The sequence below is a fragment of the Monodelphis domestica genome (genome assembly GCF_027887165.1).
Source record: "Monodelphis domestica isolate mMonDom1 chromosome Y unlocalized genomic scaffold, mMonDom1.pri SUPER_Y_unloc_1, whole genome shotgun sequence".
Lineage (NCBI taxonomy): Eukaryota > Metazoa > Chordata > Mammalia > Didelphimorphia > Didelphidae > Monodelphis > Monodelphis domestica.
Window position 1 is genome coordinate 1 of NW_026605000.1, and position 132,548 is coordinate 132,548.

The window sequence follows — 132,548 nt, forward strand, 5'->3', positions numbered from 1 at the left end:
ACTATCTTTGATATTAGCTGTTCTTTTTTGTCATCAGCCCAGCTTGTGCTATTCAAATAGTGTCTGAAATGAAAATGTCATTTTCCTAAAGCTAGTATGTTGAAGTTAAGGTGTGTTCAAAACAACCAGCGAGCATTTTTTTATACAGACAGGTACTGTGTATAGGTTCCCTGAGTCTGACATAGTAAGCACTAGAGATACAAAGAAAGGCAAAAACAGTCTCTATCTTCAAAATTTTTGAATTCTTATGGAAGAGATACATACAGAACAGATGGGAAATAACCAAAAATAATTGGTGGAAATGTAACACTTTTTCATCAGTAAAACTACTGTCATAGTAACTTAAATTCTCATTCATTAAGAGCAAACAGTTTTCTTTTATGGTTTCACTTAAAAAAACAAGATAATATTTTTTTAAGAGGCTATCTAGTTTTTTTAATTAACTTTAAGTAGATTACATTATTTCATTCAAATACCAACTAGTCTTTGTATTACTATTTATTCCAGTATGACTATAATTTATACTACTCACTCATGAACTTAATGTTTTCTGGGTAAGCAAAATTGCTCTAGAAAATTGGAGCCTGAACACTTTTAATTTGTTACAGACTCTGTCACATGAGCCAAAAGTCCTTCAAGAGGGACTTTTGCAACTGGATTCTATCCTATCCTCCTTGGATTTGCTTCATCGTCCAATTGAGGCCCCTGGGGGATCAGTGCTACTTCGAGAGCTTGCTTGTGCTGGCAGTGTAGCAGATGCCACACTCTCTGCCCAGGCCACCCCTCTTCTACATGCTCTCACAGCTGCTCATGCATATATCATGATGTTTGTTCATACCTGCAGAGTTGGACAGGTAAGGTTAATCTTAGAATATGAGTACTTAATCTGATTAAATTCTCACATCTGAAAGGCTTCTCTGATGGAGAAAGAGGGGGATGTTCCTTGCTCTCAGAGTATCTAAAGGGAAATTTTAATTTCTATGACGGAACTGATTTCTTTGGTCAAATATGCCATCACCACCTTCTTAGTAGACTATTAGATCTTAAAGTACTCATGCACTTGTAAGGGGTAAAATTAGGGATTATTGACTGAATATAATAATAGTAGTTCCCAAGTATTAATTCAATCCCAATAAAATACTCAAGTCAGTTTGTGATTTTTATAGTGGTTTAATAGACGGAAGGAATTAAGAAGAAAGAGAGAGGAAAGAGAATTTAAACTGCTCCAGCCCAGGCTTAGTCAGGCAGGAGTTCAGAGGCCTTAGCCAAGAGGTCTTCTCATTCTAGCTCGGCCATAAGGCCTCCTCCAAGATGAGGGGTCTCCTCTGAGGATAGCGCTTTAGGAGGTAAAGGAAAGGAGGAATCGGCCTAATCCACTCACCAAACATGATAACACTGCCACAAGCTCCCCACGCTGCCGAGTCCAAGGTATCCGCAAGAGAGAAAGTGACAGGAAATATATAGACAGTTCTTTATATCACTTCCTGAGTCTCACATGTACCAATGGTAGCTTAAGCTTAACTTAGGACAGCACAGGGGGTCTGTCAGTTGTTTTTGATCTGTCACTTGCTAGCACATGTCAGTCATAGGCCATCCTCCTCAACCCTTATGCTTAAGTAGAGGTATATACATTCCTGGTGGCTATAATTTCTAAAGACTTTGTAGAATGGGGGCCAGCTGGGTGACTCAGTGGATTGAGAGCCAGGCCTAGAGACGAGACACTTCCCAGCTGTGTGACCCTGGGAAAGTCACTTGACACACACACACACACACCCCTTACCACTCTTCTGCCTTGAAGCCAATAAACAGTATTGACTCTAAGACAGAAGATAAGGGTTTAAATTTAAAAAAAAAGACTAAATAGAATGGAGATAATCTAAAATTCACATAGTCAACAAATTATTGAATACTGGTTGTTTTTAAGAATCGATGTAATTTCAATAAATTTTCCATTTTAGACTAAGTCTTATAAAATTCACAGCATTTCTTGAGGATTTATTTGGAACAGTGGGAATATTAAGATTATAATCAGTTGATGAAAGTCCAGAAAAGTATGTGTCCCTGAGGTACCTTATCCTCTCATCTAAGAATTCTTGTCTTGAAACATTGCAGAACAGTACTAGTTAACACCTATCTGTATAATTCAGGTCTGAGAAAGAAAAAGTATTATTTTGATGAGATCATGATAATAGGAATTATTCAAAATTCTTTTCTGCGCCCAGGGAATTATTCCTCTTCTTTCTTCACAGAGTGAGATCCGTGCCATCTCAGTGAACCAGTGGGGCTCCCAGCTGGGTCTCAGTGTCCTAAGTAAGCTGAGCCAGTTATACTGTTCCCTGGTCTGGGAAAGTACAGTACTGCTTTCGCTGTGTACCCCAAACAGGTAAAATAATATAAATAGGAAAAATTACATTTCTCTACCTTCTACTTAATCAAGTTAGTGGTTTGGGGGACAGAATGACTTCCCTGCATGTACTAGTGGATAGACAAAATTGGTAAATGAGCTTTTAAAAACTGTCATCTAAGAAGACCACATACTTCTTCTCTCATTATTGGTGCATTTGCAGCCTCCCCGCAGAATGTGAGTTTGGTCAGCTGGACATGCAGAAGCTGATTCCAAGAGAGGAAAAGACAGTCAGTTCAGCAACCCAAGGAGCCAAGAGAATAGGTAACTCCCCAAAACCCAATTTCTTTCACATTTGTTTTAGATAACACACATGTAAAGAGTACAATAATTATTTTGTTTGATAGTTTTCTTACATCAATTACAAAATCAAAATTCTAGAAAATAACTTACTTTTTACCTTTTATTTAGATTTGTTCTTAGAGAAAATTTAACTAAAAATGTTTGCAATTGGACTTCTCATTACCAAGAAATTTAGAGCCAAACTGTGCGTCTCTAGCAGATTAGCAGAGGCTTAACTTTATTTTCCAATTCTTCCAAAAGAGTAATAATATTAAAACTAAGGGACAGCAACTTTCATTCTTGCCAACATGTTCTCCTATTTTGCATCCTTAGAAGGAGAAACAGAAGGATCAACAGGAGGTGTGGAGACTTCCACCCATGGTCTTTTAGAAGGCATTGGACTGGATGGAGACACCCTGGCACCTATGGAAACAGATGAACCTAGTACTTCAGACCCGAAAGGGAAATCCAAAATTACCCCAGCCATGGCAGCTAGGATCAAACAGATTAAGCCGTTGCTGTCAGGTAAGTGATTTCACAAGTCCCCACCAATCCCCATGTGGAAGTAAATTCTTGGCCTTCTATTCTTCTGGAGAAGGATCATACTTAACAGAAAGGAATTCTATTTCTTTTAGAGGCATTGAACTTAATATAAAACTACTTTATAATTTAGCTTGACTTGATTATTACTAGAACAAATCCCAAAAAAATGGCATTTCAGATTGAAAATGGGATGATGTTCAGGGTATGGCCCACAATGTTTTGGATTATTACTTTGTAACTGTTTTTATTGTCTGGGAAACTTTCCAGTTTTTTATTTGAGGTGAATATTCGTGTCTTTATGACTTCTAAAAGTCTCTCATTCATTATACCATAATACAGTGTAGTGTATATAATTTAATATATTTTATGTAAGAATAGTGATATGTATTTATTATACATTATACACAAAAACCCTATCCCTATGTCCTATTTGTCTTTTTTTTTGTCAATGTGTGAATACATTCATTCCTCTGAGTTCTTTATTTTTTTTTAACTAATCTTTTGCCCTTGGTAGAATGAGGTACTGCCATATGTATAATGTAAACCATAGTTGAATGTTTATGTCATCCTTTTCTACACCGACCTTTGATAACATCTTATGATCAAGATACTATTTAGAAAGAGCTACATCTTTTTAGTCATTTTACATAATTAGGTGAAGAACAAATTAAAAATTTGCTTTAACTTACTCATTTTTCTAACTATGATATTTTGGATATTAGCTTCCTCCAGATTGGGCAGAGCTCTTGCTGAACTTTTTGGACTTCTTGTTAAACTCTGTGTGGGGTCTCCTGTACGGCAAAGGAGAAGCCATCATTCAGCCAGTACCACCACAGCACCAACACCTGCAGCGAGATCAACAGCCTCAGCTCTTACCAAACTACTCACTAAGGGTTTATCTTGGCAGCCCCCACCATATACACCCACTCCAAGATTCAGGTGAGACACTCCAGCCCTCTAGGTATGCATGAAAGTGTGTGTTTGTCTCTTTATTATTTCTTGTAGAATCATCTTTTTTTAATTGCTTTCTGGCCTTTTTGTGATCCAAAGTTTCTCCCTCATTCCCAGATTGTAAAAAACCTAATATATTAGTCTTGTCACACTATGAAAATTTCCATATACTCATTTTAAAAAAAGAAGACATCACACATGTAAAAAAGTGGTTTGGTTCAATCTATATTTGTACTCAGAGAGTTACTTCTCTGGCTGTGGAGAGTATTTTTCATCATAAGTCCCTTGTCTTTAGATTCTTGCATTGATGATAATAGTTAAGTCCTTCAGAGTTGATCATGATACAGTATTTCTCTTATTGTATACAGTATTCTCCTTGTTCCTCTCACTTCACTTTGCATCAATTAATATAATTGTTTCATAAACCTTGAAAAAAATTTTTTAATTTGTCTGGAAGGAAAAAAGGTCAAGAATATGAAAGAAATAATGGTGGAGGTAGGTAAAAGAGGTTCAGTTATACACCACTCAAAACTATGACAAAACTATTAGTGTTAATCTATTAGAGGCCAAGAAATACAGTACATGAGCATCATAGATTACTAAGGGACTATTGGAAATTTAATATTTGATAAAGCCAAAGAGCAAGCTTTTATATATCTTCTTTTATGTAACTTCATCAAAATTGAACAGGGAAGGGGGGGTTAGGGATGGAGTGGGTTGATTCAGACTTTATATAAAAATCAGAATTTTATAGTCACAAGAATTGCTAATGACTATATACTATAAAGTTAGCCTGTGGTACAAATTTTTTTCTCTGACCCGTGGGAAGTCTCTTCTCTTTAGGGCCCTTAGTCAATAAGCATTATATGCCAGAGATGGTACTACTTTCTCAGAATACAAAGAAAGGTATTTCTATAAAGATAGGCACCACTTTTAAATTCACAACTATGTACAAATGAGAAACATACATAATAAGGAGGTAATAAACAGAAGGGAAACCATTATCATCAAAGAATATCAGAAAATATATCTTGTAGAAGTTCCTCTCATAAGTGAGACTTGAAGGAAGCCAAGGAAGTTAAAATATAGAAGGGGTGCGGGGGATTACAGATACTGTTAACAGGAAATGAATATGTGTTGGATTTGGATAAGGGGTATCGTGTGGAAAAATAGTGAAGAGGAGACAAGTGTCCTTAGATCTTAGAAAGTTGAGATGGGTAAAGAGTAAAAAAACTGGAATAGAACATAGATACATGATATTTTATAAGCATCTCATTCTATCCTCATGACCTGGAATTTTTTTTTTTTTAAGATTTAATTTTATTTTACTAATGAGAAAATGAAAAGCTTGTGTGACCTGCCTAGGGTCACATAATCAGAGGCTAACTTTGAAATCAGTTCTTCATGACTCCAGATGCAGTAAAAAATCTAAAGCTCTGTAATCACCTAGTTACTATTTGGAAGCTACCAGAGTTTATTGAATAATTGGGTGACTTGATCAAACCTGAACTTTAAGAAAAATCACTGTGGTGACTAAATGGAGGCCCAATTGGAGTTAGGGAGAGTTAAGGCAGCCAGATCTGCTAGCAGCAAACAGATCATGAATGAGGTGATGAGAGTCTGTTAGGGTAAATGGCATTGTCAGAGGAGAGAGGAGAATATACTTGCTACCCTTTATAAAGATGAAATCAGTAGGTCTTGGCAAAGATTAGATGAAAGAGAGTAAATAGTCAAAACTCCTAAGATTTGAGCTTAAAAAGACTAGGAGTATGATGGTATTAATAAAGAAAGTAAGAGGACAGGAAATCCTTTTTCAAGAGATCTAGTAGGGTAGTTCGAAATCAAGAAAAAATTTGTAAAATAAATACCCAGTAGCCAGAGTTCTTTGTAGAATGAACAGACTAGGTGAAAGAGTAATTATTAAGTAGGTCTATGTACATGGCCCTATAGACTAAGCATTTTACATTAACTCATTTGGTCCTTTAAAAATCTGGTTTGTATTTATCTCTATTTTATAATGGAGATCACGATATATTAGGGGAAGTTAAGAGATTTTTTGTGTTATTTAAGTCTTTATTTCTTGATGGATGAATAGAATTTGAACTAGTAGTATCATTTGATGTAATATGAAAGTAAACTCCTGAAAATAAGTCTCTTAAGGTCAGAGTACAAAAATCTCATCTATCCCTAATATTTTCTTTGTTTTATTTCTTTTTGGTTGTTTTCTTGTCGTGTTTCTTAAAAGGTTAAAATAATTGGTTTTTTAAGACTTTTTTTCTTATGTAAGATGTTTAAAGTTTCTTGCTTTATGTGATATACTTGACTCAACATAAGTACATCTTCCCTCACTAACTCAAAAATTTGGGTGAGAAAGTGTTAGGATTAGAGTTTGCTCTTTAAAGTACAGTTTATTTAACTTTTCTCTTCCTTAAAAACTATGCTGTATTTATTTTTAGTTATGTAATCAACCAAGGTAATTTATTTTGTAATTATGGTGACTAGTTGGGAATAAATTAACCCACCTTGCTTTCTCTTCTACAGGTTGACTTTTTTTATCTGTTCTGTTGGCTTCACCTCCCCAATGCTGTTTGATGAGAGAAAAAATCCTTATCACCTCATGCTACAGAAATTCCTCTGCTCGGGTGGTCACAATGCTCTTTTTGAGTAAGAATACTCCCATACACAATATACAACAGCTTACTTAAAAACTGGATCATTCATTCTATTTGTCCAGTCTTATGTGACGAAATTTTTGATCTCAAATAAGGAAAACTATCCAATCCTATCAAGAAAATTTTTGATGTATGCCAGGAAAGGGAATCTTTTAAAGGGCTTATAACTTTTGCTAAGATGGAGATGGTACTTTTTTTTTACCTTAATTGTTTAACTCACTTAAAAGTGAGTCTGAGAACCTAACTCATCTTTCCTGAAAGAGAAATTTATTTCTTTTAGACATACATCCGACACACCTCTAAATGGTGATGGCAAACCTTTGGCACACATGCCAAAAGGGGCACACAGAGTCTATGAGCAGGCCTGCAGTTGCCCAATGGAGTTTACTACTAGAAAGCCAGAAGTACTTAGGATATAGCTGTTCCCCTCACCCCTCAATGTGCCAAAGGACATTCCTCACTTCGCCCACCCCCTTGCCCTGTAGCACAATGGGATAACTTCCTCTCCTGTCTGGGGTAAGGCACTGGGAGGATCTGGGAGGGCTCAGCACATACAGCAGCGTTATACCTCTCATCATTGGCTTCACTGTCTGGAGGGAGAGGTGGAGTTGGGGGTCTGTAGAAAGTTTTACCATCAATGCTCTAGAATATTTTCATTAGAAAATAATTTAAAATTTCAAAATGGCTATATTACTTCATTTGAAGAAAAAAATCTCTGAATTGCTTTTATAGTGTGTCATTTCAAAGAAAGTTTACTTAAATTTCCCAGTGAAATTTTCTCAGTCTTTTTTAATTAATTCCCATGTAGGACTTTCAATTGGGCTCTTTCCATGGGAGGCAAAATTCCCATATCAGAGGGACTTGAACATCCAGATCTACCTGATGGCACAGGAGAATTTTTGGATGCCTGGCTTATGCTGGTAGAAAAAATGGTGAACCCAACAACTGTACTTGAATCTCCACACTCCCTCCCTTCTAAGCTTCCTGGGGGCCAAAACTACCCACAGTTTAGTGCCCTCCGCTTCCTTGTAGTGACTCAAAAGGTGAGTTTTATAGTGTCCTATACCTGGAAAATATTTCTTTTCACTAAAATGCAGGCTTTTCTGATAATCAATAGACATTTTAAAAACTACTTACTAAGAAAAACATAAAAGGGATTCTCTATGGAGACTGACACTCATTACGGTAACTATAAGGCAGAAATCAAAAAATCCTGCTCTCTTTTTGAGCTTAAATTCCAACACAGGGGTTGGGGGCTGGAATATACAACATTAAAGTATACAGTAAAGACATTGGGAGGGGGCTTTTACTGGGAAGGTTATAACAGGCTTTGTGTGAAATATAGTAGTTTGAACCTATATTGGGGGTAGGGGGTGTATGAGGGAAATTAGTACAAAGACCGAGTAAAATAGATTGCTTGTGTTTATTCTAAACTTCAGAATATGGAAAAATGCATAATTAGACTGTGAAGATGGGACCATGAAGGACTTTAAAATATAGATTTTCTTTTCTAAATTAATAGGGGGCCATTGGAATTTGGTAGTCAAATAAATAACTCATTCTTCCCAGGTAAATTGACTACATAGAGGACTGACAAGGAAGGTAAAGCTTAAAATAAGATTAATTTGGGGGATATTCAAATAATGTAGGTAAAAGGTAATGAGGACCTAAGTTAAGATAGTGACTGTGTAAATAGAAAGAATAAGCTGAGAGATTTAAAGGTAAAAACATGACTACTTAGAAAATAATGATACAAAGAATAAGGAAAATAATACGGATCTTAGGAAACTGAAAGAATGATGATAACTTCAGCTAAAACAGGAACATTTAGAAAAACCTAATTTTGTGGTGTATACGTTTAGAGATGATGAGAACTGATGAGCAAGTGAAAAGAAGAGAGACGGATTATAAAGAATTAAAAGGCAGTCCATATGAGTTGGATAAGAGAGCTAAAAAGAGTAAGGAGACATAAAATGAAATCCAAAATACAGTAGGATCAATTAAACAGAAGATATTGGTCAACAAACACACAAAGAAGAGTTCAAGAAGGAAAGACTATCCAATTAGTTAATTATCTGCTGACTAATTAGAAGGTTGAGCTTTAGTGAAAGAAAATGAAGATAGTAAATATGGAGAATTTTCTAGGCATTTGATAGCTACATAATTATATTTTCATATCAGTTACACTTTATAGAGAGGAAAAAAGGATGACTTGTAAGTTATTAAAAATTGCTGCAGATAAGGGAATATGTGCATATTTATTTAAAGTCAACAAGAAAGGAACATTACACAGATCAAAAATTTAAGAGAAGTAAAGGCTTTTATTGTAATCTCCTTAAGAAAATGGTAACAGTTGATCATTGATACAAATTAGCCAGTTGCAGAAAATAGATTTTAGAGGTCTTAATGTTAGAGTCTTGAAAAGAGGAAAAAAACAGAACCAAAAAGTTACAAAAACAGTAACTAGAGAGTACAACATAAATCCATTTTAAAAAACTTGGGAATCACTTTGCAAATAACTGAAATAGTGAACAGGTAGAAAGTAATAAAAAAAAATTTGACCTGCTCATGGTAAGGATAATTAAATGACAAATGTCGTAGAGTGCTGTGTAAACAGTTAATGTGATTTTCCTTTAACTCTAGCAGCAAATGAATAGAAGTGGAAATACTATGGGCTCAAGTTTGTCAAGGAAAGAGAACAAAAGAAACTAAAAATTTAAGAGAAGAGGGGAATTGAGAATTGGATTTATCAAGAATGAGGTTGACGTGATACTATCCTTGGAAAACATTTAAAGATGGAGCAATTAGAGGTTATTATAAGAATAGATTTAATAAAGTGAGTCACAAGGGGAAGTGAAATGATAGGGAGTTATTTTATTTTAGGGTTTTTTCTATATTGTGCTTATTTGTTTTTATCAAGAAAAGTTATATAGTATTATGAGATGAAATTTTAGCCAGATCCAGCCAGAAAAAACACTAGTCATGACTTTGGTCACCCCTATGCCCTTTTCTTTGCAACACCCAGCTCCCTAATAAGTTATTTCTGTGATGTCAGATAAAGTAGTAAATGGTGGTCCAGATTGTTAGAAATCTTTAAAGTATTCATTTATAAATGGAACACACAATTGGAAAAAGGGAAGAGAGAAGGTAACTTCAACCTTAACAGTGGTATTTAGACTTTTACAATGTAGGAGTTGTCTAAACCTACTCCTCAATATATGACTTCTTCAGGTACAGAAGTTCTTTTTACTTTGATGTTGCTTGCTTCAGCAGTACATACTTTTTACATAGAAACCTGTTCTGGAACAAAGTCCCCTTAGATACATCCATTCCCTGTAGGCAACTTTTACCTGCATAAAGAACCTATGGAACCGGAAACCTCTGAAGGTTTATGGTGGGCGGATGGCTGAATCCATGTTGGCAATCCTGTGCCATATCCTTCGTGGAGAGCCTGTTATCCGAGAGAGACTAAGCAAGGAAAAGGAAGGAACAAAAGGAGAGGAAGAATCTGGACAGGAAGAAGGTGGCTCCCGCCGAGAACCTCAAGTGAACCAACAGCAACTGCAGCAGGTAGACTATATGTACCTCTCTTTAACTTTTTAGGATAATGAATGGAGGGGTAAATTCTTAGTCAACAGCCCATAAACAAGAAAGAAGTTATCTCTCTTCTAAATTGGAGAGAAAGTAATCACAGTTCTTCCACATAACATTGTTGGCCATGCTGAAAAAGCTTGTTTTCTTTCCAGAGCTAACATCCAACATTGAAGTATATGTTATTATTCCTTAGGACACCCACAGAGTCAGCTTATTCAAATTATATTGGGTTGAGAGTCAAAGGTAGTATCATAATAGTTTGAAATTTGCAAGCAATAAAATTTGGTGTTGAAAATATTTATCTAGGCCTTTATATTTTTCCAGTATTCATTCCTTTGTGGTAGTTAAATTTTTTAGACTGGAGTTCCTTGGCTCTTGACTCCAAGTATTGTACTGCCACATAATCCACAAAAGAAAATACATGGAAAAAACTCTTGTGTACGATTTCCCTTATTTTTTAAGGGATACTTTAAATCTTTCTTAATTTCTTCTTCCTTATTGCCTCTCTGCATATTATTAAATGTTTTATTAATCTCCTTTCCTCTTTAAAAATACTACCAACTTTATATTTACTAGGAAGAGAATTTCATCTTTTCCAACTTTTATCTTGGATAAGAAAAACCTTTATTAGAAAAAATTCCCTTTAATACTTTGCTAACTTAACTAATTACTAATTATTTAAAATGTTTGTTTTGTTGATGTTAAAATATAATAACCTTTTATTCAAACTGTTGATCCATGGAATTTGCAGATGCAGTAAAAGCCAAATTATTTCATTAGAACTATGCTTATCCCTTCCTTTATAATGAGATTTTCTTTCATATTTTTTAAAATGATATTGCAGAGGTACAAATACTATTCTCAGATACTTTTTTTAGTCAATTTGGAACAGTTTTCCTTGGTTACAAAAATCCTATTCTTTCCCTCCCCTTCTCCCACCCCTTTCCGTAATCAACACACAATTCCACTGGGTTTTACATGTGTCCTTGATCAAAACCTATTTCCATATTGTTGATGTTTGCACTAAGTTGATCATTTAGAGTCTACATCGCCAGCCATATCCCCTTGACCCATATATTCAAGCAGTTATTTTTTCTTCTGTTTCTCCTCCCACAGTTTTTCCTCTGAATGAGGATAGTGTTCTTTCTCGTAAATCCCTCCAAGTTGTTCGGATCACAGCATTACCACTAATGGAGAAGTCCATTACAGTAGATTGTACCACAGTGTATCAGTCTCTGTGTACAGTGTTTTCCTGGTCCTGCATCAATTCCTGGAGGTTGTTCCAGTTCACTTGGAATCCTCCAGTTCATTATTCTTTTGAGCACTACAGTATTCCGTCACCAACAGATACCACAATTTGTTCAGACATTCCCCAACTGAAGGGCATCCCCTCATTTTCCAATTTTTGGCCACCACAAAGAGTGCAGCTATGAATATTCTTGTACGAGTCTTTGTCCTTATTATCTCTTTGGGGAACCAAGCCAGCAGTGCTATAGAGGGCAGACTGTCTTTTAGTGCCCTTTGGGCATAGTTCCAGATTGCCCTCCAGAATGGTGGGATCAATACACAGCTCAACCAGCAATGCATTAATGTCCCAACATTGCCTCATCCCCTCCAGTATTCATAATTTCCATAGCTGTCATGTTAGCCAATCTGCTAGGTGTGAGGTGGTACCTCAGAGTTGTTTTGATTTGCATATCAGATACTTCTTAACCAAATTTTCATTTCTTCCTTTACAAAATAACAACTTTAGAAGAAAATTAGCATTCTTTGATTTTGGAGCTTACATTTCCTTTTATCAAGCTATTCTGTTATATATGAGGGATATTTTGACTTTTTCTAGTTAATGGACATGGGCTTCACAAGAGAGCATGCTATGGAAGCCTTGTTGAACACTAGTACTATGGAACAAGCCACAGAGTACCTGCTAACCCACCCTCCTCCACTGATGGCTGGTGGTGTAAGAGTGAGTTGATAATAGATTGTTCTTGGTTATGTTTATGGGTATGTTTTTCCATTACCAGCATTATGAGTACTAAAAAGTCCAGCATCTTATCGATAAAATGCATATCTATAATTTGGGGTTGTGGTTTTTCAAAGATTATTCTATTACAAATATGAAGAATATCAAAACAGGCCTTTAGTAATAACATATGTATAAACCATTGAAATTGCTTAGGGAACAGCTATGTGGCTTAGTGGAATTGAATGACAAGCCCAGAGATGGGAGATCCTGGTTTCAAATTTAGGTCAGATACTTCCTAGCTGTGTGACCCTGGGCAAGTCACTTAACCTCCACTGCCTAGACCTTACCATTCTTCTGGTTTGGAACCAATATACAGTATTGATTCTAAGATGGGGGGAGGGAGAGAAAGAGGGGGAGGGAGAGAGAGAGAGGGGGGGGGGGAGAGAGAGAGAGAGGGAGAGAGAGAGAGAGAGAGAGAGAGAGAGAGAGAGAGAGAGAGAGAGAGAGAGAGAGAGAGAGAGAGAGAGAGAGAGAGAGAGAGAGAGAGAGAGAGAGAGAGAGAGAGAGAGAGAGAGAGAGAGAGAGAGAGAAATTGCTTGTAACCTCCAGGAGGGGGGGAGGGAGAGAACATAAATTATATGTAACCATGGGAAAATACTCTAAAAATTTTTTTTTAAATAAAAGAATGTGGTGGAAGGGTATTAAATATTTTAAAAAATTCATTTGATAAGTGATAATATGGACTAACAACTTATTTGTGACTCAGCTTTCTTGACTATTATTCCCATTAGCCTCACAAAATATTCCAGATTGAGGTTAATAGCCTCACTAAAAGACTACATAAAACACTTAGACTTAGGAACACATTGGCAGTTTGTGCCCATGAAACAATAATTTGATCTGCCTGTTTTCTTAACAACCAACTCAAGGAGATGGAGTTCAGTGGATTTTAATATTTAAGTAATATTTTGGTTCAGGATCTCAGCATGTCAGAAGAGGACCAAATGATGAGAGCCATTGCCATGTCTCTGGGACAAGACATACCAATGGATCAGAGAGTGGAATCACCTGAGGTAATGAAACAGTAAAAATGTCTTCCTTAATATTTCCTCTTAAGACTTGTTTGATATTGAAAGGTATTTGTCAGAGACTAAAGGATTGCCCTCTTTTCAGTTCCATCTCCACATTTTGAAACCCCAAAAAAACCCAACATAGGCCTTTTATTTCTCCTTGAGAATTATTAGTATACCTTGGAAGTGTGATCAGGGTTTTTTGAGAGAGAATTGACTTCTTATGTTCTAATTAGTAACCTACTTAATTGTTAGTCATAGTTGAGCATTGGCAGCATTGCAGAAATTCTCTGCTTTGTAGAATAAAAGAAAAGCAGTTCTTTCAAAGTGCTAAAAGAAAACATTAGATAAGGTAACAGTTGCATAAAAATTGCGCATGCTCTCTCTGGATAACAGAATATGTTCTTAACTAACATTCTAAATATGGCCCAAATTGTTCTCTATTGCAATGATTACTCTCACCTGCTTTCAGGAAGCTGCTTGTAGGAAGGAGGAAGAAGAGCAGAAGGCCCGGGAGAAACAGGAAGAAGAAGAGGCCAAATGTCTGGAGAAATTTCAGGACGCTGAGCCTCTGGAACCAGAAGAACTACATAATTTCACAGACAGCATGTTACCAGGTTGTTTCCACCTCTTAGATGAGCTGCCAGACACTGTATACCGAGTTTGTGACCTGATCATGACTGCCATCAAACGCAATGGAGCTGATTATCGAGATATGATTCTAAAGCAGGTGGTCAATCAGGTGAGGAAACCTGTGCCGTATTAAGTTTCTTGATCAGTCAATGATTTGACTTCTTGGACCTGAAAGGGGAGAGTACTAAAGCATCACTTTATCCACTATGTTTTGGAGGGTAGGGTACCGAGTTTAAAATTAGGAAGACTTTAGTTCAGGTGTGGTAGAAAGTTATTCTTAGCTATGTGTGACCTGGGCAAATAACTTGACCTGTCTGCTTTAGTTTCCTATCTTTAAAATGGGAATGATAATAATAGCATCTATCTCTGAGTGATGTTGAGATATCAGAGTCTAAATAACACATGCACTTTGGGTGGTAGTTAACACATAAATAGGGAGTGCTATAGAAAAGCTAGGACCAGTTCTTCCTCTCCAAGCCCAATGGAAAGCCCTGTGGTATTCTAGACAGTCATCTAGTAACCGCTTAAACTCCTAGTGACAGTGATTATTACCAATCCTGATAGCCTATTCCGTGCCACATGAATGGTTTTTAGTAAATTGAGCTCTTATAACTTATCCCTCTTGATTCACTATGTAATTCAATCACTGTCCTGAGCTACACAAAATAAATCTATTTATGATTAACATTATGATTAACTAGAGGTCAGAAAGGGGAGGTAGCAGATTCCACAGAGTTCAGTCTCCAGCAAAGAATCTATGTTTCACTCTGTGCTGTTTGTTTGACATTTTTATTATATCAATGAGATAAAGGCATTAGAAAACACCGCTACATAAGTTTTAGAAGGAAACCCTATTGAAACAGTATGAGTCATAGAAGGCTAGGGAATTATACATGCAATAATATTATGTTCAGTTGAGGGTGCCACAGTTTAGGAAACTGATAAACCGGATGAAGAAAATACCCCAAATTTGTCAGATTTTTCTCAGTGTAATGAATCATGCGGGGAGATATAACCTGAACTAAAGAAAATTATGTTGGACTGTAGGCATGAAAACTAATTTCATAAATGTAAGGAAGGGTTCTGTTTACCCCTAAAGCATACAACTAGAAAGTTGGAAGTTGCAAAGTGACAGATTGAGGCAAACAATCAGAATAATAATAATGCAAAGTGGAATAAGTACTGGTTTGGAAGGGGTAGATCTCACTTCCAACTTTTTTCATTCAGATATAAAATGTTTAGCCCCTTTTCAATCTGTGAGTCTATAATATAATGAACAAAAGAAGATCATTTGTTTTTACATCCTGCTGACAGAATTGATAGAAATATGATTTATCTTCACTCAGTCTTAGATAGCAAAAGGGTTAGAACTATGTAAAAGTCTGATAACTGGAATCCAGTTACCAGATTCATCTTCTTCCTCTTTGATATAGGTATGGGAAGCAGCTGATGTTTTAATTAAAGCTGCTCTTCCTTTGACAACTAGCGACACTAAAACTGTGTCTGAGTGGATCAGCCAGATGGCCACCCTTCCACAGGCTTCAAATTTGGCTACCAGGATTTTACTACTTACATTGCTTTTTGAGGTAAGGTTCAAGGTTATGGAAAAATAGTAAGCATAGAGTTCAGGGATCAGGGGGGAAAAGCCTTTTGATTTAATCATTTCTGACAGAGTAGAAGGAACAATTCTCTTATTTGAGAGAATGTTCTCACAACATTCAAAAGTAACCTAAGGACTTGGCATTTTGAGCAAAGTTGCCTCAAAAGATTTATAAACAGAATAGCTCTTGTGATTTCAGGCAGATTTTCAAAACAAAACTGTCCACCCTTGACCCTACCTCACAAACCTGGGCTTTTTCTGATTCAGGAATTGAAGCTCTCCTGTGCACGTGTAGTTGAATCTAGTGGGATCCTCAATATCTTGATCAAACTGCTTGAAGTGGTACAACCTTGCCTGCAGGCTGCCAAGGAACAGAAGGAAGTCCACACTCCAAAGTGAGTGATTTTGAGTTCTCGTGATTGGATTCTGTTTTCATGCATTGGTTGACTTTGGGATCTGTTGATTTTTGTTTTTCTTCCATTTCATTTTATAAGTTTACTTAGCTGTACAAAATAGGATTTAGACTAGGCAAATCTTCAGTTCCTTCATAGTTCACCACATTCTCCCTCCTAAGCATTCCTAACATATTTAGGTAATTCTCATAGGTCAAGAACCTAGTGTTTGTTTCTTTAAATTACATTATTACAGTGACCATTGTATTTTTCACATTAGTGTTGTCTTTTGCCTCTCCTCACAATTAATCTCTTTTTAGGTGGATCACTCCAGTACTTCTTCTGATAGACTTCTACGAGAAAACAGCTATTTCCTCCAAGAGGAAAGCACAAATGAATAAGGTATGGGGCTCATTCTCACACAGAAGCTAGAGAATCACATTTAATTTCCAGAGATAAAAGAGAAGATCCAACATAAGAAAAAAGAAGAAAGAAGACAAATCTTTTTCCTGTCTGGGAGATGTGTCAAAATTATTCTTCAATTTTTATTTGTGGTTACTTTTCGAATTTCTAGATAATTCTCTAGGTCTCAGTTTCGCTAGTAGAAGGAAGCTTGTGTAAACACAAACCCAAAGGAAGCCTTTGTCATGGCCAAGTAGTGACTCTTAGTAGTAGTCTCTCGGTAACAGGATTACGATTTTCTTTGTGCGCTTTCATCTGTAATGTCTAGCAAAGAACAACTACAGTCTGTCAAGAAATGTTATTGCTATTGCTGGGCACCTTCTAGTATACACAGAGAAAAAATGAAATTACTATTTAGAAATTACAGATAGAAATATTTTTGTTTTGTTTTTAAAATCTAAATAATGGAATTCTTTTATTCTGCATCTGTGGTTGAATATGTATCACTCAATCAATTGGATCTCATATTTAGTTCACTGCTTAAGGAAATTTAATTTGGCAACACTAGAATAATGACAACCTTTAAAGATGGAATTAGTATCAGTTGGTCTCTAAACTATATGTGAAAGGTGATAAAGGAGCTGAAAATGATACTAAGATAACAAAACTTGAGTCATTTGAAGGAATAATGGTGACTGACAAAAATTCTGGAACTAGGAAGAGTGGAATATTAGATAGTCAAAACATATAGTATAGAGCAATAATTCTTAACCTTTTTTATAGTTGGCAATTTGGTGATGCCAAAATAATTTTGGTTTCAAAAAATTAAATACATAAGATTAGAAAAGAAAACCCAATTACAGTGAAAAAATTATCAAAATATTAAAGTTCACTCCCTCTCCCATAGAAAGCTTGGCAGGGGAAGAGAACACCTAACAAAATCCTGGAGGAACTTGAGAAAGTTTTTCTCAGTCATGAAATAGTAAAGGAGAAGGGGGAAGTTGATTTTCAGAGTGTGAGAATATATTCTTGGTATAGAAAAATACATGCTTAATCTCAAGAAAAAGAAAAATAAGATACCATGATGAGAGTCCAATGAGAAATTCTTTTAGAAAGAAAACTACAAAATTATTATTATACTGCAGCTTCCATAATTTTGCTTCAATGGACATTTTTATTTATATTATATATCATAATGTATGTTATGTACATTGTTAAAGAAATGTTTGAGATCATAAAGGAAGGCCTTTTTTTTTAATAAAGTGAATGATTATGATGATAACAGTAAAATTACTATTAGAGATAGAAACACAGTGCTGATGGTACATGATTAAAGAATTTCATTGTTTCCAATGGGTAAACAGATAATTATAATGAATATTGAATAATTCTTTCAAGTCCAAAACAGGTGTTGCAAATGAGAATGTGAAAAGAGGTTGGGAAGCAGCAGTATTAAAAGTGTTAAAAGAGATAGTTGTGTAAGTCTACAGAGAACAGTGTTGGTAGCTATGTCTAGCTCTAGTTTTAGCTCAGGCTTTCTGCAGTCACTAATTTGCTGCATTTTCTACCTGTAGTATCTACAAGCTAATAGCAATAATTGGCGTTGGTTTGATGATCGATCTGGACGTTGGTGTAGCTATAGTGCAAGCAACAATAGCACAATTGATACAGCCTGGAAATCTGGGGAGACAAGTGTACGGTTCACAGCTGGCAGACGGAGGTACACAGTCCAGTTTACTACAATGGTACAGGTATGATAACTCCACTGATATTTTTCTGTTACACATAGAAATTCATTAATAAGATGTCTATGGATGTTTGATTTCTTTTTTATTTTTAGCCAATTTTTAACAAAAATCAATGGTCTTAATTTTAAAGAGAAAGCCAAATTTGTAAGACTATTTTAGTTACACTCTTTTATCAGTTGCCTATTATACTTTTTGGCTTCTGAACACTTACAAAAAGGAGGTAATATTACAGTGAAAAGGGTAAGGAGGGGGCAGCTGGGTAGCTCAGTGGATTGAGAGCCAGGCCAAGAAATGGGAAGAAAGACCTGGGGTCAAATCTGGCCTCAGACACTTCATAGCTGTGTGGCCCTGGGCAAGTCACTTGATCCCCATTGCCTAGCCATTATCACTCTTCTGCCTTAGAACAAACCAATATACAGTGTTGATTCTAAGACAGAAGGTAGGGGTTTTAATTTAAAAAGGTGGGAGATGATAAGAAAAAAATATTCTTATTCAGGAGCCCTATGCTTGATATCTCTTCCAGTATTAATCTTAAGGGTTGAGTTTTTTTCAGTGTTACCTGAACTGTTCTTTATAATATACTCATATTGTTCAAATATTTGTATAGTCTTATGGTTTACACCCCCCTTTTATTGTTTAATCCTCTCAATTCTTTGAGGGAGTTATAGGGAAATATCTTGAAAATATCTTCATTGAAAGCACCTCTGTGAAAGTAGCAAAAGTAAGAAGAACATACAACACTCATCTTCCAGTCCAGTTTTCCCTATTACAAACTCCTTCTGGTTAGCAATTTTGTGTTAACAGTATCGACCAATAGTGGACCTACTTCATAATTGTTTTAAGTTGTTTTTTTTGTGGTGGTGGTGGTGGTTTTTTTAATTTCTTTATTTTTAGAGAAAGAATGTTTCATACATTATATCACTTATACTTGAATTTCAAGGTCAATGAAGAAACTGGTAACCGGCGCCCTGTGATGCTAACACTTCTAAGAATTCCACGACCAAATAGAAACCAAAAAAACACCCATGGGCAGGAACTAGAAAATACTTTTGAAGAAGGCAAAGAAGTACATACGAAGCCAAAAGAAGAGAAAATCAATGGTATATCCTTGCTTCTTCCTCTCTTAAATCTCTCCTTTCATTTAGTCTTATAGTGAATAGCAAGGATTTTCTTATAATTTGAGGCCACAAAATCCACTTCTTAATAATTTATTCTTCTACAGACTGCTAGGTAATTCTGTGGGTACTAACCCAGTTATTCCATTTTTTAGTCTGCCTTTATGAGCTTAGGATTTACCATTCATTTGTCCGCATTAAGAGAACACACCTTCCTGTTCCAGGAAGAGTTACCAGACAATTAATAGTATCAACTTAAGACCAAGAGAACATTGTTCAAAATGCCTCCTTTCTTCAATTCTAGAACTGACCTTAACTCCAGAAGGTACTTATCCTGAGAAGGAACTGGCTACTGAGGATACCAAGTTAGGAGAAATCCTGATACAGGGCCTTACAGAAGATATGGTGACCATCTTAATCCGAGCTTGTGTAAGCATGCTCGGTGTCCCTGTGGACCCAGACACACTGCATGCCACAATGCGCCTCTGCCTAAGGCTCACCCGCAATCACAAGTATGCTATGATGTTTGCAGAACTGAAAAGCACCCGGATGATCCTAAACTTGACCCAGAGTTCAGGTTTCAATGGATTCACACCCCTGGTCACCCTTCTCTTGAGGCACATCATTGAGGACCCATGTACTCTTCATCATACCATGGAAAAAGTATGTAATAACTAAGAATAATATTGCTATAGCCTCAATTATTTCTCAATAATCCCCATGTTGTTACACTGATTAAATTAACAGATATTTCCTAGGATACCTGTTTATCTAGACTGACTTGGACAATGTGGAAAGAAAACTGGTGTAATGATTCTAAAAAATATTAAAAAGTAATATTTAGGGTTAGTGTTCCAATTAAAATAGTCCAAAACCAAACTGCAAATTCCAATTCAATGTGCCAGGTACTAACAAAAAGCAGTAGGAATAAAAAGAAACAGAAGACAGTCCCCTGCCCTCAGGTAATTTACTGTCTAATGAGGGAGACAACAGGCAAATATTATTCAAAGCAAGATAATGCAAGGTCAATCGGAAACAACAGAGGAAAAGCACTAGAATTAATAAGAGTAAGGGAAGGCTTCCTATAGAAAATGGGATTTTAGTTGGAATTTTACAGAAAAATAAAATCAGTATTCAATGGAAAGAGGGAGAATATTCCAGATATCAAGGACAACCAGAGAAAAATTCATGGAACCAAGAAGTGGATGGAGGATCTTATGGGTCGATCAAGAAGTGGATGGAGGATCTTATGGGTCAATCACCCTTGAAGCCAGTGTCCCTGAATTAAAGAATACTTATTAGGGAGTAACATGTGAAAATATTTTAAAGTAGTAGGGGCCTACTTTTGGAAGTGATGGGAATTTTTTACTTCATACTTCTGTCTTAAATGCTGATAATCTAACCTTATGACTAGCCCTTTTAATTTTTACTAATACTCTTCACCATGTTTTATGTCAGTAAGTGGATGTTTCACAGGAATAAATCTTATTCTGTAATAATACTCGGCCCCTTCTCACTCTCACATAGGTCATTTTCTCCCTATCTTCTCAGATTAAAGTCTTTTGTTCTTAAGACTTGCTTAATGAGTATTGGGTCAGCCTAGATCAATAAAAGAGTAATTAACAAGTGATGAAACTAAAATTTCTAAAAGATAATAGTCTTAACACTTCCCTCAGAATTTCACATCCGGTTTATAGACAATGCAATCATCCTAGAGAGAATAAATTCAAGATTGCAGGGAAGAAAGGACACTAGCATTAAGATCATGAAAGGATTTGTGCAGAACTGTAAAGGAAGAAATAAATCCTTTCATGATCTGAATGAAGGTAGAGGTAAAGAAGGGAGTCCATTTCAGTACAGGTTCTCCTGTAAAATATAAGCATAATTAGCAAAACACCTGCTTTGAACCTTTCTGCATGCTCATCACTCATGACAACTTGTTCCTCTTACCTTTATTGCTTAATTCCTTGCCATCCACCTCCTAGATAAACATTTCTTGGAGAATAAACAATTCTTTCCTCTTCATTTGAAGAGCCTAAAGAGTATAAACTCTGAAACAGACTCCGATGGAAATTATCTAAAATAAAAGGTATTGTTACATCTATAATGTTAGCCTTTCTTAAGAGAATGATCATAGTGGGAACTTTGGTACATCAGTGGGAAAATGGAGGTCTTTAAATATAGATCTTGGGGGGGAGGGGGGGAAGGGACATGCTTTTTTTTTTCTCTCAAATTCTTTAGGTTGTGCGGTCTGCAGCTACCAGTGGAGCAGGGAGCACTACTTCAGGAGTTGTGTCTGGTAGCCTTGGATCTCGGGAGATCAACTACATCCTTCGTGTTCTTGGACCTGCTGCATGCCGTAATCCAGATATCTTTACTGAAGTTGCAAATAGCTGTGTCCGTATTGCCCTTCCTGCTCCAAGAGGGTCTGGTACCAGTGAGTTTCAGAAGCATTGAAAGTATAATGTTATTCTTTTACGAATGCATTAATTTTCCTTATATACTGGTTTGGGTCTTCGTTTTGTCAGTTATTTTATTTCAGTAGACAACAGGAGGTTCAGTGGATACAATTCTAGGCTAGTTTTTAAGGAAATGATTAATAATTTATAAACAAAAAATTTTTTTCTTCTCCTTTTTCTCAGCATCAGATGATGAATTCGAGAATCTGAGAATTAAAGGGCCAAACGCTGTGCAGTTGGTGAAAACAACCCCAGTTAAGCCTTCTCCTTTACCTGTCATTCCTGATACCATTAAGGAAGTGATATATGACATGCTTAATGCTTTGGCTGCCTATCATGCTCCAGAGGAAGGTTTGTGTCCTCATTTAATATATGGAACACCTAAGTATAAAAAATACTTATCCATATTTTAGTTTGCTCTCAGAGTGAAAATATTTACATATCAAAAGATATTCTATAGTCAGAGAAATATGTTCTAGTATAGTACAATGCCAAATATTTAGTACAACCTATAATACTAATTAAGAGCTACTTTGTAAGACATGGATAGAAGAAATGAATCAGGAAATTATAATAACCTGATATCTCCACTATTTTTGTTGTTCTTTGGTATCCATCTGATTTATTCTTCATTCCCAATGGGATAAATATGACTATAAAAGGTTTTTGGTTTTTTTTTCCCTTTTTAACTTATATACTCTATTTCTCAAGTGACCCTATTATATATTGACTTGCATTGTGGGATGTCTTTTCAGATAAGTCTGAAACTAAACCTGGAATGATAACTCAAGAAGTTAGCCAGATTCTGCAAGACATGGGAGATGATGTTTATCAGCAATATAGATCACTAACACGACAATGCACAGACTTCGACAATCAGACTGGTTTTACCATCAATGTGAGTAAAAATCATTATCAAGTTACATATTAGAGGAGACAGTATTTAGCAGTGACTGACATAATTTGCTGTATAAATTATAATTTCCCACTATAAAATTAGGGGATTGTAAAGATTAAAATTTAGGGGAGCCTGGGGAGAGACTATGGCAGGTGGAAATTAGTTTCTCTCTGCAAGGAGTATTATATTTTTTAGAGGTTTATTAAGGATTAAAGAAAATACAGGATAAGGAAAACGTGCCTAGGCCAGAGGCCTAGGCAAGACCTCACCTACATTATGGAAAGAACCACGTCTGCTCCAAAATGGAAGTCCAAAAAGAGCAAAGAGAGCCAAAAACCTTTGCCACCAGCTTAAATCCTTCCTCCATCTCGGCCCACCTCAGAATTCCCGTGAGATTACAAAGCATTTTGGGGAAGTGGAGCAAAGGCTTATGGGGATTGTAGTCCTGTATTCGAGTCTATTTTTTACATTCCCCCGTTTTGATCCTCTGGGAAGAAGTCCTTCCCCAAAGGATCATAAAAACATAATCAATTTAAAGATTACAATAATTTGAGGATAAGAGAAAAAAAAACAATAATTAATGGACACATTGACAGAAAGCCAGTTAGGGGGCAGTCCCCTTTGGCATAAAAGTATACATACAAATAAATGTTCAATCAACCATACCCAAAGTTCAGTTTTGTGCAACTTGTGGTCTGGAGGCTTCTTCATGGTGGCTTCTCCAACAGTTCAGTTCTGGATTCAGAGAGGTAGCATCTTCTTTACATAAAATTCTTCTCAAAAGGAATTTAAACTTTGCAATTTAAATAATAACATTTTTACATTCCCCCTGTTAAGAGGATGATTAAAAAAAACAGGATCACTTAGGGATGCATGGCCGAGGTATGAGGTATATAAATCAATTGGCAAGAGATATTAAAAAGATATCAGAAAAATCCAAGAAAAGAAAAAGAAAAATTTATGGATGAAAATATAGACTATCAAAGTCTTATGTGTAAAAATTCCAAGTAAAGAAAAATAAATCTATAACAGGTCCTTGAATCAGGGCCCACTGAAAATGATCTAAGCAATGATGCATTTACCCAGTCAATAGCCAGGACTACAGAAAAGTACCACACTATGAGAGGCAGAAAAGGGGACCAGATTATAGGAGCCAAGGTTTTGGGGATACTCATCTGTGAGTATTTTCAGAGTGAGTGTGGACACAAGGAAAGCCTGTGTCTTAACACATGTTAAACATAGTAACTTCAAGTCTTCACACTAGGTTCAAAACCTTTGTATTGGCCTAGAAGTGCATCAATCCATCCTGGATTGGGTTCACTTTTGCTCTGTGCATTGGCTCTTGTGTGTATATCTTGTCCTGGAATCAGACAGAATCATTAAGTAAAGTCCCATAATTTATTTAAATAATTAGTGGCATCGTTTTTATAGTCTCTAGCCTTTTAGGGCATGCATTGGCAAATGTATCTTAAACTTGTATTACTGAAAAGTCAAAAGTTAAAGAAAATCTTAATGCTGGTGACATGTGCTTCAAATCTAAAAAGGAGAGAAAAAATAATAAAAAACAAAAAATAGTATATTGCACATGCAATAAAAATATAATAAAAGTCTTTAAAAATTCAAAAATATAGCTTATAATCATTGACACTCTGTGTCAGCTAAGAAAATATAAAATACAAGACTTTCTCACCAAAAATGAGATCCATTTCCTCTGAATATCTGGCCATGCTCACTGTGAGTAGAAGGCAAATGAATTGAACAAAGTTAACAATTTTTCATCTTTAAAATACAGTAGTACAAATATGTAGTTATCAATATCCCCAAAATTCTCATTAGCGCAATCAATTACAATAGCAAACAAACACACTTTCACATTTCACATAAGTTGCTGTATGGCATTTTTAAAACCTATGAATTGATGGACATTTGTCACAATTTTTACTAGCATAGCAATCTTTCAACCTTGGTGAATAAAACATATTTTTTAAACAAAGTAAAACTCATCTTGGGTTTAGATCATAATCCAGAAATGTATATATCATTCTGGTGTAAGTAAAGTAGTGAGCTGAAGAGTATAAATAAAGGGGTGCTCCTTTTTCTTGGAGGCTTTTTTGGGGTACAAATGCCCTGAGATTTAACTGCACAAATTCCATTCACATGTGGGAAGGTTGGGGTTTATAAAATGTATTTCACTCCAGCTACTAGAATGGGCCTTACCTCGTGGTAGGGGCAGGCAAAATAACCAGAGATTGTAAAAAAAAAATTACCAAAAAATCATATTTCAAAAACCCTTAAAATCATTTGAGATATTTAGCACATTAATTTTTCCAATGGCTGTTATACAATTGTAACCACTTCTGATGAAGTCCATCTGTCTCTATGGCAATTTTACAAAGGCAAAAATAGAAAGGCTGTTTTTTCGTATATGGGCTTAATCACTAATATTTTTTCAGCAGTTATATGGGAAAAACAAAAGAATTTCAAAGCTCAGTACATTCAAAATAAATTCAATCAACCTTCAGTGTAACATAATAATATTCAATACAGTAATATATTAACTTAAAATCACAAAGTTATATCTTAAAACAATCAGGAAAAATGCAATAGAGATACAGAGATTTTTTATAAACCATTGGAGTCTGAAATGCCTTAGAATATAGCCTTTAGTCTCTTCAAAGTTCCTTGGGTGTGTGTGTATTTTTTTATTATTATTAATTATCCATTTAAATGCCTATTGTCCAAAGGCAGAGTGGTATGGGCTAAGCAATGGGGTCTGAGCAATCTGCTCGGGGGCACCACAGCTGGGGAGTATCTGAGGCCAGATTTTAACCCAGGACCGCATGTCTTTATGTCTGGCTCTCAGGCCATTGAGCCACCCAGGTGCCCCTCAAAAGTTGAATCTTTGGACTGAGTCTGCTCCCTGACAGGCAGGTGAAGTCAATGAAATTACCAGAACAGTCAAAAGGTATCCTTTTAAACAGCCCATTGCTTAAAAGTCTGTTTGAAAAGTCTGTTTCTTCTCTCTCTCCTGCTATGAAACCCCTTTCGTCAATATCCCCATCCACGTGGAGGCTTAGCCTAAGGGAAAATTACCCATTCTCCTTTCCCTCTCGTCCCCACGTGGCCAGTATTGTTACCAGCTGGTCACAATGAGTCCTGAGCGATCTGCTCCAAGGATCTGGGTGATGAGCTGGCTGGGGTCACGCTAGTGAGTCTGGGGCTGGGGTGATGAGCCAGCTGGGTCGGAAGCCAGATGGGTGAGAGACAGACTGCCGGGGTGGGTAGGGCCAGGAACCGGAGCGCAGAAAAGTAGGGCCGGGAGCTCGGGCACCAGGTGAGAGGCCAGGAGCAGAAGCAGGAGCCGGAGAGGGCCGCGGGCAAGAGCTGATCAAGATGGTTTTCTAAAGAGCATCTTGGAGAAATGTGGCTTTAAATAAATCATTATCAGGCTAAAAAAATTGAGAAGTTCCATCCAATCTAGTGGTCGCCATCTGTAACAGTTAAAATTTAGGGGAGACTGGAGAGGGACTATGGCAGGTAGAAATTAGTTTCTCTCTGCAAGGAGTATTATATTTTTTAGAGGTTTATTAAGGATTAAAGAAAATACAGGATAAGGATGCCTTTAGGCCTCTGGCCTAGGCAAGACCTCACCTACATTATGGAAAGAGCCTCGTCTGCTCCAAAATGGAAGTTCAAAAAGAGCAAAGAGAACCAGAAACCTTTGCCGCCAGCTTAAATCCAAGTCTATTTTTTACAGGATCTAGATTCAAATGTTATTTCTTACCCTTTGCTATGTGACCATGTTTAAGTTCCTTATCTATAAAATGGGATGGGAATCATTCTCTGCAGTAGTAACTCTCTCATAGTTATTGTGAAGCAAGATGATTCTCTCTTCAATAGACTGTTAGAACTAGGTTTTTTTCTGGAGATCACAGAAAATGTTAACTGAATTCTCTTGTGATATTACGGTATTAATTAGCTCATCCTTTTCCACCTGTCCATAGGCTCAAGTCTTTGCTGCAGATGGTGCATCTACCGAGACACCTCAATCAGGTACCCCTCAAGGAGAAGGTAATTATTTTGTTTACATTCATTTCTTTACATAATGTTCCTTAGAGGCTGGTAACATCAAAAAAAGTTAGCAAACCAAATCATTTGAGAAAGCAAATTTTTAAAGGTCTGCTGTCGATTTGGAAAGGGCATTTTGAGGGGAAGAGAAATGTTTGGCTGGACAGCATTAATTTTTGGAAATATGCGTGTTAGTTGACTGGTCTTAATATGATTCAGCTGTGTTTAATGAGACTATAATATTGGTTACAATTTTTGTTTAAGTTTGTGTTGTTTTTTTTTTTTTGTTTTGGCAAGGAGGGTTAGGTTTATGCATTCTACATCCAGCTGAGCTTATATGTTTGGGGCATCAAATCTTAAAATGATTAATAAGCTAAATTTTTTAATAATTGTGCTGATGAGCAGGAATATCCAGTGTTCAGCTTGTTTACTAGGCACTGAAATATGTGGTAGGGATACAAAGACATAAATCCCTTGCCTTTGTTTTCCTAATGAGAAAAACAGCACAAACTGCATACAAATAAGATATTGTTGCAATAAAATGGACATAATCTAAGAAGTTAAGTTGGCCTTAATGCCTATGAAGAATGTCTATGAAAAATTGAATGCAAAATTCAGTCTATGGAATAAGTCTAGCATTAAAAGATACTGTTTAAATTACTAATACAGGAACTGATAGATCATTAGACCCTTTAATATAACTCTAATCAAGAATAAGGAACTTTTTAATGACTAAATAAAGCATTCAGTGTCTGCTGATGGAAGGAATAGTGCTTTTACTGTACTGTCCCAAGAAGCATCTTTCTCTTCTTTCTTTCTCGTTTACTCTGATTTTCCAAATTGACCATTAACACCTTAAAGAAATGATCTTCCTTAAAAATAAAATTATCTTCCTTTCATTGTTATGATTTAATGAAGTACAAATTATAAAGGGTGTTTTTGTTTCCATATCTCTTTCAAAAGTTCTGACTCCAGAAGAATCTCGGGAAGAGAAAAAAGACAAAGAAGGGGACCGGACCTTTGAAGAAGGCAAACAAAAAGCCAAAGGCAGCAAACCTTTACTGCCAACATCCACCATCCTTAGACTATTGGCTGAGTTGGTGAGGTCTTATGTTGGCATTGCCACCCTGATTGCCAATTACAACTATACTGTGGGCCAGTCTGAACTAATAAAAGAGGTATTTTGAATAGCCAAATGACCTTTCCTAATGGTAGACAGGGGCCTAACGTGGAAGTAGTATCAGAGAAGATAACTTACTGAACTTTAAAGTTGGATTAAAATAGAACAGACTATTTAGTTCCACAAATCACTTCCCCTTTCCAGCTGTTGGCTTTCTCATCTCAAAAGTTACAGTAATAAACTAGTATGCTCATTTCCCAACGCCTCTTTATATGCATATCCTTTATTGTTACTGATGTTCTGTCAAATAGCCAGTTGTCTGGAAGCTAGGCAACTGAATAGAGAACCATGCCTGCAGTAGGGAGATATAAAGTTCAATTCTAGTGTGGATGAGTCACTTAACTCCCATTGCCTTGGCCTTAACGCTCCTCAGGCTTAGAACCAATGCATAGTGTTGATTTCAAGACAGAAAGTAAGGGTTTTAAAGAAGGCTATTTGGGTTTGTGAGTTTAGTTTTTACTTCATGACATTACAGGACTGCAGTGTTCTGGCATTTGTTCTGGACCACCTCCTTCCGTATACCCAGAATTCAGAGGACAAGGATACACCAGCTCTAGCACGACTTTTTCTTGCTAGCCTGGCTGCAGCAGGCAGTGGAACAGATGCTCAGGTGGCTTTGGTAAATGAAGTGAAAGCAGCATTAGGCCGAGCACTGGCAATGGCCGAGAGTACAGAGAAACATGCCAGGTAAGTGGCAAGAGGCCAGAAATCAGCTAGATGTAGTCCATTTGATTTATTGAATTTTAAAATGTAAAATTTATTCTTAGATTATAGGCTATGCAAAATGAACAAAAACAAGCTAGGTAGGATTAGGCCTGCAATCTCCTGGCATGGAGTATAAATAAGTACATCTTTCTTAAGCCAAGAATCATGCATCTGAGGAACAAAATTTAAACAATTACCACTAAGTATCTACTCTGCTAAATCCTGTACAAAGAAGATTAGTGAAATATAAGTAACTACCATGTGCCAGATAAGTAATACGGATTCAAAGAAAGATAAAGGACAGTTCCACCCTCTGCAATTTTAAAATCTAATGGTGTTTATAATACACACAAGAAAGCTAGAAAAAAAATAGAGGAATTAGCTAACCCATGAGAGAATGTATATAAGATTGGGAAATGGAAAGATATCTTTAATTATTACAATTCAGGAATTTATTTTAATTTTCATACTTTTGTTGAATTGTTAATGTTTAGTCAATAACCAGACAAAAGTAGCCCAAAAAAAGTTTTAAAATCTAATAGCAGAAACTTGTTTATTTAGAGTAAGCAATCTTAGAAAATATTCTTAGATGTTTCTTCTGAAGAAAATGAGGTAAGAAAGGAATTTACGGGGGCAGCTGAGTGACTGAGTAGATTGAGAACCTGGCGTAGAGAAGGAAGTTTCTAAATTCAAATCTGGTCTCAAACACTTCCTAACTGTGTGACCCTGAGCAAGTCACTTAACCCCCATTGACTAGCCCTTACTATTCTGCCTTAGAACAAATAAATATTACTGATGCTAAGACAGAAGATGAAGGATTTTGGTTGGTTGGTTTTTGTTGGGGGGGGGGGGGTGTACTTTTAGTAAGAGGGATTTAATGTGCCCTAGAAGATTATGTACTTTGAAGAAGTATCTAAACTGACAATTGTGCCTTTCTCCAGACTACAGGCAGTTATGTGCATTATCAGTACAATCATGGAGTCCTGCCCCTCCACATCCAGCTTTTACAGCAGTGCTACAGCAAAGACTCAACACAATGGCATGAATAATATCATCAGACTCTTTTTGAAGAAGGGTCTAGTGAATGACCTAGCACGAGTACCACACAGTCTAGACCTCTCCAGGTAAGACTACCTGGCCTGCTTCCAAGACACCAACATACTATGAGTAGGGGAAAATTAAAAATTATTTAGAGCAGAGAAATGAATTTCTATTTGAAGTTGTCAACTCTGGGACAGTTCTCATCTTCTGAATTCTTCAATGTCTTTCCTTTCTTTGTTGTCTATTTGTTATTCCAAAGCAAAGTGCACCATTCTAGTGTGTGTTCAGAATTCTTTATTCCTAGAGGGAATGATGTATTGATTCCTTGGTTCGTGTTTCTACCAAATGAATTTGCGATCTTGATCCAGTCTGTTCACTATATTAATTTAATTTCAGTTCCTCTCCAATTTAAAGATGTTAGGGTAATCTTAGTATGTTTTGCTTTAAAAATTCATTCCAGGGGGAAACTGGGTGGCTCAGTGGATTGATAGCCAGGCCTAGAAATGTGAGGTCCTACGTTCAAATCTGGCCTCAGACACTTCCCAGCTGTGTGACCCAGGGCAAGTCACTTAACCCTCTGTTGCTTAACCCTTACCAATCTTCTGCCTTGGAGTAAAAACACAGTATTGACTCCAAAACAGAAGGTAAGGGTTTGAAATTTTTTACCAATTTTGTTTTTAACTTCATTCCAGATTTTTTTTTTCTGGTCACATTATAACTAAATACAGCCAGAACTTTCTAAACTTACCTATGTTAAGTCCACTTCTTTTGCCTTCTCTTTTTTAGTCCCAATATGGCCAACACTGTCAATGCTGCCCTGAAACCTTTAGAAACACTATCACGGATTGTGAACCAACCTAGTAGCCTCTTTGGCAGCAAGAGTGCTTCCAGCAAGAGCAAATCTGAACAAGATGCCCAAGGAACATCTCAAGGTGCCAGCAGCAATACACAGGACTCAGGTAAGGAAAAGAGCATAAAGAATTCTAAGGTAGAAAGTGAAGGGAGTGTGCACCAAGCCTCCCCATTTAATACTTCAACAAAAATAACTTGCAAATTTCCCTCTAATTTATAAAACACGTATAGTTGAGGGAAGTGATCATAGTTTCCCCCTAGCTTCTGAGGTGCTTTATATTGCTAGATCTAAGTCCACCTATTAACATATAGTAGCAATTAACAGTTATGGTAGTTAAGAAGACCTCAGTTCATATCTGGCATCAGATACTTAATACCTCTGTGACTTAGGGCAAGTCACCTCTACTCTTGTTTTCCTCATCCAATAAATGAGCTAAAGAAAGAAAAGACAAACCACTCCAGTATTTCTGCCAAGGAAATCCAAATAGGATCCAAAAAAATCGGCAGGTACAGCATGATTAAGAAATAATGTAATTTCTTTCAAAGAAATTCTGGAAGCATAGGCATATATCTTTTTATTAGTCATTTTCCTAAGATATGGGTTTAACAGGATTTTTTAAGGGATTTCACATATAATTAGGGGGAAATAAAATTTTGTTGTGATTAAGAATATTGAATTTGAGGGATTAGATCTGGGATTGAATCCTCACACTAACATTTGGAACTTGTATAACTTTCAGGGTTGTTGTTTGTTTGGGTAGTGATATAAACAAAATTAAGTGACTTTCCCAGTGTCTGAAGCCAAATTTGAACTCAGGGGAAAGGATCTTCTAAACTCCAACCTGCCCTCTATCCATTGTACTATCTAGTTCCCCTGAGCTTTTAGTTTCAGCAAAATGAAATAACCCATACCTTCTGTCTTTAGAGTCTAATCCAAGTATTAGTTCTACCACAGAAGAGGGGAGGGAGTTAAGTGACTTATCCAGGATCACACAGTTGTATCTAGGGTTAGATTTGAACCCAGGTCTCTCTAGGCCTGGATTTCTAACCACTGTGACATAAACTGCCCTTTTATCTCAATTAAGCAAGCTTCATTTCAATCCCTTTGAAATTAATCCTTGATCACTTGAAGCCCACACTATATTCTTACTCCGCTTTATTTTACATGCTGTTCATTTAGTTCTTATGGTAAATTGATATTTAACTTATACTTCTAAGGGAAAATGCATTGGTGGGGTGAGATAGGGAAAGACTTTAATAATCTAACATCTTCAAAGCTTAGTATTATGCCTGTTTGGTATATATTAGGAAATATATATAATTTGTTTCAGGGTTAACTGGTGAAGCAGAAGTACACGAGGAGGATCATGATGTCACTCAGACAGAGGTGGCAGATGGGGATATAATGGATGGAGAAACTGAAAATGACACAGTTGTGATTTCTGGGCAACAAGAGGTACTTAGTACCCAGGAGATGCAGGTATGCAGGCACTGAATCAGTCTCACATTGAGGTCCTTCTGCATTGTGTTCCCACTTAAGATCTCTTTTACAGAAACTCTCTCAGAAAGCTCTCCCAGTCCACATTTACTATCCCTATCTCAGATAATTCTATCTCCTTACAAATGTTTTACCTCAAATATTTACTACCTGTTTTGCTATTAAGAAAGTCAACTTATCTCACTTCTCAACCTATATAAAATGTGTCCCTTTTTATCTCAAAATACCATAAAGCAAGGAGTTATTTAAGAGAAAATTAGAAATCTTGGGCTCCTCATTAGTATAAAGTTCTTTTGAGTTTTAAAAAAGGAGTCTTTTCCAAAAAGGTCTAAGGGACAGCAAGTTTTTATATGAATGATAAATTGCTACCAATGCTTAGGTATGATGGAGTCATTCCTAGCAGAGATGCAGTCATTTAAAAGTGTTTATTTATTCATGTGTGATATGAATACTGTCAGTGCTCTCTACTATGTAAAAAAATAGTTTATAAGTTGGTCCACAAATAAATTAAATATCTCAAACACCCATTTTCATGCATTGAGAGCCAGACATGGAAACAGGAGGTCCTAGGTTCAATTCTGGCCTCAGACACTTCCCAGCTCTGTGACCCTTGGCAAATTACTGAACCCCTATTGTCTAGCCCTCACTGTTCTTCTGTCGGAACCAAATGGTTCCAAGTTGGAAGATTAGGGTTTAAGAATGGGGAAAATTTCATTTTCATTATGTCCTTAAACATATCAGTATTAAAAATTCTTTTGCATTTTCATTGTTTCTCCTTAGGTAGAGAATGAACTGGAGGACCTGATAGATGAATTACTTGAGAGGGATGGTGGCTCAGGAAACAGTACAATCATAGGTGAGCATTATAAATCTTAATTTATTCTTTACTGCTAAATATCTATTTCTTTGAGAAATTCTGGGAAATTATTTCTTCTGATTTCTTAGTGTGTAAAAATGTATGTAATACAAGTTCTCCTTGGATCTTTAAATAACACTATCCTTATTGTGGTGAAGTACTTTACATTTCTGGCTAGAAAAGGTCTGTCAGCAAAGCAAATATGGAATACTTGTTTTATTACAAATATTTTTTTTTTAAGAAAGTTCCAAGTTAAATATTTCTTACAACAAATTAAGGGACTTATTAATATCACCTCTTCCAAAAATTCAACAATACTAAGAAGGCATGATATTAATCCTCTTCTAGGAAGTTTCAAATAAGAGAAATATCCCACTCTTCCTGAAAGGTGCAAACTTTTTTTATTATTTATATTTGATGGACAAATAATCTGGAGGCCCATTTGCAACTAAAAGAAAACATTTAGGGACAAGAGTAGGTGCAAGGTCTACATACAGGTGTAGCATGGGCCCACCTGAAATGAAAAGAGAAACCATTCCCAATTATTCAGTGGCTGGGGGGGGTCTGCTCTTAACCTTCAGTGGGCAGAAGCGGAGAGGACGAGTCACAGGAGGATGTGTTGATGGATGAAGCTCCCTCCAACCTCAGCCAGGGTTCCACCTTACAGGCCAACCGAGAAGGTGAGAGTGCAAAGGCAAAATGACCCTCCTTCTTTGCCCTTCAAGCCTGGCACTCCACTCTACCAGTTTTTTCCTCCAGGTTCTTACCCTATTTAGATGAACCAAGTAGTGTAGGGGGTCTATTCTGATCTTCACATATCTCACAGATCATATGCATACACTTTTACAAATAGCACAATCTGTTCTTGGATAATGATTTCAAGTTGGCAGTTATACATTAACTATCTTTTCTGAATTTTTGCTTTGTTTCATTTCTCCCATTGACTCCCAGTGATACAGATCTTTTCACCAGAAGGAAATGGCAAATAGAAGAAAGATACGTAACAAGGAAAAAGAGGGGTGGGATATCAAGACTACCAATAGTCCTAGCCAACCCTGGCCACAGGATCTATAAGTACTCCCTTACATAGTAGTGAAGTGTTCTAGTTCACTGGTGGGGTCTAGGACTGACTTTTCTCCTGGTTCTTCCTTCCCTATTCAGAACTAGTTTCCCTTTTCCCTTGTTGCCCCATCTCTTACAAACTAATTATTTCTGTTTTAGCCCATATTCAATGTGCTTAGTTTGGCTCATTACTATTACTCTTTGTTTTAGATTCAATGAATATCTTGGATCCAGAAGATGAGGAGGAGCACACTCAGGAAGAGGACAGCAGTGGTAGTAATGAGGATGAAGATGATAGCCAAGATGAAGAGGAGGAAGAAGAGGAAGATGATGATGATCAGGTTATGAGCTAGCCAATGAGGGGATATAAACAAAAATAGGCTGTATAGTTCTTGATTGTCTACTTTTTTCTGATGTCCCTTCTATGATTACAGCCTTACAGATCTCAATTCTAATTTTTTCCTCTTTCCCTCTAGGATGATGAGGAAGGTGAAGAGGGAGATGAGGATGAGGATGATGATGGATCTGAAATGGAGTTAGATGAAGATTATCCTGACATGAATGCTTCTCCTTTGGTCCGTTTTGAACGCTTTGACCGAGAAGACGACCTCATAATTGAGTTTGACAACATGTTCTCCAGTGCTAGTAAGATAGTCGCAATATGAGTCAGTTAGAAACATGGAGATGTGTTATTGTTGGTTTTTGTTTTCAATCAGTTATTTCCATACTGTTTTATAAAATGCAAGGGAAATAACAAATCTCTTTTTCATTGCTATTTGTGTAAAATTTATATGCAGAAGCAAAGTTGCATGTACTTGAACTATTAAATATATATAACAAAAGACACTCTAAATAGCTAAAAATAATAAATAGAGAGAATGCAATTTTTGGATCTCAAAACCTCATTTTACAGATTATCTGACTTTATTATTCCAGAAAGTGGCAGAGTCAAAACTTAAAACAACCACTGAATTTATATGTGGTAGTATCTCTATCAGCAATTTCAAAAGTATAAACCAAATTATTTCCCAAAATACAAGGTGTTTTCAATACAATTGCCATTCCAAATCCTCCCAAGGATTCTAAAACTTCCAAGAAAATGTTAGTGAATAATTCAGAAGTGGTTTGATATCTCTAATTTAGATAATAGGCTAGAATTATGTAGAACTAGGATTAAAAGTTGGGGCCTATTAGCTCTTTATAATTTTCTCAATGATGATTTGTATATTTAAAAATATCAGAAATAAACATTGTGGGGAGGGGTGGGGTTGGTTACTAAGACAAAGATGCTTGTCCCTTCAATCCATATATTAATTACCTGAATTAATCTGCTATTGATCACAAGTCTTTCAGGTGTGGCACATCAGAAAGACTCGGGACTCACAACTAAAATTTCTGCCCTATGTACTTGGCTAAAATCTCTTCTTTAGACCTAAACTTTTTTTATCCAGTAATTCCTAACCTTTTCAACTCTAACCATCTGTTAATTTGCTAGATTTTTTTCTGATTTCAAAGGCCCTTAATATCTTTATCCAGCCTATTAAGTGAAAATAAAAGAGTATGTATACATCAAGGAAACATTTCTGATTCCATTTGTCTCTCCTTACAGCAGACATACCCCCATCCCCAGGAAACATCCCTGCTACACATCCACTGATGGTACGGCATGCAGACCACAGTACCCTCACCCTTGGTAGTGGCTCCTCTACCACTCGCCTTGCACAAGGTATTGGTAGAAGCCAGAGGACATTGAGGCAATTAACTGCCAACACAGGCCACACAATCCATGTCCACTACCCTGGAAATCGACAGCCTAATCCTCCTCTCATTCTGCAGAGGTGAGTTGGTACCAAGACTTTCTTAGCTTCTAGGAAATTAGGATAATTCCTATTTTAGGAATTTGATCATTTTGTGGCTTTACCCTGGGTTTTAGCATTTTTTGAGTCTCTCTTTGTACAAAAACATAAAAGATTTGTGAAAAATTTGCAGAAAGCCAGAGTTATTGCATAAGTTAGAAAAAGTATTCATTCATAAACAAGGGTGAAAAGAAATATCTCATGATAATGTTCTAATATAGAACTGCTGAGTTATTTTAGGCTTTGAGGCACAAACCTTGGAAGGATACTTCATGTCTAGAATAGAATTATTAGAAGCAAATGGATACCAAAATTCAAACTATGCAAATGAAGTACAATATGGGAATTATACAAAGGAATAGATATATTTAAAAATCAATGGTACCAATACAAACATTTCAAAACTAGGAGTAATCTACAAATTTAATTTTCAAAATATTTGAGAGATCTATGAAGTGTCCAATGCCTGAGAAATGACTAAAGACATTATAGTATGTAAATGAAGTTAAATCTTGTTTTAATGTAAAAAAAAAAACAGTGGCCTGAAAATTTTCTAAGTATTTGATAGTTTTTATATGACTTACTAAAAAATGTAAAGGAATAGAAACAAAAAATATAGTGTATATATTGATAACAACTATGGTTGTCACATACAGCAAAAACTAAAAAGTATCATGAAAACAACCATGTGATGACACTATATTGAGCTTTTTAGAACATCTTTTCTTTAGAAGTTAACAATATACTATTGGTGAAATTTAGGAAATTCTGAACACATGATTAACAGTGAAGATAGAGCTCTTCCATGTGCTTACTTTCCTACACATATTTATTCTGTATCTGAATTTGCATTGCATTATGCACTGGAAACTGAAATAAAACTTTTTGGCATACACACAAATTGTCTATATTTCCCTTGCCTCTTGTACAAATGAGATAGAAATTGGCACATATTAGAGTTACACAATTTCTACTTGTGAAACCCAGGACAGGAATTTAGGGTTAGGGTTAACTCAAATTGCCTAACACTTTACTGCTCTTCTGCAGTTAGAACCAATATAAGAATCTATTCTAATATTAGTTTTTTGTTTTGTTTTTACATACTAGAGACTGAGGAAGGATTTATTAGAAAACAAATTGAATTACTATATAGCATAGCATACCAAAAGGCTAATATCTTGAGATTTATAAATAGAAGTATAATTATCAGAAACAGCAACAGAAAAACCCTGTTTTCTTTTCTTTTTTACCTAAGTGTGCTACAATTGGTATGTGACTCATAACAATGGTAATATTTTTAAGGAGGTAATGACAGGTTAGCTGTGTTACCTAGAAAATAATCTCCAGAGGATATATTTTTTGAATTAATATTTCAGGTTACTGGGTCCCTCTGCAGCTGCAGATATTCTTCAGCTGAGCAGCAGTCTCCCACTGCAAAGCCGAGGCCGAGCTCGTCTCTTAGTGGGTAATGATGATGTACATATCATTGCCCGTTCAGATGATGAATTGCTTGATGACTTCTTCCATGATCAGAGCACAGCTACAAGCCAGGCAGGCAAGTTTATTTGCAGGAATAGAAAATCTATTTGCCTTTTCTATCTCCTACAATCAATTTTTGGCAACCCAACAAGAATATTCCCTAGTAATGTTGAATTTGAGAAATAAAAAAGATCTCTTAGGTAAACAAATCCTTAGAGCCACTGTGTAGACAGTATCAAAATTTTGTTTACTTTTTTTTTTTTTAAGAGTATGGAATTGCATGACCTAGCATTCCACTACGTTTTGAACTTTGGTTTAAGTATTAAAGACACTCTTTTATCCTTATTCCTCATATATCTCCAGTGTTTTTTCTGAGGACAGCTAAGGATAATATGTTTTTTCTGATTCATTCGTCAGCAGGGATGCATAAGAAGCAGCAGATTTGTGATTCTCTTTTTCATCCTATCACAGGAACTCTTTCTAGCATTCCTACAGCCCTAACCAGATGGACAGAAGAGTGCAAAGTTCTTGATGCTGAGAGTATGCATGACTGTGTTTCTGGTGAGTTTGGGGTTAATGCCATAGAAATTTGGTAGATCTTTGGTAGCCAAATCAGGAGGTACTTCAACAAAAAATGGTCTCTGATCTCATCCTTGCTTTCTCACATTCAGTTGTGAAAGTGCCTATCATTAATCACCTGGAGTCCTTGAGGGATGAAGAACTGGAGGAAAGGCGAGAGAAACGCAGAAAGCAGCTAGCTGAGGAAGAAGCTAAGAGAGCTGGCATGGCTAAAGAAGAGAAAGAGAATAAGGATCAGAATACACAGGTAACTTAAATTTAGAATGGAAAGGTATTTGGGATCTTCTAGGCTTACCCCAGGGAGATGGGACATTAGTCCTTATGGTCACACCAAATTAGTAGCTAAAACTTTGTTTTATTTCTTTAAATGTGATTTTTAAAATTATTTTTAAATTACATGATTCTTGTTGTTACCCTCTCTTCTTCCCTCCCCACTCCCAGAGCTGACAAGCAATTTCACTGGGTTGTACATAACCTATTTGCACATTATTCTTTTTGTAATAGAGTAATCTTTTAAAACCAGAACCCCATCTCATATACTCATATAAACAAGTGATAAATCATATGTGTGTTTCAGTTACTATGTATAATGTGATTATGCTTATTTCAGTTCACATAGGTCTTTCAAGTTCTTTTGCAGTTAAAACAACTTCTATCCTTGGGGAAATCTCACTCACAAGGCAAAAGGGCCTTGGATTTTTTTTGGCCCTCTGATAATTCCACTTTTTTTCTGGCATAATGAATGAAGTAGATGAACTAAAGAAAAAAATTAGTCACAGAAGTCAGGAACAGAACTTACCTGACTAGTCTCCACCATCTCTGATTGTGCCCAGATAAGTAAAAACATTAGAGAGTGACACATGGGAAGGATGAGGAAGAATAAATCTACATGCCTAAGTCTATAGTTATGTTTTTGCTTGGAACACCTCCAGTGTATTATAATCTTAGTAGTAGTTTGATTGAGCATATAAAAAACTTAATTTCATATGAATCTTAAGTGTGTATTATTTACCAAGTATTGATTTAGGTTTTTGACAAGAAATTCTACAAATACAAAAGTGAAACAGGCCATCCCATACTTTTCTACTAACATTTTCCTTTCTGGTGAAATAAACTATTTATAGATGAGCTAAAGCATCCTCATTCAGTATCATTTTTTTTTCTCTTCCCAGGGTACCACATCCAAAACAAATGAGACTTCTGGTCAGAATCTCTCAGGTAATTATTTCTTCCCTTTTACAGCCTTTTTGATGAAAAATATTGGTCACTTTATTACTTCCAAGTCAGCAATTAACAAGGACCCACATGATTGAAATTGAAGCCCTTGTATAATACATGTATTGACTTTAGGATAATCCAGTCTTTGCAATAATAGTGCAGTCTTCTGTATTTTTCATGAAGCTACATTTTCCTTAATGATTAAATCCTCTTGTTGTATTGTTCACTGTGCCACAAAAACTCTGAGAATACGCACACATAAATATATGTATTGTTCAAAGAAGATTTCCACAGATTTGGTTTTTTCCAGTTCCCCTCTTAATTGTTTGTGTTCTGTAATACTCCAATCTAGGAGATCATAATGAAGGCAATATCATCATGCTACCAGATTCCTTAAAAAACACTTGAAAGCTCTCTTTCTAATGGTTATTTTATGGTTCCAGGATTAGGCATCCATGCAAAAAAGACTCTTCAGTACTGTACCAGCCAAAACTTGCAAAGCACTTAACATTAGTACCTGGCATCTACTAGATGCTTTATAAATGTTTGTTCCCTTCACTATCCAGTTCACATTTCTTCATTTTCTTAGTGTTTCGTCTACCTTCCTTCATATAGTTATTTATATCATATAATTATTTACCATTTCAAATTTGTTCAGTTTCATTATCCACTTCCCAGAATCTTCTGTATCTCTATCCTGACTTTGCACTTTGAGTCCTAGAAGTGATTGTAATTTCCTTAAACCCTTACCTTCCATCTTGGAATCTATACTGTGTATTGGTTCCAATGCAGAAGAGTAATAAGGACTAGGCAATGGGGGTCAAGTGACTTGCCCAGGGTCACACAGCTGGGAAGTGTCTGAGGCCAGATTTGAACCTAGGACCTCCGATCTCTAGGCCTGGCTCCCAAGCCACTGAGCCACCCAGCTGCCCCCAGTAAATGTAATTCTTAAATAAAATCTTTTTTGCACAATTATATCAATCCTAACCAGCTGTCCTATTTAGACCAATGTTTAGAATATATAGTATAAAGTAATACTTTTTTAAATAACATTACTAGAACATGTCATGTTCTTGAAATGTATGATAATATTTTATTAAATTGTCTCTGCCTATCTATAGGGCAAGGTAGATATGTTTTTTCTTGAAGGTATAGCCAGATACTTATTAAAGTGAGTATATTTACCTATGACAAGGACCCCAGCCAAGTGTCTACTTAACATATTCTTCATTCTTTCTGAGCAAGATATGACCACCAGGCCTGACAACTACCCAGCTACTACTTCTCCTGCAGAAGGCACTTCAGTTAGACCCAAACAGACCTTTGTCACTCTGGAAACTTCTCATCAACAACCACCTCTGCCACCCCCGTTAGCTGTTGGAGAGCTAACCCAGCAGTTTCACATTCCAAATATATCAGAGTCCTCTTCACAGCTTCTGGTGCCTGTAGAGCAAGAAGTCTTAGGTCTCTTAAGACCAAGTGGGGAAACAGAGACAATACAAATGGAACTATCACCAGCTCCTACAATAAGTAAGTATTTTTTTTTCTTAAATTTAAAAAATTTAGTGTATCCATAAGTATAACTTTTTCTGTTCTATTGAATAATGGAATGTTAGAACTAGAAGGGCCTTAGAGATTTAGTCAGTCTGCTCATTTATATATTAATCATTTGAGAGAAATAACCTAGACTTAGTACCAGTTCTCATGATTTCAAGACAGTTGTTCTTTACATTGTTCCATTTAATAACCATGAACAATTCATTTAAGCACCCAACATCTGTAAGAATATGTTAATTGGGGAAAATATGGCTACCAAGCTTTATTGTTCAGTAATATTCAATGATCATTTTGTTGTCCAACAAGACTTTTTCTTCTTTTCTGAATTAGTATTTTCTGAATTTTTGTGCTTTCCACATAGCCTCATCTCCAGAGAGGGCTGAAGACTCAGATGTCCTGACTGCTGTGAGTAGCCAACTGGAGGGGTCCCCTATGGATACCAGCAGCCTAGCATCCTGCAACCTGGAGGAGGCAGTTGGGGACAGTGCTGTTTCCAGCAGCATAGAGCCACCAAGGGTAGACACTTCTACTCCTGTAGATATTCCTCAGCCTAGTACAGAAACACAAGGCAGTGGAGATGGACCAAGCGAGTCCCAGCAACAAACTGAAGACAGGTGAAATATGAGTTATATGAAGTTTTGTTTAATTGCTTTCTAAAGAATGTTGAATATTGAGAGGACTGAGAAACTTATTCATAGAAGTGATTGCTATAAAATCAAAGTTAATCATTTTTTTTTAAAGTTTCTTTAAGCCCCACAAGAAAGGAGATTGAGGTGAAGAGAATGAGAAAAGGCATAAAGTATTTTTCTTCTTTTGCTAACAGAATGTTCTAAGATTTTTCCCTCATCAGAATGACCTCCCCTTCATGTTTTTTTCTAGCTCTCCTCCAGCCTCATCCTCTGAGAGTTCCTCCACCAGAGATTCTGCAGTGGCCATTTCTGGTGCAGATTCAAGGGATAATCTTGAAGAGCCATTACCTTCAACAAGCAGTGAAGAAGACGATCCTCTTGCAGGTGAGACCTCTGTAATGTTATTTATTTACAAGGAAGGTAATGTGGCAGAATCAAGCTGGTGGCTTATTAGTAGCAAAAGTCAAGTTCTCTGTGAAAACCCTTCCACACCAATCAAAGTGTTTCAACAGGAACACAAAACCAAATACAACAAAGGACAGATCCAGGGAACCCTTCTGTTCTATTCAAGGTACACAGAGAATGCTGAATTCTCAGGTTTAAGGAACTGAAGGAAGGTCCCAGGATCCTTTCCCCACCTACTAGGCTCAGACTTGTACAGTTGCTGTGATCTCAGGGCAAGTGTTCCAGGTCAAGCGGGGAATGGAATACCTTGCTACCACAGCTACCCGAGGTCTAGATTTCTGACTTAAGCTGTTAGTAAGGCACCTAGAGGGTTAAGACCAGCAGCCTGGTCACAGCCTTCAGCCGCCGGTCCACAGGGCAGAGAAACTCGATCTCAAACACCTCTCCCCCACCTACTGCACTGAGACCTACAGTAAGAATTCAGCTGACTGGAATCCCAGAGCAGAGGCTATACAACCACAACAGAATACCGTGGTACCACCACAGAAAGCTCAGGGCCTCTGACCAGGCAGCTGGAAGGGAGGTGGCTGGCAGAAAGGAAAAGGAGAAACAGGGTAACTACCTTCACCTTCTGCTAAATAAACATCAGAAAAAGGAAAAATAAATTACAATTGAAAACTTATAACTATGTAAATATCAAAGAAAAAATGGAATAGAGGAGGATTGAGGAACACCAAGCAAAAATTCCAGCCAATTGAACACAAGCTTTGAACGAACTCCAAAAAGCAGCTGGGTAGCTCAGTGAATTGAGAACCAGGCCTAGAGATGGGAAGTCCTAGGTTCAAATCAGGCCTCAGACACTTCCCAGCTGTGTGATCCTGGGCAAGTCACTTATCCCTGTATTGATTCCAAGACAGAAGGTAAGGGTTTAAATTAATATTATTTTTTAGAAATTATTTTTATTTGGTCAATTTCAAACATTATTCATTGGATACAAAAATTATTTTCTTTTCCTCCCTCCCTTCCCGCCACCCCTCCCATAGCCGACACGCGATTCCACTGGGTATCACATGTGTCTTTGATCTGAACTAAGGGTTTAAATTTTTTTTAAAAAGGCTATTAAGAGAGTCTGAAGAAAGTTGGAAAAAGTACTTAAAAAAGAAAGAGATCATTTGGAAACAGAGGCACAGGAACTGAAACAAGAAAATTGTGTCTTTAAAGTCGGAACTGACCACCTTGAAAACAAGACAAAAAAATGAAAGATGACCTACAAAGAAAAACAGATCAAGAGGAAAAGGAATTCAGTCTTTAAAACTTAGAATCCAACAACTAGAAGCAAATGACTTTACGAGGCAGCAACAAAATCAAAAGAATGAAAAAATTGAGGAAAATATGAGATACCTAATTGATAAAACAACAGACCTGGAAAATAGATCCAGGAGAGACATTTAAGGATTATGGGACTACCAGAAAATCATGACAAGGAAAGTATTACAGTTGGCGAACAGTAAGGTAAACAAAGGATTATGTGAACTAGAAGTCCTCTTCTCAGTCTTTTAGTTGAAGATTAGTTCAACAAATGAAGTATAAGAGTCTATGGATATTAGACTTGGTAGTTCTGTCTTCTTGATGCCATATGTATCTCAGATAGGCAGAATTCATTAAAATGTGAATAATTTAATATTATCTCAGGTAATATCAGTTATCTCAGGTATTTGTCACTACTAGATCTATATATCAGAAAAAGGTAAAAAAGAATGGACTTGCTTGTATATAAACTTTTATAGCAGCTTTTTTTGTGGTGACAAAATATCAGGAGATGCCAACAATTATTTGAGAAATGACAACACATTTTAGTATATGATTACAATTGAATTCTATTGTGATGTGAGAAATGACAAGCAAGATAATTTCTGGTAAACTGACTAAAATGAAGCGAGCAAAATCAGAACAACACTATATGGTTTCAATACTACTATATGATGAAAAACTGAATAACAGAAAACTTATATCCACCTATGAAGATAAAAATTACAGAGTGCAGATCAAACTGTAGTTTAAGTGAACTTTGTTTTTTGGGTTTATGGGTTTTTTTGTTTGTTTGTTTTGTTTTGTTTTGTTTTACAACATGGATAATTTGGAAATTTGTTTCATATGGGTTGTATCATAGATAAATCTATATTAAATTATTGGCTTTCCAATTAGGGTAATGGGGAAGAAAAAGAGAAATTTAAAACTCAGACTTTGAAAATGAATATTAAAAATTTGTACATATTATTGAAGAAAAATAAACCCTAACCCTAATTTTTTTCTCAATAATATGTAAAAAATTTTAATTTTTAATAAAAGGGAAATAAGCTTATAGATGTTAAAAGAAAGGGACAAAGAAGGGCTCATACCTACCATTCTTCATTCTGTGAACCATCGGCACCATGTCTACAGAGTGGCCTTTTCCCAGTTCTCAACCTCATCCTCCCCTGCTGTTCTCACAGTGTTTTCCTTTGTAGGAATATAAGCTTTTTCAGAACAGGTACTGTCTCTCCACTTATATTTTATTCCCAACACTGATTGTAATGCTTTACATGTAATAAACACTTAATAATTTTTGACTTAGAAGAATTAGGTTTTTAAAAATAGTAGTAAGGTTGACAAAAAAAAGAGAGAAGATACAGAATGATGTGGGCCATTCTGGCTGCTTTTTGTCTTAACAGAAACGAAAACAGTCTTATTCTCTCTTTAGGTATCAATCTTCCTGAGGGTGTAGACCCCTCCTTTTTGGCTGCTCTGCCAGATGATATTCGAAGGGAAGTCTTACAGAATCAATTGGGCATTCGACCCCCTGCAAGAGGCACTCCAACAACTACCAATCCAGTTCCTCCTATGGTTGGGAACACTAGTATGACTGAAGTGAGCCCTGAGTTTTTGGCTGCTTTGCCTCCAGCTATTCAAGAGGAGGTAAGCCCTTTGCTTTTCAGAAAATCACTTCAGAACTCTAGAGTTTAATTTCCTAGATTATAAGATAAAAGATTTAAACAAAAATATTGTCCTTATATGACCCTAACTCTCCTTCTCTTAAAAGTATTCATAGCACCATAACACCATATTCATAGCACCATACTATTTCCATAAATCTCTTTACGCCCCTTAAGGATGATACTTTGCTCCTCATTAACTGAGCAGATTACCCTTTACTCCCTAGCCAAATGGAGGGTTAGAGTTTGGTAGATGGACTGCCTGTTTTTATTTTATGTTCCTTCCAGAGTCTCTGACTCGCTTCATTAATGTACTGATGTTCTTAGGTGTTAGCACAGCAAAGGGCTGAGCAGCAGAGGCGAGAACTGGCACAGAATGCTAGTTCAGACACTCCAATGGACCCAGTGACTTTCATCCAGACCTTGCCGTCTGATTTGCGCCGCAGTGTGCTAGAAGACATGGAAGACAGTGTATTAGCTGTTATGCCACCAGACATCGCTGCAGAAGCCCAAGCTTTACGGCGGGAGCAAGAAGCCCGACAGAGACAACTTATGCACGAAAGATTGTTTGGACACAGCAGCACTTCAGCATTGTCTGCCATCCTTCGGAGTCCAGGTATAGAGTTCACAAAAGCCATGGGCATTTCTTTTTCTGTTTCAGTATGCAAAAAAAAAAAATTTTACTAATTATTTTCCTTCTCTCTACCCTCCCACCCCACCCAGCTTTCACAAGTCGCCTGAGTGGCAACCGAGGAGTCCAATACACACGACTTGCTGTCCAGAGGGGTGGAACTTTCCAAATGGGAGGAAGCAGCAGCCACAATAGGTACAAATCTCTTAACGCCCACTGTCAAAGATGCTGCCAAGATTATAACTCTATAACTGACTAGAAGAAAGTGAAACCCAAAGAAGTTCAAAAGAAAAAGTATGTTTACAAAGAGTGGGATGCAATGGGGATGATATCTTCCTTTTAGGGTTAATTTAAGAAAGCAACCAACAAAAACATGACAATCAAGTTCATTTACACTAATACAACAGGACACTCCATTTCTGTTCACTTAAAGAATGAATGAAAGCAAAGGAAATGGACATGTAAATTAATATTAACAAAAACTTAGAAAAGAAAGAATAACAGAATAATTGAAAAGAGAATTTTTAAAAGACTGTCAGATTTTGCAATTAGGAATATAGAATTTTTTTTTAAAACCCTTACCTTCCATCTTGGAGTCAATACTGTATATTGGCTCCAAGGCAGAAGAGCAGTAAGAGCTAGGCAATGGGGGTCAAGTGACTTGCCCAGGGTCACACAGCTGGGAAGTGTCTGAGGCCAGATTTGAACCTAGGACCTCCCGTCTCTAGGCCTGGCTCTCAATCCACTGAGCTACCCAGCTGCCCCCTAGAATATTTTTAATTGAATAATCAGAACAGGTTGTAAAGTAAGGGAAAAGACAGCTTCCTTTTTCTAAGAATTTGAACCTGAAAATACTAAGAACTATAGGATCAAAAAAGTACAAATTTAATATATAATAAATGTTTTCTCAAAATAGAGAAAACTTCATGTGCTTGTTATTTTGACATTGGAATTTTGTCCAGAAAGGAGCTAATGCCCCTTTAAATATTGGAGGATTGAGAATCCATACCACTTCTAATCAGGGTTGAAGTTCTACATAGATCTTTAGGGAAAATGAGCTATAATTTCTTCCTAATTTTAGATAACATAATGGAATAGTTTTATATAGTTTGGGAATTGGCCTTTTACAATATGAAGGAAAGGAGATTAGTAAAAGCATATAACTGACCTATGTAAATTTTTTTTCCAGACCTTCAGGCAGTAACATGGAAAGTCTCCTTCGTCTTCGTGGCCGTCTTCTTCTGGACCATGAAGCTTTGTCTTGCCTCCTTGTCCTCCTCTTTGTTGATGAACCCAAACTAAATACAAGTCGTCTACACAGGGTCCTGCGTAACCTATGCTACCATGCGCAAACACGCCAATGGGTTATACGAAGTCTGCTTTCCATCCTACAGCGTAGTAGTGAGAGTGAGTTATGCATAGAAACCCCCAAGTCAGTTGCTACAGAGGACAAGGGGAAGAAGTCATCAAAGGGTTGTACCTCAAGCAGCCTTGACGCCCGACCCTTGGACCTGTTGCATAAGATGGAATCTAAGAGTTCAAGTCAACTTTCTTGGCTCTCTGTGTCCATGGATGCAGCCTTGGGATGCCGAACTAATATATTCCAGATTCAGAGGTCAGGAAGCCGAAAGCACATGGAAAAGCATGCTGGCTGCGGTTCTACTGTTCACATCCACCCTCAGGCTGCACCTGTGGTCTGTAGACATGTCTTAGACACACTTATTCAATTAGCCAAGGTGAGTATCCTGTAGTCTAGGCTTTACCAAACAACATCATAATATGTTAGGGTTAGGTGATACCTCAAACAACCAGATTATCAGAATTTTATGCCTTATGATCCTATGTTCTGTTTTATACATTTAAAGCATGCTGAGAGACAGTTCATAGATTTTTACCTGACTCTGAAAGGATCTCTGATATTCCCAAAAATTAATAAATATTAGGAAGAGAAAGTCTTTTTTATTTTACCATATTTAATCTCTAACCTCTCCCCAGCTACCCTTTTCCTCAACCCCATTTTAGGATGCACATAATCTACTCAGGCTATGTTGTTTTTCCAGTCCAAAGAAGCTATCTGTAATGTTTACTCAGTAAACCTTTTGACTTAAACTATCCCTGTTTCTCGTGCAGGTCTTTCCTAGCCATTTCACACAACAGCGGACCAAAGAAACAAACTATGAGAGTGAAAAGAGCAACAAACAGGCCTGCAGTCCTTGCCCTGGGCAATCCACTAGTAGTGGCATTTCCACTGACTTCTGGGACTTGTTGGTAAAACTTGACAACATGAATGTCAGTCGTAAAGGCAAAAATTCCATCAGATCTGTACCTGTGAGTGCTGGTGGTGAGGGGGAAACCTCCCCATATAGTCTTGAGGCTTCACCATTAGGGCAGCTCATGAATATGTTGTCCCACCCAGTCATCCGACGGAGCTCCCTCTTAACTGAGAAGCTTCTCAGGCTCTTGTCTCTCATCTCCATTGCCCTCCCAGAGAACAAAATGCCAGAAATACTGACTAACCACGGCACTAGTAGTTCTGCTGCTTCTATCACTGTTTCTGCTGTCACCACACCACCTACTGTTGCTTCTACTGTCACTGCCACCACAGTTGCCACTGCTCCTGTCACACCTAGCATTGCCTTGGATGTAAGTGGGACTACTGAAATGACAACCTCCACTATTTCAGGTAAATTGAAGATTGAAAACTGGCTTTTTCATTATATCTTGAAACTCCTGGATGCCAATTTTATTTTCTCTATATGATTTGGTGTGAGCAATTATACTCCTATATTATAGAAATATATTTGTGAGGTTAGATTGTATTCATTAGGTACCTTACAAGTATCTAGCCTTTGGGGGTGGAAAAAAGGAGAAAACGAGACCTGAAGCCAAAAACCATGAACCTTAATATTCAACTGAGTATCTGCTCCAAATTCAGTATAATTGCCCTGTATGATTGCTATTATTTTTGTTTTTCAAAGCTACTACTACTAAGAACATCAAATCCCCAGCAAAGGCTGGTGAAGGAGGAAGTGGCAGCAGTGTTGAAAAGATGGTGGCATCAGGCTTAACAGAAAACCAGCTCCAACTCTCTGTGGAGGTAAGTTTTCCATGTTGTTGTTGTTTGTTGTTGTTGTTGTTGTTGTTGAGAAAGGAGATAGGGGACAGAATCTGAATCCAATTTCTAACCCTAAATTCCATACACCATATTCTCCATTTTTTTCTTATAGGTACTGACATCACATTCCTGTTCAGAGGAAGGTCTGGAAGATGCAGCCAATGTCTTACTACAGCTCTCTAGGGGAGACTCCTTAACCCGAGATACTGTCCTCAAATTGCTGTTGAATGGTGCCAGACACCTAGGTTACACCCTATGCAAGCAGATTGGTAAGGGAATTTATAGCAGTTACCCAAGCATCCTCCTTTCTTTCTGCTTCTTAGCACTATAACAGTCTTAAGGTCTGTGTTTTTCAGACTCTACAAGGCTATAGTTATTGTAACACAGAAATTACTTTACTTCTATGGAGATCAGATAAGCACTTGGGAGTTGGGAATCTCAAAGTTAATGTTTTTAACTTAACCTTTTCTGGCACAATTAACTAAACAAAAATACCCAAAATGTTTTGCCTTCTGAATTTTGTAGTTTCTTAACAGAGCATGTTTTTCTTCTCCTTTGACCACAATGACTCTTCAAAAGATTAATTTCCACATCTCTAGATAAAACTCTTGATTAACCTCTGGTTGCTGCATTTTCTCAGGGACCCTTCTAGCCGAACTACGAGAATACAACTTAGAACAGCTACGTCGAACCCATTGTGAGACACTTTCTCCAGATGGTCTTCCTGAAGAACAGCCGCAAGCCACTAAGTTGAAAGGAAAGATGCAGAGCAGGTGAGTAGCATCCAGAAATATAAATCAGAATGGAAGACCAACAGATTGGTTTCTGTTATTAGAGATTCGTGCCTGTAATAACAGAATATTCTTCCTTTAGTATTTGAGGTTGAAAGTCTTTTGGTGTCTTCCTCTCTATATATGCCCATATGCTATTGTGAAAATTCTCACACATATCCCTAGAAAACTACTAACAGTTATCTGAAACAACTGACTTATTTAGAGGTTTTTTTCCTCCTTGCCTAGATTTGATACTGCTGAGAATGTGGTGATTGTGGCTTCTCAGAAGCGCCCACTGGGTGGCCGGGAGCTACAGCTACCTTCAATGTCCATGCTAACATCCAAGACATCAACACAGAAGTTTTTCCTCCGTGTACTGCAGGTCATCATTCAACTTCGGGATGATACTCGAAGAGCTAACAAAAAAGCCAAACAAACAGGCAGGCTAGGTATGGAACTGAGGGACAGTAGCCTGATTTCCTGAAATTATTTATATGGCATATCCAATCTTCCAAAGGAAAACTACTATTCTGACCCATTTAACTGAATGTCTACCCATGTCCCTCCTTCCAGGTGCTTCCAGCCTGGGCTCGGCTAGCAGCATCCAGGCAGCTGTTCGGCAGCTGGAGGCTGAGGCTGATGCCATTATACAAATGGTACGTGAGGGTCAAAGGGCGCGGAGACAACAACAAGCAGCAACGGTTAGCATGATGCCTGGGGCCTCAGATTTTTTTCTTTCATGTATTTTTCTCTTTTTAGCTTTTCCCACATTACTTACCCTTCTTTGAAATTATTTCTAAATACTTCTAGAAAACGTAATTTTTGCCTACTTTTCTTTCTTCTTTTTTAGCTTAAAACTTAGCTCTAATAAATTTCTAATATTTTTTTAAGCCACTTAGTTCTGTTTTGTCCTCCTCACTCTGCTCCTATCACTGAGGATAGAGCCCTCTAGGCCTTTCCACTATCTATTCTAAGTAGGCACACTGCCAAAGAAAATTCATACTATATAATAACCTTGAGAAGAGGGTGCTTTTTAGGGAGCTTTCTGCCATCATGTCATGAGTTCTTTCTACAGTAAGAAAAATAACTTATAAGAGCTAAGGGAGTGAAAATCTTTGAAACCATAGTTTAAAAATCTAAAGTATAGTCCCATTTATTTCCATGTTAAAAGCCATAAAATTATTTCAATAGCAGGGATCTTAAGAAAATGAGGATGGTCTCTAACCCGAAATAATAATAATATGAATGATGCCATTTTTCTTCTCTTTCTACCTCCTGCCCTGAATGAATATCAAAAAATCTATTCTTCTAGAGAATGTATCATTATTCCTACATGTTCTTCCTCTTTTTCTCAGTGAGAGGATATTTTAAGACTTTTTTTAAGACTATTATCTGTCTTAGACTTCCTTCATTATTTCAATTTCTTATTTCAATCTCCATTTCAAAATTTGTTCTTTATTTTACTGCTGCCTCTTCCATGTTTTTTTGACATTGTGTATCTCATTGTTTAATTAAACATATATCTGTCCGGCACTTCACGGGGGGGGGGGGGGGGGGGGGGTTCAGTGGATGAAAGCCAGTCCTAGGGATAGGAGGTCATGGGTTCATATCTGGCTTTAAAAACTTGACAGCTTTGTGACCCTGGACAAGTCACTTAACACCCGTTGCTTAGTTTATACTTCTGCCTTGAAATACCTATTAGTATTTATTCTATAATAAAAGATATGGGAAATAAAGAGATGTTAGAAATATCTGTCTTGTTTAGCTATTCTTAGCCATAGTAGTAGTAGCCATAGAGTAATCTTAACAGGCTCTAAGGACAACATGATGACAAATGGTATCTGCCTTCAGAGAAAGAACCAGTCGAGTCTGAATTCAACCTTAAATATGCTATATTTAATTTTCTTTTGGGGGGGGTTCAATTACACTTTTACAAAATGACTAACATGGAAAACTTTCTAACATTATTGCATTTATAAAATATATATCATATTGCCTGCTGTCTCTGGATGAGGGAAAGAGGGGAGGAAAAGAATTTAGCTCAAAAAATGTTTTAATAAAAGCTTTAAAAAATTGCTTTACCTGTAATTAAGAAGGGGAAATTCTTTTTTTAATGATAGGAGTGGGGCAACTAAATGGCTCAGTGGATTGAAACTGAGACCTAGAGATAGGAGGTCCTATCTGGGTCATTTCCTATCTACCCTGGGCAAATCAATTCACCCCCATTGCCTAGCCCTTACTCCTGCAATTTCAAAATGAAAAGGAGTTAATAATCTGTCCTAATTTTAGCCTGGCTTTCTCTCTTAAGCAAGAATAAAATTAAATGGTGATATTGTAAAACACTATCAAGAGAAAATGTCTGAGGCCAAGAAGTCTGATAGGGTTAGGATTCACCACTATCTAAATAAGAAAGGAGATGTAATTCATGGATCTAGGAGCAGAGCAGAAAATCACTGTTGCATCTCTAGATGAAGGTAGTTCCTGGGGTAGTAGAGATTCAGACTTCTTTTTACTATTTTGTCCAGTCGGAATCAGGACAATCGGAAGTTTCTGCCCGAAGAGATGACTCTCCCATGGATGTGGACCAGCCATCTCCCAGCACTCAAGATGTGCAGCCTATTATAGGTCAGTATACTCTTTGAAAGTAAAATGTGAGAATATAACATTGGGAACAGCAAAGTACTGGAATAGGCCAGATAAATAGAGGGAAGTAATAATTTCTGTCAATAAGGAGAGCATCAACTAATTATTTATTCACTGCACATTGATTCCTAGGTGCCTTTTCTGTACAAGGCCCTGTGGGACAAAGGAATTTTAAAAATCTATGGTCTTGGTTAAAACAAATTTCTATCTTATTGTGAAGAATGTTTATGCTAAGATCATCTCTTCTGACCAAGCATGGATGATCTTTTTTATCTCAACCTTTTTGCTATTTGGTCATCATTGGGTAATAATTTCAATACAAGTACATTATAAGCACTTCAATTCTTTATTTCCTTTATCTTACCCCTAGGCTCTGAAGGACTACAATCCGGAGAAAAGGAAAAAGAGGAAAGACCTCTAGAGCTTCCATTACTAAGTGAACAATTGAGCCTAGATGAGCTTTGGGATATGCTGGGTGAATGTTTGAAAGAACTAGAAGAATCCCATGACCAGCATGCTGTGTTAGGTGACTATATTAAAACAAATATTTTCTCTAGGTTGTTTTCTATGTTTCTATATCTTCTTATCTATTTTCTTTCCCCTTTTGTCCAGTGCTACAACCTGCTGTTGAGGCCTTTTTTCTGGTACATGCCACAGAACGAGAAAGCAAGCCACCTATAAGAGATACTCGGGAGAGCCAGCTTGCCCACATCAAAGATGAGCCTCCACCACTTTCTCCTGCCCCCTTGACCCCTGCTACTCCTTCATCTCTGGACCCATTCTTCTCCAGGGAGCCTTCATCAATGCATATATCTTCCAGTCTACCCCCTGACACACAGAAGTTCCTTCGATTTGCTGGTAAGGAAAACGCAGTCTACATTCAGACTTTAAACCTTTCTCATATAAAACCATAGGTTGTAATTCAGGTTTGGGAATAGAGTATTATGACTAGGCCTTTAAAAATATTATACAACCCAGAAACTGGAGAGATGTAAAAGCAGACTGAAAAGAATAATTGAGCACTTATTATTAAGGTGAAAAATGAAATTGCAAAAGGAATGATTATGCTATTTTGCCATGTTGCTGTTAGAATTCTAGAATATTGTGAAGCTAAGAGAAGAGGGGAAGTGGGTAAACTTATTGTTGCTAATTCTTCTAGTGATTGAAATGAGGTTACAGAAGTAAAATAAAATGTATGGGAGGTGAGTGATAGATGTATTGATGCAGGAGGCCTCTATTTCTTTGGCCTTCCATCCTAAGCTTTCTTATCTTTTTTTTTTTTTAATTCAAGAAATTGTATTAATTTGATAAGATTTGAAATGAATTTTGGCGTGTACTTAAATCCATTCTTCTCTCTTCTTAGAAACTCATCGAACTGTGTTAAACCAGATTCTACGTCAGTCCACCACCCACCTTTCAGATGGGCCTTTTGCTGTCCTTGTTGACTATATCCGGGTCCTTGATTTTGATGTAAAGCGCAAGTATGTCCCTAAAATTTGAGTAGAAGGAGTAAAGATCAGGGTAGAAAATGTTTTTCCAGAGTGAAAACCAGAAAAACAGCAATTTTCACTGATGACAGAATACAAGATTTAGGAAGAGAATATGCAGGAAACATTATATGTATGTTTTTAGTGCCTACCTAGATTTATCATCCTTCATAAACCATAGAGCTGATTTTAAGAATTTTCAACAATCTTTAAAAGCAAAAAAAGAACTAGTTATTGAGGAAGAAAAAAGTTAGATCATGATTACAAACAGCTATAGAATGTGAACCAGGAGATTTCATTCTTTCATCTTGTCTATTGGTAGGATCTTCATTTTTCCATTTTTCTCAGTTTCATTTTACTTTTACTTTTCCATTTCCCACATCACAGATATTTCCGCCAAGAGCTAGAGCGCCTAGATGAAGGACTCCGAAAGGAAGACATGGCTGTGCATGTCCGTCGTGACCATGTTTTTGAAGACTCTTATCGTGAACTACATCGAAAATCTCCTGAGGAAATGAAGAATCGATTGTAAGAACACCATACAAATAATCTAATTTTCATAGTCAATAAAAATTTTCATAGTGAACACAGAAAGCTTTGCTAGAACTGATTATGTACCCATTGATATTTGGAGATCATACAAAGCGCTAGAGATAAATTTTATGATTCCCTTAATGTTTCAGATCTTTAGCAAGCAAAGTCAGACTCTCATTTTATAAAGGAAAAAAAAACACTTTTAAGATATGAATTGCTGGAATTGTTTATTTTTATGATCTGGCTACCATGTTTGATCATGAATAAGTCACACCTATGAATAGGTTTTATCCCCATTTAAATTCACCCTACTTCTCATTATGTAACCAATCAACTCTCAATATGCCATATCAGACCATAAACTTACATGTTCTTGAAAATAAGAGACAAAAGTCCTTCCAAATTGTTCTGGTATTAACATCCTTTTCCAAATTTTTTTTTACCTCTTTGGGATACAGAGCTACTAATGCTAATACTGGATCAAAGGGTATCCATTGTTTAAAACCCTTTAAGCATAATTTCAAATTGTCCTACAGAATTAATCAGTTTACAATTTCACTGCATTAGTGTAGAGGGTACCCTTAGAGTGATTTTAATTTGCATTTCTCTAATCTAGGATGATTGAGAACATTTTCATGTGATTTGAGATTTGATTTCTTACTCTGAAAACTGCCTATTTATATTTATCAATTGGGGGATGACTTGTAGTCTTATAAATTTGTCTTAGTTCTTCATATATTTGAGATCTTTATTAATGAAATTTGTTCTAGAAATTTCTTCCTAGTTGTTTCCCTCCCTTTTCATCTTGTTTGCATTAGATTTGTTTGTTTTTAAAAAAAAATTGTTATATGGTCAAAATTATTCAGAAAATGTTCATGTGTCCCCCTTTAAATAGTTATAGCCAGGCCTAAAGAAAAAAAGTTCTGGGTTTTAATGGGACCCTCATATATTTCCTAGCTGTGTGACCCTGTGTAAGTTACTTAATACCAGTTGTCTGACCCTTATTCTCCTCTGTCTTAGAATCAAAACAATACTTATTATTGACTTTGAGGTGGAAGGAAAGAATTTTTTTATAATTTTGATTTTTTTTCCAAAGGCTGACTGATGTGTTTAATTTTTTGGAATAGAAAAATAGATATTGTCCTGGTAGAATGCTCTGGGGAGACCTGCATTCTACTGTTTAGTCATTACAAGCCTTAGGTAAATCTCTTAATACCTGAATTTATGGAAAGTCTCATCTGGGGAGCAGCTAGGTGGCTCAATGGATAGAGAGCCAGGCCCACAGATGGAAGGTCCTGGGTTCAAGTCTGGCCTCAGATACTTCCTAGCTGTGTGAACCTATGCAAGTCACTTGACCCCCATTGCCTGACCCTTTTCACTCTTCTGCCTTAGAACAAATACAGATGCTAAAATGGAAGGTAAGGGTTTGTTTTGTTGTTGTTGTTGTTGTTTTTATTTTCTTTTGTTGTTGTTGTTTTTTTAAGAAAAAATGAAAGGAAAGTCTCATCTGTAAAATGAAGGAATTATATTAATAGCTAAAAATTCTATAATCTTAGTAATTCTTTTAATTTAACTTTTAATACTACTCATTTGGGGACCAGTCCCAAATGTTCCATGGTAAGTGTTGTGTGACTAGAATTTCATATTTTGTTTCCCATCTCCTTTTTATAACAGGTATATAGTATTTGAAGGAGAAGAAGGCCAAGATGCTGGAGGACTCCTTCGGGAATGGTACATGATCATCTCAAGGGAGATGTTTAATCCTATGTATGCCTTGTTCCGGACTTCACCAGGTGACAGGGTCACCTATACCATCAACCCTTCATCACATTGTAATCCCAATCATCTTAGTTATTTCAAATTTGTTGGACGAATTGTGGCTAAGGCTGTCTATGACAACCGTCTCCTTGAGTGCTACTTCACTAGATCTTTCTATAAACACATCCTGGGCAAGTCAGTCAGGTATGTTCCAATCCACTACAAAAAAGTTTTCTCTTAATATCAGCCATTTCCTTTTCCACAATTAACAGTGGTTTCCACTTACCTTCAGGTACACAGATATGGAGAGTGAAGACTACCACTTTTACCAAGGCCTAGTTTACTTACTGGAAAATGATGTCTCTTCACTTGGATATGATCTTACTTTCAGTACTGAGGTAATGCTAGGTGGGACTTCTGAGTGACTATAAAAGAAATAATCCCTGGATGTTAATTTCAATTAAGCCATTCTATTTTTTTAAGTAGCATTTTTCATTCCATGGAAATGAAGTTTTTAAGTCAATATTCCTAATTTCATGTTAGACCCTTAGGGCCTGACAGAATAATGTAATTGGCTTCTTGTCTCAAGAAGAAAAAGCAAGAGATTTTGAAATGTCTTTACTATATTTGCTTCTCCAGAGACCATTTGAAATCATTATGACAAAAAAGAAACTAGTTCCACTTGATGTTTTGTTTTAATTCCTTTGATGAGGTGGAGTTGATTGCTTATTTTCAGGTTCAAGAATTTGGAGTCTGTGAGGTTCGAGACCTCAAGCCAAATGGAGCTAATATCCTAGTAACTGAAGAGAACAAAAAGGAATATGTGCATTTGGTGTGCCAAATGAGAATGACAGGTATGTGGAGATTGTGATATAATTATTAGAGGCAGCTTGATGTTACACTGGATCTAGAATCAGAAAAATCAAATCCACCCACATATACTCACCAGCTAACAGTAGGCAAACCCCTGTTTACTTCATTTTCTTTAATGTTAAAATGGGGATACTTAATAGCACCTAATGCATTTGGTTGTTGAAAAAGAGCAAAGAAAAATTGAATGGAGAAAGTGCTGTTATTCTGGTTTAAAAGAAATAGTAGCTATTTCTTTAGCCAAGAGCCTGGGTAGGGGTAGTAAGAGAAGTCTGTTCCATTCTTCCCTACCTTTGACTTTTTTTTTTAACAACTCTATGAATGTATGCTATGTATTGGTTTAAGGCAGAAGAATATTAAGGGCTATCTGAAGGCCAGATTTGAACCTAGGACCTCCTATCCCTAGACCTGACACTCAATCCACTGAGCCACCTGGCTTCCCCCAACATATCTGCCTTTTTATGTCCCAGCTAGAATATAAACTCTTCAGGAAATTTACTCTGCTTCTTTCTGGGTCTCATTTTCTTCCTCTTTGAAATGAAATTGACTTGAGCTTTCTCTTAGTCTTTTTCTAGTAATATTACAGTTTAGCATGAGGTGTATTGAATATACAATATCTGCTCTGTTGGCTAAGAAAATTACAAATTTAGATAAGACAAGAAATCCTACTAGCCTTTGAGAAGATAGAGGGGGAAATGAAAATTTTTTTAGGCAACATTCTATTGCACAGAAATCAAATATATATAAAATAATATGTAGTGGACAAAAACCATATACAAGTTACTTTGTATTATCTAGTACTAATAACCATCAATAAAGTATTGTTGAGGTGAGAAAACAGAATAAAAGGACCCCAAAAGAAAGTGTAATGTCACATATTCATAATAGCAAATTGAGAGATAGACAGTGATGATTATTTTAATGGACAGATAATAAATTCTTTCCTACAGGAGCAATCCGAAAACAATTGGCTGCCTTTTTGGAGGGCTTTTATGAAATTATCCCCAAGCGTCTTATTTCTATCTTTACGGAGCAAGAGCTAGAACTTTTAATCTCGGGACTTCCCACAATAGATATTGATGACCTAAAATCAAACACAGAGTATCACAAGTATCAGTCTAATTCCATCCAGGTAATACTTTTTTTTTAAACCTTTGCTTTCTCTCTTATAATCCATACTATGTGTGATCCCCAGACAGAAAAATGGTAATTGCTAGGCATTGGGTATTAAATTATTTGCCCAGAGTTCACATAGTGAGGATCAGATCAGATTTTAAATCAGGACCTCCTGGATCTCAGTATACTGTGCCATTTACCTGTCCCCAACACCTCTTATTTTTTTAAACCTATTATCCATCCTTATTTTCCAGTACAGCTTTAAAATTCAAATGATGTAGAATATATTTATTAACTGTAAACTAGTATGAGACTGCCATGGATCTGGAACAATCTATCTAATTGCATATCACAATTAAAGAGGTGTGTTTTTTTTTTCAAGAGTATCATCATATCTTTCTCTGGGAATGGGCTGAAACAAGTGTTATAATTATGAGCTATTATGATTTACATATTTTATATAGCTTGCATTTTGAAGGTCTAGATTTGTGTTTTTCTAACCATTATTTTCTCTTATTTCCATCCACCAAAATTCAGTCATCCTAAGACAATAATGGCAAATCTATAACATATGTGCCTAATAACAATGTATTTTTTGTGAGCCCACACCCCATCCTTCACCTACCCAACCAACCCCAGAGTTCATTACTAGAAACGCAAAGGGACATAGGTAGAACTGCTCCCTTCCCCTTCTCCAGTGTCACAAGTGGCAGAGCTACTGGGTCCCTCCTCTCCTGCTCTTCACTTGCACTAAGGACATTTTTTTCCCTTCACCTGTCCCTCTGCCCAGAAGTTCAGTGGAAGTGCTTCCTCCCTCCCCAGTCTGGGGGTAAGGTGGGAGACTCAAATGCAGCAAAGCTGGAAGGAATGCTTAGACCACTCCTCTCCCCCTCTCTACACATGTTGAGACCATTATCTGTGTGTAGCGGAAAGGGACAGCACATGGTCTCTGAAAGGTTTGCTATCCTAGAAGATATTACTGGGGACTGAATCAGGGCACTTTAAAGGAATTTATTGAAATAAACTGCTTTAGTGAAAACTGAATGGAAAAGTTCTTCAAACTCTCTTCTCTCCATTGCTAGAGAACCTCATATTTTGCTTATAATCTGACAAGGAAGATTTTGAAACTATAGAGTTATCCTAGTGAATTACTAATCTAACTCAGTCTTACAGAGTAAGAATTAAGGATTTGAAATCAGAAAAAAGGGGATGTAAATAAACACTAAATTACAAGCATAAGATTCAAAAGTATTGTAGAAAAGTAATAAAAGAATGTAATTCAAGGTTACCCATTCAAAGGCAAATCAGAAACTTGCCAACTCCCAGCCTTTTCCTATTTATCCCCTCCACTGCCTTCCCATCTCTGTTCCTACCTGCATCCTTTAACATTTGGACTTGAATATTTTTCCTTCTAGATACAGTGGTTCTGGAGAGCTCTTCGCTCTTTTGATCAAGCAGATCGAGCCAAATTCCTCCAGTTTGTTACAGGCACTTCCAAGGTGCCTCTTCAGGGCTTTGCAGCACTTGAAGGAATGAATGGTATTCAGAAATTCCAGATTCACCGTGATGACAGATCTACAGACCGCTTACCTTCAGCTCATACTTGGTAAGAAACCATGGATGATGTAAGAGAATTGTTGATGTGGGAGCTCTATTCAGCTACTCCGAATTCAGACTTTTCATTTATGTGTCCATCTCTTTTTTCTAGTTTTAATCAGCTGGACCTCCCTGCTTATGAGAGCTATGAGAAGTTACGCCATATGCTGCTGTTGGCTATACAGGAGTGCTCAGAGGGCTTCGGACTGGCATAATCATAAAAGCTGTGCAGCACCCTTCCCCACTGTTGCTATTTTTTCTACTCTTAGTCTTGGGGAAGGAAAGAAGAAAGGGATGGATTTTACAAAAAAAAAAAGGAAAAAAAACACTTTACATACACACACACACTTTGCACACACACACTTTGCACACACACACTTTACACACACACACTTTACACACACACTTTACAGACACTTTTCCCAAAGCACAAAAAGACCACAGAAGAAGCGTAACCAATAAATTAATTAAATCAAACTAAATGTGTGTGTATCATCCCTGCTTTTCAGCCCTTTATTTTCCCATATATGCCAACCTCCTCAATCCCATGAGAAAAGGAGAATTGGGCTTTTCAATGAAAGAAGAATAATTTGTAATGTATAAGAGAAAGTGTGAAGTAGATCTGTGACCATAACCCTAAATTAATTTGTGTATATACACTTAGGTATTCTATACACAAAATTTTGCTGCTTGCAGAATTGAATTTGTTCATGGAATATTCATTTAGTGAAATGGAAAATTAGCTTTAGTGGTCTGGAAATGAAGTGAAATGGAAGATTGCAAATTTACAAGTTTTTTCCTTTCCCTTTGTCCCCAGGTTTTAATTTGAGACTACTATTTTTTTAACTTTTTTTGTTTGTTTGTTTTTAGAACCAAAAGAAAGATAACTTAAGACATTGAATAGAGTCAGAGTCACTTTACCCTTTTTACATGCTCACAGTGTCCTTGGGATAAGAGAATCTTTCATCACATAGTTTAAAGGATCTAACAATAGAGGGTTTGACTACTCTAAAGGGAAAAAAACATCTTGAAAAGAACTGAACAATGAATTGAACCAAATGGATGTGAGTTTTTGGAAAATAAGATGAAAAGTGTCTCTAAATGCTAAAAGAAGAAAAAACTACTAAATTAGGATTATTGAAAGTATTTTTCATATTACTTTATCTTTTATTCATTTAAAATTCTGGATTTTCCCCTAAGATTAGAGAGAAAGTTCTTATTGAATTGATTTTGCATTACAATTTCTCCCAAAAAAAAAATTTCAGCCTCTTTTTGTCACTGTCACGACCTCCCAAGCCTGTTTTCCAGCCACATAATTGATATAACTTATAAATATCATTCTTCATATTCTATCCCTTTTACATATTTTAAAGTCTTGCTTGGTGATCTTTCCATCAATATTAGTGTCTTTGGAAAATAAACATTTTTGGATTGACTTGGTGAAGAGTAAAAAAACATGACTTTAAAATGGTGGTTTGGACTTGTACAAGAATATTCATAGCTGCACTCTTTGTGGTGGCCAAAAATTGGAAAATGAGGGGATGCCCATCAATTGGGGAATGGCTGAACAAATTGTGGTATATGTTGGTGATGGAATACTATTGTGCTCAAAGGAGTAATAAAGTAGAGGAATTCCATGGAGACTGGAACGACCTCCAGGAAGTGATGCAGAGCGAGAGGAGCAGAACCAGGAGAACATTGTACACAGAGAGTAATACACTGTGGTATAATCGAACGTAATGGACTTCTCCATTAGTGGCGGTGTAATGTCCCTGAACAACTTGCAGGGATCTAAAAAAAAATACTACCCGCAAGCAGAAGATAAATGGTGGGAGTAAAAATACCGATGAAAAGCAACTGTTTGACTACAGGGGTGGAGGGGATATGACTGAGGAGAGACTTTAAATGAACACTATAATGCAAATACCAACAACATGGAAATGAGTTTGAATCAAGAACACATATGATACCCAGTGGAATTGTGCATCGGCTATGGGAGTGGTGGTGGGAGAGGGGGGAGGGAAGAAAAGGAAATTATCTTTGTTTCCAATGAATAATGTTTGGAAATGACCAAATAAAAATTTAAAAAGATAAAATAAAAATAATAAAATGGTGGTTTGGGGTTCAGATTTGACCTCAAATACTTCTTGGCTATACAACTGGGCAAGTCACTTAACCCCATTTATCTGTTATACTTTTTTGCCTTATGTCAATTCTCAGAAAGTAAATTTTTTGTTTTGTATTTATAAAAAACAAAATTTTCATGGGAATTGCCATTTGTGCTTGAAAATTAGCCAACTTTTCTTAAACAACTACAGAATTTTGTTCTTTATGACTAATATATCTGTATGTTTAAGATCTATTTTTTTCTAAATGTGTCTGTTATTTTCATTTATGTGGTTATCTTTTGTTGGTCTTTTCCCAAAAAACTATATATTACTTCTCTTCAATACGTACAATTTTGTGCTAAGCAATTCATGTTTTTTAACCAAAGGAGGTTGGTACTCATCTCCATTTTAGAGATGAGAAAATTAAGGTAAACAGAGATTTCAATTCATGCCACAAAAGTATTGCCAATCTATTGTGCCTTACATTTTATCCAGTTTCTTTTTAAATAAGGTATACACTTTGAGAACCATATTCTTATATTTCATTCCATGTCAGGAAATTCAGAAATCTCTACTTCATTAGAAACATAGAGGCTCAGGGCAATTACCTAGTTCAGTGGATTGAGAGCCAGACTTAGAGATGAGGTCCTAAATTCAAATGTGACCTGGGACACTTCCCAACTGTGTGACCCTAGGCAAGTCAATTAACCTCCATTGCCTAGCTCTTACCACTCTTCTGCCTTGCAATCCATCATATTGATTCTAAGACAGAAGAAAAGGGTTATTTTTAAAAAGGGTGGGAAACCAGGCTACTTTAGATCTTTTCCCTCAATTTAATGGTTGGGAGTTGTATTCTAATGTTTTCTTCCTTCTAGTCCTAAAGATTTATAGCCTTTTTTCTAATCCACTTGAAACCTATTTGTGTTCTTGCTCTATACTTGTTCATTGGAATGTCCCCTTTCATTCTTACTGTATGCACTGCTTCCTGCCTACAAAATGTAGAGGACTCACTCCATGCTTTTTTTTTTTAAAGTACCATTTGATGTTTCTACTTCATATCTTATGTCTTACTTTGAAAAAGTTTTAGCTTGAGAGTGTGAGAAAAGACAGGAAAAAAAATAGGACTAGAACAATAAAACATGAATATATTTCTGTGGTATTGAATAAAGGCAACTTTAATAAATAAATAGAAGCTATGTTGTTTATATGTGAGAATATAACTTTTCTAACTAATGCAGATGGTCTTTTTGTTGGAATTATATTGGGGGTGGAGTTTCTCTGCTAGGCATCTGTCAAGAAACCATTTCTCAGAAGGGAGAAGAACATGAAGATAAAGTGACTACCCTAAAAAGGGCATTAAAATATCTCTTCCCTCACTAATGTTTATCAAAAAAAATTTAACTGATGCTCTTTCACATTTTCTATTCCAAGTATTGAGTTAAAACTGTAGAAATAAAAGTTTGAAGTTATTACAAATGTAACCAATAATGTTTACATTATTTAAAAAACAGTTTCTGAATTTGAAAATACTTTCCTGGAAATGAAATGTGTTTAAAGTTAACATACATGAAGTTTAATTATATGTATGTGTGTGTATATATATATATATATAAATGAAAGCAAAGCTCATCATTCCCATTTCCCTTTGACTTCTTTCTCATTTTTGACTCTCAGGAGTAGACTAAAAAGGAATATACAATGATTAAAGGACTCTACATTTGTTAAAAGTACAATATAGTAGTAAGGGTACTTTGGTCAAATAAGGAGAAAAAGGAAAGAACAAGCAAACTAAAGAAAGGAATAAGGAGCAAGAGGAATTGATTGAGCAAACAGTTTGAAAGGACATCATGAAGGAAGAGTTTAAAGAACACTATTGGGACTGATTGATAAGTCAACACGCCTGTATTAGAAACTGAAGTAAAAGGTACTAGTGAAAGCAGAAACAATACTCAAGGAGCTTACATTGTAATAGAATATGAGAAAAAAATGTAGAAAGGGAGGAAAGTTGAAGGAACCTGGGCATGCAGAGAAAGCTGGAGAGAACAAAGTAAACAGGTTTGGAGCTTTCAAAATTTTGTTTTATGTTTAAATTGTACTTATTTCAGTCTAGGTGGCACAATGCACAGGTTGCCAGGCTTGGAGTCGGGAAGACTTACTCTTCCTTATTTAAATAAAGTCAATTAATTCTGTTTGTCTCATTTTCTTCATATGCAAAAATGACTCCAGTATCTTTCACACACTCAAAATGCCAATGATTTCATGAAGAGTTGGATATATCTCCAAATCCTTTTAAAAAAGGCTGAGCAATGCATACATTAGTTGATAAAAATGATAATCTAAGTGAAATAAATATTTACAAAAATTTAAATTGCCAAGATTAGCAAAATAGAAAGTAAAATATTTAAATAAGCCTTTCAAAGATAAATTGTGACAATTCATAAATGAATCAAAATTAAATAAAATTTAGCAAAATCACACTATATCCTGGATAAATTTATATCCAAAATAAAGGGTGTGGGAATTAGGAAAATACTCATAATTAATATTAAGAGTAAATAACAAAATCATTCTCGCTATATACAGAATTTGACACAGCATTCCTGTTTAGAAAAAGAAAATTATTCCTATTTCTATTCAATATTCTAAAAATTCAATCACAATATAAGTGACTTTATGAAGAAATGACTACTACCCAAATTAATTTACTCACCAGTGTTATGCTGACCAAACTACCAAAGAATGCTTTGTAGATTAAGAAAAATTAATAGAATTCATCTGCTAGGACAAAAAAAATAGAGGATATAAGAATCGATGAAAAACTAAAGAGGAAGATGGAGTTAGAAAGTCTAGGAGTACTAAATTTCCAAACTATGATGCAAAATTGTAATGATAAAAACAATTTGAGGATATAGGGCAGAGAGGGATTAAGAAATGGCTAGCTAGGTGGCTCTAAGATAAAAGAGCCAAGCCTAAATTTAGGAGATCCCATGTTCTAATGTGACCTCTGATTCTTTCTAGCCTATGACTCTATACAAGTTATTTGAGCCTCCAAAGTGCCTGGCCTTATAGCTTTTCTGCTTGAGACTAGATATTTGTTATCAATTCTAAAATAGATTATTACTAGAATAAATTAGTTATATAATATATAGAAGTAAACTATCACAATCACCTAATCCAAAAGTATCAAATATTGGAATAAGTACTCACTGTTCAATGAAAACTGTGGATAAGGGTGCAAAGTATTCTTGACAGAAAATAAACACCAAATGAGTACCCAATTTAGACCAAAAGGGTAGCATCTTTAGCAAATTAGAGGAACCAATGAGAAATTACTTGACATTTGTATTGGAGTGGGGTGTGGGTGGGGTTATTGAGAACAAAAAGACTGAAAAAGATTCAGGAGAAATAGATTATTTTGACTACATTAATTCCCCACTCCCAGAGCCAACAAGCAATTCCACGGGGTTGTACAGATGACTACACAAATCTTTTAAAAGTTATTGCTAAAAATTAGAAAGCAGGAAATTGGAGGGAAACATGAGAAGTGGTGCAAAATATTTCCACAAAACAAGAGGTAGTGTGGTCCTTTTTTTAAATAAAATGTTTCTACAAAGTGATAATGCTTCTGTTTCAATTTCATAATGTAAAATGTGAGCGATAGCGCCTATGTCTTAAGATTTCTCTAAAGATCAAAAGAGATATTTGTAAAATGTGCCTAGGCACAGTTCCCGGCATAGAATAATAGATGCTTAATAAATAAAAGTCAAAGACCGGATTCTGCAGATCTTGTCTCACAAAACGAAACCAAAACTTTTTTTTTCTATTGAGGGAATAATTTAATTTTAGGTTTTAAGATATGCAACTAATGATGAAAATAAATTGTTTTCATATTTTTAGGAAATAATTTACAATAAAGTTTAAAAATAAAAATCCTAAACTAATGTATTAACTATTTATTTGTTTTAAAGGTTCAAATTTAAGTTTAAGTGATAAATAAAATAAGGTATTAGCCAATGGTGAAGAGGGGAGTATATAATTGGTTAGGGGGTTCTTTAGGGGGTGGGGTCAAATTCATTATATGTAGTATTTCCTGGATGTAGGAAAAAGTAAAAGAATAGTAAGGGATTTGTTCGTTGTTTTTTAGTTGTTGTTTGTTGTTTGTATGTTTCCTGGTTTTGGTGGCACTGAGGGGCAAAGCCTTCGCTATGTATAATTTTCTGGAAATAAAAAGCTCTTTTGTGGAAGAGGATTTGAGGGTCAGTGAGTCTGTGAAAAATAACTGGGACAATAGATCAGGCAGTATAAGTCGGGTGAAACGGCCTATGAATGCTTTTATGGTGTGGTCAAGGAGTCAACGGCGTAAAGTGGCTCAGGAGAACCCAAAAATGCACAATTCGGAAATCAGCAAGCTACTTGGAGCATCCTGGAAACTGCTGACAGACAACGAGAAGCAACCGTTCATTGATGAAGCCAAGCGGTTGCGCGCCAAACACAGAGAAGAGCATCCAGATTATAAATATCAACCTCGTCGAAAGACAAAATCTTTTATGAAAAATAGACAGAGGTGTTATCCAAAGGACCGCTGTACATATGGGACAAGTTCATTGACACAAGAGCAAGACACACAAAAAGATCTCTACTCAACTACCCCTCAAAGCTATGAAAGTAACGCTTTGATTTCAGAAATCTCCACCTTCAATTATGCACAAGACCCCTGTACCACGCACTTCGGTAACTGGATTAATGTGATGAACCTTCCACCGGAACAAGAAAACCCAGAAATGTGGCCGCTGCAAAATTCCGGGACTGTGGTAAATAATATTGAACACCTAACTTACATATGAATCTCACAAATAGTGAGAATTTCATGCCTGGAAAACCCAGAAACCCTTTAATTTGTGACTCTTGCTTTGATTTAAACATTTTATACTTTCCCAATTTTTTTCGAAATGATGCAAACAGACCACTCTAATGTTTAATATTTACTAAGTGCCTCCTTCTTATACTTATACCCAAAATTGTATCTTTTTTCTTTAAAAATACACATAATGCAAATAAATGTTTTTAAAAGAATTTCCACACTATTTCTTACTTTATCTGATGTTTTATTCATTTAATATGCAAAGCACTAAGTGCACCACCTTTAAAGCTAATCTTCTCTATTACATACTCAAAATAATATAATTTATTTGTATAATTAGTAAGACACTTAAAGATTGATTACATACAAAATTTATTATTAACTATGAAAATCTCCTAAAGCCACTTCTGCCCTCTTTACAAAATAAAATATAGTTAATTTAACATTATTACATATATCACATGAAATGTTTTTCTCTTTGAGAACAGAACAACTTGCCATAATCAAAATTTAAAACTATCAGGAAATTATAGGAAAAAATTAGAATAAGTGGTTTAATAATCCTGATTTTTACATTTTATGGCAAAATTCACCTTCTGTTAAGATAAAGAGCTAGTGCCTTACAACCTTGAGATGGGTTATGACCTCCAGACTCCTACTCCCACTAAAGGAGAAAATCCCAAGTCATTTATCCCTCCCTATTCCACATAAAGGAAACCTTGAAACACAAAAAAACATCTGCTAAGTGAAGGTCAAAATGGGCTATTTTCGTGAAGTAAAATTGTAGCTATCTTTAAACCTGGGAAACATGCAGTTTCAATCTCTATACTAATATCTATAAAGTAGATTATATAGTGACATGATACCTTATCAATTGCAATAAGATTTAATAATTGATTTGTTACTTTGCAATATTCATTATCTAAAACTGTAAAGAAACTACCTATTTAAAATATAGATTTTTATGACTTTCTAATGAAGGTTGAAATTTTATCTCCTTCAGCTGTTTCATATAAAGCAGAATGTGTAGAATAATCAAAAATCATCTATAATATATAATATGTTCTAAATTATAAGGAAAGTTAACAATGATGTCCACTTGCACAGGGAATAATGTTGTGAAAAATTGCAACATCTGTAACTTTGTGATATACAGCAATTAAATTCACTGGTATTTTATTATTCTTGTAAAAGAAGATGCAAGCAAGAGAAAGAATTTGCTGTTAAAATCTAAAAAGAATGAGTAAAAAGGTCTTTGAAATATAAAATTTAATAGGCATAAATAATAATTGACATGCAAATCTGATAACAAAGCTTAAACAATCACATGGTTATATTTCACATAGAGAAAACAGTTTGGGTCTGCCATAGTTGGCATGCCCTTGCCATTGTGACTCAGTTTTTAATTTCTCTTGTCCCTTCTTAAAACTACAGACCACTAAGCATCACCTGCAAGTTCACTTGATGTTTGGATTGGAGTAATCAGTTCTTGGGGGCCAAATATTCTGTCTGAAACAAATTAGAAGCCCTAAAAATGCTCATTGGTACCATGAATTGGTACCATGACCTAGAACAGGTAATGACTTCGTTCACTACCCCCACTTCTTAAAAATCCCTTCCCCATACACTCTCAAAGTCAGGAATTCAACTTCTGCAAAAATTCTGAGTCCAGGGTTGAAAATCCCTGTGAAAGTCTGATTTAGGTAAATATTATTAATAGTATGGGCAAATTAAAACAATTCTACATTGAATTATTTTGTATTATATGGAGCTATTATTGTACAAAGAAAGGAGGAATTTTTATTCCTTAATTTTCATACATTTTTTAAAGCTAAAGTCTGAAGATGATTTTGGATTACATTTATATTTTCAATTGATCTAAAGGGAGGTTTTAAACATATTTCAATTGCCAGCTTTTATACTTAGGCTGATCATTTGAAGCATACTCAGTATTATTAATTCTGGGATCTCCATTTTATATCTGCTAATAAGTAATAGTATTCATTACAATAGTTGGTTCAGCATATTGAGGTCTCTGTGTTTTATTTTAATATTTGATGTAGCATAACAAGGTGGCAAGAGAACTATTGTAGATTTTATAATAATTGTTCCAATGACTTATTGGCAAAGAAAATAATGCAGAATTCTCTGTGGTATAAAGATTTTTTTTTTGCTTTTGTTCATTGTCACATAGATGATGATGGATGGATTTCAGCAAAACTGGTTAAATTGTATGCAACTTTTGGAGAATTTAATGAACTAAGAATTTAAAATGGTATTTCTAAAAGGTTTTCAGAAATAATTTTTATTAACTAGTGGTTTCTGAATGGATTTTTAAAATATTTATATCATAAAGAATAATGTACTAAAGGTAGAGAAACAAAGAAAAGAAATGTTCCTACCAAGCTTTTTCTATGAAGCAAGAATGCAAAACGAGCTCCTGCAAAATTCTTCAGTTTAGGGGGCAGCTGGATAGCTCAGTGGATGGAGAGCCAGACCTAGAGATGGGAGGTCTTGGGTTCAAATGTGACCTCAGACCATTCCCAGCTGTGTGACCCTGGACAAGTCACTTGACCCCCATGGCCTAGCCCTTACTGCTCTTCTGTCTTGGAGCCAATATACAGTATTAATTTCAAGATGTAAAGTGAGGTTTACAAAAATATCTCTTCAGTTTAATTTACTTCCAAAAGAACAATCTAGATTTCTTAGTACTATTCTAGACCCAGATAAGTTTTACTTTGTTTAAAAATATATTTGCCAAGGTTGAAAGATTTGCTACATCTTTAAAAATTGTGACAGTAGACAACTATCATTTCAGTCTGGAAAGCTGAAGGTCCCAAGTTTGATAATCAGTAGGAGGGTGTCAAATACTGGGAGAGGCTTCTGGAAACTAGAAGGGTCACTTGGATTCAGCTTGGATTTAACTCCCATCTGAAATGGATAGTTAAGCCTAAAATTCCCCTCAGGGTGAATTCTCACAGAAACAAACTCAAACCTGAGGGTCTCCAACCTACAAATTAGTCCTGAAACCTGGGGTTCACCAGATCTCACTAGGCCACAAGTTTCGGGTTCCTAGATTCCATGTTGACACATCTAATACCAAGTAAAATTCTAATTGAATGTTTGATTACAAAAATCCTCAAATCATATTTTTTTTAAACTGCATGAAAATTTCAGCTTCAAAACAATATTGAAAGTCAAATTTAAAAGTCTCAAAATTAAAATTAACTCCAACAAATTCTCAAGATTAAAATGCTTCTAACTTTCCTTAATTTTAAAACCTCTCTCTTTCTCTCTCTCTCACACACACACCTTTGGGGAGCTTGAGACTAGGGATTTTAAGCTTTTTTCATTCAATTTTAATTACTTTGTAACTTTAACCAGGCTTAAATGGTTTAAGATTTTTTTTTACACTCCTCTTTTAATCCCCTTAACTCTAGTAAGAAATAATGTTGCATCTAAGTCCTAGCTAAAGCAAAAACCTGTAGATAACTTGTGAAAATAATTCTTTTGTTGTGGCAGTATGACAGGATCTCTTGATTTAACTGAGTTCTAACCTTACTAAATTATTTTTAATTCCCTGAGTATCTATTAATTATCAATAGGGACTACATTTACCATAGAACTTAGGCCTATTCTATAGGTAATTTCATTAACCTTCATAACCACGAAGATTTCCTTCTTATTTTCTTGTTTCCTGGTGTCAACATGGAAATCTAGAGATCCCAAGTTTACTTAGTTTGAGGGTAGAAACTCCAGGTTTTGACCTTGTCACAGGAGAGGTTTCCCCCTGAGGGAAGGTCCCATTTCACCAGACAAGAGACATCCACTTCAGGTGGGAGACAGACTCCATCCGAAGTCAAGTAGCTCTTTTGTCTCCAGAAGCCTTTCCCAGTATATCACACCCTAATTGAGGATCAAACTCTGGACCTTGAGCTTGCAAGACTGATACTCTCTACCTACTGCACCAAAGCTGAAGTGGATGTCTCTTGTCTGGTGATGTGGGACCTTCCCTCAGGGGGAAACCTCTCCTGTGACAAGGTCAAAACCTGGGGTTTATACGTTTAAACTGGGGATTTCTATATTTCCATGTTGACAGAAGCAAACACTTATTAATGTTTTCCTGGGTGGACACCTGAGGAGAATTCGAGACTGAAGAAAAATGTGTGAAGGGGATAGAGAGAGAAAGAGAACATAAGAAAGGAAGCAAGACTCACAAAGAGTTGAACAACATGGGCTCCAGCATACTTCTCTGTTGAAGGTGTTAGAGAGTGAGTTACATGTGTTCCCAATCTTTTATTAGAGAAATCAGGAATGTGGGGTGGGAGGTAGCTAATGAACATGTGAAATGGTATAAGGTTTAACATTGGCTCAGTTGATCACCATGTAATCATAAATGAAGAGGTTAATCAAACATTTCAATTGGTATGGAATGTATTCTAACATGGAAGTAATTAAAACACTGTGGTAGCTAATGTCCTTCCTCAGGAATTCTTTTGTCCTTTGGATTGAAGATTCAGCAATACAATAATCAATAAGTAACAAGACCATGACTATGGCACATGAACACATAAGATACAATATCAATACGCCAATCATACTTTCAATATGCTAATATACCTGGTATGCTACAGTCTCTTCCTGTCATTCTATTTAACTTCATCATCTTAAATTTCCATGGATTCAATCATCATCTCTAAAGGGTGATTTTAAAATATATCTGGTCCTAACATATTTTTTGAGTTGTAATCTCAAGCCTCAAAGTATCTTTAAGATATCTCAAAATTATTGATGTTCATTAAACCTCTTAAATATATGTAAAACATCTTTTTACCAGAATTTTGAAATTTCTCTACTACTGTTAAGGACACCACAATCTTCCTACTCACTTATTATCCTAAATCTTTATCTTATTTATCTAACATATTGTCAAAACTCATTGGTTCTACCTGTACAATATGTCTTATAAATATGCTCTTTTCACTCCTTAGATACAGTCACAGATGTGGCACAGACTCTTCATCATCTCATTTCTTGACTATTTCAAGTTAGTCTCCCTTTCTCAAATTTTTCTTGACTTTAGTCCATTACTTTATTTTTCAATGGATCTCTCCAAACTGGTTTTTACTATATTTCCCTAACCTTTTCAATATATTACAGTGAGTCCCAATATCAAGTTTATAATTAAAAAAATCACCATTAACTATTCTGCCTTTCCAAATACACACCTTTCTAATCTTTTTACTACTTAGATTTACCTTTCCCAATAAACTTTTACTGGGCCTGCTGATTGTAGAGTGAGACAATCAATTTCGTTGCTCATAGCATTTTAACTAGTTTCCCCCCATACTTGTACTTTTTTGAAAATATATTTTTCTGGCTGCCCTGAATTCCTTAAAAATATTCACTAAATCCAACCTTCTTGACATGGGCATTGTACCCCTAGAAACTCAGGCAAACTATTATCAGGGAAACTCCCTTGCTCCCTTTACATCCTCCTGACTCTGGAGCCTAAAAACATCCAATGAACCACCCCCCCACCCCCCCAGGGTCCTGAGATGTTTATCCTCCTTGATCATCCTTTAGATTTAAGATGGACAAAAAGAGGCACCTCCAGAATACACCTAGATCCTATCAGGCTACATCTTAGACATCTGTTTGTTCCCTAAAACTAAGGAATCTTTATGTCCCCAGCCAGATGATCACCGCACCTCTCTAAATGCCTGGGTGACTAATACTAAAAAGTATAAAATCCCCAGAACTGATGTCGTCTGGGGGAACAGCCTTTCCATTCATGCTGTCCTCCCAAGGAACTGCTCCCCATCTTGCTGTTCCACCTTGTTATCCTCCTGGCCACTCTCAGCATTACTTCCTAAACTAATAAATTTCTCTTTTTGTTTTTAAGCTAAGTTTGGGAGTCTTGTATGCTTTCGAAAGGTATCCTTCCCGAACCCCAGGGGTGCACATCTGTACCCCTTAACATTCTAATTTTTTTAAAAACAGGGATGAATTCAAATCTGTCTGGGCCATAGAATCTCTGGATTGAGTTGTTATGCTTTGATGATCCTAAAAAGGCTGAATTCTATTATGCTGGAAATAACAAAATAGGTTTCTTTTGTAACAGAGGCCTTTTTCTGTGGGGGTTGAGCAAAGAGGAATAAAAAATATTTGTAGATTGAAAAAACTTATTTAAAATTTTAAATTAATATGTATTTCCAAAATAATCAATAGCAATTTACAAAAATTTTTTTGGTTCATTTCACAGTAATTTTGTTCAGTTTGGGACGAGAATTTTTTTGTGTGTGAATAATTAATATCTTGATTTCAGGAAGCATGTACTTTTCAAAAATCCGTTGTTTCTGCTTAGAATCAATACCTTGGTGTCTTGGTTACTAGGCAGACGAAAAGTTAAGGACCAGGCTTTTGGAGGCTTAATGACTTGGGTCACACACCTAGGTAGTAATGTAGTAAACCAAGTCTTCGCGTTTCTAAAACTGGGTTTTTATCAAATGTGCGGCATAGCTACCCCCAGCATATACTTTTTATTTAGATTAGGAACGTTGTGTTCAACGTAGGCAAGTTACTTAACAAAATTTGCCAAGCCTTTGCCCTTCTGCACTAGACTCGTTATGTAAGGTAAAATTTGTTTTAAATGTAGAATAGAGGATAGTGTAGAATAGTGGATAGAGGGTACTTTTAGGGTTTTGGAAGATTTCGTAAATTTTCAGGTGTTTTGGTCCTGGTATTAAATCGCGTTTGATATAAAAGCATGTTGGTCCTCTTATGAGAGAGTAAAGTTTTAGATGAATGTAGTCAATGAAATATCTTAGTGTTTGTGGAAAATATAAGCATGCAACATGAATAAATAATAAATTATTAAAATACTTATAGTCTCCAGCACATTAAGGTGCTTTTTGTAATTAAGATGGCGACTCCCAACTGACTATGATTTGTACGTCAAGTAAAGTTTTAAATAAATATTTAAGAATAAAAAATAAAGTGAAAAGACTTTTAAATGATTTGGAGAAGGCTACAGAGATGTGTATCCTCATTGTTTATATTTGTCCGCCAATCAAAATATTAAAACGTTGGACAAGAAAAATTTTAAAGCAGTACGGAAACTTTCACAATATGGCGACCCCCATCAACTCTGGGGCGGAAGGGGAAATGCGAAAGACGTTAAGGGTACGTATAACTATTTCCGGCGGAGGATCCTCTGAGGAAAAGAGAACCGGTAGAAGATGGCGCTGTCCACTGCTATTTTCTTAAGGTTTTGAAAAGGAACGCCAGGATAGTTTTATTTTCTTCTCAGAATATTTGAAATTTGAAAACATTTGTGGAATTGAACGTACAATCTAATTATATGGTAAGGAATATTAAACAACTGAAAGAAGTACCTGAAATGGCGGCCCCGAAGCCGCCCCAACAAACTGTAAGGTTTTTATTTTTGTGAGGAAAGTGAAAACGAAGGGGAGTTAAAGCTATAAAATGTGATAATTTGATATGAAATATATCGGTTGGTTTCTTTCAGTGCCGTTCTCATGGCCTCGGTTCCTGTCTTAGTGCAGCCAGCGACTCCTTCAACACTGCTGCAGCCGCGCTGGAAACGTGTAGTGGGGTGGTCTGGTCCAGTGCCTAGACCTCGACACGGTCATCGTGCTGTTTCAATTAAAGAACTTATAGTAGTTTTTGGTGGTGGCAATGAGGGCATAGTGGATGAATTGCACGTATATAACACATGTAAGTAAAATCTTTCCCCGTATTTACTATTAAAATATTTTGTGTTTTTTTTCCCGCCCTTTCTGTACAACCACAGCTATTACACGAATCAGGGATAAAACAAAAATATGACTGGCAAATACACTTTCAAATATTTTAGTTTCTATAACCTTTTCCACTTATAAGAATATTATCAAGCTTTTCTTTTAAATTTAAATTTAAAACTTTAGCTACTTAAGTAAAAAATTAAAAAAAAATCATAAACAAAAAGTTTATTAAACCAAACTAACATTTTTTTCTTTTTAAATTCCCAAAATAAAAATGTAAAGTTTATTCTTACTTTGGGGGAAAAATACTCATTTTGTCTAATTTTGCACCATTTAATGGCTCTATGCGGGACAAATGAACTAGACACGATTTGCCATTTGTTCTGGAAATCTTAAAAGCTAGGTATTTTGGCTTTTCCAATAAATTTAATTTGTGTATATTAGATAAATCTTCAATAAATTTTAATACTTTTTTCCTCCCCCAAATTTGTTAAACTTTCTCCTCCACCAAAAAAGTTGTCTGCCATCTACTTTGAAGTAAAAAACTTCTTGTTATACAGTAATAACTTGGGGGCAGCTGGGTACCTCAGTGGTTTGAGAGCCAGGTCCTAGGTTCAAATGTGACCTCACACTTTCGAGCTGTGTGACCCTCAACAAGTTACTAACTTATGGTCTAGACCTTACCACTTTTCTACCTTTTTTAATGAAATATTTTTTAAAAATGTAACTGTTGAAAAGCAACACTTTACCTGCCCATTTAAAGAATTTCTTAAGATATTCCCCCATATCTTGTTACATTTACACTATTTAAAAATCTACCAAAGTACCTAAAAGAAAAATTGTATTTCTAGATGATTACTAGCAGTAAATAGGTATTCTTATTTGCCATTTAATATACTACAGATATTAAACCCCCTTGCCCATCCAAAGATTTAAATTTAAATTTAAAACTTTAAGAAATGAAAATAAACAATTCTGCAAAAGTAAGTCATCAAAAAAAAATCTTAACAGATTCCAAATTGTAATTTAAGTCCTTAGAACCAAGCTTCTATATCTTTCCTAAAAAGAGAAATATTTTGGATTTCCTTACATCCAAAAGCTTATCTTCCTCTGTCCAAAATACATTAATAATTAAGAAAAAGAAAACTTTAAAAATCACTTGCTTTTTATTAGTAAAATGAGAATTTTTTTAACAATTTGAACTTAAAAGAAAAAAATTAAAATGACTAAAAAGGAAAAAATTAAGCAAAGTTCTGTACTCTTTAAAGATTACAACTTATAAATAGTAAAAATTTGTTGAAATTATACTTTTTTCAAAATTAGTTTAAATAAACTATTATATATGATGTAATATAGTTTGATATATATTAATAGGAAAACAAGAAAATTTCCAAAGTCAAATAATCCAAATACAAATCGCATTAAGTAGTAAAACATTTTAACTTAAGACTAAAAATTTCAATTTAACTTGAACAAAATATTGAAAATAGGTCTTTAAACATCTCTGACTATCTACTAATATACCACTTTATAAATAAAAATTGATTTTGTAAGAATTAGTTAAGTACTCAAGGGCAAGTATCCTTTTGAAATTGCAATATGCCTATTTTTGTGTACATGTATTTTGAAATTAAAACCACATTGTGTGACTTCTCCCTGTACAAATTTAGTCACCATGATATAAATTTCTTAACCCTAAGATTCCTAGAAATCTATAGGAAAAGCATGTTGAGAGGGCAAAATATACTTACAATAGTTAGCATTTTGAGATCTCTGCAACATAATAAATATTTATCTAATATTTGATAGGATTAAATTGACCTTTTTTTTTTTTAGCTTGATCATATCCAAGATTGTATTTCTTACTGTGCATACTGATTTCATTACTTCTCTATTATGTGCTAGAAACCCTAGAATTATGGTTGGTTATTGCAATGAAGGATTTCTCAAGAATTTAAAAGTTGGATTTCTTAGAATAATATTGTAATTGTATAAATTGTAATTCTGCTTTTGCTAACCTCACATAAAATTGTGAATTGAGGTTTTTTGCAAATTTTTCATTGGCCCCTTAGTCATATCTTAATTGATGAAAACCTTCAGATTCTATAGACATGTAAATTTTGAACACATGGATCCTTTTTTCTTTCTTTGATATCAATATGATAGATATGTAAATGTTCCTAGTAGTTAAGGGATATTAAGTCATAGGGTATATACAGTCTGAATGACAAAGTTCCTAGGAAGTTGAAATGGAATTATTTCACAAAAGTTCGTTCCTAATAAAGTATTTATGTGGTCCTTTTTTCCAAAAAGTTGTCTCTCCTCCCCACCCCTCAAGGGCAGCAAAATAATACTGTGAATAAGGCAGAGACCTAGAGTAATTTTATCATCTTTCCCAATATATTAATTGTCAGGAGAAATTTTAGAATTATTGTGCTTGTAATTTATATAATTATTAATATTTCAAGCATTTTTAATATTATTGGTAGGTAGGCTTTTAAGTGTGTCTTTTGATCATTTATTAATCAAGAAATGTCTCATTCTTTTGAATTAATTCTTTATCTGTTTTAGAAATTAGAACTTTACATTTTCTCCCCAGTTTTGACAGTATGGGTGGTGTGCAAAAATTTTAAATGTCCATAATCAAAAGTGTTTATTTTTTTTTATTGCTTTCAAGTTCCCTTTGCTTCATTCAGTGTTTTGTTTTGTTTTTTAAGTTAATTTATTTAGTCAATAGAGAACATTATTCCTTGGTTACAAGGAAAATAGTGTTTATTTTTTATTTGTTGCTCTTCATTTCTTCTTTGGTCATAAATTCTTAATAGACAGAAGTCCAGGGCTTTTTAAATTCAATACCTATCTGTAAAATGTTATTATATTCCTAATTTCTGCATGAAAACATATAGCTTTCCAGAAATTTTTGTCAAATAATGATTCCTGCTTCCAACAATTAATTTGGTTTCTTTTTCTAACGCTTTTAAGATTCTTTCAGATTGTTTTGTAGTGTGGATTATTACATAGTATATAGTTTTAGATTTTAGAAATTGTCAGACACTGCTATGTATGTATACCTACAACATTTCCTTTATTTCCTTTGGAATTCTTTGGTAGAACCAGATGAATTGTGTTATATTTTCTAGCTCTATAAAATAATACTTTTGTAGATCAGTTGGCATGGCAGTAAAAAAGTAAATTAAGTTGCTTAGTATTTTGTTTTTCCTTGCCAATAAAATTTTATTTTTCAGTTTTTTAGGTTGACTTTTATTAGTATTGATAGTTTACATGGGTAGATTTTGAAAAGTTAAGAAATTGATTAATTTTTCAGGTGGAGAGGAAGAAACTTTTTCAGTGAGTACTTGACAGACTTTTCAAAACCATTTTTTCAAAAAATAGTTTAGATAGTTGGTGTGTTTCCTTGGCTATAGAAAAATTAGGACTCCTTCATTGTCCAGTGATCCAAATCTCTTTTGTCTTTTGTAGGTCAAAAAGGCCATCTATACTTGGCTCCTCTAGTTCCTCTCCTTTAACTTTCTTCACCTCATGAAGTTCAATGTCATCCTATTGTTCCACAGAAACTACTCTCTCCAAAGTTACCAATGATGTTTTGATTCCTTTTCCCTGTCCTCTGCAGCTTGGGCACTGTTGATCAGTCTACCCTCTTTGATACTCTCTTCTTTCTAGAGTTGAAGGACTTCCTTCTTCTAGTTCTTCCTCTTTGACTGCTCCTTCTGTTTGCTTGGTAAGATCTTTCTCCAGATCATTCCTATAACTGTAGGTATCCTTAAGGGCTCTGTCCTAGCCTTTTTTCTCTATAGATTATTTCACTTGGTGATGATATTTTTAGCTCTTAAGGCTACAATGATCATTTATGGTAAATGTAGAGGACAATACCATTCTCCCAGTTCCTCAGGCTTATAGTTTAGCAGTCATCCTCATCCATCATTCCATATACCTCCCCTCCCACTATTGTCATTCTTTCCAAGACTTGTCCATTTCATAATACTTTTTTGACTCTGCTTTTCTCTCTTCTGGTCCTCAACATCTCATATCTGGATTATTACAATAGCAAAATGAGCATTGGCCTGCACAAATTTCTCCATTTAAGGATCATAATGATTTTCCTAAAATGAAATTTTACCCCACATTACATAAACTTCAGTGCTTTTCTGTTGCCTTCAGAATGAAGTTAAAAATTTTGTTTTATATTCAAAGCACCTTATAATCTAGTTCCTACCAAACTTTCTAATCATTTTATCCCAACTTTTACATTTGCTCCAGTGATACTAACTGCATTATCTGTTTTTCAGATGACATTCCCTTAGCTAATAATTTCTATAGTTCTCTCTCATAATTAAAATGTTACTCTTCCTATTCTGTATTCTGGTATTTATTCCTGGAGTCCTTCCAAATCCCAACAAAAATTCCAATCTTCTTTTTTTTTTTTTCAACCCATACCTTTTGTCTTGGAGTCATACTGTCTATGGGCTCCAAGGTAGAAGAGTGGTAAGGGCTAGGCAATGTGGGGGTTAAGTGACTTGCCCAGGGTCACACAACTAGGAAGTGTCTGAGGCCAGATTTGAACCTAGGACCTCTGGACCTAGTTCTTACCCACTGAGTCACCTACCTGCCCCCAGAAAATCCAATCTTCTACAAGAAAACTTTCCTACAGAAACTGTCTTATTTTTCTTTATGTCTCTTGCACTTAACCTAGTGCATGATTTAAATGAGTGTTTATTGACTGACCCAACAGCTTTAATTATATCCAACAGCTGCATGCTTTTCTTCCTTCAGAATAACAGAACTGTAGGCTCCTTTTTTTGTCAGGGTTCCTGTCCTGGTCATTCCTGTGCAGCAATAGTATCCTAGAGTGAATGCTAAAAATGAAACACAATGCTGCTTCTAGCAGATTGTAGCCATATTAAAACTGTTTTCCTCAGATTTTCCTACTATCTTTGTATACTTTGAGGACCATCATACCTGATTAGCCTTTATATGACAATTTTGACTTTTTTTATTATCTAACTCTGAGATGCACTTATTTTAATGTTTTTCTAATTCTCTGTGATTTGTTTCTAATTGGCTCTGAAGTCAAGGTTTCAATTTAAATGAAGTTGGAATGATAGCTTGTGTAGCTTTAAAGGTAAAGAAAGCAGTTTATCCTACTTTATCATAAAGACTGGGGGAAGTTCAGATAGTTGAGCAGGGATATCAAATATATTTGAGGAAGATTCGTTTGTCAATAGTAACTGTGTTAAAATTTTATGGAGGTAAAAATGGCAAGAATTAGCAGCTAATTGGACCTGTAGGATGAATTTTGAAGAATGGAATGATATTGGAAGATAATTTTGGAAGAGAAAAAGATAGAGTTTATTTTGGGATATGTTGATTTTAACATGCTTCCAATAAGTAGTCAGTTTGGTTAAATGGGACTGAAGCTAGGAGGATGGAGATTGATGTGGAGGGACTTGAACTTTATTAAATCTTATGGCAATTGATAAAATTGTCAGTTTAGAATGATAAGAAAAATAATATTTATATAGTGTTTTCTGTGTGCCTCAAACTGTTCTAGGCATTTAGAATTATCTCATTTGACCCTCAAAACAACTATGCATAACTGTATTATGTACTATATTTACATATATGCCTGTTCCATGAATAAGTTGTTCCTTTTCTTAATTCCAGGCATTTTTTTCTATCTCTCACATTTAGATTAATCTCACTCCTTCACTCCAATCTTCCTGGCTTCGGTTAAGTCTCATGTATACAGTATTATTGCCAAGAAAGCTTTAAAAGAGTCATACACAGCTATGAAGATAGTTCCATAAATTGGCTTTAGACTCTGCCACAAGTCCAAAAAGCCTTTGACTGTTGTCCTTTTTTCTTTTCTTTTTTTTTTTTTTTAGCAACCAACCAATGGTTCATCCCTGCTGTACGAGGAGACATTCCTCCAGGCTGTGCAGCCTATGGTTTTGTGTGTGATGGAACTCGCCTGCTGGTCTTTGGTGGGATGGTGGAATATGGGAAATATAGCAATGATCTGTATGAATTGCAGGTAATACTTTTGTTTTATAGCACTAACTCTCATATCTAGTGTAGAATAAAACATTTCTATCTTAGAACAAAGCAGGTTGACTTATTTAGAACATTTTAATTTGCAGTCTTCTTGGCGATTGAAAGAAATTAGAATGGAAAGGGTCTGACTTTAGAATGTGCATACAAGTTGTTTTCTTTAAGGAAAAGGATAGAAAAAGAGTATTATCTACCCTGATAAAGGAATTTTGTTTCCTTGGCTTAATTATCATAAAATATCCATCATTTCTTCCTGCATGTGGCCTTTTCAACTTAATTGATGTTTCTTGCCTTTTGGCTACAGGCAAGCAGATGGGAATGGAAGAAGCTCAAAGCGAAGATACCAAAGAATGGGCCCCCTCCTTGTCCTCGGCTTGGACACAGCTTCTCTCTTGTTGGTAACAAGTGCTACCTCTTTGGGGGTCTGGCCAATGATAGTGAAGATCCCAAGAATAACATTCCAAGGTCAGGTGCCACTAATCAGCTGTAGAATTATAGAATTCCATTAGGTCTTTTAAAAAATAATTTGAAAATCACGTTGTGTTAGTTAAACACATTCTGCCCTTTTAGGGATAAATTATTGTTCTAAATTCACTACTGGAATTGAAATCTTGAGTTTGGAGATTTGGGGATATACTTATTTTATAAAGAAGTGGAGTGGAGTAATTCTCTTTGTATTCAACTTTAATCTTAATTTGTAGGGATAACAAGACTTATTTTGATATGAAATTTTGTTGATTTTTTCCCCATAACTAAATAAACATATTTAGTTATGTTTTGGTCTTTAATGATTTTATGGAACATCTAGAATTCAGATTCTAACTATTGTTTTTCCTTCTCTCTTTTTCCTACCATTTTTCTCTTTTTATTTCCCTCACAATTTGTATCTTTTAGATACCTGAATGACCTCTACGTCTTAGAATTATGTCCAGGTTCAGGTGTGGTGGCTTGGGACATTCCTATAACCTATGGGGTCTTGCCTCCACCCCGAGAGTCTCATACAGCTGTAGTTTATACAGAAAAGGACAAGAAGAAATCCAAGCTGGTGATTTATGGAGGAATGAGTGGCTGCAGGCTAGGTGACCTTTGGACCCTAGACATTGGTAAGAGGCTTGAGAATGGAAGAATATGAGAGTTGATGACTATCATTAAAATATTTCACTTAGAAACTCTTGGAACTTAAAATGGAAGTGTTATTTTTCTTATACTTTTCAGATAATACTTACAGACTATGTAATAATAATCTGTGATTGGGAATTACTCATGTTTGGAAGATGGACTCCTTTCACAAGAAAATAGAGCAGCCAATATTTGAATAGTACTTAAGAGAGAGCAAAAATGATATGACTACGTGTTTTGTTTTGTTTTGTATTTTGCGTGTTTGTGTAAACCAATGTGAGGTGGAGTGAATTAAATGGCTTTTTATTTCATTGCTGTAGAGGACCCCTTAAAAAATTCTACCAAAGCAAATAGCTCTATAACTTAATCTTATAGTTATTTTGATGTCAAAAGTAAGATTTCCACACAGGTTCTATGACAAAACCAGTCTCAAGTGATATAGTTTTTTAAATTAACTACCAACATAGTAACTGTTTTCTCATAGATATAAAGTCTTTTGAGAATGAAATTATTTTTATTAGTTTTGGGGTGTTTTGGACTGAAATGGAAAGGAAGATGATAGTACCTATAGATTTCCATTTGTCATTAATAGAAATTATGGTCTTAAGGGCCTTCTTAGACAAGTGTCTCACATGTAAATTAAATAATAAACTTGGACATATTATACTATTGAGAGAACTTTATTTAGTGATCTGCTAAAAGTTAACACCAAATCAGGAAATAAGTTTTTTGAAGACTAATGCACACTTGCTTTAGTTAAAAAACTTATTAAAGTCTTCCTGACTTAAACCACAAAATAATCTTTCTATGAAAAATCAAAATGTCCAGATAATGGATGAGTACCTGAATGGAGAGCCTATCAAAGAATTGCCAAAGTTGTCTTGATATAGAAACACCTAGGTAGCATAATGAATTTAGTGGAATTGGAGCTTGGAAAGACCACAGAAAAATCAAAAAAGCACTAATATCCAATTTTAGAATTAATATTTAAATTCTTATAGATAGATGTTTTCCATACAGCAGGCGTGTTTGATTAATGTAAGCTTGAATTTAATTAAATACTGTATTAAATTTAAATACTCAGAAGAAGAATTAAGATCAAAAGTAATCCAAATGATAGTAACTATTACTGAAGACAGTTTATTTTTTTATTAAATTTTTTCTCTAGTTACATGTAAAAATTTCAAAGAATATTGAGTCTTGAATTCTCTCCTTCCCTCCCTACCTACTGAGCAACGTTCCATAGATTTAATATGTACAATCACAGAAAGTATTTTTTCATATTAATCTTTTTGTAGAAGACAAACTTTAATTTAAAAAATCAAGGAAGTGAAAATAGTTTCTTTGACTCATCAATACTTTCTTTGGAAACAGGTGACATTTGTAACCCTGAGTCCTTTGGGATAGTTTTGGATCATTGTTTTTTTGAGAATAGTAAAACTATTCACAGTTGTTGATCATATTGTATTCTTGTCGCTGTATACAATGGTCTCCTGTGTACAATGCTGTATTTCATTCTGCTTCACTTTGTATAATTTTTTTAGGCTTTTGTGAATTCCTCTTGCTTATCATTTTTTTTAAACAGCACAATAGTATTCCATTATAATCATATACTATTACATACTGAGCCATTTCTCAGTTGATAGATATCCCCCTCCTTGTCACTTCTTCCCTTCTCAAGAATAATTGCTTTGCCTTTTTGTTGTCTCTTTGGTATAGACAGTTGTACTCTATTTCCCCCTATTTAGTTTCTGATCACCATCTTTTCCAATTTGCCCTCTTTTCTTTGAGGTGTTTCACCCCAACCCCATTTTCTTATCCCTACCCTCCTTTTTTTCTGTAGGATAAGATAGATTTCTATACCCAGTTGGTTTTTGTAAGTTCTTCCCTTTCCTGCTAATTTAGTAATTAGCTAATTCCTAGCTAATTTAATCAGTAATGTTTAAATTCTCATCTTCCCATATCCCCTCCTATAAAAAATTCTTTAATGTTTACTTGAGATAATTTTACTCATTCTATTTTTTCCTTTCCTTCCTCCCAATGTATTCCTTTCTCATGCCTTAAATTTATTTTTTTATATCATCCCATCATAGTCAACTCTTACCCTCACCTTCCAGCTATATATTCTCCTTCTAACTGCCCTAATAATGATAAAATTCTTGGCTGCCATATATACCTTATTGAATGAGTTTTGATTTTTCTCTCCTGTTTATCTTTTTATGCTTCTCTTCAGTCTTGTATTTGAGAGTAAAATTTTCCATTCAGGGGTAGTCTTTTCATTTGAACATTTTCTTTATTTCATTTCATACAAAATTTTTTCTCCAAAATAGATTATTCTCAGTTTTCCTGGGTAAGTGATTTTTGGATGAAGTCCTAGCCCCTTTGCCCTCTGAAATATCAGGTTCCAGGTTCTCTGATGTTTTAATGTCAAAGCTACTAAGCCTTATATTATTCTGATTGTGGCTACACAGAATTTGATTTATTTTTATTTATTTTTGGCTGTTTGCAATACTTTCTCTTTGACCTGGGAATTTTGAATTTGACTAGACTATTATAGTCCTGGGAGCTATCCTTTGGGGATCTCAGGAGCTCATTTTCCAGTTTTTATATTTTCCTTCAGTTCTAGAATATCAAGACAGTTTTCCTTGAGAAATTCCTTAATCATGATTTTTAAGGTAATACAATGATTTTTAGATTATCTGACTAGATTTACTTTCTAATCAGCTGTTTTTCAAATTTACTTATTTAGAGAAATTTTCCATGATTACATGATTTATGATTTTTCCCATCCCTCTTCCTCCTCCCTCCCAGAGCTGACAAACAACTTCACTGCATTATGTCTTTATTATTTTTACTTTAATTCTTAATGTTTTGTGGAATTAGTAGCTTTACTTGCCTAACTTTAATTGTAAGGCATATTTCTCTTGAATTAACTTTTCCATTTGACCAATTCTACTTTGTAAAGAGGTTTTTTTTCTTTTAATGTCTTTTTCGATATGGCCAGTTCTGCCTTTCAATAAGTTTTTCTCTTCCATGCCTTTTAATAGATCTTTTCATTTTGCCAGTTCTGCTTTTTAAAGGAGTTTTTCTCTTTATTAGTTGATTTTCCCCTCTTTTATTTAATTGGCCTATTCTGCTTAAAGTTTTAATTTCTTCGGGGTTTTTTGTACCTCCTTTTTTGTTGTTGTTATTTTCCTGTGTCATTCTCATTTCTTCTCCCAATTTTTCTTCTACCTCTCATATTTGATTTTTTAAATCATCTTTGAGTTACTGCACAAATTCTTTTTTGAGTGTGAAAGCAATTCATATTTTCTTAGAGACTTTAGGTGCAGCAGTATTGACTTTGTTGTCTTTTTCTGCTTTGCCTTCCCTGTTACCAAAATAACTTTCTCTATTTAAAGTTTTTTTGTTGTTGATTGTTCATTTTTCTTTTCTTTTAATTAAAAAACTGGCTTTAGGGATCGGCTTTCAAGGCTTCCAAGGTGATATAAAGTCAGTCCCATTCTGTGCTGTGACCTATGAATAACCAGAAACACTATTTTCATCTTGGAATATGACCAACATCCCATTTACTTATTGTTCCAAGCACTGGTAACTGCTAGTGCTCTTCCTCACCCTGATAGCACATCCAAGGACTGCTTCCTGGATTTGTAGTGGGCAGTGAAAAAAAAGTCTTGCACCCAGATCCAACAAAAGTATCTCCTGAACAGTTGTCCAAACCTCCTTATCATCTGCAGCTAAGAACTCTGCTTTTTTTGCTGTTTCAGCTGCATCTAAGTGCAGCTTGCCATGCCATTCTACTCTGCTTGACTTCTACATTTTTGACTTAAAATTGTTTCACCTTGTCTTTTTTGTGATTGTGCTTTAACACATGGGAAAGCCAAGTGGTACATTGGTACTAAACATACATTTCTCTCTCCCCTAACCCCCACCTTTTTATAAAATTGAACTGTTTTGATTCTCTTCCATCAAAACAACTAAATCCTTGTTTCTCCCAGACAGCTATCCCACCTGACAAATACTATTTTTTGGAGAAGTAAAAAGTCATAATAATATTGTTACCTTGAAAAAGTGAAAAAGATAATGTGCAATATATAATTGTCTCCAAACTACACTTTTCTCTTGATTTACCTGTTTGTTTGTTTGTTTGTTTGTTTTTTAGGTTCTGAGTTTTCTTCTTTTTGAAATTTAATTACCCTTTCATTCAATTCCTGACTACTATTCAGTTGAGTTTTCCTTTTGAAATAGATCTGTGTGTCTTCTTCCCATATTGGGCAGTTCCCTAGCCCAAACATACCTCTTTCTTTGTTCTCTTGCAGAAGTCTTTTATATCATAGAGCATTGCTGGGGGCAATTATTTTGTTGCATTAACCAACAGATTGAGTAGCTAGTATATCCTCATTTCATGTAGGATGGTAGGTACTGAGTGAGCTTTATTATCTGATATCTTAAAACTTGAAGAGAGATAGACAAAATTGCTTTATTTTGGACATTTATTTTTCTTTTGACCAGTGAGTATCAAAGATCCCTCTCTAGAAGTTCTATACAGCTCATTTTTAAAATATATGACTTTTTTAATATTCTATGTCCATAATCTCTCTATATAGTGAAATGTGTAACATGGGTTCTCTAGAAATACATGTGATCATTGTAGAGTTCTTAACTTTTTCTGAATTTTTTTTCCTATGTTGATAGTCTTACATGAGTGTTCTGGTTTTGTTCATGTTATGTCTCTTATGTCAGTTCATGAACCCAGGATTCTCTGAACTGCCTTTCATTATGTTCATTACATTTTCATATTCCGTAATTTGTTCAAGTTATTTCCTAACTAAGTCCAACAGATTCCATTATATCATAGTTCTTTTTTCTTTACTTCAGGATTAGAAATTTGGTGATTCCTAAATCCTCTATCTATGATGAAGGTGGTTTGTCAAGTACATGCAGCTACTAAGTGATACTACACTTAAACTCAGATCTTTCTAACCTCAGGCTCAGCACTCTTTTCACTGGGCTACTTAGCTATTTTGTGGCAGATACTAGTTTATCTATAAATACTTCTTGTTTAATAGGTTACAACCCCCAAGTTATAAATTGAAATAGAGCATGGCTTTTAATGCTACCCATGTGACTGGAAGATTTTTGCTTTTGCTTCTCTAGTCTTTATCTGTTCATATATATAAAATGAAGGGTATATAAATTACATACTAGTCTCAGATGACTTTATATCTCTAAATTTTATAATAATGTTCTCAGAACTTTTCTCTCCCTGGAAGTCTTTGCTTCTCTCTTTGTTTTTTCAGAGACCCTGATGTGGAATAAACCTAATCTCAGTGGAGTAGCTCCTCTTCCTCGAAGTCTTCACTCAGCTACTACTATAGGGAACAAGTTAGTGGTTATTCTTTTCTTTTCCCCTTCACAGTTGTCTTTTTTCTGTCTATAAGTTCATTTTAGTCAAAATCTTCTATCAATATTTTCATGGTAAGAAAGTGACTTGGCAAAAGTCTAGGAGAGAAGAGGTATTAAAGTGTGGTAAAAGTAAATTTTGGCTTTGGTGTGTTCATTTGAAATTCAAAAATAAGAGGGTCCATAGCAGTTCTAAAATTAATAAATAATTCACAAAGAGAAAGAGGAATTATATTTACCCCATATTTGGAAGGATGATAAATAACAAAGATAGCTTCAAGGGGGGACAGATATATATTTATATAAAAAAATAGAGAATGAAGCAAGTTGGGTTTTTTTGGGTTGAATAATAATAGCTAACGTTTCTATAGCTCCTTTTGCAGAGCATTTTGTGTTTATTATTAGCAAGTATTTATTAAATACCTTCCGTGTTTTAGGCATTATGCCAGATCCTGGAAATAAATTTCTAAAAAACACCCCATTTCACAATGCAAGAAATCAGAGCATTAAGAGATCAAGTAATTTGTTCAGGGGCACAGCCAGTAAGTGTCTTTTTACTTCATAAATGATCATTCCTCATACATCATCTCTGTTTTTGTCCCCAGAATGTATGTCTTTGGTGGTTGGGTACCTCTTGTCATGGATGATGTCAAAGTAGCCACACATGAGAAGGAGTGGAAGTGCACCAATACCCTGGCTTGTCTTAACCTAGGTATGGCAAAAACTAAGAATACATATAAATGATGATAATGAGATAAATAAAGGAAGCTCCATTCTTAAATGTTTAAATGTTTGCTTTCTCCCTAAAGCTCTCTTTTTAAACCCTTCTATATTAGAATCAAAAGAATTAGGGTGGTTATGAGCTAGGTAATTGGAGTGAAGTGACTTGCCCTGAGTCACGTTTGGAAAAAAAACAGCCACATTTGAACCCATGACCTTCCATCTCCACACCTGACTTTCTATCCACTATGCCACCTTGCTGTCCCTTTCTCCTGATCAAATAGATGAAAGCTGATCTCCCTAATGCTAATTGGAAGTGTATTTTAAGTGTATCCATAAATACAAAGCCCCAAACATTGTTCTTTTGCAGAAAAAAGCTATCTCTTCTTTGCTTTCTTCTCTCCTCCAGATACTATGGCATGGGAGACCATCTCAATGGATGTGTTAGAGGATAATATTCCCCGAGCCCGGGCAGGTCATTGTGCTGTTGCTATCAATACCCGACTCTATATATGGAGTGGAAGGGATGGCTACCGAAAAGCCTGGAATAACCAGGTTTGCTGTAAGGACCTCTGGTATTTAGAGACAGGTAAACTGAACTACTCGAGTGTGTCAAAGCTAAGTTAGTCATACCTAGGATCATGTTTATTTGGTATCTTCCTTATAACTTTTTCTTATTCCTTATAGAAAAGCCCCCAGCTCCATCCCGCGTACAGTTGGTTCGAGCAAACACTAATTCTCTAGAGGTGAGCTGGCTATCAGTGTCAACAGCTGACAGCTACCTCCTTCAAATTCAGAAATACGACATTCCTCCAGCAACTGCTGCCACCTCACCATCACCCATTCCAGTTCCTTCAGTGCCTATCAATCCTCCCAAAAGTCCTGCCCCTGCTACCACAGCCCCTACCGCGCAACCCGTAACGCAAGTGGGCATCACACTTCTTCCTCAAAGTTCTGTGACTCCCACAACCACAACCACTCTCCAGGTCTTGCCAACAGTGTCCGCCATGACTAGAACTCAAGGTTAGTCAGTTTCCTCAATAATGAAATAGCAAGAATGTGTGTGTATACACACAAAAAATAATTTTTAATAGCCACATTAAGTCCATTTTTTGTAGTGATATGGATGAAAAAGAATCTCTGTGTTTAGAGACCTTTCATTATAATGGGGAGGGGTGGGGACAAGAAATATAGACCAAAACTTCAAATAAGACTAAACTAGCAACACTTAGTATGGAGCAATTAATAAGTAGTTTAGATTGGAAAACTGAATAAAGCTTTAGACATTTAAGGAATTGGATTACATAGAAAATCTGGAAAGACTGCAGTCAGGAGTCAAGTTCCTTTATTTCCCAGCAGAGACTATACTTGTGTTTATTAAGTGGTTTTTTATTGGTTGAATGAATGAACCTTCCTTCTCAGCAGGTATCCCAACTGTTCTTAAAGTAACTGGCCCCCAGGCCACAGCAGGAAACCCACTAGTTACTGTCCGACCTTCCAGTCAAGCAGGAAAAGCACCTATCACTGTCACTTCATTGCCTACTGGTGTACAAATGATTGGGACAACGCCAAGCTCTCAGAGCACGGTTTGTATGAATCTATTTGACTTTGTGTGTGTGTGTGTGTGTGTGTGTGTGTGTGTGTGTGTGTGTGTGTGTGTGTGTGTGTGTGTGTGTGTGTGTGTGTGTGTGAAGAATGTAACTCTTGTCTAAAAATATAGAAGAGCTTAACAAATTAATTTCTTTCAAGAAAAAATCAAAATGTCTTTAGGGTTAATAGATATCATTTCTCTGGCAATGTGTTAGCCCTGAAAATATAACCACAGTTAAAAGTGTGTTAAATTCAGAACATTCTTTTCTGATGTTCCTAGGTGATAGGCAGCAGTCCTCAAATGAGTGGAATGGCTGCTTTGGCAGCTGCGGCAGCTGCTACCCAGAAGATCCCTCCATCTGCTCCTGCAGTATTGAGTGTTCCTGCAGGCACCACTATTGTTAAAACTGTAGCAGTATCACCAGGAACTACCACTTTACCTGCTACAGTGAAGGTGGCTTCCTCACCAGTCATGGTCAGCATATGTAGGGTTTCTGTGTTTGTGTGTGTGTGTTTTTCATTTCTTGACTTAAATATAGATGATATTGAAAGTAAAATATGAGACAAAATTATCAACTTGAACTTTTTTGGGGAGGTCCCATTTTGCTTTTTTTTTTTTTTTAAGAGATGAGTAGACTCACATAGTATCTTAAGATCTCGGGAATGAAGAAGGGACAAGTTTTGAGGATTTTTATAGTAACAGATTTTGAGAAAGTTACTACTAAATTGTTTCTTATTTTGAAATATTTTGTATTATCTCAGGCAGATTTTCTTCCAGTTTGGTGCTTCTACAAATATTTCTATATAGTTCTATATAATAGTATAAATTTTTCCTTCTTTTTATTTAAGAATTTTGTTTTTAAGTTATGCTGTGTCAGGACTGAACATGTCCACACAGAGATGACCCTTTGGTACTTTAAGATTTTAAAACATTTTTTTCACAATAGCCCAATGAATTAGGTATTGCAAAAATAGTAACTCATTTTATAAATGAGGAAACTAAATCTCAGAAGTTTTACCTAAACTTTGAAAAAGAATCTAACCCTAAATTTGTTTTCCTGACTTGAAGTTTAACCATCTGACATAGGACCCTTAAGCTTCTATAATGTTTTTGCAGAAGTGAGGTTTTTCTTTGGAGCCAAATTACATAGTGCCCTTGCCTCCAATTTTATATTTTCTTCCCTGCTCCCCATTCATGGTGCTCTGTTTATACTAGGTGAGCAATCCAGCCACTCGAATGCTCAAGACAGCAGCTGCCCAAGTGGGGACGACTGTCTCATCAGCTAGCAGTACTCCTACCCGTCCTATCATCACTATTCACAAATCAGGCACAGTGACTGTGGCCCAGCAAGCCCAGGTGGTGACCACTGTTGTGGGTGGAGTCACCAAGACCATCACACTAGTGAAGAGTCCAATTACTGTTCCAAGTGTCAGTGCTCTGGTGAGTGCTAGAGGTCTTACAAATGAAAATTATTTATACTGTTCTACCAACTCTTATATTTTCTGGATTAGTATTAGGTTACAGTGGTCTCAGATTCAGTCTTTAGAAACTTAGAGACTATCTGATCTACACTGTTCATTTTACAAATGAGGAAACTGAGGCCAAAAAGGTTAAAATGAGTGGTGATAGGGTTAACATATAATAATAAGTAGTAGAAATCAGGAATTTTAGCCATGTCCTGACTCTAAATCCATTATTATTTCCCCTTTATAAGATTAACTGTCATTATCATGGTAATTTGAAAAGGGTGCTGATTTTTCAATTAGGACCTTTTAAATAATAAGCAAATCACACAACTTTGCAAATGAGCCTCAGTTTCTTTATCCTTAAAATGAGGATTATTATATTTGCAATACCTAAGTTATAGCTATTTCTGAGAAGTTAGACTAGATACTCCTAGAACAACTATCTGTCTAAATTTATATTTGTTATCTTGGTTTGTCTTCTAATTAAAGTTATTCTTCCCTTTTTTTTTCTTTTTAGATTTCTAATCTTGGCAAAGTTATGTCAGTTGTACAGACCAAACCAGTACAGACTTCAGCAGTAACAGGCCAGGCTTCTACTAGTCCTGTGACACAGATCATCCAGGTAAACCATAGAACCTGTAAGAGAGATAATAATCTCTTTAACTATTATGCCTTTATTTGCTTTATTTTCCAAAATAGTATTTGCATATCTTGACAGCAATGGATAAATCATCAAGACTGGAATTAGTACTGCCTGGGTTCAAATTTGACCTCCAACACTTCTTAGCCATATGACCCTAGGCAAGTCTGCTTTTGAGTTGGTAGTTTGTTATCTGTTTTAAGACAGAAGGTAAGGCTTTTAAAAAAAAAGTAAATATAGTCATATAAAACAATTCATACAGTATCCATGTCCTTAAAGAGGAAGGTAGGTAGCATATCTTTGGTAGGTACCCTTTCTTTTGGAATGGTTGTTTATCTTTGTAATATTGTTATCACATAATTTGTTCTCCTCGTTCTGCTAACTTTATTTTGTATCAGTTCATACAGATCTTCCCAGGTATTTATGTGTGAAACCATCTCTTTCTCTCCTGTTAGATTGTAAGCTTTTGGGAGCAGGACTGTCTTTTGCATCTTTTTGTATCACTAACACTTAGCACAGTGCCAGGCACATAATGATGTTTATGATTGAGACATAAATTTTTAAATTACAGTAGCATTCTATCACATTCATAGACAATAATTTATTTAGCCATTCCATATTATTTATCATAAGAAGAGCTGCCATGAGTAATTTTGTACATTATTGGTTCTTTTCTTCTTTCTTTTGTCCTCTTTGGGTATACACCCTAAAGTAATGTAGTGATATATCCCTAGGTTTAAGAGGATGCACAGATAATAACTTTGGAAATAGTTGCTTTCCAGAATGGTTGGATTTTTGTTGATTTATAATGATGTTACTATATAAATTATTCTTTTGTTCTGTCTACTTTGCTTTAGTTCAAAATGAGTTTAATTTAAAAGAACTTGAGCCTTTCCTCCAGTATTTTATTCAGTTAATTTAAAACTTGATATCATCAATGGGTAAAATATGGCTAAAAAATTGTATCCCACACCTTTATTAAATTAAGAAATGAGATTTTTCTACATGGGCATCAAATAATTCTTTTTTTTATCTCCTTGATTCTTTCATAACTGGTCAGACCAAATAATTGAAAGGCTGAAGCAAATTCCAGTACTCCTTCTGGTGTTTATCTGACTCTGCTTTTTTTCCCCTTAGACCAAAGGACCCTTGCCAGCAGGAACCATACTGAAGCTAGTAACTTCAGCAGATGGCAAACCCACTACCATCATCACAACCACCCAGGCCAGTGGGACAGGAACCAAACCAACTATCCTAGGCATTAGCAGTGTTTCCCCTAGTACCACAAAACCTGGCACCACAACCATCATCAAAACTATTCCCATGTCAGCCATTATTACCCAGCCTGGAGCAACAGGTAGGAAATATTAAGCAGGGGTTGTATGCATAGAGATAGCATATGTTAGGTGATCCTCAGTGGACTGAAGTCCACGTTGAATGATAAAAGCCATGGAGGCTGTTAAATAGTCTCTGAGAGAGTAAATTGAAACAGAATTGATTTATTATTACCTCCCCCCCTCTTTTTACTTTTAAACTCAGGGACAAGTGGTAGCACCTATAATTCGCCTTTAGAATTATGGCTTGACAAATTGATTATAAATTTCTACAGATTGGAGACTATTTTTGTTAAATTATTCCTTTTTCTTCCGGGTTAAGAAATTGATTACTTAGCAGGATATGTAATAGGAGAGCTTAAATTATTGATATTGTAAGAGGATAGCTGCCTTTACAAATAGGAAGTTCTGATAACAGAGTTGCTTATTTCTCTGTTTTTCACCCTTCCAGGTGTAACGAGCAGCCCTGGAATCAAGTCTCCCATCACTATTATCACCACAAAAGTCATGACCTCTGGCACTGGAACACCTGGCAAAATCATTACCGCTGTCCCTAAAATTACTACTGGTCATGGACAGCAAGGAGTGACTCAGGTGATGCAAACTCAAGGCCCTAACTTTATTTATACTTATTCTGTGTGTTATTTGAATTTGGATTCTATTATGAGGTTTACCAATTATGTGATTATGCTAAAATTTACTACTTTTTTTTAAGCCCTTCAATCTTAGAAGTAATACTAAATATCACTTCCAGGACAGAAGAGTATTAAGGGCTTGGTAAATGGATTAAGTGAATCTGCCTCAGAACTTAATAGTTTTTTTTTGAAATCTTAAAAAATACTACAGAAATAAATAACTTTTACAAATTATTGTTTTTAATCAGCACCTGTTCTTTCTGAGAAGATTAGAAATTTTTGGTTTTGGTGTTACAGGTTGTGCTCAAGGGAGCCCCAGGACAGCCAGGTACCATACTCCGCACAGTGCCCATGAGTGGAGTACGACTTGTTACTCCTGTCACAGTGTCAGCAGTTAAGCCAACAGTCACCACATTGGTAGTCAAGGGCACCACTGGTATGTAATCAGAAGATAAAGCTAGATTCATAGAAGGGAAATTTTTGTAGTGGAATTCTTGTGCTGAGTCTTCTTAACATAAAAAAAATTTTTTTTTTTAATACTTCCTTTTTAGAATGAATATTGTGTTTTGGTTCCAAAGCAGGCAAGCAGTAAGACCAGGCAATGGGGGTTACGTGACTTTCCTATAGTCACATAGCTAGGAAATTTCTGAGATCAGATTTAAACCTGGTATCTCCTGTTTCCACACCTTGCTCTCAATCCACTGAGCTACTTAGATGTTCCCTTTTTGTTGAAATCTTAAACACAAGTTTAGCAGTGAATCTGCAACACTTCACAAGTTTGCCCTGGTGATAATCTTAAAATGTTTTTCATTTTAAGAAATAATTTAAAAGTTTGTTACTTAGCTTTGAGGCTAGTTTCTTTGACATTGAACATATGTTTGTTGTTTTCATTCATTCATAGACACATATTAATCTTAGTACATGTGATTTTAGTACTAAGCCCCTATAATTACTCTTTTGATTATATATCATAGATTTATTCAGTAAAGTATCTTTTAAAATAGATCTATATAGAGTTGATATCCGCTCTTCAGAGAGCAAGATTTACCTGTAGAACTAGTAATACTATAGAACTGCATTCAAAGGCCATCTTCATTTTTCTGTTATATTTTTTTCCTCTAGGAGTTACAACATTAGGGACTGTAACAGGCACTGTGTCTACCAGCCTTGCTGGAACCAGTGGACATAATGTTAGTGCTTCCCTGGCTACTCCTATTACTACTTTGGGCACCATCGCTACACTTTCAAGTCAAGTGATTAATCCTACAGCCATTACTGTTTCATCAGCACAGACTACAATAACAGCAGCTGGGGCTCTTACCACTCCCACCATTACCATGCAGGTAGGGGCTATAACTTTGTTGTCATCACCATTTTATCATGCTTGTTTCCTCAATTTAAAATTGGAAGGAAGGAAAATAATAACAATTTTACACCCCCATTTTGACATTCTAACAAGGCTATATAAAAGGGATTTACATTCATGATTAATTTAATATTGTTTGTTAGGACCATTATGAAGGAAACACTGTGAATATCTTTTTTTAGTTTTGACTCATATAATATGAATTTGACTGTAAATAAACATTTTAATATCTTTTAATATTGTTTTTGCAAGTTATCCCAAGGAGGCCTAGATATACTTAAAATATCCAAAGGGTTCTAACACAAAGGAGAATATTTTAACAGCATATATTAAAAAATCTTAATTAATGTATCCATTCAAAAGAGGGGAAATAACATTTGGGGGGCGGGGGGAGTAAATATTCTAATTGAGTGACACAAAATATCTAATTCTCTTTATTTCATTAAACATCAAAATATTAAATTTAGAATTAATCTAAATATAAACTGAATAACTGGATTAGCACTGCTTCCTATTGCATAGAATTTTAAGTCTAATACATATATATGTAATTGTAGAAACAAAAAAAATCACTTCACCTAGTCCAGATAAAAATGGATATTCAAATAAAAGGAAGATATTTGTTATATAGATGTGTAGAAAGGAAATAACTTAATTTTTTTGCTTCCATATTCATTTTCCTCACTAGCCCATCTCTCAGCCCACTCAGGTGACACTGATTACAACACCAAGTGGTGTGGAAGCCCAGCCAGTGCATGATCTCCCAGTCTCCATCTTGGCCTCACCTACTGCAGAGCAACCAACTACCACAGTTACAATTGCTGACTCAGGCCAGGGTGACATGCAGCCTGGTACTGTGACTTTGGTGTGTTCTAACCCACCATGTGAAATGCATGAGACAGGTACCACCAACACAGCTACCACAAGTGTGGTAGCCAACCTTGGGAGCTTTTCACAGACCACACGTGTCCAATTCATCTGTGACAGTCAGGACATTTCAACAGTTGGACAACAGAATGGTAGTATGATGCAGGTCTGCTCCGACCAACCTTGTGAGACCTCTGAGGCAGGCATTACCAACACTTCCACAGTGATCAGTGCCAATATAACAAACCCTTTAAGTACGGGCATAGGACAAATTTTGTGCTTAAGTTCTCCGTATGAGACCCATGAAACAGATAACACCAATACAGCGATGTCTAGTATTAGTGAACAAAATGTCTGCTCCAATCCCCCATGTGAGACTCATGAAACAGGAACCACTAGTACAGCCACTATAGCCACATCTAGTATGGATGCCAGGCATCCAACACCTAGTAGCCCTCAGCATGAAAAAGACATCTACATAGGTCAACCTAGCATGAGTGGAGAACTCAAAGGATCTTGGTCTATCACAAAGGCTTCTTGCCAAGCCAATCAGAGTAATTCATCCAACATTGCCCTGACTATGAAATCCACAGCAACCACCATTCAGGATTGCCAAAAGTTCTCTTTCAAAGAGGTCAGTACTGATATTGATACTAAGGAACTAACTACACAAAGTATTAAAGCTGAGCAAACAAGCCCATCTTTGATAGAGAGTATAATAGGTTTGAAGCCAGAAAAGTCAACCAGTTGGCATTCTGAGTCATATCACATTCACAAAACCAATGTTCCTACCATTGGACAGTTGAAAATAGATGCCCCAGAACCCACTGAAATACAGATAACCACTAAGCAAGAGTGCCCAGTACATAAAGATGATTTGAACAACACTACTGTAACTATGAAAGCCACAGAAATACAGTGTCCTGTGGCTGCTATACCTCTCCTGTGTTCTGATCCTTTTTGTGAGACTTCTGAGACTGACACTGCTTCAACATTGGACAATATTCAACAAGTATACTACCAGCCATCAGGTGAAATCCATAAAACAAGCAAAAATACAGCCACTGTTGCAACCTCCTCTGTGGTTATTAGTCATCCTAATAATGTTCAGGAAGCAATTCTTAGCACCACAGAGGCGATCATTGAGAGCCAAGATCCTCCCTGTGGTTCCACTTCTCTCAACCAAACCTTGGAGCAAGTTTCAGATTTGGTGGTACTGCCACTAACAGCCACAACTATTCCCAGGAGCACACACCCCTCAGGAATCCCATCACCTGGACAGAAATTCTGTTCTAATCCCCCATGTGAAACCCATGAGACAGGAACCACACATACAGCCACTACTGTCACTTCAAACATGGGTTCCAATGAAGGTGAGTAATTATTTTTACTTCATAAAGTGATTTGATGAGTAAAAAATAATAGGAACAGCGAAGGAATTTGTACAAGTTTTAAGTACTTGGATAGCCATCATCATATACTTAAAACATTTTTAAAGTTAAAAGTTCAATGACAAAAAACATTTGAAGATAATGAAAAACTAAAGTTTTCTAAGTATTAATATAATGTTCTATTAAATCATATTCTCCCCAAATGCAGTATGCTAGATTTTTCTCTTTTCCCTCAACAGCCTTTTAAGTTTTTAGAAATCTTGCAAATATAGGGTATTCTTCAGCTTCTTTTAATCCTAACAGTCACTTTCTTCCCTTCTTTCATAGCTCCTCCACCTGCTGCAAATGGACAAGAACAATTAGGAATCACACAAGAAACTTCTGTGATTACTACCAGCTCCAGTAGTGTGACAACAGCCTTCCCTACCCAGTCTCGGGCAATGACCACTGTGACTCAGTCTACATTGGTCCCCAGCCCTGCGGTTCCAGTGAGAACAAATTCTAACTCTAAATGGAGTTGGATAATTATTTTGTTTCCTATATACGGCTTTGGTTTGGGTTTTGTAGGAATAATTTTTTTTCTAACTATAGAATTCAACAATATGAAGTTGTTGGCCCTACCATGCTTTGTTTATAATTAATAATTTTGAGTTCTTTAACATTTATATAATCCTTTAAGATTTTCAGATAATTTCACTTAAATCATTTTTTAAAATTTCCCTTGTTTTTAAAATCTCTATCATTTGCCTTTTCTTTTATATTTTAGTTAAGTAATGTATATGCTAGGGTTAAAAGTTAATTGGACAAAAACATCTATTCCCCTTTGCTATTTTTTTAAATCAATGATTTGGATAAATGTACAAGATTTATATGATTATTATATATATTTAGGGTTAGGGTTAAATCAGATTATACAGTTTAGCATATTTTAGGGATAGCTAATTAAATCCAAAAATATCTCAAAAATTCTTTCAGCAGTTTGAAAGTGCCCTTGGATTTTTAGGGAATCCAAATAGGGATTATTATTTAGGGGGAATAATAGGGAAATAGTAGAAAAATTATTTTCCTCTTTTGCCCCTTGATTCATTCCATATCTAGAACATGTTTAAGTTTTTAGAAAAAACACTAAGTTCTTGAAAGACTTGAGGTCTTGAGAATTAACGGAACTGAATGTGTAATATGGAGATAAAGAAACTTGAGAGGTATTTGCTAGGTATTTTAAATGTTTGAAAAAGTAATATTTTTAAAAGGGAATAATTGGGTTTTTCACTTAAAAAAAGTTACTTAAAAGGCAAAAACTAATTAATCATTTGAATAACATTAGACAAAATCATTGTTGCCACCATATCTCTGATGTAAACATTTCTTCTCTTCTAGAATATCTCATTAATGATGGAAACACCTCCAGAGGAGAAGACTAACAAAATTCCTGACCCAGATGCAATTTCAGGAACTGTGCCTAGCACAGAGGCCTCTCTTTCTGCTATACATGCCTTAGACACAGATGAAGCAAAAACTACTAAGCAAGAGCAAAACTCCAAATCACTACTATTACCACAGCTTCTCCATTCCACTGAGAGCTCAGTGTCACCCTTGGAGGAACAGCCCCAGCCTTCTGAGAGCCAGATTGCTGTGAATACAATTAACACAAAAAAATCTCTGCCATATCAGGACTCTAACAATTCAACTGATTTGACTGAAGTGGATCAGTTTTCTCTGCCTCATCAATTAATGGCTGAGGGACAAGTGGGCACCTCAACACTAATGGTTTCAGGACTCTCCCCAGAAGAGCTTGCAGTCACTGCAGCAGCAGAGGCTGCAGCCCATGCAGCAGCCACTGAAGAAGCCCAGACTTTGGCCATACAAGCTGTGCTACAGGCTGCCCAACAAGCTGTGATGGGTAAGTGCAGGTAGAATTTTGATAATCCAGAATGTTTTAAGTAAAGAGTGAAATAATAAAGATATTTATATTTAATCATGTTGTTTGGTTTTAGGAGTAAGCATACAAAATATATTTAAAGATCATTAAAATTACATTTTCAGATATAAGAGATATTCTCATAGTAATAGAGAACTTGGCAAATTTTCATGAATTTCCATTAAGACAAACATGCCAAAGCCATTTGTCATTCTGTGACAGCCATGGAGTCCCTTTTGCATTGATAAGAGACATGCCACAGCACATGTGAGAATTCATTTAGGAAACTTTTCAGGTCTGTCAAGGACTATAGCCTGATTTAATTGGCTCATAATCATTGGGACTGTATTAATTATATTTAGCAATAAAGGCACCTATCTACATTTAAAATGCATTAAAAGGCATTGGAATAAATGATAACCTAGCACTAAGTATTTTAGGCCTGTTGAATCTTGCCAGCTGTGAATTGATCTTAAAGATTGTACTAACATTTCTTTTTGTCCCCGGATAGGTACTTCAAGGGAACATATGGACACATTGGACCCAGGAATGGCACAGGCAGAACAAGGTCACCTACCAACTGAAGCCCAAGAGGGTCAGTCTTCTGCCATTCCCATTGTGTTGACCCAGCAAGAGCTTGCTGTCTTGGTTCAACAGCAACATCAGTTACAGGAGACCCAGACCCAAACACAACAGCAGCCTATCTCTTCAGAGGCCCTGGCTCCTGCAGATAGTCTCAATGATCCAGCCACTGAGAATAGTAGCCTTAGCGATACAGCCAGTGTTATTACCAGCACAGTAACTCTTATGCCTTCTGCAGGTACAGGAAGTAAGCATTTTTCTTCTACATCCAGCAATCATTTATAAAGTATAAATTTTATGCCAGTAATTGTGTTGTTGGGGATAAAAGTTCAAAAAATAAATCCTTTCCTATTTGTATGCAAAGAGCATATATGAATTATTTGAATACAAGGTAATTGGGGAGGAATGGCACTTAGTATTTGGAATTAGTACAGATTGCTTATAGTGGTAGGATTTGTGCTGTATCTTGATAAAGAATTCCTTAAGGCAGAAATGAAGTTTCTCATTCATGGAAAACTTGTTATTACCAGTTAATAAATTCCAATAACACTGAATTAATCTTAGGATACAAAAGATTCATTAGTTAGGCTTAATATTAATGCATACCATTTAGTTTCCTTAATCAGTTTTACTATTACTGAATCAATAATGGTCAAATGGAAAGATTTGGAATCAAAAATTCTTGGCCTGATTTCACATTTTATTTGTTCTCTATAAGGACACATTCTCCTGGAATAGTCCCATGTCTGTTGTCAGATTTTGTAGACTAGACAATTAACCAGGGAACCAGAAGATAAAATTGTTTTGTCCTTGAAAAATAAGTGTCACAAAGAACAAGAAGCAAGAATGAGAAATAATGTTGCTTCATTCCCATCTATGTAATTTTGGGTAAGTTATTGTTGATTGTGCCTTCTGGATCAGTTCTAGGACAGAAGAGCAGTTACAGGTTAGGTAGGTAGGGCTAGGTCACTTACCTAGGATCACAGCCTGGAAGTTTCAAAGGTTAGATTTTAATCCAAGACCTACTATCTTTAGCCCTGACTTTCTATCCATTGAGTCACATGTTTGCCCTGACTAACTGATTTCTAAGATCTTTGTTCATTACAAAAGTTAATGAGCTGTACGGTAAAAAAGGGAATATTTTATTAAGAATAAGTTATGGTAGATAAAGCAGTAACTAAATATTCTATTAGAACTTCCCTTTGATATCTTTTACTAGGTCTGCCAGCATCCAATACATTTGTGACCCTTTCACCTACAGTTGTAGCCAGCCCAGCCAAATTGCAGGCTGCAACTACCTTGACTGAAGTAGCCAATGGTATTGAGTCAGTTTCGGTGAGTTAGAAATTATAGAGTTGGTGGTATTGTAACCCCTTTGGGATCTAAAAGGTGGGGAGCCTATATGTAGAACAATTGCTATATTAAGTATACTTTTTCTTCTAGAAAACTGACTTACCATCATCCCCATCTATCAAAGTACCAGTGAAAAAGGAAAACCAGTGGTTTGATGTAGGTGTCATCAAAGGCACCAGCATGATAGTGACTCATTATTTCTTGCCACGTGATGATGCTTCATTAATGGATGTAAGTCTTCCAGGATAACTTGTGAACTTTAAGTAGCAGTAGAAAGACAGATCGGAACCACTATGTAAGAAGGGTAGGCCAGATTAAAATATGCATTTTATTTCACAGCTGATTTATTGATTGGCAAAGGAATTTAATTATTTGTCTGGGATACAGGGGATTTTTGAGAAAATAACTAGAAATATGAATTCTTTTTTATTTCTTTAGCCTGGGACAAAACAGTTTCTGAACTTGATGAAATATTTGTTCTCAGATCAATCATAATGTGCTAGGAAACATTAATGGTAACTTGTAGTTATTGAACTATATAGTTTAAAATTAAGAGAGATACAGATACAGGACAATTTGAAGGAACTTGAAAGGCTAAATATAATGATGGGAATGTTCTTAAAGTTTAGTTTTTGAAGGAATAATAAACTTCTAAATGATGGTAGGAATAAGGACTCTGCCAATCACCTTTCTACCTTGGAATTATGTGGAGATGTGATGGGAAAGTGGTAGTCAAGAAATTATGAATTTTATTTAGAGTTAATACTGAAGTCTTAAAGCCAGGAAGGGACAGATTTTCAATGACTAATGAGCCTGGCAAGTGCACCCATTCAAAATTTCTAAAATAGCTTCCTTATGTTCTAACTTGCTAGGAAGAAATTTTAAATCTTAAAATGGTTTGTAATCTTTGTCATCTAATAGATGAGGTTTAAAAGTTCTCTTTTTTTATTTTTCATCTTCTAGTATGATTCCAGTAATGTCTCTGACTATAGCCAGTTTAAAAAACAGGAACTGCAACCAGGAACAGCCTATAAGTTTCGAGTAGCAGGGGTCAATGCCTGTGGCCAGGGACCCTTCAGTGAGATTTCAGCCTTTAAGACATGTCTTCCTGGTTTTCCTGGGGCCCCCTGTGCCATTAAAATCAGCAAAGTGAGTATTTTCTCAGAGAATTACTCTTTTCCTTTCTTAGTAATTTGTCAATTTATAAATTGATATAAAAATATATATAGTTAAGGAGATCATGAGAGATAGATTTATCAGTTCCTGCTATTGGAGCCTGTACATAATACATACAGGAAGAAGCTAATAGTTTAATATCACTGTTATTGTGGGTAGCAGAAATAGGATGATCAATCTGATTTATCAATAAATATTCAGTTGAGAAATGGGTTTAAGGATTAACATGGAAGGAATTTAGGGTTAGTAAAGCAGAAATACATATTTCTTTATAAGGAAGAATATGGTATGATCGAAATCAGATGGCAAGTTTGTCTCAATTCTGCCTGCTGAATATCCATTTTCCTCAATTTTATGGGTTTTTTTAATTAATTTAAAATATTTTACCATGGTTACATGATTCATGTTTTTTCCCTCCCTCCTCTCACCCCCCTCCAATAGCCAACAAGCTATTCCACTGGGTTTTACATGTTTCATTGATTAAGACCTATTTCCATATTATTGACATTTGCACTAGGGTATCATTTAGAGTCTACATCCCCAATCATCCCCATCAAACCATGTGATCAAGCAATATGTTTTTCTTCTGTGTTTCTGCTCCCATAGTTCTTTCTCTGGATGTGGTTAGCATTCTTTCTCAAAAATCAATCTGAATTATCCTGGATCATTGCATTGCATAGCAGAGAAGTCAGTTACATTTCGTTAGTGCCACAATGTTTCCATCTCTTTGTACAACGTTCTGGTTCTGCTCCTTTCACTCTGCATCAATTCCTATAGGTCATTTCAGTTCACATGGAATTCTTCCAATTTATTATTCCTTTTAGCATAATAGTTCCATCCCAATTAAAGGGCATCCCCTCATTTTCCAATTTTTTATCACCACAAAGAGCATGACTATAAATATTTTTGTATAAGTCTTTTTCCTTATTATCTCCTTGGGGTATAAACCTAGTAGTGGTATGGTTGGATCAAAGGGTAGTCTTTTAAAGCCCTTTGGGCATAGTTCCAGATTGCCTTCTAAATTGTAAGTAAGAATTAGGATAGAATTTCTTCTAAAACAACTTCAAATTATAATCCAATGAGTCTTTATCATTTCATGCATATAGGTGGAAGGTGACTACTCTAGAATTTGGAATTTTCTAAATTTGCATCTGAAATTTTCTGACTTCCTTTTCTCTCTATTTCCATTCTCTATAGAACCCAGATGGTGCCCATCTTACCTGGGAACCACCTTCAGTGACTTCAGGCAAAATTATTGAATATTCTGTATACCTTGCCATACAAAGTTCTCAGTTAAATGAACCAAAGAATTTAGTCCCAGCTCAGCTAGCTTTCATGCGTGTCTACTGTGGGCCAAATCCTTCCTGTTTAGTGCAATCTTCTAGTCTTTCTAGTGCTCACATTGACTATACCACTAAGCCTGCTATCATCTTCCGAATTGCTGCCCGAAATGAGAAGGGCTATGGTCCTGCCACACAAGTCAGATGGCTACAAGGTGAGTACAATTCACATGTCTTTGAAACTTTTGGATATGTGTTAGGAAGGAGGAATCTCCTTCCTAAGTTGTATTTCTCACGTGAAAGAAGCAGTTATGTACTAGAACTTTATAATCAGGATGACCAAGTTCACACATTAGTTCTGTCCCACCTTAGTCATTTAATTTTGGGGAATCGCTTTCTCAGCTAAAAATGAATACTTTTTCTTAGATTACATTTTAAGGATAGGTCTTCATTATTCTAAATTGAATAACAATTTTTCCTTTGTTCAACTTTTTTTTGTTTTGTTCCTATAAGTAGTCTTTTGCACAACAATTAGGGAGCTGTGGGAAGATTTAAAAAAAAAACAGGTTTTCTTTCTTTTATCTTTTTTTAATTCTTACTTTTTGTTATAACCCCTCACTCTAAATATTCCTTCGGTATTTAGGTCAGAGATCAGATTGAAATCTAGATTTAGAAACTTCCTGGTTCATGCAGAGAATTATGATCAGAAAATTAAATCAGGTTTATGTAGTTGAGTTAAGTCATGTCAGACTCTTTGTGATCTCATTTGGGGTTTTATTGGCAAAGATGCTTGAAGTGGTTTGCCATTTCCTTATTTCCTTCTCCATTTGACAGATGAGAAAAACAGGCAAACACATTTGAGTGATTTGCCAAGAGTTACACAGGGACCAGATTTCAATTTAGGTCACAGCTCTATCTACTACTCCATTAATATTAATGTATTTAGGTACATAAGTAATGTTTGAATCTGATAGTTATTATTACTTGTCTCATTCCATCTTTGAGCTTTAGGGTTCAGGTTTTTCTTCCCTCTTTTAGTGCATTGATTCCTACAATCATTGATCTTTTTCATCTTACCAACTTTTATTATAGAATCTGGTAAAGATGGCTCTAATATGAAGCGTGCCAACAAGCGACTCTTATCATCTCCTGAAATGTAAGCAGAGACCCTTCAATTGAAATTCATGGGGATAGGGAAAGCCAGAGCAAAACTATTTATGGGAGGAGGGAGAAAGGTCAAGTGTTCTTTTTGAATTGTGATACCCTTTGCATTGTCTAGAGATGATCATAGACATATTGCCCTTGAAATGCAAACATAATTGTCACATTCCTACACTAATTCTTCTTCCCACTCCCTACTAAGGAAATCACCGCCAAAGAAATCCAAGGCTGATGGTCAATAAAGGAAGGCTGATTACCTAGTCCCTTATTATGCAGGAAGATCCACTCTAACCTTGATCCTCAACAATACTTCAGAGGCACCACTTGCCACCCCTCAACTATGTATTGTGTGAGCTGCTGGTCATTTTTATCTTGTCATTTTTGTTGGGGGCTGTTGGGGCAAGTCACAGAACACAAGTTATTTTGAAGAAAGAACATGTTATCGTTGAGGTTAAGATTCAGAAAATGGATAAATATAATTTAACACTGCTATATTATAGCTTTCCTAATTTCTATGATTTTTCAAATTATTTTAGCTGCTAAATCAGATTATTTTAAGTCTGGAAAGGATTAGACTTTGAGGATAAAGGTGATGTGGTGATGGGGAAAGGTCATTTAGTTATTACTCCAGTTAATTCTTCTGGCCTGTGTTAAGTTCAACTGTTTCATGGGAAGATAATTCTTCTTGCTCTTCATTCAAAGAGAGGATATATAAACACTTCCTTTTTAAAAAGACAAAGAATTACTTGTTCTTGCTGACAGCAAAATGGAGTTATGTTCATCCCTATTTTATTTATTCCTAAGAAAAATGTTTCATCCTTTAATATATATAACAAGTATCAAAAGTGAATTTTCTTATCATTATTCACTGTTGAGTCAGGTCCCACTTTTTTTTATCCTTGTATATTTGTTTAGATTTTTTACATTTATTTAACTTTATCCCCTACTCATTAGCAAGTCTGCAGAAAGTTTAAGATTATCTCTGTCTTTCCCCAAAATCATATATCTCCATTGCTATATGAATATTACTTTCTGTGCTGATATCACAGCTTGAGGGTGTTTTGGGTCATGGGCAGATTTTCATCAATAAAGGTGGAAGGCCCACTAGTTAAAACCCTTTATGAGGTCATAGGAAGAGCTGTTCTAATAGTAAAAAGTTGAAGTAGATAGAAGGATGTTACATTTTTATTACACTCTTTATGTGAGGTATTTATTTATTTATTTTTTTTTAAAAATTTTTTTTTCTAACTATCGAGGATGAGTTTATATGTGTTATTTTAGTAGGAGCATTGAAGGAGGAAAGCCGGTGGGTACTTGGGAACTAGAATGAGAAAAGTAGCTTCTATTGTATCCACTTTGAGAACTGCCTGCAAAAGATTCACTGACATCATCAAGAAAGTGTTTTGGGAGGGCAGCAGGGTGGGCTACTGATATATTATTGGATTGGGGGGGGGGGTGTTTTTTTAATTTTGCTCTCTTGCTTTATCTTTTCTGAGTTAAGCACCACAAAAGAATTTAAAGCATAAACTCCTTTTGTATTATTACAAAATGAGAGACGAAATGCGTTTAGGTAGTTATTCCTTTCCATGTGGCCCCAATCCATAATGATCAGGTATAGATATATGAAATAATATATGGAGAAGAAAACAACAGAAGAAAGCTAAATCTTGAGGAAACATTACATGAACAAATTAAAGGGGGAAACTTTGCCAACTCTTATCTAGGATGAGTTTGTGTGTGTTTTTTTAGTAGGATCTAGATAGAGTTGGTGTTGAGTTGAAAAATATTGAATTTAATGAGTATCTCAATCAGCTTAAGGGGAAAACAGCGCAGGTTGTAATAAGGAATGCATCTTAAAATAGAAAATTCAACAAATTCATATTGTTTCTTTCTCATCTTAAGTCACTGAGTAGGACTAAATAATATAAAAAAGGTGAGGTTGTGAGAAAAACGTCTTTTATATCTCCTTGTTAAAATTGTTAATAATGTACAGATTCCATTCCCCAAATATAATGTTTGGAAGCTTAACATAGAATTTTGTCTTTATTTCTATTAAATTGGAAAGGAATGGTTGTTCCTTTCCTGCGCGCTTTTACAGTACTCAGCCCCACCATCATTCTTCCTTCACAAGCCCCACTGAGATTTAGAGTCTTTTGTATAATAGTTATTTCAATGTGAAATATTTTACTGTTTAGTCTTGTGTTTCTATTAGCCCGATACACATTTTTCTTTTGGTTTTCCCTTTCTTGCTCCCCGTCCTTACCCTTTTTAACTTCCTTTTTTTAGACAAAAAGCATACTTTACAATGTAGAAGAAAGATCCTTTACTAAATCAATATTAGCATTGTATGTTGGTTTTGTGCTATTTTGAACAATTAAAGATTTTGTTTTGAAATAACTTTTAGTGTCTTTTACTCTTCCTTTCCCAACTTCTAGTTTAGAATAATTATAATCACCCTCAAAAAGACCTTTATAGGGAAACTTATTTTTCTTTGCACTATCCAAACATAATACCTTCGAACTATCTCCTAGACATTGACTATAGTATGCTTTTGGGAAATCTGAAGGTGTGTTTTGACTCAAATTATATATGTGATTTAAAGAAGTAATAAATATTCCAGCTTCATATTTGCCTCAAACTTATTTGTTACTCTTATCTGAAAGAAATCTTGAGCAATATAATATACCTGGTTTTTCTATCATTGTAGGTCTGTGTTAAAGCCATCTCAGTACATTTATATAGATAAAGGGAATCTAAATTAATTGTTACTAATTAAAGTTTTAAAGATAATAATTTAGGTATTATTTCCACAGTATCCCTTAAAGGACCATACACTTAACAATATCCTTTTTCAGACAGAGCTAACCCATTTTCAACTTTGTATATTTTAAAACCTAAATTACATGGGAGACAGGACCTCAAATCAGAAGTATTTATTTTTGTGAATTTAAATCTGACATCAGATACAGTAGCTACATGAATATGGGCAGTTCATGTAATCCTGATTTCCTCAGTTTCTTCATCTGTAAAATGGGTTGGAGAAGACAATGACAAACCATTCCACCATCTTTGCCAAGAAAACCTCAAATAGGGTATTGAAAAGTTGTATATACCTAAAAAATAATTGAACAAATGGCTATGGGAGTTATTTTTAGAAACCAGTCTAAAAATGCTCCTAGAAGTTAATCAGATTCAGTTATTGCTGTTAATAATGGGTTTCAAGATAACTTCTTGAGTAATACCAGCATTTTCCAAAAGGAAACCAGAGGTTAAAATTTTAAAAAGCAAAAGTATAGGCAAAAATACTAATCATTCCACCACCAGCTCATTTTCAAAATGAAAAAAAACCTTTTCTATAAATCATGTCATTTAGGGAAAACCCTAATAAAAAATAGCCCTTTCCATTTTTAAACATCATTATCTAGCACTTTATGAAGATATGGAAATAATTAAATTTTGAGGCTTTTGAATAGGCAAATAGAAACCAGTAACAGGATCAAATATACAAATTAAGAGTAATTCACCGTCAACAGTAAATCTAGATTCCTGACATTCCTGTTAAGAATCCAACAAAGAATTTATGACCAATTAAGATAGGATCTTAGGAGCTAAAATTAGTCATTTTTATTACATTGGGAAATTTTACATCCTGTTTCTCTGATAAAAACCTAATTTCTTAAAAACATAAGGGAAAATAAGTCATGTATAAAAAATAGGCAATTTCCCAATTGATTTTCAAAGGATATGAACTATAGTTTTCAGAAGAACTAATAAACTATCAAGTTACATTTAAAAGTACTCCAAATCACTTGATTATAGAAATGAAAATAACTGACATGCCTCTGGGCTAACGTATTTAGGGTTAGGGTTATGTTATAAGCAATATGGAAAAACAAACATTGATGTACTTGAGACTGCATAACTGAGGGGAAACAAAACCAGGACTACATTATACACATTAACAGTAATATTGTATGGTGAATAACTGAATGACTTAGCAGTTCTTTGCTATATGATGGATCTAAGACAGAAAAACTGCCTTAGATGAAAATGCTATCTACCTCCAGAAGAAGTGTTGAGGAAGACTGAATTTAGATTAAAAAAATACTTTTTAAAAAAATTTCCTTTTCTCACTTCCTTTTCCACCCCCAGCTGTGGTGACTGTGAAAATGTTTTGTTCAGAATCCTTAGTATTAATGGTATGTTCTTGCTTGTCTTCATATGGGATATAGGGAGAAAGACTAGAATCTAAATTAATGTTTAAAACATTTAAAAAGAACATTCAGCAAGAAAACATACTAACTTGAAGTCTGATTACAATTCTACTTCAGATGACTCCGGCCTGAGTTTTATTATGATAAAACAGTATTACTGTTATTTGATATAGCAATTGCCAGATCTGTGGAAAGATAAACTACAAAAACTCATTTCCTCAAACATTCAGTAAATAAACATTTATGAAACATTGACTAATAAATACTGATTCAAGGGAGAACCAATGACTAAAATACCTCATGGACAAAAGTACTTCATACTGAGATGTATCTTTTTAAATTTTTTCAAGTGCAGGTTTTCCTTTTAAAATTTTTTTTCTCTATCCTTCCCATGAAAAATAAAACATCTAACAAATATGAAATCAACAAATTGCCCATTTCTAAAAAAAATTAAGTAGCATCTAATACCCTAAACTTCATCATAGTATATTTCATTTTTCTTAAAATTCTGAATAATAATTTCATTAATCAGGTATTTATGTGTTTTAATCTTAAAGATAGTAAGACCATCAATAAAGAGAAGTATAGTTACTTTAAAGCATAACCATGTGAAAAGTGAAGAAAATCAGCTTGAACAGTGAGTCTGGGAAGCTTAATTGGGAATAGATTATGAAAATTAAAATCTAATCAATGTCTTGTAGGTGATAGTAAGTCCCTGGAATAGTTGAATGAATAGCTCACAGATGTGTGCTTAAATGAAAATTAGTATGTCGGCAATATGTAGAATGGGATCGAGGGAAGAGAAATGAGTTTTGTTTTCTCCTAAGTTACATTCGTATAGGCATGAGAAAATCAGAGAAATTGTATTAATAATACAATAATAATACTAATAACGGAGGGATAAAAATCCCTCCATTCTGGGATTTTTATATTCTACAGGAGTGAGGACACGACTCTGGAGCAAGGGCTGGGGGTGGGGTGGGGGTGGGGTTAACCCAAAGGAATAGAGGTGGTTCTCATCATTTGGGGGATGGATGAATGAGGTGTGTCTCTTTGTCCATCTCAATTCAGTTGGGTAATCCAAGGGCCTAAGGGAGCAGAGCAATTTCCCTAATAATCATTTGCCTGAGTTTCTGGGGGTACAAGGCCCATGCCTGCAGTAAAAATACACCCTGTTCTTTCCTCCTTAGTTTCTCTTGCCCTTTTCCCTAGAATTGGCATGTTTCCCAAACTACAGATAAACTCTTCTCAAGGGCTTTTAAAAAAATAGGTCAGGAAAACTAAACATTTCATGGGATGGTGGGGGTAGTTTATTCTTTATACTCGGGGATCTTGAAAATGGGATTGGAATTGTCAATGTGCAATCTAGAAGTCCCCAAACTTGTAGCTTAGAAAGATTTAATGATTCCTCAGTTTTATTTAGCTAGGTGGTGAAAGCCTCAGGTTTGAGCCTATTCCTGTGAAGAATCCACAATCCACTTCAGATTGGTGCTAAACCCCTGGGGAAACCTAGTGACTTTGGCACTATAGGCAGTGTGTCAGTCTGGATCATTGTTAGGAGGGTGTGATCTACTGAGAGAGGCTACTTGAGATTAGAAGAGTCACTCAACTTTGGTTTGGCCTTAATTAGCCCCCATATGAAGTGGTTAATGGATTCTCAAGGAACAAGCTCACAAACCTGAGGCTTTCACCTCTAAGCTAAATATAATCAAATACTTTTTTATAATGTAGTCCTCTAATTTTACTAAATTTTTTTCTCATATTTTCTAGAAGGAAAGGGAAGGAAGAGGAGTCAGAGAATAAAGTTACATAATGTGAACTTCAAGAGACATTTTTAAAAAGAGAGAAAAAATTGCCAAAATGAGTGATGGGAAGGGATTGGACCAAGGACCAAGGACTGATCTTGTAGAAAAGAGGGTCTCTAAAATATGGCACTAGAAAATGAGAAAGGAGGTCAAGGATATTGTTAGAAGGAAGAATTTAGGATAAACTCCATTTTCTCTATAAATTATGAGAGAATGTTTTCTGAAAGCACGCAGAGAGGGGAGAGGAAAATTGGGGACCCATCAAAGAGAAAGGTAAAAGTTTAAAACAATCTTTCAAGAGTGCCAAAGTCCATTTAAAAAAAAATTATGCGATTATGATATGGCAGTTGAGATTAGTTAAAAGAGATTTACAGTGCATAAAATCATCATGGTTTTGTTAGTATCCCCAATACTATTTAGTAACATGATATAATGGGATTAGAGGGGCCAGATGAAGGGATTAATATAACAAAATAAGCACAAAGCCTTGGAATCACAGAATAACAGTTTGAGTTGAAAAGGATTTTAGTGGACTTTTATTCAACCTATACCTAATTTGAGAAGTATGTAATATAAAGTTGAACTAATTAAGTATAAATATAAGATTTTTTTCCCTCATAAAATGGATAACTTCATAACCTAATGAAATTTCTCCTCCAGATCAAAACAAAACAATAAAATGTCTTCAGCCACTTTCTTATTCTGCTGACTTCCTATCTATCTGGTTCTGAGGAAAAATGATTTGGCAGTAAAAAACATCATCTGCATTCTTGGTGGAATGACTGAGGACACAGATAATTCAGAAGACCTGGCAAGTTTTGTGCCCACAAGTATATAGCTAAGATCACAGATTAGTCATTTGCAGTGGACAACTGAAAGTGTAAAAGGAAAACTATTTCAGAATTTGAAAACCTAGCTTACCAATAATAGACAATTATTCTAAATATTATTTTCAACAATTGAGTAATATTTAACTGAGATATACACATCATTTCTTTCAAGCTTCATTTTTAGCCAAAGCTTTCAATTACAGATAAAATTTGTATTCATTGTCTGGAACCAGTGAAAGAAGGGATCTTTAAGATACTAAGTCATACCTCAGCAAGACATTCTATGACAAGCCCCAAAATCCCAGCTTTTGGGACAAAAATCCACTACTTGATAGAAACTGCTGGGAAAACTGGAAGACAGTGTGGGAGAGATTAGGTTTGGATCAACACCTCATACCCTACACCAAGATAAACTCAGAATGGGTGAATGACTTGAATATAAAGAAGGAAACTATAAGTAAATTAGGTGAACACAGAATAGTATACATGTCAGACTTTTGGGAAAGGAAAGATTTTAAAACCAAGCAAGACAGAAACTGAGTCACAAAATATAAAATAAATAATTTTGATTACATTAAATTTAAAAGGTTTTGTACAGACAAAACCAATGCAACCAAAATTAGAAGGGAAGCAACAAATTGGGAAACAATCTTCATAACAAAAATCTCTGGCAAAGGTCTAATTACTCAAATTTACAAGGAGCTAAATGAATTGTACAAAAAATCAAGCCATTCTCCAATTGAAAAATGGGCAAGGGACATGAATTGGCAGTTTTCAAAGAAATCAAAACTATTAATAAGCACAAGAAAAAGTGTTCTAAATCTCTTATAATCAGAGAGACGCAAATCAAAACAACTTGAGGTATCACCTCACACCTAGCAGATGGGCTAACATGACAGCAAAGGAAAGTTATGAATGCTGGAGGGGATGTGGCAAAGTAGGGACATTAATTCATTGCTGGTGGAGTTGTGAATTGATCCAACCATTCTGGAGGGCAATTTGGAACTCTGCCAAAAGCCTGATAAGAGACCCTTTGCCCTTTGATTCAGCCATAGCACTGCTGGGTTTGTACCCCAAAGAGATAATAAGGAAAAAGACTTGTCCAAGAATATTCATAGCTGCGCTCTTTGTGGTGGCCAAAAATTGGAAAATGAAGGAATGGCTGAATTGTAGTATCTGTTGGTGATGGAATACTATTGTGCTCAAAGGAATAATAAAGTGGAGGAATTCCATGGAGTCTGGAACTTCCTCCAGGAAGTGATGCAGAGCGAGAGGAGCAGAACCAGGAGAACATTGTACACAGAAACTAATACACTGTGGTATAGATTTCTCCATTAGTGTTAATGCAGTGACTGAACAAACAGGAAGGATCTAGGAGAAAAAAACAAGATACACAAGCAGAGGAAAACCTGTGGGAGTAAAAATCAAAAAGCAACTGCTTGACTACAGCGGTTGAGGGGACATGACTGAGGAGAGACTCTAAATGAACATCCTAGTGCAAATACCAACAACATGGAAATGGGTTCAGATCAAGGGCACATATGATACCAGTGGAATTGCATGTGGGCTACCAGAAGGGGTGGAGGAGGAGAGGGAGGAATAGAATACAATTCTTGTAACCAAGTGATGATGTTCTAAATTGACTAAATAAAAATTTAAAAAGAGATACTGAGTCATATAATAGTGACAATCTACATCAAAGCAATAACCTTATGAGCATTATGAAAATAAGAAAAGAAAAATACTTGTGATCTTAAAGGAAGAATCTTATTCTGAGTAATTCTAGGGCTCTGGAGAATAGCATCAAACTTTTGTGAGATGATGAAAGTATACCTTATGGACATGGAATGTGTCTTTTTCATTTCTAGAAAGTAGCATGAAAAGATACAATTAATACATAATAAAATTCTATTAGATAATATCCTAGAAACCACTTCAAGAATTTAGACCTAACTATCCCTTAAGAATTTATATTAAAAATCTACTCCATTTGGGCACTGTAATAATATGACCAACCAATGATGGAGGAGACTTTTTTTGAAAATAAGAATCTAGAATCTATTAACAGATAAATAATAGGAGAAAGTTTGCAAACATCTCCCACAAGTGTAAATGTTTCAAGGGGAATGGCTTTAAGTGCTAGTGAAGAGACCAACAAATCTTCAGAGGAAAAGTGACTGGCATCTCTCTTCTTTTTATTCGACACCAATCACTCACCTATCATGTATAATGATATAATGTGGGATTATTCAGCATATATGTCCCACAACAGATTACTCTTTAAAGTGTTGGTAGAAGTAGAATGATAGGGAAGGTCTGATGAATTTGAAAGAATATGTTCTATCTTTGTCCTTTAACCGTTTTCATATACTCTATAGAAAAGAATTAAATTCCAACTAGCACACCTGCATTCTAATTCCACAATTAATTTTACCACTCAACCTGAATTAGAATAGCTTCCTGTTTTGAACTCCTTTTCCCTACAGTAACATACAACTAATAAATTCCATTACTTATTATTTGGTTAGCTTGAGAATATTGGGAGGTGGGGAATGGTAGAGGGAGAAGAATGGAAAAAAAAGAAGTGGAGAAGGACTAACACTTCAAAAACTGTAAGAATGGAAAGTCTAAAGCAGTTATGCTGGACAGTTTTAAACTTCATATTGAATGTAGCTACGTATTAGGTATATAATAAAGTAGCTAGGATAGAAAGGTTAGAGAAGATAAGGAATGGACACTGATGGAGAAAGAGCTGAAGTCAGAAAGGAGCAAAAAAATGAAAAGAGCTCTTTAGAGGAACAGAAATTGATAGGTTTCTAATAAGTTAAATGACACCCCTTCAAAGTATATAACTGAAGAATTTTCTTTCCTATAATTGGATTCTGATTAGATAGAACATATTGTTTGAAGGAGTGGGGAGAAGAGTAAAGAGAGAGATAACAAAGTTCTTATTTCAGAAATTTCTTCAGTTTCCAAATGTCTTTCTTATCACCAAGTATAACCATGTTGTGAAAAGATCTGCAACAAAAGTAATAATAAAAGTTGACAAAAGACAAAATACAAGAAATATTCAATAGTTCAGAATATTGATACTAAGAGATGTGAAAGGACTTATCAAGAATTTCAGTATGCTTTAAGAACATCTGTTAAGGTATTTGATAATAAAATATTTTTTGTTGTATTTCCTTCAACCTGCCCTCTCCATTCTTGAATTTCTTATATCAAATTTAAGGTTAAAATTAAGGAGCGGTAGTGATAAGGACAGGAACACAACTATATGAAATTTATACACTTTTTTTACAATGTTGATTTCTATATTTTTACATCCACCCACCTCAGTTAGCTGATTTGACAAAGAAGAAATAAGTAGCACAAGAAAGTTAAAGAAAAAAACAGTTAATAAAAAAAGGCAAGCCAAACAAAAAATATGTTATCTGGAGAGATGCCATTTAGGGCTACAATACTGAGAAATAGTTGAAAGACTTTTTAAAAAAGACTTTCCCCTCCATCCTGCTTACTCTGTATCATCAAAAAGATCAGTATCAACTGCAAAGCTATGTCTTCTGGAAAAAAGGTTAATTAGGATAAGGAACATTAATTATTTTCATATATAAAGATACAGAAATGAAGCAAGTATATTTAACTTCTGGGAGTTTGAATGGTTTTGGGTAATCATCATTAAGAACATATAGAAGGAAATGGACAACGTAATTTAGGATTAGGGAAGAGTCATAATTGTTCAAGTGGTAGGATTCAGTTTGAAAATTAAATAGTGGAATTTAAGTAAATTAAGGAATATACTTATGTTAAGGTGAGAATGAATAACGGGATATGAAAAGAATTTGAGCAGAAGTGGGGTTAAATTAAGTTGACTGATAAAAATTTAAAATGGGAAAAATGGAAAATTAGAATGAATGGATCCAGATTCACAGACTCATCCCAAGATCAGACCCAAGAATGATCATATTGTACAATGGCTTCAAGATTCATAACAGTAAAATTAATTAAAAGATGGTGATTAAGTTACCAGTGAGGAAAAGAGACAAAAAGGAAGGGAAGTGAAAATTTGACTCAAACTTTGCAAAAAAAAAGGTTAAAATTTATTTTTTCACATAGTTGTGGGGAAAAAAATACTTTTTAAAAATTAAAATGAAAGAACAATTCCCGGACCTATTAGAACCAGGAGGTAAAGTGGAAATAGAAAACATCCACTGAAGTCCCAAGGAACCAATCAGGATTATTACCAAAGCATGGTAGATGATACAAAGGCTCTACAGCAGACTGGACATGAATAACCCTTATAAACATTTGGGATGGCAAAGTCTCTAAACTGGTTCATCTCTTATTTCTGCTGAGCTATTTCAATTCTGCTTTGCTCATGGAGCATGGTACTGGATGGCCATGTGTCAGTGTCCTCCATGTCTCAAGTAGATACCAGGGTGCTTCAGAGAGACCTTGAGAGTGTCCTTGTATCACTTCTTCTGACCTGAGTGAACCCTGGCCTTCTGTGAGACTGTAAAATAATATTTCGGGCAAACATGCATTTAGCATTTGAGCTGGTCTGTGCTCTCTGGTAAAGTCTGAACTCTACTATCCAGCTAGAGAAAGAATGGCATCTTCTAGGGCCTCTCTAGAATCTTTCAAAGACAATTCAGATAGAAGCCATTCTGTTTTCTGGTGTGGTGCTGGTACAATGTCCAGGTTTCACAGACATACAAGAAAGAGGGCAGCTCTGTAGACCTTCAGTTTGGTAGGCAGCCTAATATTCTTCTTTCCTACCCTTTCCTTTGGAGTCTTGCAAACCCCTGAGCTATCTGTGTATCTTTGAGCTATCTTCATGTAGCTGGTGGAGAACTTCCATTTTCATGATATTGTCAGACCAAAATTACCACAAGTGGCCAAGAAGAATTTCAGCCTTACAGCCTGAAGTGAGTGTGCAATCATCTTGGAAAGGTGAAAAACTATAAGATAGAAAAGGGTAAAATGGTGTGTGTGATATTTAAAGTCTTTTGAGTCTCAAACTGGATTTTAAGTGAGTCTTAAAGTCATTTGTTTCTCTTTTCTTTTTTAAAATTAGTTTATTTAGTCAATTTAGAACATTATTCCCTGGTTACAAGGATCACATTATTTCACTCCCTCCCCTCCCCCAACCCCTCCTGCAGCCAAGTGGTGGTGGTTTCTCTTTTCCAGAGTCATCATAGGCATGAATTTAAAAGGCAGGAGAAGTGGCTATGGCTCAGGATACACTAGATGACCTTGGTGTATGATTCCAGACCAAATTCCAAGCACTCCACAATACCAAATGTCTCAGCAAACCTTTCTACCAAGCAAAAAATAAAGGTTTATAGTTAACCATAATTTATCAGACAAATCTGCCTATAAACCTACAGAGGGAGACTCATCTATACTTTTTATGTTACTATGGGATCCATAGGGTATTTAGGGAAGACCAGTATCTTCCTGTAGATAATCTGCATGCACAGCAACCACTTGGAGAGTTAGTCTGTTATCTAGTCTAGGCATAGGAAGGCTTTATTCATCACTTCCCCAGCCAAAATTAATTTTTTGGCTGAAGACAAGAACAATTTGTTCCAACAGCAATGAAAGAAGTAGAAGCAGGTATTGTGGAATGCTGGGAGCTCAGTTAGACATGGAAGAAGCTAAGGTCATCCATATACTGCAACCAGACTTTTGTCTCACTGGTTTTCTCTTTTCTTATTTTTAATTTTATTTATTTATAAATTTTTATTTAATTAGTCAATTAAGAACATTTCCCCCTGGTTACAAGAATCATGTTCTTTCCCTCTCCTCCCTCAAACCCCTCCCATAGCCAATGCACAATTCTACTGGGTATTAAATGTGTCCTTGATCAAAACCCATTTCCATGTTGTTGATGTTTGCACTACAATGTTCATTTAGAATCTACATTGTTTTTTACTTTTTAAACTCTTACCTTCTATATTGGTTCCAAGGCAGAACAGCAAGGGTGAAGAAATGGGGATTAAATGATTTGCCCAAGATGACAGAACTATAAAGTATTTCGGGTTATATTTGAACCCAGGACATCCCATCTCTAGGCCTGGTTCTCTGTCAACTAAGCCATCTAACCAACCCTATTTTGGAATCTCTTGAGAACAAGGGTGACATGTGCTAAGTATTTTTTGCAAATATCATTTAAATTCTTATATCATTTGACTCTCACAACAACCCTCACAGAAGCAGAAACTGAAGCATACAGAAGTGAAGTGACGTTGTCTAGAGTTGGTCACTGCTTGGCTCTAGGGTATAAATTACTTTCAGCCTGGTTTAGCCTATCTGCCAAGAAAACTTGTGCAATTAAATGCTAATATAATTTAAAATGATCAAATTAATAACAGAAGCATATGGATACTTACAAAAGTATGAAACATTAACAGAATAAATATTTTGCGATGTAAGGTCCCAGGTTCAAATACATATTTTTATCAGAGAAAGAAAATTTAATTTTAAGTTAAAAAAATGAGGTAAAATGAGAAAAATAAGTGATGCTACTAACTTCTTCTTTGAGTTAAACATGGTATATCCAGAAATAAACTAGTGACTAAAACATGAGAAAGAAAACAATAGACCAATAACCCTAACAATGATACTGATTGTTAAATATATTAGCAAAATGTATTAAAAGTGTACCATGATGATCTAGATGGAATAATACTTGCAACTCTATATTGATTCAATATTGGGAAGATCATTAAAAGAATAGACAATGTTGATAACAAGAATAAAAAAATAATATGGATATATCAATAAATTTAGGGAAAGCCTTTGACAAAATTTAAAAAATCTGTATAAAAAAGGAAGAGAAAAAAACACTACTGGACCAACATAATATGTAACACATAAATGTTACAGGCCTTCCTAATAGGAATTAGACAAAACTTAGATGATAGTACCACCATGATTACTTGAGATGCTGCTAAAAATGTAATTGACTCTAGGCCCTGAAGTTCTGTATGTACTATAGTATGTGGCTGTCCACTAAAATATTTGATATTGGTTTTAAAATAATTGAAAAATTAGAACACAAGCATACAAAATAAAGAAGGAAACTGTTGTGTTGGGAGTCTGATAAACACGTGATCCTGGGGTAAAATCCGTATTTGATGAAAAATGATAGGGGGAAACTAGAAAAATCCTGACAAATATTAAATTAAACTTTCCATCAACACTTGATATTGCTATTTTGCATCCATAAAAGTTCACATCAGAAACAAATGAAAGACAGCTTGAAATACTTGTTGCAACTTTAGTTTGGGGAAGAATTTTCATTTTTACTCAAGGTATTAATCAAAGGAAATCAGACACATTAGAAAGTTTTTTAAGAAGGTAAAAATAAGTTGCTTTCTTCAACAAACAAATATTCAAAGGATATAAACAGTTCAAAATAAAGAAAATTTAAGCTAAAGAAAAATTATTAGGCAATTTAAGTAACAGGAAGATTAATTACGTAATATATTACCCATCTCCTGAAAGATGATTCTTTTTTTTTTTCAACACTGTGTATTGGCTCCAAGGCAGAAGAGTGGTAAGGGCTAGGCCATGGGGGTCAAGTGACTTGCCCAGGGTCACACAGCTGGGAAGTGGCTGAGGTCAAATTTGAACCTAGGACCTCCCGTCTCTAGGCCCGGTTCTCAATCCACTGAGCTACCCAGCTGCCCCAAGATGATTATTCCTTGATAGGAAAGACATTGTAGTTTTCTTGTGCTCATCTATCATATTTGTTACAGGGATTTTTTCTTTTCTTTCCTTCAAGTCAGGTGGCAATATTGGGATGAATATTAGAGTTAGAAAAAACACTGTTTGGGAGCAGCTAGATTTGGGTTGCTCGGTGGATTGAGAGCCAGGCCTGGGTTCAAATTTGGTTTCAGACACTTCCTACTATGTGACCTTGGACAAGTCACTTAATCTCCATTCCTTAGAACCATTACATAGTATTGATTCTAAGATGGAAGATAAGGATTAAAAAAAAATGCTGTTAAGGAAATTCAATCATATTTTATGTTTAGGTTCAAATTAAATTTTTTAATTTTACTGCCCACAGAGAAAGAAAATTAAAATTCAATACACCATATTAAGCAAAACTAATTTTCGGTTTAGTCATGTGCAAAACTAAATATCCTTTAATCTTATACTTTAATTCCATAAATTTGTCTTTTTTGAGATGAGATACCATGTATCATCTTAATTCTTATTTTTTCCTTCCAAAATTTGTAAGCTGATCCAATTTATTTTCTGCCTTTTAAAAATTTATTATTCTAATACTATTCATTACATATTTTAAATTTATTCATAAAAGCTTCTTTGATGTTCATTAATTAGACAAAAATGTTCATGATCATACATTTTCACTGACATGATATGCATTTGTTTCATTATATCTGCATTAAAATTTCAAATAAAAGTATTTTAAAAATAAAATATTTTCTAATTCTTCTTTTGCTATTTTTCTTGCGTTGGTCTTTTCACATTTGTACATCTGTTTGAATGTAAGTTTTTAATTTTTTCTTTTGGACTTTGAGTTCTTAAATTGAATTGTTTTGTCTTTTTTATATTCTTAGTAATGGTATGGTATTTTGTAGATGATTAATAAACAATTGCTTAATTGGTAGCATTCATTTTTACTTTTTTTTTTTAAACCCTTACCTTCCGTCTTGGAGTCAAATACTGTGTATTGGCTCCAAGGCAGAGGAGTGGTAAGGGCTAGGCAATGGGAGTCAAGTGACTTGCCCAGGGTCACACAGCTGGGAAATGTCTGAGGTCAAATTTGAACCTAGGACCTCCAGTCTCTAGGCCTGGTTCTCAATCCACTGAGCTACCCAGCTACCCACCCCCCACCCCCATTTTTACTTTTAAAAGCATTTTATATGTAATTCTTTTACAAATTTTGTGCTTGTAAAAATATTTTGTAAAACCAATATATTTTGGTGTAGAATATTGTATTAAGTTTATCGGTTGTTTTTAATTTAATTCTGGCTTTGTTTATTTGTTATTAGATTTTATAATGTCATTATTAAATTAACGATTTTTTTGTGGATTTAACACCTTAATCATAGATGAAAATATACTTTAAAATATTCTAATTTTTAAATATTACTTTTCTTAACTTTTATTAAGTAGCCCATATTATATACCTTGTAATTGATACTTCATTAAAAAATTACTTAATGTGACTTGAATGTGTTTTTTTTTTTTTTTTGTTTTTGATGATGTGCATTTTCAGTAAAATTCTGCATAGTTTAAGATATATTGCGTGCTCTAATTTAGTGGTAGGCTTTTTTTTTCGTGTTATATGTAAATAAATGGGTAGTTTTTTGTGTGTATCTGGTTGCATGTTTTGTGGTAATTTGAATTGGTTTGCTGACACAAGGTTTTTAAAAAATATAATGTGTTTAACATTGTTTTATTAAAACTTTGCTTTTAACATATGTGATTGTTATAGTAACATGCCTGTAAAATAAGTATTAATAAAATGATGAAAATATAATGGAATAGCATTTTTAGCGTTTTCCTACAGAAGTTCTTTTAAGCTCCGCCTCTTGGATTATACAGGGCGCCAAAAGTCGAGACGCCATATTTAAGGACTGCGCAGGCGTTACACTTCCTTTGTCTGCTTTAACGATGGGTCGCCGCCCTGCTCGTTGGTAAGTAATTTTTATTTTTAGTGAATTTTATGTGAAAATGTAATAGAAAGTAATTTTGTTTTTTTGGTAACAGTTATGTTTTGTGTTGTGGAAAACTTAATTGTTCGTTGAATTTATTTTAGTGCCGTTTAAGCTTAACATCTGTTGAGAACTTTAACCTCACGTGAGATTCCCATCACAAAGGAAAAAAAAAGAATTCAAATAGAAAAAAAGACGAGAGAAAGGAAAGACAGAGATAGAGAATAATGAGGAGGAACTATTTTTCCTTGACTAATAAATTTTTCTTCCGTTTTTCAACTCCCCCGTCTACCCCTTGTGTAGCACTAATCAGTTGGGTTAGGCAGACCCCGTATTCATAGCCCTAACCTTTATTTCTCTCTTTGAGTTGGAATATACTGTTGGAACACATGACAAAATCTTACCTTAGCCTTAAGTATTTTACTTTTTACAGACCCCAGATCCTTCCTACTAAGTAAATTTTGAGAAGAGATCTTTACCGAACTTAATTCCAGTTACCTTTTTGTAAGAGGACAAGCCTTTAAATCTATCTTTCCCAAGTAAGAAAGTAAAAAAGAAAAGATAGTTGGTCTCTAGGAAGAAGGGTGCTGGAGGCGGAAGAAATTGTCACATAGTTTTGACTAGCTGTATGTTTTCTTGTATTCACTAAAATGTTAATTAGCATTCTAAAATTAAATTGCAAACAGACATTAACTTATTTTTTAAAGTATGTAATTTAAAAAAACACATTTTTTGCACAAATTATAAACCATGTTCATGTGTCTTTGGTTGAAGGAAAATGACATCAAAACAAATACAATCTGATACCATGGTATTTAATAGTACTAAACACATTTTTCAAAAATCAAAACTACATTATACGCTTTAAAATATCCCCACAACAAAAATGTTCAATTTCTAAAAGTCTTGATAAACTGACTTAAATTCCATAAAAATTACTAGTGATTAAAATAAATTCTAAATAATAATTTTTTAATTTTTCTAGCTCTGTCTTTTATAAATGACAAAGTTAGTAATTTGTTAATATCCTAGTTATCACAATAATGTTAGACAAAGAATCCAGAGAACTTAAATTCAAAGCTGGCATCAAACCAGCTATGTAACCCTTAGCAAGTGAGTGAAACCAGATTACATAGTTTCTTCATCTGTAAAATGAAGTGGGGGGAAAAATGGCAAACTATTTTCAGATCTTTTTAAAATCCCAAGTGGGATCATAAAAAGTCAGACTAAAAACTTTAAAACAATCAACATTAATCAGTATGCTTCTGAAAACACTTTCCATATATTTTGTTTAAAACTTTTATTATTCAAAGCAATATATATGTTTAGTAACAACTTTTAAAAAGGGGGATTATTTTGAATGGTATTAGTTCTGTTGCTTTGCACAATATCTGGCACCAAATATATATAATAGATGCTTTTTTAAATAAAACTGAGGAATAAGTAACCATATCTAAATCACCTTACGAAGAAAAATAATTTGTTTTTAAACTGCAGTATTAAACCAAAATTAAACTCACTTTAAAAATTGTATCTTAATACCCTTTAGCTGAACTTTATCCCAGACATTCTTTTTCCACTTTCATGTAATCTAATTTTTAACCCAATTTTCAGCTTTAATTTCTTATGTTGCAAAATTACTCAGTAGTTCACCTTTTTTCTTAACTATAGAATGTGCCTAGTAGCACATAAAATACTTGTGAAAATTTTTTATAAGAAAAAGATGGGAAAAACCAGTAGAATGGTAATAAGCATTTATATTACACCAGTATTATGCTAGGAACTGTGTTAACATGCTTTTTAAATAAAGTAGATATTGTTATTAACTACATGTTGTTGAAACTGAACCAAAATATTTAATTGTCCAAGTTTGTAGAACTATTGTCAAAGACTAATTTTTGAACTCAAGGCTTCCTTACTCTAGCCAAGTGCTTTATCTACTGCAGTAGTTAATTTCTTCCAAAATTCAGTTCCATTTTAAGAATTAAATATTGAAGTGTAAGTATATATTCTAATGTGATTTAAATAAATATTTGATGCCATAACTGCATATTTTAGTCAGGTATATTCTATAGTTCTCATTTTCTTTTATAACGTAAAGAAGTCTCATTAACTCTATTTGTCTCTTAAGCTATAGATATTGCAAGAACAAACCATATCCAAAATCACGCTTCTGCCGAGGTGTCCCTGGTAAGTGCCAATTGTGAGGTAAGATTAATAGGTTAAAATTTAAAAACGTGATTTTACTCAGCACAATCTCTAATTTCATTCATCCTTTCATGTTCTCTAAAAGATATGTAAAATTGACAAATCACATGAGTTGTAGTTAGGAAAAAGGTAAAACATGATTCCCCCAACCCCCATTTCAATCTGTACCTACTTAAAATGAAGGTTAACTCAACCACTTTCTTTTTTTACAGATGCAAAGATACGAATCTTCGATTTAGGTCGAAAAAAGGCAAAAGTAGATGAGTTCCCACTCTGTGGCCACATGGTGTCTGATGAATATGAACAACTATCCTCCGAAGGTTTAAAATAAAAAATTGAGATATCATTTTAAAATGCTTGTGATACCCCAAAAACCAAATTATCTTTGAAGGTAGCTGTCATTTTTATAAATTCATTGTTCAGTTCTTACACTTTCTTTTTCTGTAGCTTTGGAGGCTGCACGAATCTGTGCAAATAAATATATGGTGAAGAGTTGTGGCAAAGATGGTTTCCACATTCGTGTTCGACTGCACCCCTTCCATGTTATTCGAATCAACAAAATGTTGTCTTGTGCTGGTGCTGATAGGTAAGAAAAGATTCTCTTAACTAAAAGTATTAACTTAGGACTTGGTGGGAGAGGGTTTCTGAAATCCTTTTATCCAAATTTTGATCTCATCTAAGCAATGTCTATAAAGACAGCTTAAGTAACTCCCATTTCTAATTTGTTAATAAACTTGGGGAAGGGGAAGGATAATGAGTACATGCAGGTATAGGTTTCTTTATACTTAAAAGCTTACTTCAGAATTGATGATGAGTTTTGATGATCACAAATTACTACAAAGATATATCTTGTATTTAGAACATTCTTTTTGCAGCACTCCCCAAAGACAAAATCAAGGTGGGGTGTTGTTTGGTGTTTTTTTAAACTTGGTGTCTGTTAGGTTGTTAGTCAAAAACTATTAATAATCAGCTTCCTAAAAATTTAAATGCATCCATTATTTGTAATGATACTTTATATAATACATATAATTATTATTTAAATGTATTAATGATTTTTTCTGCTTTATTTTGATTTTAGAATTTTTTTATCAAGTGTTAAAAGTTTTTCAGGGAAAGTTTCCTAGGTGTCACATGACTCTTTCTCCATATCTACATCCAGGCTTCAAACAGGCATGCGGGGTGCCTTTGGGAAACCACAGGGTACTGTTGCTCGGGTACATATAGGACAGGTGATCATGTCTATTCGAACCAAAGTTCAGAACAAGGAACATGTGATTGAGGCTTTGCGCAGGGCTAAGTTTAAGTTTCCTGGACGCCAGAAAGTAAGAAATATTCAAGTTATTTAAATAAAAGACACTTGCCCTTGATTTCCTAAATATTTAAGATTTGTGTTTATTCTAACTGGGGTAATTCTTTTGAAGTTAATGGTTATGGGCAAAAAAAAAGTATATATAATGAATAGTCTTAAAGACTATAAAATTATACTAATCACATCTCATTATTAATAGTGTTTATATACTACTTTAAAGTTTGTAAAGCAGTGGATTTTTAAAATATTAATATAAATTTTCTTCACAAAACCCAGGGAGATAATTTTTTCCATTCTTAATTTTGGCTATCTTCAGAAAACCTTGAGAAATATGTAAGGGGGAAAGTGGGGCTTAAAGAGGCTATATCAGGTCTAGCTTAATTCTTATTATACCTCTTACAGATCCATATCTCAAAGAAGTGGGGCTTCACCAAGTTTAATGCGGATGAATTTGAGGAGATGGTAGCTGAGAAACGTCTCATTCCTGATGGCTGTGGAGTCAAGTATATCCCCCACCGCGGTCCATTGGATAAATGGCGTGCATTCCATTCATTGTAAAGGATCCAATGTATTAGCTTGTCCTCAAATAATTGCAAATAAATCTGAGTTGGTTTAGCTAATTTTTTGCTTTTGGATGGTTTATTTCTGAGTAGGAAAAGAAAAACACCTTGATAACCAATTTTCTTGTAGGAGGAGAGTAATATATAAATATCCTGGGAATTTTTAGTTGTCATAGAATTAAAGATTTAATTTAATTTCATTTTTAAATTTATTTTAATAACAAATTTTCTAATGAGTTTTCAGAGGTTAAATAATTCAAATTGTTTCCCTCCCTACTATATTCACTCCTGGAGTTGGCAAGCAATTTAATATGGGTTATTATATATGTATTATACATTATACATAATGTATATTATATATGTATATTATACAGGATGTTTCCATATTATTAATTTTTGCAAGTGAATCTTATAAAACCCAAACTGTAAAATATCCAAACGATAAATCATATGTTTCCATTTGCATTTTTAGTTCAATAGTTATTCTTCTGGACATATTCTTTTTCATAAGCCCTTCAGAATTTTTCTGGATCATTATATTGCTGTTAGTAGCAAAGACTGTTTATGTGATTGTTCACAATATTGCTATTAGTTTAGGTAGGTCTTTCTAGCTCTTTCTGAAAGCATCCTTCCTTTTTCATTCCTTATAGTACAATAGTATTTTATCATGATATACCACAATTTGTTCAGCCATTCCTCAATTGAGGGACCATTCTTTAATTTCCAATTCTTTCACACCACAATGGGAATAGCTAGTTCCTAATGATTGTTTGAATTTCCTTTTCATTAAAAAAGTTGAAATTGCTGCATTTTTTAATACTGGTGATTTTATTCTATTTACTTTTTACATATATATCTTTTGTTTTATTAATTTCTCCTTTGATTTTTAGGATTTCCAATTTAGTCTTTAGTTGGGATTTTACATTTGTTTTGTTTTTTTTTAGATGCATGCTCAATTCATCTGCTTTTTCTCTTATTTTACTGACAAAAGCATATAGGAATATAAATTTTCCCCTGATTACTGCTTTGGATTCATTCCGTAAGTTTTGATGTTTCATTATCATCCCCTTGAAAGAAATGTGATTTTTTTTTATTATTTATTCTTTGATACATCCCCTTTGAAGAATTAGGTTATTTAGTTTCCAATTTATTTTTGACTTTCCATGAGTCCTTATTGATTATAATTTTTATTGTATTATGACTTTGAAGTTTGCATTTATTTTTTCTTCATTTGGTTGTGAAGTTGCGGTACCCTAGTAACATGGTCAATCTTTGTATATATACCATGTGCTACTGAAAAGTTGGTATATTCCTTTGAATCTAACTTATTTTTTTTATTAGTTTTATTTAGTTTGGATAGAGGAAGGTTGAGATATTCTATCTTTTCTCCTTAAGCTTCTTTAGTTTCCCTTTTTAAAAATCTAGAAGCTATACTCATTTTGCACATATGTGTTAAGTACTGATACTTTGTTTTCTATACTAACTTTTATCAAGGTAATTACTTTCCTTATCTATTTTTGCTTTAGTTTTGTCTGAGATCATGATTGCTGTCCCTGCCTTTTTTTTTGCCTCAGTTAAAGCTTAATATGTTCTGCTCCACTTGGTACCTTTATTATGTGTGTGTGTGTACCTACTTCAAATGTATTTCTTGCAAACAACGTAAAGGTAGGATTCTGATTTTTGATCCACTCTGCTGTCTGCTTCCGTTTTATGGGTAAGTTCTTCTCATTTAATTCACAGTAATGATTACCATCTGTATCCATCTTCCATCTTTTTCTCTTTTTAAAATTTTTTCTATTTTTATTTAACCTTTTTTTATGTTTCTCTTTCCTTTTTTTTCTCTTTTAATCCTGCCCTTTCTCCTTGTAATCCACTTGTGTTTTGTTTTTAATTATGCCCTCCATCTTCTCCCTCCTTTACTCCCCTCACCAATATCCCTTTTCTTATTTCCTTTCTACTTCTCTATAGAGTAAGATAGAATTCTGTACCTCAGTGAATCTGGCTGTTCTTCCTTTGAGCTGATTTCAGTGAGAGTAAGGGTTTCACCACTTTTTTTTCACCACCTTTTTATGTGATAAAATTTACCTCATTTTACTTTGTAAATAAAAAGTAAGTAAATTATATTTACTTACTACTCTTACTTCATTTTTCTTAGTACAATCCTCTTAAACCTCTACTTTTTTTGTGTATCATCTTAAACAGCTTGCTACCACACCTTCTATGTAAACTTCTAACTACTATGATAATGATAATTTTAAGAGTTACATTTATCATCTTTCCATGTAGCAATATAAACAATTTGAATTTAAGTCCTTAAATTTTTTTCCTTATCTTTTTTGTGCTTCTCTTGTATTTTGTATTTGGACATAAGATTTTCTAAGTATGGTCTATTCTTCAGGAATGCTTAGAAATCTGTTTTATTAAATTAACATACTTTCCCTTGAAAGGATATATTAGCCAGTTTTGGTGGGTAGGTGATTCTTGATTATAAACTCATTTCCCTTGCCTTCAAAGTCTTTCTGGTCCATTAGTGTGGAACTGGCAAATCCTGTGTAATACTGACAAGGGCTTTGGTACTTGAATTGACGCTTGCTATATTTTCTTTTGATTTCTTGCAGGAGGTGATCTGTATGTTCTTTCCATTTCTATTGTATCCTCTTAGTTCAAGAATATCAGGGTAGTTTTCTTGAATAATTTCTTGTAATAAGATGTCTAAGCTTCTTTTATCATATAACTTTCAGTACAATAATTCATAAACTATCTCCTGGATCTGTTTTCTAGACCATTGTTTTTTCAGTAAAATTTCATTTTTCAATTTTTTCAATCTTTTGATTTTTTCATTTATGTCTCATGTAGTTATTAGGTTCCATTTGCCCAATTTTAATTTTTAAAGAATGAATTCCTTCCATGACCTTTTGAACTTCCTTTCCCAATTTATCCATTCTGTTTTTTAATGGAATTCTTTTCTTCATTTTTTTGCCTCATTTTCTAGTTTGTTTCTGTTTTTTTTTTTTTTTAAATTTAAGAAGAGAGGAAGACTATTAATGGTATGGGGGTTGTCATTAATGGCTTCAAATAAGAGCCTTGAAGGAAGCTAAGGATTTTGTGAGATATAAATGAAGAAAAACTAGCTTGTCAAAATTGTGAAGGCAATAATTGGAATATTCATTTGCAGGAACAGCATGTAGATTATGCCATGATTAGAGGAGGGTTTGGAAAATTTAGGACTGAAATGCTGAGATTTATTTTAGAGCATGTATTTTATCAGAGGAAAAGAAAATCAAGTAATTATTCCCTACTAAGTACTAATAGCAGCTAATTCTTGCCTTTTTAAGTAGCTTATACTCTAGAAGATGTCCTTTGTACTCTGAGAGGACCAAAATAATATCACTATGTATCATTGTACAGTGTGCCTGCCTGAAGCCTATCAGATCATTATGCATAACCCTTATAAACATTTGGGATGGCAAAGTCTCTAAACTGGTTCATCTCTTATTTCTGCTGAGCTATTTCAATTCTGCTTTGCTCATGGAGCATGGTACTGGATGGCCATGTGTCAGTGTCCTCCATGTCTCAAGTAGATACCAGGGTGCTTCAGAGAGACCTTGAGAGTGTCCTTGTATCACTTCTTCTGACCTGAGTGAACCCTGGCCTTCTGTGAGACTGTAAAATAATATTTGGGGCAAACATGCATTTAGCATTTGAGCTGGTCTGTGCTCTCTGGTAAAGTCTGAACTCTACTATCCAGCTAGAGAAAGAATGGCATCTTCTAGGGCCTCTCTAGAATCTTTCAAAGACAATTCAGATAGAAGCCATTCTGTTTTCTGGTGTGGTGCTGGTACAATGTCCAGGTTTCACAGACATACAAGAAAGAGGGCAGCTCTGTAGACCTTCAGTTTGGTAGGCAGCCTAATATTCTTCTTTCCTACCCTTTCCTTTGGAGTCTTGCAAACCCCTGAGCTATCTGTGTATCAGCTCCATCACGTATGTGGACATCCCTGGAAATTATACTACCAAGATAAGTAATCTACAGCACTCAAAATTTCTCCTTTTGCTGTAGCTGATGTTTCCACATATGGATATAGTCATTACTGGTGAACCTCTTTCTTGATGTACAAATGAAAAGTAGATAGGGATATCACTAGCAGTTGTGTGAACCAGGAAAATCTCTTTTTGAAGTGAGGGCTATTTAAAGATGAGAGTATAATGAAAAATATAATATTAGTCATGAATGACAACTTACACAAAGATACACAATTATAAGATGGAATACTGTGTGAAATAATACATATAATAAGCCATAAATCATAAACAGACTAGACTGATTTAATGTGAGTGGTCAAATCTCTTGGTAAATAACTTCAGCATTTAGAGGATACACAAAGAAAGACTTAAAAGATTTCAATGAAAATTGAACAAAGGTGCTACATAAACAAGAATTGGATATGAGGAGTGTTGTAATATTTGCAATATGAATGAAATAATGAATCACTAATAGATTTTAGTTTTGGGATATCCCTTTGATTTTTTGCAGCAGATTGCCTTGGAAAGCACAGATAACAATTAGGTTATTAATTTAACAACTCTCATGTTTTACAAATGAGGAAACTGAGCAAGGAATAAATGTCAATGTTTTGAGCATGTAACAAGCGCATTTCAACTGATTTTTCTTATACATAAATATTCCTTCATTGGTCAAATTGATCACTGCCCTTCATAATTGGATGTTCCATTACGGAACTTTTTAATACTGGCCATACCCTTCTGAAATGAAAGCCCAGTTTGTGATCTTTCCATCTTTTGGTGTTCCTCCAAACTATTGTATTTTATATGTTAATACATAGTAACAAATAAATATAATATATTGGCCAAAAAAATCATTAAATTTCTTTACAGAAATGGAGAAAGTGTTGAATCTAAAGACAGGAGGACTCATCTTCCTGAGTTCAAAACTGGCCTCACACAATAGCTGTGTGACTGGATAAACGTCACCTCATATTTCTTCCAGGAATGCTTGAACATTAAAAAGTCAAACAAAAATTTTCCTCTGTGTTTCTGTATACATAGCAAATCCTGATGAATCCTTTTCAAATTAATGGGATATTGATAAATGGAGTTCCAAATTCCCTGAAAATGGGATATGAGAGTGAAATGTCTCAAATTAATAGATAAATAAAAATATGTAATGTGGATTTAGCCAAAGTTTATTAAAGAATACTTAGAATTTTGTTGGTAAACAAAATAGCCTTTATACAAATTCTAGCTAGATAATGGACTAATTTGTACTATTTACTCACTACTCTTTAGAAAAATTGTAAAAACAATTAATATTTTGAGTTCCATATCCCAACTCCCTTTCTTCTTCCTGAAAAGAAACAATCCAATACATATGGTATGATATAAAACATTTCCAAATTAGTCATGTTATTGAAGAAGACATTCCAAAAATACAATCCTATGAAAATTAATCAAGGGGAAAGAATTCATAATCTAATCTCTGTTCAGACTTCCTACTCTGAAGGTAGATAGTATTTTTCATCCGAGTTCTGTTGTATGTCTTGGATTATTGTACTGTTATGAATAGCTGTCAGTCGTGGTAGTATTGCTGTTCATTATGTACAATGTTCTGATTTTACCCACTTCACTTTGCATCAGTTCATGTAAAACTTTTTTGGAATCTTTCTGTTTGTCCTTTAACAATCATTCCATTACAATGGTATACCATAAATTGTTCAGCAATTTCCCAATTGATGAACATCTCTATCTCTTTGTTTCCAATTCTTTGCCATCATAAAAAAAAAATAGCCGGTATAAATATTTTTGTACAGCTGGATCCATTCCCAACGTAAAAAAAAGATCTCTGTTCTAACTACTCATGTATAAACTTTTAATTTTATTTACATGTTAAAATTCCTGATGTTTAAGTTGTTGCCCTAACCTGTATGATACTGAATATTATAATTTAGCATTACAGCATAATGTGATAAGCTTTTCAATAGTAACAATGTGAAGTGTTATGAGGTATTTTCTAAAACTTTGTTTTTATAAGAATTTGTATAAATTTACATACAAATGCATGCATATATACCATATCAATTTTGTAGATTTCTGTAAGATAAGTTTTTCATATCCCAGAGAGATAATAAGGGAAAATACTTGTACAAAAATATTGATAGCCACACTCTTTGTAGTGGCAATAATAAAAAAGGAAAATAAGATGCCCTTCAGTTGGGGAATGGCTGAACAAAATGTGATATCTGATTGTGATGGGATACTATTATTGTGCTGTATAAGGAGTGATGAACTGGAGGATTTCCATGAGAACTTCAGTGAACTGATGCAGAGTAAAATGAGCAGAACCAGGAGAACAGTGTACACAGAAAGTACAACTGGAACAAACAAGCCAGGACACTCCTGAAGGACTTATGGGAAAGGATGCTAAGGACATTGAGAGAAAGAACAAAAGAAAAATATTACAAAACTTATCACATGTACATATGGGTATGTGATTTGGGGTTTAGGTTTTAAAAGATCACTCTATAGCAAAAATGAATAACAGAAATAGGTATCAAGTGATAACATCTGTACAACCCAGTGGAATTGCTTACTGGGAGATGGGAAGGAAAGAAAATGAAATATGTAAACTTGGGAAAAAAATTTTTTTTAAAAGATAGCTTTTCTAAATAGCATAGTATGTTATAATTTGATTGGAGGGAGCAATTGGGTGGCTCAGTGAATTGAGAGCCAAGTCCAGAGATGGGAAGTCCTGGGTTCAAATCCGACCTCAGATGACACTCCTAGCTATGTGATCCTGGGCAAGTTACTTAACCCCCATTGCCTAGCCCTTACCACTTCATACACAGTATTGATTCCAAGATGGAAAGTATGGAATTGAAAAAAAAAGATATTTTAAAGTACATTGTATCAGGGATAAAGCTCTGGAATCTGCTGAATGCTTCAGATTTTTATAAAATGGGATACTTATGCTTGGCATACAATATTGTATAAAAATGTTTATTCCCTCCTACATTTCAGGAAATATTTTGGAAAGAGTGGTTTTCAAGTGCACTAATGAGTACGTACTAATGTTTTTTGTTAATGGTTTAAAAAAAATTTGTTAACTACTAGGATATAGAAAAGGAATGGATATAGAATGTTTTCCTAAAAAATCTATGACATTCTTACACAAATATATATAAGGTCTAAGCAAAAATTAGATCAAGCTTAAAAAATATGTGTGATAGAGGGATCATTTATACTTTTTGAAAATTCTTTTGCTGTAGTCTTTCAGAGAAACTGTATACGGAGACATTAATAAAGAACTTTGTGCTAGGCTAGTGATGATGGACCTATGGCACAGATGGCATGAAGAGAATCCTGTGGTCACATGGACTGCCCTCCCCTTTACCATTCAGTTAATTACTAGAAAGTGACTTGCCCAGGATTACATAGCTAGGAAATGTCATCTAAGGTTCAATTTGAACCCAGGACTTCCTGTCTCTAGGCCTGGCTCTTAATCCATGGAGCTACTCAGCTGCCTCCTCTCCATCATTCCTGATGACATCTTTTTACATCATCTGCTCCTTGGACCTGTAACCCAATTGAAGTATATAGGATGGTAAGGTTGGTGCCTCATAGATGGCAGAGTTGGAGGGGAGCAGAACATTCAGGTCACTCTGGTCCTCTCTACACTCACTGAGGATATTCTTCACTTAACCAAACCCTCCTCCCAGCAACACAATGGAAATGCTTTCTCTATCCAATATGGAGTAAGGGAGACAATGGCCAGCACTCAATGGGGGTCTGTGTGTCATGGCATACAGTCTGGGGTGTATGATGAAGTCAGGGTCCAGTACTCCATTTCTCAAAAGGTTCACCATCAGTGTGCTAGGTACCAACAGCTTTAGGC

The 132,548-nt window shown here is 35.1% G+C and overlaps 4 protein-coding genes across 9 annotated transcripts; all 4 read left to right on the forward strand.

Annotated features, from left to right (window-relative positions):
* Positions 1-608: 608 nt before the first annotated feature.
* On the forward strand, positions 609-59,691 carry LOC130453606 (E3 ubiquitin-protein ligase HUWE1-like; the record flags this gene model as incomplete). The annotated part of the gene is given in 59 exon segments (XM_056809927.1): positions 609-854; positions 2,250-2,383; positions 2,568-2,668; positions 3,020-3,211; positions 3,952-4,168; positions 6,722-6,844; positions 7,661-7,895; positions 10,192-10,422; positions 12,290-12,412; positions 13,390-13,485; positions 13,955-14,224; positions 15,549-15,701; positions 15,983-16,110; positions 16,428-16,509; positions 18,084-18,260; positions 19,198-19,357; positions 19,677-20,035; positions 21,614-21,809; positions 22,015-22,182; positions 22,587-22,729; positions 26,734-26,800; positions 27,761-27,975; positions 28,453-28,664; positions 29,624-29,806; positions 30,510-30,682; positions 31,907-32,055; positions 32,854-32,929; positions 33,511-33,609; positions 34,202-34,332; positions 34,468-34,636; positions 35,601-35,829; positions 37,224-37,402; positions 37,798-37,887; positions 37,998-38,152; positions 39,078-39,123; positions 40,369-40,653; positions 41,042-41,294; positions 41,560-41,693; positions 44,455-44,669; positions 45,014-45,302; positions 45,410-45,512; positions 46,507-47,053; positions 47,448-48,000; positions 48,296-48,414; positions 48,545-48,701; positions 49,073-49,205; positions 49,452-49,654; positions 49,779-49,906; positions 51,731-51,830; positions 52,219-52,374; positions 52,461-52,706; positions 53,212-53,329; positions 53,723-53,863; positions 55,544-55,831; positions 55,920-56,025; positions 56,364-56,481; positions 57,448-57,629; positions 59,029-59,219; positions 59,322-59,691. Coding segments are annotated over 59 exon segments (10,575 nt in total), but the record flags the coding sequence as incomplete, so codon positions are not given.
* A 5,831-nt stretch (positions 59,692-65,522) lies between these two features.
* On the forward strand, positions 65,523-72,158 carry LOC130456238 (sex-determining region Y protein-like). The gene is made up of 2 exons (XM_056809920.1): positions 65,523-66,128; positions 72,084-72,158. The coding sequence occupies exons 1-2, from the start codon at positions 65,523-65,525 to the stop codon at positions 72,156-72,158; spliced, it is 681 nt and encodes a 226-aa protein (XP_056665898.1).
* Positions 72,159-73,392: 1,234 nt separating this feature from the next.
* Positions 73,393-106,652, forward strand: LOC130456241 (host cell factor 1-like). Of its 6 annotated transcripts, none has more exons than XM_056809930.1 (27): positions 73,393-73,544; positions 73,710-73,918; positions 79,848-79,996; positions 80,318-80,478; positions 80,908-81,116; positions 86,433-86,517; positions 87,141-87,247; positions 87,665-87,844; positions 87,943-88,278; positions 88,678-88,841; positions 89,126-89,320; positions 90,062-90,286; positions 90,830-90,934; positions 92,090-92,309; positions 92,738-92,880; positions 93,219-93,357; positions 94,044-94,264; positions 94,976-96,527; positions 96,873-97,033; positions 97,923-98,445; positions 98,975-99,283; positions 100,265-100,380; positions 100,489-100,629; positions 101,362-101,547; positions 102,772-103,069; positions 103,947-104,010; positions 104,218-106,652. In XM_056809930.1, exons 2-27 carry the CDS (start codon positions 73,720-73,722, stop codon positions 104,255-104,257), a joined length of 6,228 nt encoding a protein of 2,075 aa, XP_056665908.1. In that variant the 5' UTR covers positions 73,393-73,544; positions 73,710-73,719; the 3' UTR covers positions 104,258-106,652. The 6 variants fall into 6 exon arrangements, with proteins under 6 accessions (XP_056665908.1, XP_056665911.1, XP_056665907.1 ...); XM_056809933.1 differs by having other exon boundaries at positions 98,975-99,058; XM_056809929.1 differs by having other exon boundaries at positions 88,681-88,841; positions 98,975-99,292.
* A 13,797-nt stretch (positions 106,653-120,449) lies between these two features.
* On the forward strand, positions 120,450-124,699 carry LOC130456232 (60S ribosomal protein L10-like). The gene is made up of 6 exons (XM_056809906.1): positions 120,450-120,544; positions 122,694-122,752; positions 122,983-123,090; positions 123,218-123,356; positions 123,930-124,092; positions 124,482-124,699. Exons 1-6 carry the CDS (start codon positions 120,522-120,524, stop codon positions 124,635-124,637), a joined length of 648 nt encoding a protein of 215 aa, XP_056665884.1. The 5' UTR covers positions 120,450-120,521; the 3' UTR covers positions 124,638-124,699.
* The last annotated feature ends 7,849 nt before the right edge of the window (positions 124,700-132,548 follow it).

Bases quoted from the DNA above. Each gene is read 5' to 3' on its own strand.
- LOC130456238 (XM_056809920.1), top strand. From the start codon at position 65,523: ATGTATAATTTTCTGGAAATAAAAAGCTCTTTTGTGGAAGAGGATTTG. The intron at 66,129-72,083 runs GTAAATAATATT...TTTGTTTTTAAG, and splicing joins TGCAAAATTCCGGGACTGTG to CTAAGTTTGGGAGTCTTGTA.
- LOC130456241 (XM_056809928.1), top strand. From the start codon at position 73,720: ATGGCCTCGGTTCCTGTCTTAGTGCAGCCAGCGACTCCTTCAACACTG. The intron at 98,446-98,974 runs GTAAGTGCAGGT...GTCCCCGGATAG, and splicing joins TGCCCAACAAGCTGTGATGG to GTACTTCAAGGGAACATATG. The intron at 104,011-104,217 runs GTAAGCAGAGAC...CTCCCTACTAAG, and splicing joins CTCTTATCATCTCCTGAAAT to GAAATCACCGCCAAAGAAAT.
- LOC130456232 (XM_056809906.1), top strand. From the start codon at position 120,522: ATGGGTCGCCGCCCTGCTCGTTG. The intron at 122,753-122,982 runs GTAAGTGCCAAT...CTTTTTTTACAG, and splicing joins CTTCTGCCGAGGTGTCCCTG to ATGCAAAGATACGAATCTTC. The intron at 124,093-124,481 runs GTAAGAAATATT...TACCTCTTACAG, and splicing joins AGTTTCCTGGACGCCAGAAA to ATCCATATCTCAAAGAAGTG.